Source organism: Bubalus bubalis, chromosome 8 (assembly GCF_019923935.1).
Source record: "Bubalus bubalis isolate 160015118507 breed Murrah chromosome 8, NDDB_SH_1, whole genome shotgun sequence".
Lineage (NCBI taxonomy): Eukaryota > Metazoa > Chordata > Mammalia > Artiodactyla > Bovidae > Bubalus > Bubalus bubalis.
The window spans coordinates 51,756,409-51,900,587 of record NC_059164.1 but is presented as its reverse complement, the minus strand read 5'-3'; the positions used below and the strand labels follow the sequence as shown (position 1 = coordinate 51,900,587).

Genomic DNA, 144,179 nt, shown 5'->3' with positions numbered 1-144,179 from the left:
ATTGAAATAAAATTCATGTAACATAAACTTAACCATTAAAGTGATAATTTAGTGACATATCTAACACATTCACAGTGTTATGCAATCACCTCTTTAGTCTAGTTCTAAGACAGTTCCATCACTCCAGAGTAAAACCCTATATCCATTAAACCATTTCTTCCCATTTTCACCCCTCCCTAGCCCCTGGACATCTGAATTCTCTATGGATTTATCCATTCTGGATATTTCATGTAAATAGAATCATACAATATTTGACTTTTCATATCTGACTTCTTTCACTTAGAATAATGTTTTCAAGGTTCACCATATACATCCACTGTGGTATATATAAGTACTTTCGTTCTTTTCATGGCTGAAATACATATATACATACATATATATATATACATATTCTTAAAAATAACAGGACACTTTTATTTTTTTGCTGTGGTGCGTGGCACATGGGATCTTAGCTTCCCAAAGAGGGACTGAACTTGCACCCCTACAATGGAAATGCGAAATCTTAGTCACTGGACCAGCAGGGAAGTTCTTGAAATATATTTTTTTAATCATAATTTGTTTATCCACTTATCTGTTGATGAATATTTGGACTGCTTCCACCTTTTGACTACTACAAATAGTGCTGCTATGAGCATATGTATCCAAGAACTTATTTTAGTACCTAAATTACATTTTTTTTTTTTTTTTTAGGTGTATACCTAGGAGTTCAACTGCTGGGTCAAAAGGTAAGTCTATGTTTAACTTTTTGAGAATTTCCAAACTGGTTTCCATAACAGCAGAACCATTTTGCATTCCTGCCAGCAATGTAAGAAAGTTCCAGTTCTTCCTTGCCAACACTTAGTTTCCATTTATTATTATTATGATAGCCCCAGGAGATGTGAAGTAGTACCTCATTGTGGTTTTGGTTTATATTCCCCTGATGACTAATGATGCTGAGCATTTTTCATGTGCTTTTCGGCCATCTGTATATCTTCTTTGGAGAATCTATTTATGTCCATTGCTTATTTTTTAATTCAGTTGTTTGTCTTTTTATTCTGGAGTTGCAACAGTTCTTTATATATTCTGGATACTAGTCCCTTGTCAAATATATTATTTGCAAATATTTTCTCTCATTCTGTGGATTATATTTTTACTTCTTTGAATAATATCCTTTGACACACAAAAGTTTCCTATTGAGATAATTCCAATTTACCTATTTTTTTCTTCTCTTACTCTTTCCTTTGGTGTCATACCTAAGAATCCATTGATAAGTCCAAAGTCAAAAAAATTTACCCCTATGTTTTCCTCTCATAGTTTTATGATTTTTAATTCTTATATTTAAGCCACTGATCCATGTTGAATTAATTTGTATTTATAAGTAGGAATCCAACTTCATTTTATGAATGTGGATATGCAGTTGTCTGCATCATATATTAAAAAGATGAGTCTTCACCCACTGAATGGCCTTGGCAAGTTGCTGAAAATCTATTGGTCATAGTTATATGGATTTAATTTTTAAACACTCAATTCTACTCCATCTGTCTATACTTCTGCTGCTGCTGCTAAGTCGCTTCAGTTGTGTCTGACTCTGTGCAACCCCATAGACGGAAGGCCACCAGGCTCCCCCGTCCCTGAGATTCTCCAGGCAAGAACACTAGAGTGGGTTGCCATTTCCTTCTCCAATGCATGAAAGTGAAAAGTGAAAGAGAAGTCGCTCAGTCGTGTCTGACTCTTAGCGACCCCATGGACTGCAGCCTACCAGGCTCCTCCATCCATGGGGTTTTCCAGGCAAGAGTACTGGAGTGGGGTGCCATTGCCTTCTCCGTCTATACTTCTAGGCTTATGCTAATACCACACTGTTTTGATTACTATAGCTCTGTTGAAGTGTTAAAATTGGGAAATGTGAGTTGTTCAACTTTACTCTTTTTTGAGATTGTTTTGGCTATTCAGGGCCCCTTACGATTCCAAATGAATATGAAGTATTACATTTCAATGTGTTGAGACTTAAGTCTTTGTTCTTTTATCTTGTATTCAGCTAGTATTTTGACAGCAATTTCCATGTTCACCAGGAGCTAAAACACACACACACACACACACACACACACACACACAAAACCCTCCCAGTTTTTAGAGATTGACTCCGTGATGAGTTACTCCCTCAACACTTAGCCAGGCTGTTTACAACTCTGAATTAGACTTCACTTCCTGCTTGCACTGAGACTAGAGGTCAGCCAGAGGTAAAAGCTTAGAGCATTCTATGGTCTTTTCTGAGCATCTGATCTTCCTTGGACAAATATTTGGGTTTCTAAATTCCCAAATATGCGTGGATGCTTTTCCAAGCTCTGGTTTCTCAAAAAAAAAAAAAAAAAAAAAAAAAAAAAAAAAAATTCTTCCCAGCCTTTGGACAGTCTGTTGCATCTCAGGCAAAATTTTTAGCCCCAGGTGGCTGTGGGTTGTTTGTCACCTTACAATGTTTCAGAGTAATGCTGGCCAGTTTTCTACCCTGAGTGAGCTCCAAGTTAGGCAAATCAGAGACCTTGCTAGTGTCTCAGGCAGCTCCCAGAGAGCTTAGACTAAACAAACATAATATTTTGTCAATTAGATCTGCTCTGCTCCCTATGGACCAGGGAGTCAGACTCTTACACTGGGTAGGTGGGCTGCCATCTTCAAGAACACCACAAAGCTGGGGAGGGGTTTGAGCAAGAGGAAGGAAAAATGCCACAAAGCTTTCCTATCATTGTTAAGTTGCCTTCTGTTTTTGATTCAGCATCCACCTGGCTGCTGTAAACCTTTGAGTGTTTTCCAGAATTCTAACAAAGTTGATTCTTCCAGTTTCTGCTTCTTTTCAGTGTTTCTGTAGAGAGATAGGAGCTTGGAGCTACAGCTCTGCCATTTTGCTGATATCCCCCAAATTTCTTTTTAAGGCCATGCAAATCTACTCAGAGTGTATTTAGAAGCTCTTGTGATGGTCTGCATCAACAGAATAATTGAAACTGGTTAGGAAGCTACTCATAAATTCACTTTCCCAGAAAATAACCTGTATGCCAATATACAAAAAAATTTTTTAAACAAATTTGCTTTATAGAAATGACTAGAATTTTATTTTAGATGCCTTCAGGTATTTTATAAGTATTTTTCATTTTAAAATATCATGAATAAAAATAGCTCAGTTAAAACCTATTATATGCCTAGTCAGTACACCTATTAGAAAAATGTCACATACTACTATTAAATGTAAAATTGCTACAATACAAGGATAATTTGTAGTTTGAAAGATAATCCATCTTCTGTGGTCAAAATTCCATCTTTATATTTCACTAATGTATTTATAAGTACTATTGTTGTTGTTTAGTTGCTAGTTCAGTTCAGTCGCTCAATCGTGTCCGACTCTTTGCAACCCCATGAATCGCAGCACTCCGGGCCTCCCTGTCCATCACCAACTCCCGGAGTTCACTCAAACTCACGTCCATCAAGTCAGTGATGCCATCGAGCCATCTCATCCTTTGTCGTCCCCTTCTCCTCCTGCTCCCAATCCCTCCCAGCATCAGAGTCTTTTCCAATGAGTCAACTCTTCGCATGAGGTGGCCAAAGTACTGGAGTTTCAGCTTTAGCATCATTCCCTCCAAAGAAATCCCAGGGCTGATCTCCTTCAGAATGGATTGGTTGGATCTCCTTGCAGCCCAAGGGACTCTCAAGAGTCTTCTCCAACACCACAGTTCAAAAGCATCAATTCTTTGGTGCTCAGCTTTCTTCACAGTCCAACTCTCACATCCATACATGACCACTGGAAAAACCATAGCCTTGACTAGACGGACCTTTATTGGCAAATTAATGTCTCTGCTTTTTAATATGAGTAAGCGTCTTTTAATTTCATGGTGGCAATCACCATCTGCAGTGATTTTGGAGCCCAAAAAATAAAGTCTGACACTGTTTCCACTGTTTCCCCATCTATTTGCCATGAAGAGATGGGACCAGATGCCATGATCTTCGTTTTCTGAATGTTGAGCTTTAAGTCAACTTTTTCACTCTCTTCTTTCACTTTCATCAAGAGGCTTTTTAGTTCCTCTTCACTTCCTGCCATAAGGGTGGTGTCATCTGCATATCTGAGGTTACTGATACTTCTCCCAGCAATCTTGATTCCAGCTTGTGCTTCTTCCAGCCCAGCATTTCTCATGATGCACTCTGCATAGAAGTTAAATAAGCAGGGTGACAATATACAGCCTTGATGTACTCCTTTCCCTATTTGGAACCAGTCTGTTGTTCCATGTCCAGTTCTAACTGTTGCTTCCTGACCTGCATATAGGTTTCTCAAGAGGCAGGTCAGGTGGTCTGATATTCCCATATCTTTCAGACTTTCCCACAGTTTATTGTGATCCACACAGTCAAAGGTTTTGGCATAGTCAACAAAGCAGAAGTAGATGTTTTTCTGGAACTCTCTTGCTTTTTCGATGATCCAGCAGATGTTGGCAATTTGATCTCTGGTTCCTCTGCCTTTTCTAAAACCAGCTTGCACATCTGGAAGTTCACCGTTCATGTATTGCTGAAGCCTGGCTTGGAGAATTTTGAGCATTACTTTACTAGTGTATGAGATGAAGACATGTCCAAATCTTTAACCACCCCATGGACTGTAGCCCATCAGGCTCCTCTGTCCATGGAATACTGGATACTGAATGGGTTGCCATTTCTACCTCCGGAGATTCTTCCCGACCCAGGGATCAAACTCACATCTCACTCATATAAATAAAGACATAATTGCCTACATATTTTAAAAATAACAAAAAAGTATATTTTGAAGGTCCTATTAAATATTTAACCTCATTTGAGTCTCACAGGAAGCCTGTGAGGGAAAGATTCCTAGGGCAATTATATGAGGCATCAGGAGTGTGACTCATGGGTATCATAAATATCATTCTGATCTTGTATCTGAGAGAGATAAGCTGTGAGAAACAGAAGAATATGACTTATAAAAGACTACCTAAATTGGAACTTGAAAAATGGGACTAGCCACTCAGGAGGGGAATAAAAACCAAGAAAGTATCAAAATATTTTAGGGAACTTCTTGGCCAAGAAGATTCCCTTCTCTTTACTGGACTCTTAATTAATTTTTTTTTTTGGTAGGATAGTATGAAGAAAGATCTAGAGCTCTAAGAGAGAAATATCAGTTAAAAGGGTTTATTTGTTTTCAATGAAATCTTACTTATTTTCTATTTTGATCGTAAGGGTCTATTTTGTTTCAATTATAGAAAATTAAAAGCACCCCACCTCCCGCCTCCCCACCCCACCTCACTTACTACTGGTTTTAGGAAAGGCAGACAAAAAGCAGAGATTGATCTTTTATGCTATAGAGAAGCAAGCATAAACTTTTTTTTACCACACAAAATAAGATTTAAAGATTTGGTAAAATATTCCTTAATTTTGTTTTATCTATTAATCAAACTTAAATAAGTTATTTTTTGTGATTTGAATTCCCAAGTGTTACAGAACTATATTTAAAAAAAAAAAAAAACTATTGAATTTTTTCCCTGGGATTAACTAAATCCTACAGGAATGTGTGTAGGTATGAGTCATTTTTTTTCTTATATTCTGTTTTGAACTCTGTGTGATCTTTCTCCATACTTTTTTCTTTCTTCTTCTAATTTTAAATGTTTTCTTTTATGTCTTTGGTAATTTTCTTCCTGCCATATCTCTTCTTTTTTATAGGACTTCCATCATATACTGGGCCTGCTGGGTTTACCCTTTATATCTCACTTTTTCCTGTCTCATTTTTTACACAAATATCTTTCCAAAGAGTTTACTCCATGTCTCTTCAATAGCTAGTGATTATGCTGTTTCTCCTGCACATTTCAAAAGGCCCTGGGAAACTCCACTGTCAGCTACCCTGTGGACACTGGCTGGCACTTCCCAGTGCCATCTGGGATCCTGGAGCAGGGTCCCAACAGGCTGACACTCTTTCCAGTTTGGATCCTGAAAGACCATTCCCCTTACCCTTCATAAGAATTCACAGTACATCAGCCAAATATGAATGGCTGGTTCACTGGCAATCAGAGCAAGCTCAGAAAGAAATTACAAATTTAAATTCTAATAGCTTCCCTTAAATGTCACAAAGAAAGGATTTCCTATGGGTGCCCTGACTCCAACTTCTGACCAAGGTCACCTACCTTCAAGTTTGTAACCATGCGGGGAAAATGCAAAAGTAGACATACTTTAAAAGACAAACTGCTATTGTGCTAGGATGACAGGAATATGGAGGATTGTACTTATTTTTTCCCCATCTTCCAGTATTTGGGTAAAGTATGCATATTAATTTTAAAATAAATAACAAATTCAAAGTAAATCTTATCAGTATGAAAAGCATATCAGTATCCATTGCTTGATAGTCAAACATTCATGACTTTATATGTGCTCCTTGCTTTTTATGCATCAAATTCAGTGTCCTTTTACCATATTCCCTATTTTAAAGAGAAGATACCATTGCAAAGTACAGCAAAGTATGTAGAATATTGATGCTTTATGGTATTCCTCAGCTCCTGTAACTTTCCAGTTCTTGATGTAAGACTCATATGAGGCCCAAGAGCACCTCTTGTCCTTGGACCCTATGGTATTCCTGTACTCTCTATTGTTTCTTCATGTTTAGAACAAATTAACCTACATGGTTTCAGTTAATTAGAATGGAAAGTTCCCTTAGAAAGACACAGGGCAAAAACCTCCAGTGATGAAAAGCCACCACCTAGCTAATATGAAGGCTTTAAAAAATGTAATAGAGATATCTGCCATGTCTTAAACGGACAGTTTGGAAAGGCATTGCCAAAAGCCATTGCAACTGTGTCCTTGATTTAAGTTATAGGAGGAGAAATCAATTAGCAATAATTTTAGTTAAGAGGACAGCTAACTTTGGAAGTCTATTATTAAGAAGTTCACACCTCTTTTTTTTCCCCCTATAAATAGCTCTTGGTTTACTTCTTTAAAGTAAAGCACATACCTTAAGGTTCAGAGTGGCAAGCAGTACTCTTCAAGTATAAAAGTTAATCAAAACAATTCATTTCTCAAATGCTGATATTTACTTTTTCTTAAATACAGTTGACCCTTGAACAAAACAGGTATGAACTATGTGAGTCCATTTATACGAAATTTTTTTTTTGTTCAGTATTAACTACTTCAGAACTACACAATCAGCACTTGGTTGAATCCACAGATGCAGAACTGGGGATGAAGAGAAGCCTTGTATATGATGTGTATGTGTGCTCAGTCGCTCAGGACTTTCCAGGTGGCACGAATGGTAAAGAATCCACCTGCCAATGCAGGAGACACAAGAGGCACGGGTTCAATCCCTGGGTCAGGAAGATTCTCTGGAGGAAGAAATGGCAACCCACTCCAGTATTCTTGCTGGGGAAAATCCCACAGACAGAGGAGCCTGGCAGGCTACATTCCATGGGGTCACAAAAGAGTTGGACGCAACTGTGCTACTGAACACCCACACGCCACAAAGGTCACATATATGGAAGACTGACTATAAATTATATGGTGGGAATAGGGACTCCTTAAGGGTTGGTGCCCCTAACCCTCACGTTGTGCAAAGGTCAACTGTAGATATTATTACCGACTTTTTACAAATGGGGAGATTGAAGCTCAGAGAGCTAACCATTTTGCTTGAGATTTCAAACCTAGTAAGTGCCAAAGCTACCCATAAAATCCTGATTCTAAGTCTATTGGGCTTCCCATCTTTCCAGAGCCACTATTTTTTACAATAAGACTATTAAAAAAAAAGACTACTTTTTACAATAATACAGTAAGACTATACAGGACATTGATCTCAATAGAAACCAGCCTTATGAATAATACAATCAGCTAAAGAATGTGTTGAAAAACAGTGAGCAAAATCCCCTTCTCCAAAGTATTTCACTCACTACCTAACAGATTTCCTCATCCTGGCACCCAGGTCAGGAGGAATTTACCTGAGATGAAAGCAGTAAGACCTCTGCCCTTACCAGTTAGTAATGGATATCAAAATAATATTGGTAGCCTTTTCATTGTACAGTACTTATTCCTAGAACCCTCTATCGCCTTCTCCCAAATCCGTATTTGATGTGGGTAGGGACTAGCACATATGTATAATGACAATCCAGGGGATTCTCAGTTCAGTTCAGTCGCTCAGTCATGTCAGACTCTTTGCGACCCCATGAGCTGCAGCACGCCATACCTCCCTGTCCAACACCAATTCACGGAGCCCACCCAAATTCATGTCCATTGAATTGGTGATGCCATCTAACGATCTCATCCTCTGTCGTTCCCTTCTCCTACTGCCCTCAATGTTTCCCAGCATCAGGGTCTTTTCAAATGATTCAGCTCTTCGCATCAGGTGGCCAAAGTATTGAAGTTTCAGCTTCAACATCAGTTCTTCCAATGAACACCCAGGACTGATCTCCTTTAGGATGGACTGATTGGACGTCCTTGCAGTCCAAGGGACTCTCAAGTGTCTTCTCCAACACCACAGTTCAAAGGCATCAATTCTTCAGCACTCAGCTTTCTTTATAGTCCAACTCTCACATCCATACATGACCACAGGAAAAACCATAGCCTTGACTAGAAGGACCTTTTTTGGCAAAGTAATGTCTCTGCTTTTGAATATGCTATCTAGGTTGGTCATAACTTTCCTTCCAAGGAGTAGGTGTCTTTTAATTTTATGGCTGCAATCACCATCTGCAGTGATTTTGGAGCCCCAAATAAATAAAGTCTCTCACTGTTTTTGCTGTTTCCCCATCTATTTGCCATGAAGAGATGGGACCAGATGCTTAGTTTTCTGAATGTTGAGTTTTAAGCCAACTTTTTCACTCTCCTCTTTCACTTTCATCAAGAGGCTCTTTAGTTCTTCTTCACTTTCTGCCATAAGGGTGGTGTCATCTGCATATCTGAGGTTATTGATATCTCTCCCACCAATCTTGATTCCAGCTTGTGCTTCCTCCAGCCTAGCGTTTCTCATGATGTATTCTGCATAGAAGTTAAATAAGCAGGGTGACAATATACAGCCTTGACGTACTCCTTTTCCTATTTGGAACCAATCTGTTGTTCCATGTTCAGTTCTAACTGTTGCTTCCTGACCTACATACAGGTTTCTCAAGAGGCTGGTCAGGTGATCTGGTATTCCCATCTCTTGAAGAATTTTCCACAGTTTATTGTGATCCACACAGTCAAAGGCTTTGGCATAGTCAATAAAGCAGAAATAGATGTTTTTCTGGAACTCTCTTGCTTTTTTGATGATCCAGCAGACATTGGCAATTTGATCTCTGGTTCCTCTGCCTTTTCTAAAACCAGGGGATTCTAAAATACTCTAATTTAAAAACTGTCTTATCGGGATTTGTTGATAGATGGCAGTGAGTAAACTAGTTTTCTTTTGTTGAGGTGGTTGTTGTTTAGTCACTGAGTCAAGTCGGACTCTTTTGTGATTCCATGGACTGCAGCCTTCCAGGTTCCTCTGTCCATGGGATTTTCCCAGGCAAGAACAGTGGAGTGGGTTGCCATGCCCTCCCTCCATGGGCTTTTGGCAACCCAGAAATTGAACCTGCATCCCTGATGTCTCTTACTTTGGCAGGCAGGTTCTTTACCACTAGCACCACCTGGGAAGCTCCACACTGTTCTTCCATCTGTGTCCAAATTTCCTCTTTTTATAAGGACATAAGTCATATTGGATTGCTGCTATGTCACTTCAGTTGTGTCTGACTCTGTGCAACCCCATAGACAGCAGCCTACGAGGCTCCCCCGTCTCTGGGATTCTCCAGGCAAGAACACTGGAGTGGGTTGCCATTTCCTTCTCCAGTGCATGAAAGTGAAAAGTGAAAGTGAAGTCACTCAGTCATGTCCAACCCTCAGCGACCCCATGGACTGCAGCCTACCAGGCTCCTCCATCCATGGGATTTTCCAGGCAAGAGTACTGGAGTGGGGTGCCATTGCCTTCTCTGCATATTGGATTAGGGTCACCCTAATAACTTCATTTTAGCTTAATTATCTCTTTGAAGACTCTGTCTCCAAATATAATCACATTCTGAAGTACTGGAGTTTAGGACTTCACTTTGGGGTAGCAGGGAACAAAATTCAGCCCATAATACAAATTCTTACTGGGTACAATATATAGCTTGCTAGTAATTTCTTTAAGGAATCCTTCATCTTGATTCTGTCCATCTCAGGCTGGGTTAGGTTTCTTTCCTCGGAACTCCCAAAGCAGGATATACATTCCTCTATCACACGAAAGGGTCTGTTTTTTTTCACTCCACTCTAAGATATGTTTTTATTTTCTTCATTCCAGCACTTATCCCTGTTCTTGGAACATGGCAAGTGTGCAAGACTCTTTGTATTTGTTTGCTTTATTGAAGTATAAGCTTTCTTTCTCGGCTGTATTATGACAGCATTTCTTGAAATAGGAAATATAGGATTAGCAAGTTTGCCCAAGGAGCTTTCTTTTGTATGCTGAGTTTAAGCGCTATCTATGGGAAATTCTTAAAGAGTTGGGAATACCAGACCACCTTACCCATCTCCCAAGAAACCTGTATGCACGTCAAGAAGCAACAATTAGAACCAGACATGGAACAATTGACTGGTTCAAAGCTAGGAAAGGAGTAGGACAAACCTTAGATATGCAGATGATACCACTCTAATGGCAGAAAGTGACAAGGAACTAAAGAGCCTCTTGATGAGGGTGAAAGAGGAGAGTGAAAAGGCTGCCCTAAAACTCAACATTAAAAACACTAAGATCATGGCATCTGGTTCCATAACTTCATGGCAAATAGAAGGGGAAAAAGTGGACTGTGATAGATTTTATTTTCTTGGTTTCCAAAATCACTGTGGATGGTGACTGCAGCCACAAAATTAAAAGACACTTGCTCCTTGGAAGAAAAGTTAGACAAATTTAGACAGCATATTAAAAACCAGAGAAATCACTTTGCCATAAAGTTCTGTATAGACAAAGCTATGGTTTCTCCAATAGTCATGTATGGACATGAAAGCTGTCCCATAAAGAAGGCTGAGTGCCAAAGAATTGATGCTTTTGAAATGTGGTGCTAGAGGACTCTTGAGGATTCCTTCGACTGCAAGAAGATCAAACCTGTTAATCTCAAAGGAAATCAACGCTAAATATTCATTGGAAGGACTGATGTTGAAGCTGAAGCTCGAATACTTTGGCCACCTGATGCGAACAACCAAACTCATCGGAAAAGACTTGATGAGAGAAAGATTGAAGGCAAGAGGAGAAGGGGGCAGCAGAGAATGCGATGGTTAGATAGCATCTCCAACTCAATGAATTTGAGCGAACTTCGGGAGATAGTGAGGGACAGGGAAGCCTGGACTGCTGCAGTCCATGGGGTCGCACAGAATTGAATGTGACTTAGCAACTGAACAACAACAACAAAGCAGGGAGTAGGCAGTGTGAGCACAAGCTCAACATTTGCTGAATGGGGTGTGATCATTTAGTGAGAATACAAAAATGAGAAGAGAGGCATGAAAAAAGCCTTTAAATAATGACAAAATTTTAAAAAGTGGGAAGAACAAAAATTAAATGGAAAGGTCAGAGACGTAAATGAGACTTAAAGAAGGTGGTTTCAGTTTGCATTTACTCTAATTTCCAAACTAGAATCTGGAGTTTTGTGGTGAGCTGTTTTCCCTTTATGTTGCCACCAGGGGTCTCCAGTAACTCCTGCAATATCTGTTAGGGGAGCCCTCAACAAGTATCCTTTCAGTTCAGTTCAGTTCAGTCGATCAGTCGTGTCTGACTTTTTGCAGCCCCATGGACTGCAGCATGCCAGGCCTCCCTGTCCATCACCAGCTCCCAGAGCCTACTCAGATTCAGGTCCAAGGAGTCGGTGATGCCATCCACCCATCTCATCCTCTGTCATTCCCTTCTCCTCCTGCCTTCAATCTTTCCCAGCATCAGAGTCTTTTCAAATTAGTCAGTTCTTCACATCAAGTGGCCCGAGTATTAGAGTTTCAGCTTCAACATCAGTCCTTCCAATGAATATTCAGGACTGATTTCCTTTAGGATGGACTGGTTGTGTCTCCTTGCAGCCCAAGGGACTCTCCAGAGTCTTCTTCAACACCGCAGTTCAAAAGCATCAATTTTTTGGCATTCAGTTATCCAACTCTCACATCCATACATGACTACTGGAAAAACCATAGCTTTGACTAGACGGACATTTGTTGGCAAAGTGATGTCTCTGATTTTTAATATGCTATGTAGGTTGGTCATAACTTTTCTTCCAAGAAGCAAGTGTCTTTTAATTTCATGGCTGCAGTCACCATCTGCAGTGATTTTGGAGCCCCCCAAAATAGTCTCTCACTGTTTCCATTATTTCCCTGTCTGTTTTCCCTGAAGTGATGGGACTGGATGCCATGATCTTTGTTTTTGAATGTTGAGTTTTAAGTCAACTTTTTCACTCTCCTCTTTCACTTTCATCAAGAGGCTCTTTAGTTATCCTTTGCTTTCTGCCATAAGGGTCCTGTCATCCGCGTATCTGAGGTTATTGATATTTCTCCCAGCAATCTTGGTTCTAGTTTGTGCTTCATCCAGTCCAGCATTTCTCATGATGTATTCTGCATATAAGTTAAATAAGCAGGGTGACAATATACAGCTTAGATGTACTCCTTTCCCAATTTGGAACCAGATTGTTGTTCCATGTCCAGTTCTAACTGTTGCTTCCTGAACTGCATACAGATTTCTCAGGAAGCAGATCAGGTGGTCTGGGATTCCCATCTCTTGAAGAATTTTCCACAGTTTGTGGCGATCCACACAGTCAAAGGCTTTGGCATAGTCAATAAAGCAGAAGTAGATGTTTTTCTGGAACTCTCTCGCTTTCTCAATGATCAAATGGAAGTTGGCAATTTGATCTCTGGTTCCTCTGCCTTTTCTAAGTCCAGCTTGAACATCTGGAAGTTCATGGCTCATGTACTGTTGAAGCCTGGCTTGGAGAATTTTGATCATTAATTTGCTAGTGTGTGAGATGAGTGCAACTGTGCGATAGTTTGAGCATTCTTTGGTATTGCCTTTCTTTGGGATTGGAATAAAAACTGACCTTTTCCAGTCCTGTAGCCACTGCTGAGTTTTCCAAATTTTCTGGCATATTGAGTGCAGCACTTTCACAGCATCATCTTTTAGGATTGGTGGCTCAGGGGTAAAGAATCTGCCTGCAAATGCAGGAGACGCAGGATATGTGAGTTCAATCCCTGTGCTGAAAAGATTCCCTGGAGAAGGAAATGACAATCCACTCCATGAACAACTGAGCATAAACATGGCATTAAGAAGAGGGCTTTTCCAGCTGTGTCATCCACACATCAAGAAGTCCAGGTATCTCACAACAGTAACAGTTTATTGGATGCCTGATACTCTTGATTGAAGTAAAGTTAGATGAGTCATTCAAGTGATCCATTGGTCTGTGGTCTATTGACTTCACTGTAGTCACTTGTATTGGCAGTTTTATCACATGATAAATGAATGAAACATACTTTTCCCATTTCAGAACTGGACTGATTATCTGCCTAGGACACACTAGTGCCCAACATACAGATTGTATAAGGTTTGGTGAGATCTCTAAGCATACCAGGAAAAAAAACACAAAAACCTGATGTTCTAAAAAAATTCATCATGTTTTAGTAACTCTAGAAAATACTTTTCTTTCTTTAAAAAAAAAAAAAAAAAAAGATGAGAAGAAAAATATGTCTGTCTCCTGGAATGATGAGAAAAGGTGAGACTAGACAAAGCTGCAGCTGCTGCTGCTGCTGCTAAGTCACTTCAGTCGTATCCGACTCTTAGCGACCCCATGGACTGCAGCCCACCAGGCTCCTCTGTCCATGGGATTTTCCAGGCAAGAGTGCTGGAGTGGGGTGCCATTACGTTCTCCAAGATAAAGCTGACAAGTGTTTATTTCTAAACTTTTCCCTTTTTCTCATTATTCTACAGATGACACTATTTCTATAATGACAACATCATTATCTCCAACAGGTTATAATGCAATTAAGTTATGTGCATATGTACTTTTATATTGGATATTTAAAGTTTTACTAACATGAAGATGTTTATTAATACAGAAAAGTAGAAATAGTAAAATATCAGCTAGAGATGTCCTACATCACTAACACTTTGCCATATTTGTTTGTTCTATATGTTTTTTCTTTTGAACCCTTAAAAAATAAATTATATTCTGATGCTTCAACCTAACTGCTTTAGCATGCATTTATAGAAAAATAAGAGCATTCTCCCAGCTATTGACAGTATTGTGCGTGTGTGCATGCTAAGTTGCTTCAGTCATATCTGACTCTGTGTGACCCTATAGACTGTAGCCCACCAGGCTCCTCTGTCCATGGGATTCTCCAGGCAAGAATACTGGAGTGGATTGCCATGCCCTCCTCCAGGGGAGTCTTCCTGACCCGGGGATTGAACCTGTGTCTCTTACATGTCCTGCATTGGCAGGTAGCTTCTTTACCACTAGCGCCCCCTGGGCAGCCTGACAGTACAATAATCACATCTAGTAAATTTGGAAAACATCTTAATGTCACCTATTTCCCAGTCTGTATTTAAATATTGTTACCTCTTTCCAAAACGCATTGTATAGCTTTTTACTTTCAAACCAAGAGCTAATCAAGAACCATGCATTGTCTTTAGTTGGTTTGTCTCGCTTAATCTAAAACAATTACAATTCCCTCTTCCTTTTTCCACTACAATACAGACTTGAGATAAGACAGACTGTCTTGCAAAATATCCCATATCCTTGATTTGTCTATTTCCTTGTAGTATCCTTTAAATTGGGCTTTCCTAGGAGAAGGCAATGGCAACCCACTCCAGTACTCTTGCCTGGAAAATCCCATGGATGGAGGAGCCTGGTAGGCTGCAGTCCGTGGGGTCACACAGAGTCGGATACGACTGAAGCGACTTAGCAGCAGCAGCAGCAGTGACTCAGACCTGGAGGAGGAAATGGTAACCCATCCCAGTATTCTTGCCTGGAGAATCCTATGGACCGAGGAGCCTGGCATGCCACAATCCATAGGGTCGCAAAGAGTCTGACATGACTGAAGTGACTTAGCTAGCTAGCTAGTGGCTCAGACAGTAAAGAATTTGCCTGCAATGCAGGAGACCTGGTTCAGTCTCTGGGTCAGGAAGGTCCCCTGGAGAATTCCATGGATGGAGGAGCCTGGCAGGCTGCAGTCCATGCAGTTGCAAAGAGTCGGACACGACTGAGTGACTCACAAACACACACACACACACATCCTTTAATCCTCTAGCTCCTATATTTCCTATATACTGGAGGTTAGAACTGGGCCTCCTGAGTTATGTTCAAGTTTAAATTCTTAACAGGAACTCTTCTTAAGTGAAACCGTGAACAACATAGTACATCACACTGAAAGGCACCAGCAGTGGGTCCCCGTCATGTCTGACGTCCCACTATTAGTGACAGTAAATGTGATTACTGGATTGAAGGCGACGAGCTAATCTCTTGGTTTTAAAATTAAGTTATTTTCCTTTGACAGCCACATATAATCTGCCTTCCCCATCAACCATTTACTTACTGGTTTTAGAATTCATTAACTTCCCCCACTGTGACAGGCACAATAAATCCCTCAAAGATGCTCATGTCATAGTCCCCAGAACCTATGAATATGTTACCTTACAAGAAACAAAGAAGTTTCAGGTGTGATTAAAGTCAAGGACCTTGAAATGGGAAAAATATTCTGGAATATTGAGATGAATCCAATCTAATCACTTTTACAAGTAGAGCAGAGAACCTTTTCCACATGTAGTCAGAGAAAGTGATATGATGATGAAGCAGGGTCAGAGAGATGCTAAGTTGCTGGCTCTGGAGATGGAGTAAGGGATCCATGAGTCAAGGAATTTAGGCAGCCTCTAGGAAGTGGAAGAGGCAAAGAAACAAATTCTCCCCTAGATCTTCCAGAATGGAGTGCATCATGCTGACATCTTTTCAGTCCAGGGGGAACCCTCTAGGACTTCCAACCTACAGAATTGTAAAATAATACATTTGAATTTTTTAATAATATTTATTTATTTATTATTTCTGGTGGTGCTGGATCTTCTTTGCTGCAAGGGCTTTTCTCTAGTTGCTGTGAGTGAGGGCTACTTTCTCGTTGTGCTGTTAGGGCTTCTCATTTCGATGGCTTCTCTTGTTGGGAACACGGGCTGTAGGGCACACAGGCTTCCATAGTTGTGGCACATGGGCTGGGTGGTCATAGCTCCTGGCTCTAGAGCACAGGCTCACTAGTTATGGCATATGGGCTTAGTTGCTCCATGGAATGTGGGATCTTCTCAGATCAGGGATAGAACTTGTGTCTCCTGCACTTGCAGGCAGATTCTTTACCACTAAGCCATCTAGGAAGCCTTATATATTTGTACTTTTTTAAGTCACTAAATCTGTGGTAATTTGTTATAGCAGCAATAGAAAACTAATGCAGATATTCTTCAACTTACAATGGGGTTGCTGCTGCTGCTGCTGCTGTTGCTGCTGAATCACTTCAGTCATGTCCGACTCGGTGCGACCCCAGAGACGGCAGCCCACCAGGCTCCCCCGTCCCTGGGATTCTGGGTTACAACCCAGTAAATCCATCATGGGTTGAAAATATGGTTAAGTCAAAAATACACTTAATACGCCAAACCTTCTGAACATCATAGCCCAGCCTTAAACATGCTCAGAACACTAACATTAACCTGCAGTTGGGAAAATCATCTAACACAAAGTCAGTTCTATAAGAAAGTGTTGAATGTCTCAAGTAATTGTTGAATACTATGCTGAAAGTTGGCTTAAAGCTCAACATTCAGAAAACAAATATCATGGCATCTGGTCCCATCACTTCATGGGAAACAGATGGGGAAACAGTGGAAACAGTGTCAGACTTTATTTTTCTGGGCTCCAAAATCACTACAGATGGTGACTGCAGCCATGAAATTAAAAGACGCTTACTCCTTGGAAGAAAAGTTATGACCAACCTAGATAGCATATTCAAAAACAGAGACATTATTTTGCCAACAAAGGTTCGTCTAGTCCAGGCTATGGTTTTTCCTGTGGTCACGTATGGATGTAAGAGTTGTACTATAAAGAAAGCTGAGCACCGAAGAATTGATGCTTTTGAACTGTGGTGCTGGAGAAGACTCTTGAGAGTGCCTTGGACTGCAAGGAGATTCAACCAGTCCATTCTGAAGGAGATCAGCCCTGGGATTTCTTTGGAAGGAATGATGTTAAAGCTGAAACTCCAGTACTTTGGCCACCTCATGCGAAGAGTTGACTCATTGGAAAAGACTCTGATGCTGGGAGGGATTGGGGGCAGGAGGAGAAGGGGACGACAGAGGATGAGATGGCTGGATGGCATCACTGACTCGATGGACGTGAGTCTGAGTGAACTCCGGGAGTTGGTGATGGACAGGGAGGCCTGGCATGGGCTCGCAAAGAGTTGGACACGACTGAGTGTCTGATCTGATCTGATGCTGATAGTAAAAAACAGAATGGTTGTATGGATATAGAATAGTTATAAATGTACTGATTGTTTACTCTTGTGATTGCAAGGCTGACTGGAAGCCGCAGTGTGCCACTGCCCAGCATTTCAAGAGAAGATCAAATGTATGTCACTAACCAGGGAAAAGATGAAAATGCAAGATTCAAAGTATGGTTTGAAATGCATATCATTTTCACGCCATCATAAAGTTGAAAATCATAAGTTAAACAATTGTAAGTCAGGGTCATACCTACATCAATTATTTATTGAGGGATGTGAGTGAAAGTGTGTACACATTTTCTACATCAGTCATATTCCAAATCACGTGTTCCTCAAGGCTGTACCTGGTCTATTATGTTGAACTACAAACATAATCATGGCCCATCAGTATTTAAGTAGTTATGCAATTGAATGATTTTTACTAATTTTCATGTCACAGAATGAGATTTTTCTAGTTTTCAAATACTCTATACCTTCTCTATCAAAACTTAGGACTTTATTATATAGCAACAACATGGAGGCAAGCCAGAAAGTATCCATTCTTGGAAAGCATTATCATCATCAGTTAAACAACTGCTTATATAGGAATTTTCTTGCATAGTTCAGGAAGTTTTAGAAGCTTTATAAATATTAGTTTCCTCCTTTTTCCTATACACTACTTTGTCCCAGAAGACAAATGCCAACAGTAACTAAAAAGAGCTGGAGTACCTGTTACTATTGTCAGACAAAATGAACTTAAAAATAAGAACTGTTACTAGAGACAAAAAGGGCATTTCATAATGGTAAAAAGGATCGTTTCATTAAGAAGGTAAAACAATGATAATATGTATGCACCTAAAAACAGAGCTCCAAAATGCATGAAGCAAAAACTGACAGAATTAAAGGGGTAAATAGACAATAACAATAATTGTTGGACACTTCATAATCCTATTTTCAATGATGGATATAACAACTAGAGAGATCAACAAGGAAATAAAAACTTGATCAAATTATAAACATAGCAACAGACAAAGAACATCTATAAAACACTCCCCCAATATCAGAATATATATTCTTTTCAAATGCACATGGAACCTTCTCCAGAAGAGATCATATATCAGGTCATAAAAACATGTCTCAAACTTAAAAGAATCAAAACCTTACAAAGTGTGTTCTCCAACTTCAATGGAATGAAGTTAGAAAATCACAATAAAATGACGGATAGAAATTTGAAATTTTCACAAACATACAGAAGTTAAATAACATACTCCTAAATAATCAATAGCTCTACCTGGCTGGGCAGCTGGATTGGGAGTTGTTAGTACTATAGAAGATTGTGGTAAGCCTTAAGGCTAAAATCAATGTTGTTGCTGCTGCTAAGTCACTTCAGTCGTGTCCGACTCTGTGCGACCCCATAGATGGCAGCCCACCAGGCTCCCCCGTCCCTGGGATTCTCCAGGCAAGAACACTGGAGTGGGTTGCCATTTCCTTTTCCAATGCATGAAAGTGGAAAGTGAAAGTGAAAGTGAAGTCACTCAGTCGTGTCCGACTCTTCACGACCCCATGGACTGCAGCCCACCAGGCTCCTCCATCTATGGGATTTTCCAGGCAAGAGTACTGGAGTGGGGTGCCATCGCCTTCTCCAAAATCAATGTTAGGTAGGGCCTAAGCAGCACTGTTGTGTTCAACTCTCAACTATTTCTTGGATCTGTCTTTGTCTATAAGCAAACATACATTTAATGGCTTCTGAGATAAGCTCCCAATCCCATTTATAATCAAACTAATCTATTAAACTATTGCTCATTACTGCCAATTCAACTGCCCAGCTAGATTAATCCCTCAGGGTTTTGTAACTCAAGGAGCCTTCACATCCTCTGTGCTTTAGCTGTACTACTGAATGCCTGCTTTCCTCTCTCTGCTTCAGTATGACCCTCGATATGACATTGTGCTGTGTGCTGTGCTGTGCTTAGTCACTCAGTTGTGTCCAACTCTTTGCGACCCCATGGACTACAGCCTGCCAGGCTCCTCTGCCCCTGGGGATTCTCCAGGCAAGAATACTAGAGTGGGTTTCCATGCCCTCCTCCAGGGGATCTTCCCAACCCAGGGATTGAACCCAGGTCTCCCACATTGCAGGCAGATTCTTTACCAGCTGAGCTACCAGGGAAGCCCCAATAAGACATTATGTGTATGCAATGTTATGTAAACTAGAACAATACATTGATGTAAACTACATTTACTTGCATTCACATCCTTCAAGAACCAGTTAAATTTCCTCTTCTTCCAAGAATCTTACTAAACTCCTATAGTCCTCATTGATCTCTTATTTCTTTTTCTTTTGTAGATTTTCCTCTCTCCCTTTCTTCCTTCCTTCTTTCCTTCCTTCCTATTTTCCTTCTAAAACTGCATTCTCCTTCTTCTATACCTCTATCCCCCACACACCTGGTAAAAATTAGTTTGAATTCTGTATTTATTATTTCCTGGTTTATTTCACAGAATTTATCATTCATGTGTATTCCCTGAAATAAAACATTGCTACACTTTGTCTTTTTTAACTTCACATAAAAGCAATTATAACGTATTTGTTCTTCTGTACTTTGTTCCTTTTTATCATCATGGGTCTGTCAGTTAACTTGAGTAGGAATTATATACAAGATTCAGAAAGCAAAGCAACACAATACAAAATACTGAATAGCCTTACTCTACCCTCCCCCTCTCCGCCGTTGCCGCCAACCTATGTCTCCCTCTACCTTCTTCCTATGCTTCTATTGAATCTTTCCAGGGAAAGCAAACACAACTGTATTCTTATCCCACCCCACCTTTTCAATTTAAAAAGGAGTTAACATCATGTATAAATCTTTTTATATAAATTTACACAGAGAACTTTCTTATTTTTTTATAATATGCATCTGCCATAGTTTCATAACTAGTCCTCTTTAATGGACTCTTGGATACTCTCTAATCTTTTACTAATACAATGTTGCAGATAACAACATATTCCATTTTCTTCTGTGTGTATGTATTTCTGTAGGATAAATTCCTATGCATAGGACTCCTGGATGGAAGGGGAAAATAACATTTATAATTTTGACAGGCATTACCAAATTGCCCTTCAGAAAAAGTGTGCTATTTTATACTTATCCAACAATATGTGCCTGTTTTCCCTCTGTCTCATTAACCTTAGATTTTTGCTAATCTAATAGGTGAAAAATTCATCTGTTGGATTTTAAGTTGTGTATATTTTCTTATTTTTAAGACTATTTGTCTATCTTTTCTATGAGCTAACTTTTCACGTCTTTGGTACAATTTTCTCTTAGATTATTGATACTTTTTCAAATTAATTCCTAGCATATCAATTCCTAGAATTACAGGAATGACAACTTTTTCTCTGATTTTTTATCTTTTACTTTGTGTATTATAGTTTTGCCACAAAGAAATTTTTATAAATGTTAGTTTTGTCTGTTTTAAAATAGCTCTGGGTTTTTAATCAAAGGTAGAAAGTGCATTCCTAATTTAATTTTGTCAAGATATTCTTCAATGTTTTCTTCTAGTACTTACGTGATTTTATTTAAATCTTTGAGTTTATATCCATGTAGAGTACAAGGATGGCTCTGACTGTATCTTTTCCTAAGTGGAGTTACCTAGTTGCTCCACCCCAACATCATGTATAAGATTCATCAGTGTTGATGCATACAGCTACTGTTCATTCATTCATTCTACATATTGAATTCCATTGTGTAAATATGAACAACTTATTTATTTTCTCCAGCAATCCAGCAATGTTGGTTATTTCCAAAATTTTGCAATTATAAGCAGAGCTTTGTAAATGTGCTTATAGCATCTTATTTCTAAAGTCTATAGCACTTACTATCATGTATAACTTGCATTAATTGGATAAATAAATTGATATTTAACTATTTCCTATTACTTATTCACTCTTTTCACACTAGGACTTGAGAAAAAGAAGACAGTAATCTTACATCTTCTCCACTGACTAGAAGAGAGATGAGCTCTTAGTAGTAAATGAATTGAATTGAATTAAACTGAATAGAGTTAGTAGCCTGCTATAGGCAGTGAAATGTAACATTATTTCCTGTTATTCACCAAAAGCAGAAGCAACAGGATAAAATTAACTGCACACATAATTTGAATATATATAGCTGTTTATTTTTTAAGGTTACAGAGAACATGAATCTTAACGAGAAGCCCGTTGTTATTGTTTAGTCACTAAGTCGTTTCTGACTCTTCTGTGACCCCATGGACTGTAACTCACCAGACTCCTCTGTATATGAGATTTCCCAGGCAAGAATGCTAGAGTGGATTGTCATTTTCTTATCCAGGGGATCTTCCAGACCCAGGGATCAAATCCACGTCTCCTGCATTAGCAGGTGGTTCTTTACCACTTCGGAGAAGGCAATGGCACCCAACTCTAGTACTCTTGCCTGGAAAATCCCATGGACGCAGGAGCCTGGTGGGCTGCAGTCCATGGGGTCGCTAAGAGTCAGACACGACTGAACGACTTCACTTTCAGTCTTCACTTAGCCACATTGTTAGTCCAGTCAATTAATTCATTCATCTTTGATACTCTTGGAATATTTCATGTGCATATGAATACTGATACAGATTCTGTGTGTGCTGTGCTTAATTGCTCAGTCGTGTCTGACTCTTTGCAATGCCATGGACTGTAGTCTGCCAGCTTCCTCTGTTCATGGGGATTTTCTAGGCAGGAATACCAGAGTGGATTGCCATGCCCTTCTCCAGGGGATCTTCCCTACCCAGGGACTGAACCCAGGTCTCCCGCATTGCAGGTGGATTCCTTACTGTCTGAGCCACCAGGAAAGGCCTTTTATGACCTATCAAAAACAGATAAGAAATGAGAAATGGTGGAAATTTTATTGCAGTTTCCTTTTCATGCATTCAGAAAGAACATATTGGCCTTATTTGGTGTTATCTCTCACATCACTTTTGACTAATCCTTTTGTTTAAATGATAGGCGTCTAGGAGTTCCTACATCCTCTTATGGTAGAAGCAAATGCCTTTTAGAATTCATTCCAGGCTAGGTTTTTGCCCAGGGATTAAAAGTCTGAGTTTTAAGTGAACAAAATCTACATCTCTTTCAGAACTGTAATTGATTTTCCACCTTACCCAGCTATTACTGCAAGTACTACACTAAAATAGTCACCAATAAGCTGAAGTCATCCCTTTTTAGGACTGATTAAACTTATGAAAAATAAATTAGTATCTTGTGTTCACACTGAGGCTTACCAGAGGCTCATATTTATACTACAGTTAAGAGGCAATCTTAAAAGTACATTTCCATTAGCAATAACATATTGAGCTCTCAGGAAATGGTATACCCAAGGAAAAGCAGCATTTAAAAAATGAGATCTATGTACATTCTTAAGGTAAGAAAATGTATTAAATGACAATATAATAGATAGAAGGATGCTTTTCTATAAGGCAAAATCATGATTTTACTATTAAGTGATAATAGTCCATTAAGGCAAGGTGTTGTGTTATAATTTAAGTATTGATAGAATTAAAATGTCTGTGAGCTTTGAGCCATATAGGAATTGCACATAGTACTGTCTGACATACAAGCCAATTAGTCTTTTTCTGTGCTAAAACACTTTTCTAGAAAAGCTATAATTACATTATTTAGGAAATAAACTGCTAAAATAAAAAAATTTAAGACAATAGTATTTGTTTAATTTTTCGTGATACTTGTCTTAAAAAATACCATAAATTGGTGGCTTATACAGCACGTATTTATTTCTCATAGTTCCAGAGGCTGGGAAATTCAAGATCAAGGCACTAGCAGATTAGGTGTCTGGTGAGAACCTGCTCCTCCCTGTGTCCTCACATTGCTAAAGGGCAAAGGAGCTCCCTTGGGTCTCTTCTATAACGAGTGTGTACTCAGTTATGTCCAACTCTTTGCGACCCTGTTAGCCTGCCAGGCTCTTCTGTCCATGGAATTTCCCAGACAAGAATACTGGAGTGGGTTGCCATTTCCTCCTCCAGGGGCTCTTTCTGACCCAGAGATCGAACCCGTGTCTCCTTCCTCTCTTGCACTGGCAGGCAGATTCTTTACCACTGTCATTTGAGAAACCCTCTTTTATAAGGACATTAATCCCATTTATGAGAGTTCTACCATCATGACCTAATCACTTCCCAAAGGTCCCACCTCTTACTATTACCACATGGGGGGTTAGATTTCAACATGAATTTTGGGGGGATGCAAGCATTTAGTCTATGGCAGTGCTCATGGTTTTTTGTTCCTGCTGATGAGCAAAACTTTAAAAAGCCCTCAGTACTTATTCCTAAAAGGTATCATTCTACCCAGGGAACATGCTGCCATAGACAATAATTCCACAAATACCATTCAGCCCTCACTGCATTTGCCCACAAGGAAATATTTATTCTAAAAATGATGTAAAATTCTCCATTGCAAGAAACACAGGGATTCCTAGCCAATGACTTCAATAAACTCCAATGCTCTAATGTCTCATGCTTTTATTTTACAACCCTATCTTTTACATCACATTTTCCTTTTTTGCTTAGGAAAGTTGTGAGCATTTAGCATTATTATTAATGTTTAACACTGACTTGTGGAAGAAACAGATAATAGCTTTGCTTTCTGCTTTTTACATCATTTCTAAATTCATCCAGCAATTCAAGAGGGATTACTCAATGCTCTAGGTTTAGGTTAAAAGTAAATCTTACTAAATTTTGGTGAAATAATGATGGAGTTCTTGCTATCAAAACAACAAAAATAAAGAAAAAATTCCCTAGAATTGAAAAATGATTGTGCCAGTATTTCCCTTAAGATTGTAAGGGACTTAAATAGATAATAACACCTTGTGACTCCTTAGTTTAATAAGAAAAAAAAAAAAAACTTGATTGGCCATAGATCATTTCCAGAATTTTTCAAAATTAAACTTGTAAAGAAGAGTCTTATTTTACTTGGTTATGAAAGATGTGAACTGGAATTATCTGTTGCTTGGTCACTGGTAACATGAAGAAGCTTCGTAAGGGACATTGACATTGAAGTCGCTCAGTCATGTCTGACTATTTGCGACCCCATGGACTGTAGCCTACCAGGCTCCTCCATCCATGGAATTTTCCAGGCAAGAGTACTGGAGTGGGTTGCCATTTGTAAGGGAATGAATGTGAAATACTACAAGGGAGAGAAAGAATTCTAATGAAGTCAATAAACCCAATTGGGTTAAACTAGTTCAAATTATGTTTCTGTCCTATGCTACCTAGACAATGGCAAGACATTGAGAAATTACTATCTGGAAAATGGGGTATTGCAAAGGAAAGGCCTTAATATGTGATTCTATTGGTGAAGGGAGACAATGGTGAGATACAATCCATTGAAAATGATATTAAGAAAGTTAGTTAAATTTCTTTCCAGTTTTTTATTAGGACACAGGCCATGCACACCAAGGCTGTTACTTAAAAGAATTCCAAAACAAATGTCAGGGTATTGAGGGTGTGGGTGACATCTTGCAGTCTACATAAACTACAAGACAGAGATATGCTAGGATCCATAGCTGGAGCATCAGAAAGAAGAAATGATCCCTTGGTACCAACCAACAGTGTCAGTGTTGTTAAGAGAAGTACTTTCTACCTGTTGCCAGAAATCCAAAAGAGCAGAAGGTCAAAAAAGCACATGTTCTGCTCATACAAAGATGAAACTCTCTGTCTCATACTGAACGTAGTGTGTTGGCTTAGAGAGGTGCTTTCAGGAGGAATCAGAGAAATGGGGAAGATTTTATCCCACGTGACTCACCAAATGATCTCCTGTGTCCTCACTGTTAGGCTCCTCTCCAAAAGCCTCATTTCAAGATGCAGTAACCTGGAATCAGTCCTATGGCAAGCTGAAACTTTCTATCATCTCTGGATGTTTGAGGATAGTGGCCTAGAGAAGGCAATTAAATTGAGGTTAGAGGGGTAGACAGAAAACCAAACTTGTTGCTCAGAGATCAAATCTATGGCCTAAGGCTAGAGATGGAAAGATTTCACTTGAAAAGGGTGGCAGATTGTATCCAAAGATGACCATAATAATATTTTCCATGCCACATTCTTACTGTGTGATATTTACATCTTTCCTATTGCACAGTAAGGTCTATGACACCATGATCTTGAGGGGACCTTTGTAACTACATTGATCAACAGAATTTAGTGAAATTGATGCCATGAGACTTATGAAGCTAGTTTAGAAAAAATGTCAATCACTTCCACCTTGCTCTCTTGGGATGTTTATTCTTGGAACCCAGCTACCACACGTGAAGAAGTTCAAATTAGCCTATGCTGAAAGAACACATGGAGAGACCATTTGTAGATGTTTTTGCTGATAATCCTAATCAGCAGCCATCATCAACTAGACACGTGAAGCACCTTCAGATTATTCTAACTCTAACCATTTAGACAACCCCAGGTTTCAAGTCTTTCAGCAAACAAGCCTTTCCTATGTGTGTGGTCCCCAAGACCACTCTCAGTTTCAATGATTCAGTAGAAAGACTCACAGAACTCAGAAAAACTGTTAAACTCATGTATGATTCATTACAGTGAAAAGATAAAGATAATTTCAGCAAAGGAAAAAGACACACAGGGCAGAATCCAGGAGAGACATGAGTTTCTAGTTTTCTTCTTTCAGTGAAGTTACAAGGACAGCACTTAATTCTCCCAGTAATGATGTGTGACAATATTCAGGAAATATTTCTAGCCAGAGAAACTCACCTGAACCTTGGTGTCCACTGTTCTACATAGGCATGGGGTGTCTGTGTGACTGACCTTGGTTACTCAGTCTATAGCCACCCAAGAGGTCAAACTGATACAGCACAGCCCATGAGTCACATTTTTAAACTATCTAGTACATCTTAAGTCTCCAGATAGATAAATGCATCTTTCTGAGGCAGGATAGTCCAAAAGTTTAGCAGTTATCTCCTAGGTGACAATTAAAGCCAATTTTATATTTGGAATTTGCAGGGTTTGAACAACTGATATCCATTGAGTTAACCCTCTACTGAGCGTGAGGCTAGTTCAGAAAGATGTCCAGCACTTCCACCTTGCTCTCCGGGACCTTGGAATTCAGCTACCATGCTGTAAGGAAGTTCAAACTAACCCAGGCCAAAAAAAGAAAAAAAGAAAGAACTCATAGAGAGGCCATATTCAGATGTTCTTGCTGTTAGTGCTGGTCAGTATCTATCATTAATCATACATGTGAACACATCTCCAGAGAATTTTGTTCCCCAAATGTTTTGTCATCCTTAGCTTTTAAGACTTTCAGCTGAAGTCCCAGAAATCACGGAACAAGACTTTCCCACTATGCTCTCTCCAAATTCTTGATCCACATAGTTTCTAACCCTACTAAAATGGCTGTTTTAGGCAGCCGACTTCAAGCACTGGAAGTAGGGTCCTGCCTCCTTCCCTGCCCTGCCTCTCACACAAAAAAAATCTAAAACATCATACACTGGCTTTGGGAAGAAGTGAGAAGAAACTCAAGGGCCTAAGTATACTATTTGAAAGTCTATGGGGATTCCAGGCAACAGTTATCTAAAGCTAAAGAAGGCCGTCAGTGAGTTTTTAAAGGAAAGTATGAAAGTGTTAATAGAAACTGGAGGAAAGAAAGCAGTTGTTAGGTAGTGGTAGAAAATTTGCCAAGACTGTTGTCTGTAGTAATGTATAAAACAGAAAACAGCTAGAACTGGACAACTGGAGAATAGTGAACGTGCCACTTGGCTTCTTTTTACTCTCTATGATAAAATGTGAGAAGAGAGATGAACTAAAGAATGAAATGCATTGTTAAATAAAAAAGGGACTGGTACTTTCTGGGTTCAAAAGTAAAACTGTTTCACATAATCAACATTTCCATAAGTCTAACAATTTTTAAATTAAGTATTGAGAAATGGCTTCTTGGTAAATACCAAACCTGGGGTGGTATATAACAGTCTTTGTTAAGACAGCAAAGAGATTTAACAGATTAACTCATATATAGTCTTTAGACAGATGGAAGGCCCCCTGAGGTTCCTAAGGGTGTGCCTCAAATATCATCTGCATTTTAAAGTGTTTCTAAGAATACTAAATATAATATCTCATGGAAATTTCACACTGGAAGGACAAGATAAAGAAAGGATACTATCAGAGAAGTCTGTGGATGTGGCTTTGGCTTAACAGAATATATTACACATTGGCACATAAGAAACACAAATGGTTTTTCAAATAATTATAAAAGCTTGAACTGAAAGGGAAAAGTCAGTACAAAATGCTAAAAGGACTTTGGACTCCTATTTTTTGCATTCAGGAAGCAGGTTGAGAAAATGATTCGAATGCAAACATGATGTGCTCTTGGTAGAAAAAGAAGAATGCATCAGAAAGCAAAGCCAAGATTCCAGAGTGGAGTCAAGATCCATGAAGAACAATTGCCAAGGAACAGAAATGAGTGCCAATCAAGGAAGTCACAACATGGTCCTGGCCAGATTTCAGAATTGCTATGAAACAGTGGTTGTTATGTGCTGCCTGTTTTACACATTATTGAAGGGGGTTGTCTACAGCAGGTATTCCAGGACTCACCCACTATACACTAAGTATGTGTGAAGCACAGATATCTTGTTTCTTTAGTTCAGAGTTTTTCAGATCAAGAGGAATTGTACTCAAGGAGCTGTAACCAATTAGTTGCACTTGAAGAGTATCATCCACATCTGGACTTGATGTGGATGACAGAGACTAGACTTTGTACTAAGGAGACCTGAAGATCTGAGAGAATGACATAGTTATATTTGGCATGTGAAGGAAGGTGAGTTTTTGTGACAAAGGGTAGATGGTAGAAGATTATATTTTTCAAAGAAGATTGCAACAGTATCTCCTACTTTATATACCCTTCTTAAATTGTGATTTTTATACTCTTCTCATCAAGGTGGGGTCTATGTCTCTTCCCCTTAAAACTGAGAAGATGTTTATTATTATCTCAAACAACAGAGCATGATAAAAGTGGTACTACTATATGACTTCCATAGCCAGAACATAAAAAAATGCCATGAATTCTACCTAACTCTCTTGGAACACTTGCTTTTGAAACCCAGCCACCAAGCTGTAAAGAAGCCCAAGCAGCTCATAGAGGCCCTAGCTGGAGGGGAACCGAGGCCTTCCCCCACCCACAAACATCACTGAGGTCCCAGCTGAGAGCCAGCACTAACGTGCCTGTTGTGTAAAGCCATCTTGCAGCATGTCATGTAGCATTCAGTCATCTCAGCTGATCGTGCATGCGGTGGAGACAGGGGACTCTGGCCTTTCCTGCTCAAACTGCAGATTTGTGAGCAAAATAAAGTTGTTGTTCTTGTTGTTTAAAGCTATTAAGTTTTAGGGTGGTTTGTTACACAAAGATAGATAATAGACTTCTGGAATCTTTTAAAGCTGAGTGGTTCTTAACTGGGGATAATTTTGCTCCACAGAACACATCTGACAATGTCTGGAGATATTTTTGGTTGTCACAACTGGGAAGGGATGCCACTGGCATCTAGTGGGTTACAGCCAGGAATGGTATTTAACATTCTATAATACACAGGATGTGAGAGTTGGACTGTGAAGAAAGCTGAGTGCTGAAGAATTGATGCTTTTGAACTGTGGTGTTGCAGAAGACTCTTGAGGGTCCCTTGGACTGCAAGGAGATCCAACCAGTCCATTCTGAAGGAGATCAGCCCTGGGATTTCTTTGGAAGGAATGATGCTAAAGCTGAAACTCCAGTACTTTGGCCACCTCATGTGAAGAGTTGACTCATTGGAAAAGACTCTGATGCTGGGAGGGATTGGGGGCAGGAGGAAAAGGGAACGACAGAGGATGAGGTGGCTGGATGGCATCACTGACTCGATGGACGTGAGTCTAAGTGAACTCCGGGAGTTGGTGATGGACAGGGAGGCCTGGCGTGCTGCAATTCATGGGGTCACAAAGAGTCGGACACGACTGAGCAACTGAACTGAATACACGGGACAGCCCCCTGCAACAAATAATTATCTGGCTCAAAATGTCATTGGTCTCATGGTTGAGAGACAGTCAGACATAACTAGCACTTTCACTTTTCTTAGCACATAGTACCTGAGACATGAAGTCTTCTCAATCTTCTTTCATCACAGGCCGACATTCTGAAAGCCATCAACTGGAATTTATTTGGGTTTCCCAGGTGGCACTAGTGGTAAAGAAACTGTCTGCCAATGCAAGAGACACAGGAGGCTGGGGTTCAATCCTTGGGTCAGGAAAATCCCCTGGAGGAAGGCATGGCAATCCACTCCAGTATTCTTGCCTGGAGAATCCCATGGACTGAAGAGCCTGGCAGGCTACAGTCCGTAGGGTCACAGAGAGTTGGACACAACTGAAGCAACTTAGCACACACATGAAATGTCATTGGTCTAATGGTTGAGAGATGCTGATTTAAAGTTCCCCTGCAATAAAAATGACAGGCATATTCTTAAGTCTCAAGCCTGGCAAAAGGTGTTTTTTTATCCCAAACATCTCAGTCCTTCAAAATGCTGCTCTTATGCTAGCACAGCTTTCCAGAAGGAAATCCTCAATCAATGCCTTTTTAGATTTTAGGGAACAATGGATAAGGAAGAGTTTTCCAGAAGTAATAATCCAGTGCCTCTAAAGTAGAAGACAAAGGAACTAACGCCACTGACAGTAAATTTAGTGCTTATATTCTCAATTCTGCAAGATACAGTGTTGAGTGTGGAAGAAAGGCCACTGATTGCTTCTGCTTTTTCCTAGTAACAGTTTTATTGTGACTATGTTGCTTTTGTTCTCCCACTGTAATGGGTTATATTATGTCCCCTCCCCCCCCCAAAAAAATTCATATCCACCCAGAACCTCAGAATATAACCTTATTTGGAAATAGAGTTTTTAATAGATGTAATTAGTTAAGATGAAGTCATATCAGATTAGTGTGCACGCTAAGTTGCTTCAGTTGTGGCCAACTCATTACCATCCTATGGACTATAGCCCGCCAGGCTCCTCTGCTTATGGGATTTTCCAGGAAAGAATACTGGAGTGAGTTGCCATGCCCTCCTCCAGGGGATCTTCCTGACCCAGGGATCAAACCCACGTCTCTTAAGCCTCCTGCATTGGCAGGTGGGTTCTTTACCACTAGTGCCACCTGGGAAACCCCATACCTCATTAGGGTTGGCCTTAAATCCAATGACTGGTGTCTTCATGAAAGAGATGAGAGATTTAGACAGAGATACAGAGAAAACAGCCAAGTGAAGCTTCTTCAGGAAGGGCTCATGAGAACTGTATTTCCTAAATTCTATGTGTATAAAAGTCTTTGCCCTTTAACTTGAAAGTTACTTCATATAAAATCCTTGGTTTACATTGTCTTTCTTGAATAGCTTATAATGTTACTCTACCCTCTTCTGATCTAGAGAATTGCTAAAGCAAAAGTGCATTGTTAATATAATTGCCTTCCCCTTTGAAGTCACATCCCTTCCTAAAGCTGAATACCCAAAGGATTTTCTTTCCTGTTCTTCAAAGTCCAGTAACTTTACTAGAATATGTCTTGTGTTGGTTATTTTGAGTCAATATATTCTCAGGTAAGCAATATGATCTTTCAATATCTAGTTTCATATCATTTTTTAATTTCGGAAAGTTTTCTTGAGTCACCATTTTTTAGTGTTTGTTCCTTTGGTTTTCATCTTCAGAGACGTCTATCATCCATGTACTTGATCTCATCATCTTTTTAATATTTTCTACTTTCTCTAGAATACTTTATATTTGTCTTTATTACTTAAAAATTTTTTTATTTATTTTTAATTGAAGGATAATTGCTTTACAATATCGTTTTGGTGTTTCCTACACATCAGCATGAATCAGCCATAGGTATACGTATGTCATCACTTTTCGATTTTTTAGAAAGATTAATTTTTACTATCCATTGTTTGTAGGCATTATCAGTTTTTTGCCATAGTATTCTTTTTAGTTTAGCCTTAATCTATGTAATATTATTTTCTTCATTTCTAATTCTTTCCTGGATTCTATTACCTCAGTTATGAGTTTTTCTAATTCTGATTTGTGTGATCCTTTCATGACATGCATTAACTTTTTGATGTCTTTAATTTTTCAAGTAATACACTTTTGCTCTGTTTTGTGGACATATCTTTCTGTAGGGAAGTTATTCTGCTCTGTTTGCTCTCTTTTAAGTTTGTATTGGATTTGACCTTAATAACTTACTGTTACCCACTATTATGTGACATTAATTTTCCTAAACTTATACAATGATACAGAGTTTAGAAAATTGTGTCCAACTTCAGAGAGCTCCATCCTCCCTTGTTTTTATGAAGCGCTAACAAATACAACAAGATTTTGGAGATTTCCTGACTCCATTTCCCTTTCCAGCTGTTGAGCACTTGAAATATGGCTAGTATGACTGAGAAGTCAAATTCTAAGTTTTAATGGATTTTAGTTAACCTAATTAATTAAATTTTAAATAACTTCATGTGGTTACTGCCTACTACATTGGAGAGAGCTCCTCTAGCCTTTCACTTTCCACTGTCTCTTCTGCCCCAACCTACTTTTTCTGATTTCCCTTGACAAAGTTTCTTATTGTGGGACCCTCTCCTAGAAAGAAGTCCTAGTGGGTGAGTCATGAGATATCACAGGGTGAGATTAATTCAGCTCCTTCAGTCACATTTCACTGTTTCAGCTGCTGTTTGAAATTTGGCCTGAAGTGTTTTAAAATGGATATCTGGAGGAGAACATCTTGAATTTTCCTGGTGTCTGTCAGACACCAACTTATTGCTTCTCTCCCTCCCCTGACAGAATTTTTTATACATGCATGTCTTGTGGATCTTGTTGGCTTGTCCTTATCTGTTGTGTTTTTGGATTTATGGAGATACCTTGCCAGTTTTATTGTAAAGGCTGTCCATGGTTTTTGGTTTTGCTAACCAGTTGATCAGTTTGTTTTTTTTTTTTTTATTTTATTTTTAAACTTTACATAATTGTATTAGTTTTGCCAAATATCAAAATGAATCCGCCACAGGTATACATGTGTTCCCCATCCTGAACCCTCCACCCTCCTCCCTCCCCATACCATCCCTCTGGGTTATCCCAGTGCGCTAGCCCCAGGCATCCAGTATCGTGCATCGAACCTGGACTGGCAACTCGTTTCATACATGATATTTTACATGTTTCAATGCCATTCTCCCAAATCTTCCCACCCTCTCCCTCTCCCACAGAGTCCATAAGACTGTTCTATACATCAGTGTCTCTTTTGCTGTCTCGTACACAGGGTTATTGTTACCATCTTTCTAAATTCCATATATATGTGTTAGTATATTGTATTGGTGTTTCTCTTTCTGGCTTACTTCACTCTGTATAATAGGCTCCAGTTTCATCCACCTCATTAGAACTGATTCAAATGTATTCTTTTTAATGGCTGCGTAATAGTCCATTGTGTATATGTACCTCAGCTTTCTTATCCATTCATCTGCTGATGGACATCTAGGTTGCTTCCATGTCCTGGCTTTTATAAACAGTGCTGCGATGAACATTGGGGTACACATGTCTCTTTCCCTTCTGGTTTCCTCAGTGTGTATGCCCAGCAGTGGGATTGCTGGATCATAAGGCAGTTCTATTTCCAGTTTTTTAAGGAATCTCCACATTGTTCTCCATAGTGGCTGTACTAGTTTGCATTCCCACCAACAGTGTAAGAGGGTTCCCTTTTCTCCACACCCTCTCCAGCATTTATTACTTGTAGACTTTTGGATTACAGCCATTCTGACTGGTGTGACTTTTTAATGTAGATTTTTCAGGCAGATTGAAAAATTATACTGCCACTGCCCCATCTTCCTAAAATGCTTTGAATAATATATTTTTAGATAAGGTTTTTCCATTAAGAAATATGCCATGATCATCATGGAATATTTTTTAAAGGAAAGAAGGAATCCCCATGGACCTATCAATCAGAGACAAACCTCTGCTAACATTTTATGAATTTTCCTCGTGTTTCTTTTCTGTGCATGATATTTTTGCACAGTTGTGAGCACAATCTATATACCATTCTATTTTCTATTTTGTTCCTATAACATTATGATTGTTTACTGTTAGAAAAAATTAATATAAACTTATCATGTGAATCATTCATTATTTCCCTAGCCGAACACCAGTGTTTGGTCAACTAAAAAAATTTTTTACAGGTAACAATTTGCTCTGAAAAAATGTTAGTCTCCCCATAGAAAAATGTGTAATCCATACAAGCTGCTAATGAGCAATAATAGCTTAGTCAGTAGCACAGGAGATCCTCAACAGGTGTTAATAAATTATGAACATTTGCTAAAGAGGCCACCTGGGGCTACATTAATAATTGAGGAGACAGGTACAGTCATCTTTATCTTGGAAATTTACCTTACCTGGTGTAGAAAACTTTCCTATTGGTGTTTCATTTTCCTAGTGTTCTGGTATGTTGAGTGTGTGTGTGTTTATATGTACATGTGTATATGTAGATGTTTGTGCCTGTGTATTTATAACCAGTCATCTGTATCTCCATCCCAGACGTCTCTTTTGACTGCCAAACTCAGATCCAATCGGCCTTGCAAAATCATTACATGCAAATGAAACTCATCTTAAGGTGGGAAAGGAGAGATTTACAGCCACCGTACAAGTCACCAAATTAGAGTCCTAAGAGTGACTCTTAGGAATGCTCATTCTTCCTCCCTTCAAGTCAATCACTCAATTCCAGTATTTTCTACTTTCTTAAAATCATTGGTTACTCCTTTAACTCTCTATGTTGCTGCCTCAGTTTGTCCTATAGCCTATTTGACATGGGATACAGCTTTTACTCCCCATGTTTACTTTCTGTTAAATTCAATGAGAATTTGACCCTTTTCTATAGCTGGACATTGTTGATGAATTCCTTCTTGAATTTCTTCTCTTAAGAAGTTGTTGGGAACTCTAATTTTTTTTTTTCCTTACTAACTAACCTTTATTTCCTTTCTGTGCTTTTCTTGCTCAACTTTGCTCAATTGAGGTCATTAATATTCTCTCTTATTTTGCTATATCCCATGCTGATCGTTTCCATCTATGGCTTTCAATTATTTATCTATGTAAGATATTGACACCTAAATCACCATTCCACTCCAGTTCTCATCTCTAAGATTAATATTTGGATATTCAGTATCCCAACCTCAAACCTAATGAATTAAAAACTGTACCCTTTGTCCTCATCCCACTCCCAGGAAAACACAACTAAACATAGCCTATATTTTCCTTTTTCCAGAACCACCTACAAAAATGAGCAAGCCAGCAACATGTGTGTTATCTTCTACTCATTTTTCTGTCATTAATTACATCTTGTCATCAAACAGTGCCAGTTCTAATTCCTTAGTATCTCTTTAGTGTAACGCTTGAACAGCTAATAAGAAATTGGAATCTAATCCTCCTAACCTAAAACTTATCTACCTCAATGTTACCTTGTATATAATTGGCACAGTAATGTTTCCAGGTAGATATCACTTAATTTCAACTAGCAAATGATACACAAAGTGATGCTAGAAGGTTTGGGAGGGAAGAGAGAGAGAAGGGCAAAATAGGATGCTAAAAAATGTTTCCAAAGTGTTCTTGCCTGGAGAATCCCAGGGACGGGATAGCCTGGTGGGCTGCCGTCTATGGGGTCGCACAGAGTCGGACACGACTGAAGTGACTTAGCAGCAGCAGCAGCAGCAGATATTTTCTTTAGTGTTTGTCTCTCAAATTTCACAAAATAAACCCAAAATTTATGTTACAACATTGTTTGATGCCTTATTTAAACTGTTTCACTGGACATTTTCCATCTGTTAAGCTCCCTGAAAGAGACCAAATTGCCTTGTCATAACTAAACCTCATATTCATTGGAGTTTACATTGGGTAAACTTTGCAGGAGCCCAAACATTGTAGCATGGTTTGGGAAAATGGCTTGGAAAAGTTTTAATTAAACTAAGTGAGAAGAAAAATTCATGACCATCTTGGTCATTCCACTTTTAGTTTATTAATAGAATAAGAAAAACATCACATCATAAATCAGTGCTCTGTTTGTTACTGAACTGAATTTGGGTCTGCTCATCCAATACGAGACAAAGCTAAGCTGCTGACACCAGGTTGTGGTGAAGCAAACTGTAGTGTTTATTGTGAAGGCATCAAGCAATGAGGACAAGCAACTAATGCTCAAAACACTAAAACTCCCCAGTGGTTTTTAGGGGAGGGTTTTTAAAGGCAGCATTTGGGGTATGGGTTGTAGGGTGCCTGACCAGCTTGTGCACAATTCTCTGACTTGTCGGTGGTGAAGTAACAGCATGCTATTTCAGGTATCCCAATCATCAACCTTCTTAATTCCAACTGGTCTGGGGCCTACATGTTGGTGGTTCATCTGGTTGGAGCGGGGGCTGGTTTCTATAAAACCAGTACAAGGATATGGCTCAGGATACTATCTATAGCACTGAAGGAAGAAACTAAAGGCCCCTGGCTTTACTTTACAGCCAAACTATTATTATTTAGTTTCATTTGACTGTTTTCCTTTGTTTTTGCAATTTCTCATTTAACTGATTAAATTTGCTTTTGGGGACTTGGGAAAAGTCTAGGAAGTAAATGTTCTTCTACAAACAAAAGGCAGGGGACACCAGGGGACTGTCCAGGGGAAGGTCCTAAGGGTTGAAAACGTTAGCTAAAATGAATTTGGGTTTTTTACAGTTACCATATTTCAAAAGGTAAAGGGGAGAGAGGGCTTCCCTTGTAGCTTGGTTGGTAAAGAATCTGTCTGCAGTGCAGGAAACCTGGGTTCGATTACTGGGTTGTGAAGATCCTCTGGAGAAGGAAATGGCAACCCCCTCCAGTAGTCTTACCTGGAGAATCCCATGGACAGAGGAGCCTGGCAGGCTACAGTCCATGGGGTTGCAAGAATCAAACATGACTGAGAGACTAAACCACCACCACCACCAAAGGGGAGAGAAATGTGAACCTAAATAGCTATATGATTTGGGACTTTTTCCCTTTTAAAAGTAGATGCAGATTAGGTGGTCACTTGCTAACTAATCATTATAATTTTCTATCATTACCATTAACACAGGGGAAAAAAAAAAAGGACTCCTCTCTTTTAATTAGTCAAAAGGTTGTTTTTTTCCATCCCGAACAAGCTGAAGACACTGCTTAAAGACTCATGAGCTTTAGCTCTGTTCCCAAGAGACTAAGAAATTGGGCAGGTCCCTATACCTCTGGAGTCCTCAGTTCCCTGCAAAATGAGAAAGTTATACTCAATAATCCCTAGAATTCCTTTCAGGTCCACCAAGGCAATAGTATTCATTGCAATTGCTCCTGAACCAGGCCATGATATGGATCCAAATCTAGAGCTGAAGCGCTGCTTGTTATGCCTATGATACTGCTTCATATAAGCATGAGGCACATGAGGAGCCTCACATCTTTTCACACAACAGGGACAACGGGCAAGCCTCTTCTTCCAAAGGAATGGTGTAAGTCATCTCTTTAGTGGTTCACATTATCCTCATTTTTGAACTATCAAATCCTCAGACAACCCATATAACCATCTTCATTGGCTGTCTGAGATAAGGTTTCCTGCCAGTGCTTGGGATATTGGAGAAAAGTATTTAGCCAAGCGCCTTTTCCACAACTCAACAGTGAAATCATAGAGTGCAATTATAGATCCCTAACAATCCCCACAACTTGTCTTTTTCTTTGCTCTGAATTCATATTTAAAGTCCCAAGCAAAACAGGTACAAGCTGACTGAATAGAAAAGGCTCTTCCTCGTTTCAGCTGGAGGCAGCCTGGGCTCCAATTCTTTGGGAGGAGGTAGTGAGGACGCCCAGCGGAGCCTCAGAGACCAACTCCCGGCTACCCAATTGAGCTCCGCAGGGTACCGCCCCGAACGCGGCCCCGCCCCTCACCTTGCTGGCGCCGCGCTCGGCAGCGAAGGTGCGTGCGGCGCTCAGTGATTGGCGGCTGCCCGGAGGGGCCCGGCTGCCATTGGCTGCTTGGCCCTCTTTGTTCCCGGTCCCCGCCGCAGGCCGGCTGCAGCCGACGGGGCGGCGGAAGTTTGACCGTGCCGGGCAAGTGGCTGCGGCGGTGGCGCCGGTGTCCCAGCACATCTCCTCCAGTACCCGCAGCGGTGCCAGACGCCAGGCGATCCTGGGCGTGATATCCCCGCCAGGAGGAGAAACCCTCTCTGACACATAGACATGGATTTGGAGGCCAAAGTGAAGAAGGTAGGGTGGCTGGCAGCAGCCGCTTCACCTGCGCGGGGCGCCGCCCCCTGGCTACCAGTGGCTGGTGGGGCGCAAGGGCCGTCAGGCACGAGCGGTGTCGGGATCTCCGGCGCCCGGGGCCCCAGTACCCGGTCCTTCGGGTAGAGGGGTGTCTGCTGGCTACTAACTCCTGAAACCCAGGAGCGACTGAGAGTCGCGCGCGAGGGCGGGCGCGGGACATTTCTCCCTGTCTAACCAAGTCCAACGGTTGGAGGTGTTTGAAACTTTTCCTTAAGATGTTTTGCCTGGGCCTGTGCCTCCCTAGAAGGAAAGGATGAGCTTAGGGCGAGTTCGGGCGAAACCATGACACTACTTCTTCCTGTCTCAGGAAGCTGAACTTTATTAAGCCTTTGTGGTTTGGGGTCACTGATGAGACTTTTGACAGCTCAGACCTCCTCCCTTCCCAGCTTGGCAGTCAAGAGGCTGTCTAGAGTGAGCGTTGATTTAACGTCCTTCCTTCGCAGCAGCGGCTGGTGATGGCGTGAAAGGTGAAGTTTTGGGGTTTTTTTTTTTTTTTTTTTCCTCTCTTTGGTCATTCATTACTTGACTTCCAAAGCACTGCATTCGTCTTCCAAAGAAAATGTTCTCCTTCTTTGGCAACTAGTCCCAAAGGACGATTGTCAGCGGTGGTTTAGCTCCAGGAGACGTTTCCTGACTGGCTGCCCTCCGGGCGTCAGGACCCATGGCCCTACCTGAGCCGCTCCGTGAGTTTAGGAGACTCGCGTTTCCTGGGAGAAAAGGGTGGGGACCAGACTGTGACTCAGAGGGAATGCTGATGTCACATTCCAGTGTAACGTTCTGTGTGAAAGGTCGTCTCATTCCAGGGAATTGATTAAGCTATTTGCTCCTTGGAGAAGGAAATGTTGCTCCTTATCAAATAAGGAAGGAAGTTTTGCTGAGAGTAAAGGGGGAAAAAAATAGAGAACCTAATTTTCTTCTCTTGCTCATTGTGGGTTATCAACATTGCCATTACTTCATCTTCTTAAGGCAAGGTTTCTGACCTAAACATTAGTTCTGTTTCATGCCCACAGTTGGATTTTTGAAAATATATGCAAGTGCAAAATATTAGGTTAGGTTAGGAGGCTGTTGAAAAATAAAAAGCCTGCAGTGGGGAAAAAAAAATGTTTGCCCTTTGTGACTAGACTCAGCATCCAAAAGGGAATTCAAGAACAGGAAAACATAAATTCTGAGAGTACAGTGATTGAATTCTATTGTCTTATAGTTTGGTTTCTTATTCTTTGCTTTGCTTTTAGATGACACTAAAAGCAAATTGATTTTTTGTTAATCTTGCTTGCTACTAGGAAAGCATTTTGTTTGCCCCTTAATTAGCCTTCTGTTGATGAACGCTTTGCTTATTTTGTTTTTCTTGTGGGAAACAGTGGGTAATTTAGTACTTGTCTAAAATTTTTTGGGGGGGATCTTGTCTATGCTTAAACATAGTGCTTCAAAAAAGACTTTTTAAATGCCCAGATCCTTTGGGAGGGAGGGATGAGTGGGTGAAACCATTCTGTGTGCTACTGTAATTGTGAATACCTGTCATATATTTGTCAAAACCCACAGAATAAACACAAAGAGTGCACCCTAAGATAAACTATGGACTTTGAGGGATGATGATGTGCCAGTGTAAGTTCATCAGTTATAGCAAATGTACCACTCTGATGTGGGATATTGATAAAGGGGGGGTGGGGGGGGGTCTGAAAGGGGATAGGAGATATATGGGAATGCTGTATCTTCTGCTAAATTTTGCTGTGAACCTAAAACTGCTCCAGAAAAAAAAAACAAAAACAAACAAAAAAAAAACACCCTCTATTTAAAAGGAGGGGAAAAAAAAAAGTAACATTTAAAAGTGATTTTGAAATTATTGGGGACAAGAAGTAATTCTGAGGGAGAAAGTCCAGAGTTAAGAATTATATGTGCTAGCAAGGGAAAAATCCAGACATTATTTATACACAGTTTCCTTAGTTTCAGAATGTGGATTATCATAAATAATGGTCTTGATATATGGTGTAATTTTTCTCTTGCATCTTCCCTTTACTTTAAAAGGATATCTTTTCAACCAAGAATCTTATCCTTCTCTCTAATCCTCCTCCTCCCTTCCCCCCACCCGAAGAAAAAGGATTCCATAAATTTAAAACTTTTACAGACAATACCATGACAGTAACAAATCCTGTTTCACTACCTTGTCATCACTGGTGATTCCCAGGGCAAAGTCCTCAACTAGTAAATTGGAAAGTAAAAGATCCCAAAGATGTCCAATCTGATTGCCAACATACCCTCTCTGTGTCTAGGTAGGATCCTTGACAGATTAATGTTCTATGTATTTGACATAGTGTTTCCCAGTACAAATAATTTAGAGGTCCCAGGAATACATTTCATAATTTCAAAAAGAAACTTGCATTCCCTTTAGAAATTGTTTTCTAACACATGAGAAGGAAACATTACAAGATCATCTTTGATCTTATGAGTCTTCTTACCCTGTTTTGGTATCTAGGATACTTTTCAGGTCTCCCTTCTTTTTGACTTGGATATGCAAGAAAACTGATAGTTTGGATATACCTTTTAAAAATCATAGCTGAAAGTTGAAATAAAGACACAGCCATTTAAGTAAAACTAAATTTGACTTCTGTTTTAAGATGCATGGCATTTTTTTCCTTTTAAAACCTTTTTACTGTTGTTTTCATAAGAAATTTTCTCCAGGCAGATGACAAATGTTACTTTCCCATTAACATTTCATGTAAAAAGAATTAGAGGGTTATCTTCATTTCACATCCACCTAGGTGGATGATGTTATTATAAGATTCTTTGTTTTTAAAAGGAGAACTTGGGTGTCTTATCATTGGCATAAATTTGGATTAATTACCAGTTAAAATACACCATCACGCAAGGAATTTTTATAACTAGATTTTATTATATTGTATTTTGTTTGAGATAAGTAAGCTGTTGCTAGGAAGTGAGAGCTAGTTTGGTTATACAGAGTTTTGTTTTAATAATATTTTAGAGTAGAATTTGAGTTTTACATCTTTGCCCTTTCTTTGGAGTTACTTGTCTAGATCTCTTCCTTATGTCTTGTGTCTCCTCATTATAATTGACTTCATGTAAGTAGAGCCTGTGTCTGCTTGGAAAAAACAATGACCTTTGAGAAACAGAAACAGAGTCTCATTTTATGGTGAATGCTAAATCATGGCCCACAGCCAGCTGTTTTCCTCTTTCCTTTCTGTGTTACTCTCCCCTGAGAGGAGAAGGAAATGGCAGCCCACTCCAGTGTTCTTGCCTGGAGAATCCCAGGGATGGGGGAGCCTGGTGAGCTGCCGTCTATGGGGTCGCACAGAGTTGGACACGACTGAAGCAACTTAGGAGCAGCTCCCCTGAGAATCACTTTTTTCCCTTTAAAAACATACCAGAGAGAAAGAGAACTATAGTAATTTCCCTTATGCTGCCTGGAATTGCAATAGAGCTTTTAATTTTACACTTTATTCATTGTTTGCCTCCTTTCTAACCTCCATCTTTTGATCCTTCCTGATGTCTTGTTTATTTTTTCTGTAGGACCCTTTTCTTTGTTTCTTTAATTTTAAAAAGATGAGATTTTAAAGATTACAAAGTCACTAAAACATCTCGTTTCTCAGCATCCAAACATGTTCTGAAAGCTTCTGTCATTGCCGAAAAATCAAAGTGAAACCATGTGATTGCAGTTGGAAAGATAACTGAACCACAAAGATTATTTCCATTAGAAATTAGAATGAACCTTTTCTCCTAGGGTGGTCCCTGACTGAAGTGGAAAAGACAAGTAAATGGTGACCTGGAGGTTCAAATCTATACTTGAATTCTCTGCTTGAAGCCATTCTTGCTGAGAATCATTGGCAAGACTTGGGGTAATGGGAGGGCTTCCAGGGCTTTACCTTAGAGGCAGTTACTCTCTCAGAACAAGTACAGAATAAAGTGTTCCTCAGCAGGGCTTTTATCTCTTTTAAGCCATAGTGTGAGTCATTACGTTAATTAGATATGAAAAGTCACTTTTCCTAACTTGCTTTGAATATTGGTTTTAATAGAACTGTAGTAGGTTTTCTGTTGATTTTGTTCCTTAATCCTATCCTATGAAGTTGAATTAGAGGTTTATGTCTCTACTGGCTGTCAAGCTGTGTACCATCACCTCTCTCCTTGACTTTGCTAACTCACCTTCAATAATACTAAATATTACTAATCCAAGACACACTCCTCACTCTACATGCCCCCCTTTCCCCCCAACACACACATCACCCTCCAGGTAATCTTATTACCAGCTAGATGGAAAATCTCTTTCTTCTATATTCCCAAAGCATCTTATCATAACTCTTAGCAAACTCATTACTTTCTCCCTCTAGATTATAGTCTTTCTCTTAACTAGATTGCAAGCTTCTTGAGGGAAATTCATATCCTATTTATACTTGTATAGTTATTTTGTTTTCTGTTCAAAGCAATTTATGAAGCAGACTAGCTTCATTTTGAGGATAAGAAAACTAAGGCTTAGATAGGTTGATCTGAAACTGGCAGAATGTAACTATGATCTTGCACCATGGTCTTCATAATCCATGTGACTTCCATTATGTCACCTAGCCTGAGTCCTCTGATACTTTTGCTCTGATCACTGCATATATGTTGAATGAAGTACCCTAATAGAAAAAACCTAAGATGCATTTAAGCATTTTTATTTGTTTAAAGGAATTATATTGGAGAAATCGTTTCTATTCCAATAAAATTACCACTCTACTGGTTTTCTATAGTTTGTTTATACTTTACCTATGGTCATATGTATGCCTTTAGTGTAAGTTGCCTTTGACATTTTTTGCATGGAAACAAAGTCTAAATAAGTACAAATATCATGGAAAGTAACTTCTGGGAGATTTTACAGTCAAAGAAATTCCATAAGTTCCAATAATGTTCTGGACCATATCTTCTAGGATTCGCAGGTTTTGTCGGGAGCAGTGATAGTGCTGCTTTCTAGCTACTTAATATGGTTCTGAATAATAGCAACCCTGCTTTTGGCTCTTTGTCTTTCAACTGGTGACATCTGGAATTGTATACAGGTACTCATGGTTGGCCTGTAGAAGAATCTGTTCTACCTGCTGAACCCCAGAGTTGATAGTAAGCCTTACACATAACATGGTAGGCTAAACCTCTTTTTCTCCTAGCAACAAAGTACTCTAAGTGCCACTGGAATGGCAGATCATGCAGCTTAGAATAGAGCAGTTAAAAACAAAAAGTTCAATGTTAGGAGAATTGTTCATACAAGAAGATCTATTGAGAAGCAGTAGGAAACACCAAAATGAACTATTTAACGAGGCACTCACTGAACTCCAGTAGGGTACCAGTCTTGTGAGCCTGGAATTAACATCATGGACCACAGAGTTAGTCTGAGGGGTCTATTTAGTAGAAAGAAAATGATAAATTGGTAAAAGAGTATTACTTCCTATGTTCTTTTTCTGAAAGCCAGAAGTAGGGATATAGTTTGCCCCATGCTAATTTGAATATGTTTTTTACACACCAAATCACTACAGTGTGTTCAGAAATTAGAAAAGATCAATAAGTACCCAGTATAGGCAAAGCACAGTAGTATACAGAAAGATCTTCCGTGGTATATTAGCTTTCTCATGTCTGTTTATCAGTATGGTGTTTTAAATTTGCTCTGGGCTGAGAATTAGCAGATCTGGGTCCACTGTAGTCTTTGTGATCTTGGCCACTCTGGATATCAATTTCCATATCTATAAAAATCAATAGGGGAGCCAAGTGATTTCTAAGATTTCTTCAAACCCAGTTACTCTTTTTGACTTTGGAAAATATTATCAGTAGTTTACCAAATATAATAATGTTCCACAGTGCTTAAAAATCATGCAAGCCAAGAATATATAAATATATATGATTTTCAGTGACATGGCCTGTATATAAATGTTGTATATTCGTATGGAGTCCATGAGAAAATGAAAATTTTTTTCATAGATCTTAGCTGCTTTTTCAACTTGTTTTTACTTAATTAGTTTGCCTTTTAAATATTTGTGGCGTATTTGAAAACATTAAGTTTAATTCATTTAACTCTTTAGTTTACAGCTTCAAAGGCATATAAATTGCTTTATTAGCATGAGGCAAATAAGCCTAGTCATGATGTGTATCACTCTCGATGGTACTTAATTACAGGAAAATGAAAAATAATGGAGCTTTTATTGTCTCTAAAAGTTATCTCTCCCAAAATAAGATGAATCATTTAAAAACTATGTGAGTAGTGTATGTGCAAAACATTTTTCTAAACCCTGGGGGTATAGTATGAAAAAAAAGACAAAGATACCTTGTATTACAGAACTTACACTATTGAGAGACAGGATAGAGGAAAAAAAAAAAAAGACAAAATAAATGATAGAAAGTAAGTACAAATGGGATTATATCCCTTAGTAAACTCTTTATAGGTCAAGAGTACACTAGATTTGTAACACAGAATGTCCTATTTTAGTGGTGATTCTTGGCATTTGTTCCTGGCTTTGCAAGCTTTGTAATTAGGAGTGATTATTTGTCTTAAGTAATGTCAAATGAAAAATGAGAAAGCAGCTTATATGTATTAGAATGTGAAGAAGCTCATAATCAGATAAAGCTAAAATATTTACAGTGTTACACCTATAGATACACAAACCGTCTTTTTCCTGATTACAAATGCGCTTCAAGGGTCATTCCTGTATTGCATTTCCTGTTTACAATCATTACTAATTTTTGTTTGGTAACTACTGTCATGGTACCTGAAAGAAGGACTTTTAAAAATCCATTTATTAGATCATTGATATATAATACATACAGGAAATTATTTTGCTTTTTACCAAGTAGTGATGTTCAGAGATTATTATATAAATTATGAAATAACTTTTTTAATGATAAGAAAATAGAGAAAAGATTAACCAAATTGAAAATGAGTTTTAGAACCTCAAATTTTCAAGATTTTAAGGAAAAATTAATTTGATAATTGATAAATTTGTATTTGATCTTTGAGTAAAATCCATGGATTAAAATGTACCTTAAGCACTGTTATTAGAGGATTAAATTTAGAGGTTATGTTTTTCAGCTATCCAGCTCCAATCTTTGATTCTCCTATAAAAAAGCTGTGGTCATATTTAAAATAGTTTCACTTATTTTTTTTCCAAGTACCTGATCTACCTAACTCCCTACTTAAATAATAGGAAATTAGAAGAATTAATATGCATGACTATAATTTTCTAATGCAAGTTCAAGCTGTGATTCTAAAATGACTTTTTAACTATTTTTCTTTTTTTTTTCTTCTCAACCATTATAATCACTGTTCATTGCCAGTTACAAAAACTATAAGAAAGAACAGAAGGTGATAGAAGAAAGAACCTACCTAAAGAAACTCACTAGGTATAATCTGGGGACTGCTATGGAAGTATTTCATATTTCTGTAGTATTTAGCTATAAAAATTGGTTGACTGTAGGAATCACTGCTTTTATTTTGGTCATATTCAACAAAGGAGAAAAGCATAGTTTAGGATTGCCAGTTTCTCTTATTCTTGGCTAGTCAAGAATGTAGGACTGCTTGGGTTTGAGTATAACTTGAGGGAGGGACTGTATGAGAAACCAGGCAGTTTGAGGACTGCCAAGAGCACATCTGCCAAGCAACAGCCAGGCTACCACTATGTAAATATAATTAAACTCTGGATGAGGCCGGATCATCCTCAAATCACCTATGCTTCAGTCTGTCTTTATCACAGTGACATTCTGACCACCATACAAATTTTAAGAAGGGGTTACAGGGCATCTGTTGGTTACATAGCTTCGTATCTAAAACAGTGAGCCTAGCAAAAAAAGAGGCTGAAAGCCTAGCCTTGGTGCTGAGTCTGTTAATGTCTGTTGCCACCATGAACTTATTACCCCTGTTTTGTTTAAAGATAAAGTGATATCATGTTTCATTGCAAAATGACAATGCAAATATTAGGTGTATTTTTCTTTTTATGAGTGTAATATCATGGAAGTCTTGATGGAATGAGTCACAAACTAAAGGTAAAGAATATATTTCCATTATGGGATACTGGCACACAATACAAATAATTGAGGGTTAAACAAAACAAAGTCACCATTTGTTTTTCATAGAGGATATTAAATTTTCAATTTAGATGTAAAACTACAGAATCTAAATTCCTTTTCTATCAGTATCATCTGTTGAGCTTGTATCCCCCAAAATTCCATGATGTCATCTCTGGTGGATCAAAGAAGGAAGGTAGGCAGGCTAGCCTGTGGGCAAGATGTGAATTAACTACAGTGCTGGATAGAATGACATAAGTGCTTTATACAGTGTTGCTCAAAATATCTGTGTTGAGGAACCATTTTTTCAAAACTCCGAATCTGTCCCAGGCCAATACTTTTTAAAACACAATAAAAATGAGTTACTAAAAGAAAAAAAAAAAAGATAAAAATGAGGCCAATTTAAGAAATATACCAGACATACTGTCAAAGTACTTAACAATTCCTAATTTCTTTCAGTTTCTTTGTATGTTCCATCACAAACTGGTAACCAGAAGTTTTCAGACTGCACACTTTGTAGCACTGCAATAATAGGAATACAGACAACTACGACTACCATTCTCTACCCTTATCAGTGGAGAATATGTTCCAAGACCCCCAGTGGATGCCTGAAACCCCAGATAGTACCAAACCCTATATATACAGTTTTTTCCTATATACACATGCCTATCACAATAAACTGGAAAATTCTGAAAGAGATGGGAATACCAGACCACCTGACCTGCCTCTTGAAAAACATGTATGCAGGTTAGGAAGCAACATTAGAACTGGACATGGAACAACAGATTGGTTCTAAATAGGAAAAGGAGTAAATCAAGGCTGTATGTTGTCACCCTGCTTATTTAACTTCTATGCAGAGTACATCATGAGAAACGTTGGGCTGAAAGAAGCACAAGCTGGAATCAAGATTGCCAGGAAAAATATCAATAACCTCAGATATGCAGATGACACCACCCTTATGGCAGAAAGTGAAGAGGAACTAAAAAACCTCTTGATGAAAGTGAGAGAGGAGAGTGAAAAAGTTGGCTTAAAGCTCAACATTCAGAAAACGAAGATCATGGCATCTGGTCCCATCACTTCATGGTAAATAGATGGGGAAACAGTGGAAACAGTGTCAGACTTTATTTTTATGGGCTCCCAAATCACTGCAGATGGTGACTGCAGCCATGAAATTAAAAGACACTTACTCCTTGGAAGGAAAGTTATGACCAACCTAGATAGCATATTCAAAAGCAGAGACATTACTTTGCCAACAAAGGTCCCATCTAGTCAAGGCTATGGTTTTTTCCTGTGGTCATGTATGGATGTGAGAGTTGGACTGTGAAGAAAGCTGAGTGCTGAAGAATTGATGCTTTTGGACTGTGGTGTTGGAGAAGACTCTTGAGAGTCCCTTGGACTGCAAGAAGATCCAACCAGTCCATCCTAAAGGAGATCAGCCCTGGGTGTTCATTGGAATGACTGATGCTGAAGCTGAAACTCCAGTACTTTGGCCACCTCATGCAAAGAGTTGACTCATTGGAAAAGACCCTGATGCTGGGAGGGATTGGGGGCAGGAGGAGAAGGGGACAACAGAGGATGAGATGGCTGGATGGCATCACCGACTCGATGGACATGAGTTTGGGTAAACTCCGGGAGTTGGTGATGGACAGGGAGACCTGGCGTGCTGCAATTCATGGGGTCACAAAGAGTCGGACATGACTGAGCGACTGAACTGAACTGATGATGAAATTTAATTTATAAATTAGGCACAGTAAGAGATTAACAACAAGAACTAAAAATAGAAAAATCATAACTATATACTATAGTAAAAGTTTTGTTGATGTGGTTTCTCTCCTTAATTAACTTCCTGATTCCTACCAAAAATGGAACTGTGGCTTATTCAACGGCAGACCCAGTCTCTGCAGTAATTTTTATATTTTTCTGTCCAAACCTATTCCCGAATATTTGTAACCATCCTTTGCATGCGTGCTTGCTAAGTTGCTTCAGTCGTATCCGACTCTTTGCAACCCTATGGACTGTAGGCTGCCAGGCTCCTCTGTCCATGGGATTCTCCATGCAAGAATACTGGAGTGGGTTGCCATGTCCTTCTTCAGGGGATCTTCCCGTCTCAGGGATCAAACCCGTGTCTCTTTTGTCTCCTGCAGTGGCATGCAGGTTGTTTACCACTAGTGCCACCTGGGAAGCACTAAATGGTATAAGTCATTTTAGGGGATCCCTTGCTGAAGTCTTCATGTGGGCTTCATGTTTTCTGGTGCCACGTTACCACCAACTAGACTATGTTTCTGCTTATGTCTCCCACCCATGAGTTTAATGCCTTTTCCATCTTAACTAGGCAATTAGCATGCACTGTGTGGCTATAATTTCTGCAGTTTGAGGTGCAACAGCAACACTAACATGAATTTGTTTTTCCTTCTTCACAATTTCATGAATAGAAGATTTCTTCCTACCATAGATCTTAGTAGCATCAGCATATAATTTTTTTGCTGCTAAGTGGAGAAATTTCCTTTCCTTTCACTTAAAGGAATCACTTTAAGTTTTCTCTTTGGCATATCTGAATTGCCAGCATCACTATTTCTGCAGTTTGGGGCCATTATTAAGTAAAAATAAGGGTTATTTGGAACGCAAGCACTGCAATGATACTGTAACAATCAGTCTGGTAATGAAATTGGCTACTAAGTGACTAACTAGCTGAATAAACTGGTCAAAGGATGATTTGTAACTAAAAGCAGGACAGAGCAGACTCCAGATTTCATCACACTACTCAGAATGCAGTTAAAATTTAGGAATTGTTTACTTCTGAAATTTTCCATTTAATATTTTTGGATCATAGTTAACCATAAGTAACTGAAACTGCAGAAAGCACAAGTGTGGATAAGGGGCAACTACTGTATTATGAGGTTTCAGAAGCAGAAGCAATATAATTGGGTGGATTGGGAACAACATTATGGAGGAAACATCAGTCAAATTAACTCCTGTAGGATAAGTAGGCAAAGAAGGATTTCCTGGAAGAATAGATAATCTGAACTAAAGAAACATGGCTGCAAAACATCAGTAAACCCTTGGCATTCTCACCATTAACATTCTCAGCATTGACTCTTCTAGAATAAAGCTAAGGTATATGATTTGTGATTTTCCTAGATTACACGTTTGAATTTCGAAGTGTGCCACTGAGCTTGTATGGAAACCTAATCTACTGCTGAGGATCTATATCTCTTGCCTAATCATGATTCTTATTTAATGTCATCTCTTGACTTAGAGAAAACATCACACTGGAGTCTAGCTGAGGTAGTCTGGGCTTGGCTGCAAGCTGTGGGTTGGGACTACACTGGCTGTCCATATCTCTCATCTTTCTTAGCTCACTGGATATCTTAAGCAGACGTTTGGAGAATAGTGGGCATGTCCAACGGCAGGAGTACATTTTAAGCCTCTGCTTGTGTCACCGCAGTCACATGTCCAAGTTCAAACTCAAGGGGTGAAAAGTTCCAGTCTAATGACTATGAGGCAAGGGTGTGGATTTTTAATACTACTACCTGGGAATGAAGAATTCAGATCATTACTTCAGACTATTACATATTCTATAGTGGGATTAATTTGTTTTTTTGTTTTTTTTTAATTTGGGGGTTGAAGTATACTTTTCTGAAGTTCTTTCCTGTAACAAGAGTCTGTTCCGAGAAGATATTTTGCACAGTTTCATAGACAGCTGATACTTCAAAGCAGGATAGTCTTTGACCTTTCTGAAAAAGCTCTGAAAAAATCTTGAAGTACCCTTTACTTGATTTTTAGGGTGATCTAGTCCCTTTTCTGTTAGTTTTGAGACTAACAGACTTCTCTAGATTCATCCCAGCTAGGTCATATGATCTCCATGTGAAGAAATGTAGAACTCATTTCTCTGGAAAAGATCAAATTGCCAAAGGTTTTTAAGAGGAATTACAAAATCTAACCTTTTCAATACTGCAATAAATTGAAAGTAGATTATACAAATATTCAGATGATGCTGTGTGTTATACTCTGCCATTGGTAGCAAAATAGAAAAATTTCCCAAGAGAAATAGGCAGATTAGCAGTAGAGAGAGGCAAGACAGATGAGTGGCTCAGTATCCATATTTCTTTTATGATATCACAGGTAAAAATAATTGAGATGCTATTTGTTGGCACTTTTCTCATGGATCAGATGAAATCAAGCTGGGGGATGGAAATCATTCAGTGGACCACTGCTGCCCACTTCCCTGGAACAGGGAGTTTAGAGGATGCAGAACAGAACTTACATAAGTTTGAATCCTGGTTTGACACTCCCCTAGAAATTTAGACAAGTTTCTTAACCTCCTTGGCTTTAGGAAACTTACTGTAAAACATGGATAAAACCTCCTTATTGGGTTATTGTGAGACAACATAAAATGATACATGTAAACGCTTAGAACAGTACTTGATCAGTGTTATTATTCATGTTCTCTGATGAGTTTTATTTAGTTATCTAGACTTTAGCATCAATAAGTAAATGTTTGGAGATCCAGAATTGCAGAAAGTTCATCAGCTTTAGAATTCTGAGTTGAATTCTTAGCCCTGACACTTACTGGCTGTGTGAATTTGGCAAAATTACTTAGCCTTTTAATCCTCAGGATCTCTATCTGAAAATGCATTACAACCATCTATCTCATAAGGGGTATAAAGAATAATTAACATGAACATTTTAAAGCACAAAGTATGGTACCTGCACAGACAAAAAATAGGTGTACCATAATTATTATCAAGAAATCCAGTTTAGACACAAGAAAATTCTGCATAGATTTTTAAACCATTTAACAGGTACCCGTATTATATCATCAAGGATTTTATGACTTAACAGGTTCAGAAAAATTATTGATACTTGATGCTTTGTTGGACACAAATATTTAAACTTTAATAAATGGGATGTATTAAATCACTGGATTTCATTTTTTCCTTTTTTAAAATTTGAAAGTTATTTTTATATTTTATTATAAAAATAAAAATTGATAAGTAACTGTTGCTAGCAGTTGGTTGAGTACATGCTGTATGCTAGTCACTGTGGGAAAGATTTCAGAGCTATATTATTGGGTCTCTAGTCGGGGCACTTGATGTAACATTGCCAGGTACTCTGGTCCAGTGTAGGAAACAGTTATGTTTTCCTGAATGTAATCTTCCTTAGAGTTTTTGCGGTAAGTTGCAAAAATGGATATAGTTCTTTTTAGCACCTCCCATTAAGAAATGGAGTCTATTTTCCTTGGAATCTAGGCTGCTGGTAGACAGTGGTAGAAGTGGTATTGTATGTGCTGTGACCGTGGACTTCATACGGCTTGTTTGCATCTCTTTTTTGGAACCCTAGTACTACCATGTGAATTAGCCTAGCTCAGCCCACTGGAGAACAAGAGACTATATAGAAAAGATGAAACAGCCCAGATGAGGCTCCCCTGAACTAGTTGTCCCTAGCTTACCTGAAAGGTGACTACCAATGCAGTGAGCCCAGCTCAGACCAGAAGAGTCATCAGCTGAACCCAGCCCAAGCCGAACCCAGCCCATGAGCAGCTGAACCCTGCTCATGCTTCTGCAGTTTGCTTCTGCTAAACTGCAGAAACTGCAAACTAAATTGTTGCTATTTTAAGCCACTCTGTTTAATGGTGGTTTGTTAGGCAACAGATCATAACTTATACTCCCTCTATTGCTAGGATGTAAGTCTTCTTGGCCTCCCACAGTGAAAGCTATGGAAAAGGACTGAGAGACTTTTCTTATTCTGAATTACCCTCCTAGCCTTCTGTACATAAGAAAGAATCTGGACACTGTAGCTTCCCTGACATCACTGATCACTTGAGAACAGCCCCCTTTCTAACCTAATCAAATCTAATTTTGATTTATTTGCTTATTGTTTCATCAATATAAAGGAAAATTAAATTACTCTGCAACTGAAATTTGATTCTAGTGCAAAAAGGTGGTGTATGTATGTTTTGAAAGTTGTCTATTTCCCCTGAACCCCACTACCTTTTGTAGTGAGGGAGTCCTTGGGCTGTAGTTTAAATATAGAACAAAAAGCATGTGAATCCACACCACTTCCCTAATAAATCAAAAATAAGTGATAGGTCAAAAATTAATTAAAGCACTTAAGTTTATATAGCACATCATATAAACATAATTCTTTTTTTCCAGAGCAATGGATGGTGTGAAAAGTTTAGACAATAAGTACATAAGCATAAGGCATCTGGCAGTAGGGTTCCTGCATCTCTCCCTTCCTTTCAAAGTTTCTAACAACTCTACCGGTGCTTTAAAACTTTACTTTTGCTCTAAATACACCTGAATGCCAATCCTGGGCAAAGTGGAAAATAAAAAGATGGTCTTTTGACACCTTTTACCCCAGATTTTCTGTGCCTTCTCCTCATCGGGCTTTTCCTCTCCAGATTCCCTTGGATGCTTGTGCTTGCCTGGGCAGCCTGCTCTAACAGCTCTTTCAAGCCAGTGCCACAGGCCTTTCCCTTCATTCTGTCTCTGAAAACATGCCTGTACTGTTCTCTTTTCTGCATGTGCTCTGATTAGGTAGACAGTCAATGGCAAGACATCACTTAATTGTATAGTCATCCTTACTCCTCAATTATACTCCTAAAGAAATACTGTAGCCCTGGTGAAAAATGATGGCAATATTCAAGTTTAGGTATGTATAGTCTTTAAAAAGGCTTCTCAATAAATAGCAATATCTGTGGAATCCACTCTTTGAGCCAGCTGTGGAGTTAGTGACACAAGACCAAATTAGAATTGTTTGTCATGATCTAGATTCTTTTAGGAGACTCTTACAGATGCCTTTTGGAATCACATTTTAAAAATACCTTTTACAGCTGATAATTGGGAGTTTCTGAGGCCTGTGTATAAAAGCACATGCATTACAAAGTCTTTCCACTGAGCCAGAGCTCAGCCAATCCTAATTAAGAAATCATTTCATCGGCAGCTGTAGCCTGTGACACTTATATAGTCTGCATTGTCTTTCTCAAAGTAACAGAGTTAGGAGGAGGCTCTTTTTGAATAGAATTCACAGAAGAGAATTGGTGAACAGCTCAGGTGACTGCCTTTACGTAAGAGTTTAGAAATAATTTGATAGTAGTCAATTTGAAAAATGTTTATAAGGAACCAGCATAAACTGAACAGATGCAATACATTTCTTTTTATAATTTACTTACCTAAAATAAGTGCAATCTTAGAAAAAACAACTAAATTATTTTGTCTCCAATAATATTGTGAGGATACATTAGGTTTTGAATAAGTATACAGTACTGAAAAGTTAGTTATGAACTGCTGCCTATAAATATACCTAATTTGAATCAAGTAATTTACATTCTGATATCACAAAGAAGTACTATATATTTTTTCCTTTTCATCACCAGAAAAGTTATATAATAAAATAAGGTTTATATCAATCTTTTTCCAGTTTTATCCTCTGTTCATTAAGGAGGACTATGACATATTATAAAAATTGTGAAATTTTTCTTTTAAATGTATTTCTAGAAATTTCTTGCTAGTCAAACCTGATAGTTTGTATTCTGGTTTGTGACTGTGTTCTAAAACAAGTATGTATGTATGTGTGTACACAAGTGTGTATATATGTTGAGATGGTTAGAGAATAAGATGAGAGACAAAATCATTCTCCTGTGTCTTCTGAAAGATTGTTCCCTGATCTTGACTGAGTGAACTGTTAAACTGAGGGGAATAAAATGAGAGCATTTATAAGGAAAGAGCAAAGTTTTGTTTACTCTGCCCATTGGGGTGAATAGAGACTTAAATATTTGAAGTGGAAAAAAATAAAGGCAAGGGTGGTAGATAAGCACATTTATATCCCCTCCCTTTGTAAAGTCTGTCATTACAGATCACTTAGTCTTAGCATTTAAAATCAAAACAGAATAGAGGCTGTCAAGATGGCCCCCATTGATCCCACTCCTAGAATTCATAATCCTTTGTGTTCCCCTTCCCTTGAGTGTGGGCTGGTCCTGGTCAATAGCTGCCAAGGAATGTAACATGGCAGATGTGATGGTACATCCCTTCGAAGATTAAAGACTTCAGCCTCCATCTTGGGTATGCTCACTCTCTGTGGTTTGCTTGGCCTGGGGAAAACTTGCTGCCATGTCATAGGTGCCAGTGTGAGAGAGCTTAAAAGTGGATCTTCCCCAGTCAAGCCTTGAGTGACTACAGCCTTAGTTGACCCCTGACTGCAACCTTGCAAGAGTCTCTGAGCCAGCCCACCTAGATAAGCCACTCCCACCTGCCTGACCCATAGAAAGCTATAAGATGATAAATGTTTGTTATTTCCAGCCCCCAAATTTTGGAGTAATTTGAAAGTAATACAGAGGTTTTCCACTAGGAATTGAGGAATTTAGTGATTTGGGGGAAAAAAAAGATTTATTGCAGTTTTTGCTTCATTATATTACCCCTGGACACTGCATAAATATATGGAATCTTCTATATAATATAGTTAATAATTTTCAGTACTAGTGATAAACCTACTTGTTTTGAATAAAGATCTTTCTACTTTGAGAATTAACTTGTTCATTTGCATTTCGTTGTTTCTTTTAAAACATTTTCTTTCCTCTTCCTAAAACATTGTAAGAGAACTATTTTACATCAGGACCCTGGATGTTTCCTTGACTTATGCCCCATACTTTTGAGGGTCCTCTTGTATGCATGAATGATCACCTCAGGGCTTTCTGTGTAGTGCAGGTGGTTAGCAGACACTCAGGTTTCTTATAATCAGTCTCAGGTTTGTCTAGGAAGGAGGAATTCCTGGCTGGTAACAAATAGACAGTCTTTCAGATGAAAATCTATTGTTCTACAGAAGTTACAGATGAGAAATATGACTCATTTAAATTATTACTTATCTTCAGAGTCTCATTTTAGAGGAAAAAATAGTGATTTTTGTACTTAAGCTCAGGATTTGGAGTTAGAAAGGCCAAGATTCAAATCAGCTCTGTCGGCTTTTGGCAGATTGCCCACAAGATAGTCTTAGACAAATTACTTAATCTCTCCAAGTCTCAGTGTCTTTATTTGTGAAATAGGAGTAATAACACTTTCCCATCAGTTGTCTTGAAAATTCAATCAGGTGATGTATGTATTGTGCTTGGTAAGTATTCATGTCTTAACAAATGGTGTGCGTGCGTACTAAGTCGCTTTAGTTGTGTCTGGCTCTATTTTTGTGACCCTATGGACTTGTAGCCCATGATGCTCCTCTGTCCATGGGATTCTCCAGGCAAGAATACTGGAGTGGGTTTCCATGTCCTACTCCAGGGGATCTTCCCGACCCAGAACTTGAACCCGGGTTCCTGTACTGCAGGCAGATGTCTTACCAGCTGAGCTACCAGGAAAGCCCCTAACAAATAGTAGTTGAGGTGTAGTTTTTATTACCACTTCCACCTTCACAACTACCAGTGGTCATTAAGAAAAAGGATAATTAGAATTGCTTTAAGGTACCCTAACAAAACTACAATTCATTATTGTTTCCTAGAAAAAAGCAGCAGGATCTACTTCTGGTCTTCGTTAAAAATGTTACTGTATTTATTGAGGTTGTGTAGATGTTTTAAGTAATTTACGATTTGATTATATCCCAGACCAAAGTAGACAAATTGCCTTGGTTACAGTCCTTACATCACTTAACCTAAGACTGGTACTGCCTTAAAGAATGTAGGGAAAGACTGAGTGGGAGTTATCTATTTAATTTGTTAAAGTTCCAGGAAGATTGACCCAGTACCTCCAGAACAGAATTTATTATGAACTATTTAGACTGAAAGATCACTTGTTTTCTTTTCCTTCTTATCACAGTGATTTGTTAGTGATGATTTACTACTATGTGTGAACAAAAAAGTGTCAGTTCATTTGTCTCACAGTGGATTTTGTGATATAGTTTCACGAAGGGCTCTGCCTTTGTACTTCATGCACTGAAAAGCTGAAAGGATGAAATGAAATGAAAATGAATTCTAGAATCTGCTATGAAGAGTTTTATTCCCACTTGCTTCTGAATAAGTGGTCCTGACAACTAAAGACCCTTACTTGATTATTTTATTCTTGGTATAATATTTTGATCTCAAAATTTATATTTCTTTCTATTTAAACAGGATTAATATATTAAATATTTATCTGACCCGAGGTCTTTGCATGTTCCTGATCTGTGCGTAGGCACTAGTGGTTAAGAACAGGCATTCTGCGGTGCAGCTGATCTTAGACCTGTCAGCAGTTTTCTGCTTTAGTTTCTTCACCCGGATGAAAATGCAGATAAGAATTAACAGGTTTCATAGCATTGTTATGAGTATAAAATGAGATGACCCAAGTGAAAATTTATAGCCATGCCTGACAATATAATGGCTCAATAACTATTTGCCATTGCAGTTATTATCACCGCCACCCCTGCCAGAGCCCTTTTAAAATCTTTATTTAATTTTTGTGAAAAGTAATGGAAATTCCTTGGTGTTATGTCATAAATGATTTGATTAAATTAAAGCAAGTATTAAAAAAGTAGATAATACTTTATGGCATTTGTACAAATTTCAGGCTCTGCAGCAGGCATCAGAAATTCAAATATGAACTAGAAACTCAGTCCAGTGGAGTAAATGAGTATCATAGTATAGAAAAAGAGAACTAAATAATAGAATTTGAACTAAGACCAATGGAATTCAGAAGAACTCTGCTGAGGATGGTTCAAGAAGGATACAGAGTAACTGCTGTTTGAATTGGGTATATACAGATGAAGGAGAAGAGGAATGAGATCCAGGCAAGGGAAAAGCTCCTCTAGAAGCAGAGCATGGCTGGAGGGGGAGGGCTGCAAGGAAGGGAGTTGTGGGATCGAGGGTAGTGCCAAGTTGAAAGGCCTTTCTCTGCCAGGCTAAGACATGTGGAATTCATTGAACTCACTGAAAGTATCTAACAAGGGTAATATTACGATCACCTTTGGGTTTTATTAAAATAATTTGGGGAGCAGCACTATGACCTTACATGAAGGGAGTGATCAGTTTGGAGAGTGTGATCCCAGGTTGATGTGATAGAAATTTGGACATGAACAGGGAAGTGGAGATGAAAGAGCAAAGTGTAGTTTTTAACAGAACTTGGACATTAAAAGCCTGACTTTGACAAGGATAAAGAGGCCTGCATGCCCAAGTTTGGGTAACTAGGTAAGTGTAATGACTTCTTCTTCATTCTTCTTCTCATGTATTTCGGAATTAAGTGAGAGATGGAAAGTTTTTGTTCTTATGAGCAAAGCAAAAAATAACCACAATTTTACTAGGAATGATTAATCATACCTCTTAATCACAATGAGTTACTTCTTTGTATTCCCACCTAAAAAACTTGACAAACTATATGAAAGTTGAAGGTGCCTCTCTTTATGTTTAAGTCTGGTTTTCTGTGTAACCTGACCTTTTTTTTTTTTTTTGGTGGTGGGTGGTCACTGAGAATCTTAGTAGATATTGGGAAACAGGCATTGAGCTAAAAAACTAAAACAGTTTAAAATCTTATGTTAGATATTAATGAAAACATACCAATTTGAAGTTGGGTTGAGGGGAAACTTCAAAGATTATACCAGGTTTCTAGAAGAGCCATATGCTGAGAATTATTATTTATTTAGAAATTTAATTCCTTTGTCCAGAATATTCACTTCTGTGAACAAGATCTAAAATACCTGGGTGTAATATGAATATATGTGTGTATACATATATATATGTGGATGAATAGATGTGTACATGTACAGAGAGAGAATATATATGTATTTCATATAACCTACCTTGGTCAGCTTCATTCCAGGATGATTAAAGAATTCTTAGTAACACTTGTGTGTTTAGTAACCACATATGATTTTTTGCTCCAGAGGGAAATTTGGTTATGAAAACAGCATGAATCAGATGATCTCACTATGAATACTGAATAATATCTTCCAGACGTAAATTGTATCCAAATCAAGTCAGACCGTATTCAAAATACCAGATGTTCCCTACTTTCCTTTTTCTTTAAAGTATCTGATATATAATACCCTTTCCTGGGTCAGAAGGGTCACCTGAAATATTGCCAACCTATGTGGTTGCCTGAAATTATAAATATGGAGAAATTGATCCCATTCTCATTTCTCTCTCTGAAATAAGCAGGAGATGAGGGATATTTTAGGCACGGATCACAGTGCTATATGTTCAGTATCTGGATCCTATAGTTAAGGATATTTAAAAAGCTTATTTGTCTATGACTAGTATTTCAGGATAAATATTATACAGTCATTTTTATTTTTTCAAAGGACCTAGATAGGTATTCCTAAAGCATGACTGTAGTTTTTCCAAATATAGTCAATCCAAAGGACCTGTTTTCTTGGACACTGAAGAAGAAAAATTAATCTGTCATGTCCTTGTATTGATGCTGGCCAGAATATGTTACTAAAATTATATGAAGTAGACAACTTTTGGACTTGTGTGCTTATGAAAAACACGTGTTTTCAGGCGCCAAGTGTTGACTCTGCAGGGAATACTACATCCTATTTGCTGCTGAAATAATTATGTATAATAGAACTGTGTCTTACCCTCAGAACTTAAATTTTGTGTTTCCTATGTAGTTTTTAAACTACTCTTCCAAGCTGAATTCCAGATGATTCTAACCTGTTAGAGCCAATAATACATTAGCTTTCTCAAATAATTATTTTCTATTTAGTGTGTAAATGTTAAGCAGGTGACCATGCTGAATAGCAACGGAGATGAAGTTAATCTGAAACACAATTTTCAGCCATAATTTTAGAATTGAAAAGTGTCTTAGAATTGATCTAGTTCAATTCCTTCATTACCTAGATGAAGCCTAGAGAAGAAGAGTGACCTCTAAAATCAATGGACTTGGTCGTAATTCCTTAGGACCACATCACAGTTTTCCTGACTCTCTTCCAGTGCTCTTTCTACATTTTCACCATTTAGTCGTGTAATTCTTGATCATCAATACCTGGTATAGTTAATTCTCATCCATTTTACATATAAGCACACATATAAGCACATATATATAAGCACATATATAAAACACCAACATATATGACCTTTCTGTTCTAAACAGCCAGGCTGCCTTAGGTGAGGAACTAATACTTCCTCTACCATCCCCTCCCACACACCGTGGATATCATTAAATAACTTCCTTGTTCTCATCACTCACCAAAAATTCTCCAGCCCAGAAACTTGGGCAGAAGCTAACCTATAAGATCTGAATGTCTAAGAGTAGTAGCCATAACTCTTGAGGAAAGGAGAAGGACCCTGACTGACCAAAGAACGCAGTCTGTACTGTGGGTAAAGGGAAGCACGAGGTATAGAGAGAAGAATTCTGGGTCCTGGACTTAAGGGAATCCTGAACACTAAGGAGGAAGAGAAGTTGGTTGAGCCCTTAGAACAGATGGTATTCCAGACCCGCAAACTGAGACTAAGAAAAGTTGGCGAATCCAAGCTCCTATGACCTCTGCCCAAAAGAGTCTTGGAATAGGTCTTGAGAATGTTCCTGGGGAAACTCTGGCTCTGAAATTCATTTTACTACAAAGTAGACTTAGACATTTTACTTCATTTTATATGTTTAACTTGTTAAAGGGAGAATAGCAGATGCCTAAATTGGTGCAGGAACAAAAGCAGAAGGAAGTTACCTCATACCAGTAGAGATATGTCTGCTGGGGTGCAATTTTATCATATAAATTGGGTTGAACAGGATTAGAGAACACATTGTACTCTGAATTATTACTTAATCTGGAAGTAGGCAATCTATAAAACACTGTTTTCCACAGATCTTTGTTGTTTGAGTATGATACAGAGTTTGTGCTTTTGTATCCTAACAGAGTTTGATAAAGAGGGTAAGATTATGGAAGAAGTTCCCATCCCAGTAAGTGGCATAAGTTAGAGATCTTCAGTGCTGGGTGTTAAGGAGGTTGAGTTTATAGCTTCATTTGTATCTATAAAATTTCTCTTAATGAAATTCCTCTAAAGAAAGTAAGTTTATTGCCAGTCTGAAACTCTGATCACTTTAGCTGCTAAAATGGTTTTGAAACCTAGGTGCTTTTTTTTCACTTATGTGTTGTTTTTTAATTAGAAACATTGGGTTGTAACAGGAGAGTTGTGTATCATATTGCTGTGACCTCATTCCGCTCTCTTTCATTTACTTGTCTCTTTGTGATATTTTGAGAGTCTCCTCACTCCTTATGTATGGACCCCAGGGGAAGAGGAATGTGTGTGTGTTTGGGAAGGTGGGAAGGGACACATTCTTCAGGTGGACACAAACCCAAACTGCAGGAAAGAAGATGAAGTTGATCTTCCAGGCAGGCCAGCGGGAGTAGAACAACACTGGAGCAGTGCTTTCTGAGCTTTCCAGGGCAGACTGCAGAACTGTTTTCTCAAATTACTGCTTCTCTCAGAGTTAGGTCTCCTAGTCTCCCTGAGGGTCTTCCTGAGGTTTGGCCAGCAGAACTTAAGAGGGGCTCTTGCTCCCCAATTCCCCATCCCACCCTATGCCTGCATGCCTTTTCTCTAGGACCATCCTCTGTAGAGTCTCATCTTCTCTCTGGGGATGTCTTCTTTTTTAAACCTGGTAACCTAAGACATGGTGCCAGATGCTTCAGGAGATTTATTTGTTCCTCAGGAAAATAAAAAAAGTATAGAAAGCCCCACTTGGCCGCTACAAGGCTGGTCTTATCACCTCTCATGTTCTCTAAGAGTTCCTCAACTCTAACCATCCTTCTTCTGTCACGGGCTTCAAATACGGTGTCCCTTCTGCTTTGAATGTACTTCCTCCTTCTCTTTACTGAGTTAGATGTTCATCCTTTCCAGCTTATTTCATGGATCACTTTTCAAAAGATCTTTCCCATCCTCCCTGATTGATTCATGGTGTCTCTTTATATAGGTTTCAAAGTCATCTCCATTGAAAGGCATTGCAGGAGGCTTGGGGCTTGTAGTCCTTTACCTTGAAGCAGAAATGAGCTAGGGAATCTCTTTGGAAAATGGAAGGGCTCCCACTGGACACCCTACAGAGTCTGCCCCAGCAGCACTGCTGCTGCTGCTGCTAAGTCACTTCAGTCGTGTCCGACTCTGTGCGACCCCAGAGATGGCAGCCCACCAGGCTCCCCCGTCCCTGGATTCTCCAGGCAAGAACACTGGAGTGGGTTGCCATTTCCTTCTCCAATGCATGAAAGTGAAAAGTGAAAGTGAAGACGCTCAGTCTTATCTGACTCTTAGTGACCCCATGGACTGCAGCCCACCAGGCTCCTCCATCCATGGGACTCTCCAGGAAAGAGTACTGGAGTGGGGTGCCATTGCCTTCTCCGGCCGCAGCAGCACAGTAGAGCACAAGTCAGACACTGGGTTTTAGGTTAGTTTGCTGTTGACTGGCCGTGTAACCAGCAGCAAATCATCTCCTCTAAATTTTGGTTTCCTGATTTCTTATATCAAGGGGATATCTAGGCTTGTCCAGCACGAAAAATATGCGGACACTTTAAAAGAGTAGATGTTCATGGAACACCACCAGTTCTAATAGCTCTCATGAATAAATGGATAACAATTTTAAGAATATTAAAAAGCAGGTAGGAAAGAAACAAATTGCCCCTTTCCAAGGCTGACATCCCCAAGAAAAAGAAATGCAAAAAGGCCTTACAAATAGCTGAGAAAAGAAGAGAAGCTAAAGGCAAAGGAGAAAAGGAAAGATATACCCATTTCAGTGCAGAGTTCCAAAGAATAGCAAGGAGAGATAAGAAAGCCTTCTTCAGCAATCAGTGCAAAGAAATAGAGGAAAACAATAGAATGGGAAAGTCTAGAGATCTATCTCCTCAAGAAAATTAGAGATACCAAGGGAACATTTCATGTAAAGATGAGCACAATAAAGGACAGAAATGGTATGGACCTAACAGAGCAGAAGCTATTAAGAGGTGGCAAGAATACACAGAAGAACTATACAAAAAAGATCTTCATGACCCAGATAACCATGATGGTGTGATCACTCACCTAGAGCCAGATATTCTGGAATGCAAAGTCAAGTGAGCCTTAGGAAGCATCACTATGAACAAAACTAGTGGAGGTGATGGAATTCCAGTTGAGCTATTTCAAATCCTTAAAGATGATGCTGTGAAAGTGCTGCACTCAATATGCCAGCAAATCTGGAAGGCTCAGCAGTGGCCACAGAACTGGAAAAGGTCAGTTTTTATTCCAGTCCCAAAGAAAGGCAATGCCAAAGAATGTTCAAACTACCACACAGTTGAACTTATCGCACATGCTAGTAAAGTAATGCTCAAAATTCTCCAAGCCAGGCTTCAGCAGTACGTGAACCGTGAACTCCCAGATGTTCAAGCTGGATTTAGAAAAGGCAGAGGAACCAGAGATCAAATTGCCAACTTCCATTGGATCATCAAAAAAGCAAAAGAGTTCCAGAAAAACATCTACTTCTGCTTCATTGACTATGCCAAAGTCTTTGACTGTGTGGATCACCACAAACTGTGGAAAATTTGTTAAGAGATGGAAATACCAGACCACCTTACCTGCTTCCTGAGAAATCTGTATGCAAGTCAAGAAGCAACACTTAAAACTGGACATGGAACAATAGACTGGTTTCAAATTGGGAAAGGAGTATGTCAAGGCTACATATTGTCACCCTGCTTATTTAACTTATATGCAGAGTACATCATGAGAAATGCTGGACTGGATGACGCTCAAGCTGGAATCGAGATTGCCAGGAGAAATACCAATACCCTCAGATATGCAGATGACACCACCCTTATGGCAGAAAGCGAAGAAGAACTAAAGAGCCTCTTAATGAAGGTGAAAGAGGAGAGTGAAAAGTTGGCTTAAAACTCAACATTCAATAACAACGATCATGGCATCTGGTCCCATCATTTCATGGCAAACAGATGGGGAAACAGTGGAAACAGTGACAGACTTTATTTTGGGGGGCTCCAAAATTACTGCAGATGGTGACTGCAGCCATGAAATTCAAAGACACTTAGTCCTTGGAAGAAAAACTGTGATCACCTAGACAGCATATTAAAAAGCAGAGACATTAATTGACCAACACAGGTCTCTTTCTAGTCAAAGCTTTGGTTTTTCCAGTACTTATGTGTGGATGTGTGAGTTGGACTATAAAGAAAGCTGAGCGCTGAAGAATTGATGCTTTTGAACTGTGGTGTTGGAGAAGACTCTTGAGAGTTCCTTGGACTGCAAGGAGATACAACCAGGCTATCCTAAAGGAAATCAATCTGAATATTCATTGGAAGGACTGATGCTGAAGCTGAAACTCCAAAATTTGGGCACTTGATGCAAAGAACCAACTCATATGAAAAGACCCTGATGGTGGGAAAGATTGAAGGCGGGAGGAGAAGGGGACAATAGAGGATGAGATAGTTGGATGGCATCACTGACGTGATGGACATGAGTTTGAGTAGGCTCCAGGAGTTGGTGATGGACAAGGAAGCCTGGTGTGCTGCAGTCCATGGGATCGCAAAGAGTGGGACATGACTGAGCGACTGAACTGAACTGAACTGAATGGATGCCTTCAAGGCACTTGCAATCTAATGTGCTTTCCAGACTGGCACTGAATTCTCCCAGCATCCAAATATCAGCCACATGTTTATTCAAAAAACTACTCTATGTAACGTATCAAGCCCTTTGAGACACTTAGGAGAAACCCTCTTATATGGTCAATACTCTCTGAAATTTACAATCAACAAATTACACAAGTACATAAACATAAGCATTACCTGTTACATGGTAATTAATACTGCAGGGTAAGTAAGTGCTGCAGAAGTTTTTCCAGGAATTCACAGGAGGGGTGTAGTAGTTAGTCATGATGCAGTGAGTAAAAGTAAAATTTTAAAGGCTAATTGTCATTTCCAAACTTAAATTACTTGAGTAATTTTAAATATCTGGAACTGTGAAAAGGAGCTGGACAGGACTGAGCAACTGAACTGACTGAAGGCTGACTTTGTAAATCAGCAATGAGCTACAGCAATGAGTTCTTAGTATAAAACCTCTGCTAACTGATTGAGGTTCTAGTTATATTAGCTGAGCTTCCAAGTTTCATTCAGAAATACAGAATGAGGTGGCATTGGTCTAGTATGTTTCTGATATTTTAGACCAGTATTGCTCAAACCAGATGATTCATATTTGAAGGCAGGCAAGAATTTGTTTAGGTGGCCATTTAACTTAGAGGCAGAATCATACTTAGTTCTCCATATTATATAAGCCAGTAAACATTTGTTTCAGGATTTTATACACACCTACAAACATATAAGTTTGTATGTGTGTGCATATTCTCTTTCCTGAGATAAAATGTATTTCTTTTTTAATTTATTTAATTGGAGGCTAATTACATTATTGTATTGGTTTTGCCATACATTGACATGAATCCACCACGGATGTACATGTGTTCCCTATCCTGAACCCCCCTCCCACCTCCTTCCCCATCCCATCCCTTTGGGTCATCCCAGTGCACCAGCCCAGAGCACCATCTCATTCGTCGAACCTGGACTGGCGATTCATTTCACATATGATAATATACATGTTTCAATGCCGTTCTCCCAAATCATCCCACCCTCGCCCTCTCCCCACAGAGTCCAAAAGACTATTCTATACATCTGTGTCTCTTTTGCTGTCTTGCATACAGGGTTATCATTACCATCTTTCTAAATTCCATATGTATGTGTTATTATACTGTATTGGTGTTTTTCTTTCTGGCTTACTTCACTCTGTTATAATAGGCTCCAGTTTCATCCACCTCATTAGAACTGATTCAAATGTATTCTTTTTAATGGCTGAGTAATACTCCATTGTGTATATGTACCTCAGCTTTCTTATCCATTCATCTGCTGATGGACATCTAGGTTTCTTCCATGTCCTGACTATTATAAACAGTGCTGCGATGAACATTGGGGTACACGTGTCTCTTTCCCTTCTGGTTTCCTCGGTGTGTATGCCCAGCAGTGGGATTGCTGGATCATAAGGCAGGTCTATTTCCAGTTTTTAAAGGAATTTCCACACTGTTCCCCATAGTGGCTGTACTAGTTTGCATTCCCACCAACAGTGTAAGAGGGTTCCCTTTTCTCCACACCCTCTCCAGCATTTATTGCTTGTAGACTTTTGGATCGCAGCCATTCTGACTGGTGTGAAATGGTACCTCATTGTGGTTTTGATTTGCATTTCTCTGATAATGAATGATGTTGAGCATCTTTTCATGTGTTTGTTAGCCATCTGTATGTCTTCTTTAGAAAAATGTCTATTTAGTTCTTTGGCCCATTTTCTGATTGGGCCATTTATTTATCTGGAATTGAGCTGCAGAAGTTGCTTGTATATTTTTGAGATTCATTCTTTGTAAGTTGCTTCATTTGCTATTATTTTCTCCCATTCTGAAGGCTGTCTTTTCACCTTGCTTAGAGTTTGCTTTGTTGTGCAGAAGCTTTTAATTTTAATTAGGTCCCATTTGTTTATTTTTGCTTTTACTTCCAATATTCTGGGAGGTGGATCATAAAAGATCCTGCTGTGATTTATGTTGGAGAGTGTTTTGCCTATATTCTCCTCTAGGAGTTTTATAGTTTCTGGTCTTACGTTTAGATCTTTAATCCATTTTGAGTTTATTTTTGTGTATGGTGTTAGAAAGTGTTCTAGTTTCATTCTTTTACAAATGGTTGACCAGTTTTCCCAGCACCACTTGTTGAAGAGATTGTCTTTTCTCCATTGTATATTCTTGCCTCCTTTGTCAAAGATAAGGTGTCTACAGGTGCATGGATTTGTCTCTGGGCTTTCTATTTTGTTCCATTGATCTAAATTTCTGTCTTTGTGCCAGTACCATACTGTCTTGATGACTCTGGCTTTGTAGTAGAGCCTGAAGTCAGGCAGGTTGATTCCTCCAGTTCCATTCTTCTTTCTCAAGATTGCTTTGGCTATTCGAGGTTTTTGGTATTTCCATAAAAATTGTGAAATTATTTGTTCTAGCTCTGTGAAGAATACCGTTGGTAGCTTGATAGGGATTGCATTGAATCTATAGATTGCTTTGGGTAGTATACTCATTTTCACTATATTGATTCTTCCAATCCATGAGCATGGTATATTTCTCCATCTGTTAGTGTCCTCTTTGATTTCTTTCACCAGTGTTTTGTAGTTTTCTATATATAGGTTTTTTGTTTCTTTAGGTAGATATATTCCTAAGTATTTTACTCATTTCATTGCAGTGGTGAATGGAATTGTTTCCTTAATTTCTTTCTATTTTCTCATTATTAGTGTATAGGAATGCATTTCTGTGTGTTAATTTTATATCCTGCAACTTTACTAAATTCATTGATTAGCTCTAGTTATTTTCTGGTGGAGTCTTTAGGGTTTTCTATGTAGAGGATCATGTCATCTGCAAACAGTGCGAGTTTTACTTCTTCTTTTCCAGTTTCGATTCCTTTTATTTCTTTTTCTGCTCTGATTGCTGTGGCCAGAACTTCCAAAACTATGTTGAATAGTAGTGGTGAGAGTGGGCACCCTTGTCTTATACCTGACTTTAGGGGAATTGTTTCAATTTTTCACCATTGAGGATAATGTTTGCTGTGGGTTTGTCATATATAGCTTTTATTATGTTGAGGTATGTTCCTTCTATTCCTGCTTTCTGGAGGGTTTTTATCATAAATGGATGTTGAATTTTGTCAAAGGCTTTCTCTGCATCTATTGAGATACTCATATGGTTTTTATTTTTCAATTTGTTAATGTGGTATATTACATTGATTGATTTATGGATATTGAAGAATCCTTGCATCCCTGGGATAAAGCCCACTTGGTCATCTTTTTAATGTGTTGTTGGATTCTGTTTGCTAGAATTTTGTTAAGGATTTTTGCATCGATGTTCATCAGTGATATTGGCCTGTAGTTTTCTTTTTTTGTGGGATCTTTGTCAGGTTTTGGTATTAGGGTGATGGTGGCCTCATAGAATGAGTTTGGAAGTTTACCTTCCTCTGCAGTTTTCTGGAAGAGTTTGAGTAGGCTAGGTGTTAGCTCTTCTCTAAATTTTTGGTAGAATTTGGCTGTGAAGCAATCTGGTCCTGGGCTTTTGTTTGCTGGAAGATTTCTGATTACAGTTTCAATTTCCATACTTATGATGGGTCTGTTAAGATTTTCTATTTCTTCCTGGTTCAGTTTTGGAAACTTGTGCTTTTCTAAAAATTTGTCCATTTCTTCCCCATTGTCCATTTTATTGGCATATAGTTGCTGATAGTAGTCTCTTATGATCCTTTGTATTTCTGTGTTGTCTGTTGTGATCTCTCCATTTTCATTTCTAATTGTATTGATTTGATTTTTCTCTCTTTGTTTCTTGATGAGTCTGGCTGATGGTTTGTCAGTTTTATTTATCTTCTCAAAGAACCAGCTTTTGGCTTTGTTGATTTTTGCTATGGTCTCTTTTGTTTCTTTTGCCTTTATTTCTGCCCTAATTTTTAAGATTTCTTTCCTTCTACTAACCCTGGGGTTCTTCATGTCTTCCTTTTCTAGTTGCTGTAGGTGTAGAATTAGGTTATTTATTTGACTTTTTTCCTGTTTCTTGAGGTAAGCCTGTATTGCTATGCACCTTCCCCTTAGCACTGCTTTTATAGTGTCCCACAGGTTTTGGGTTGTGTTTTCATTTTCATTTGTTTCTATGCATATTTTGATTTTGTTTTTGATTTCTTCTGTGATTTGTTGGTTATTCATCAGCGTGTTGTTCAGCCTCCATATGTTGGAATTTTTAACAGTTTTTCTCCTGTAATTGAGATCTAATCTTACTGCATTGTGGTCAGAAAAGATGTTTGTAATGATTTCAATTTTTTTGAATTTACCAAGGCTAGACCTATGGCCCAGGATGTGATCTATCCTGGAGAAGGTTACGTGTGTGCTTGAGAAAAAGGTGAAATTCATATAATTGTTATATCTTCTTCCTCCATTGATCCTTTGATCATTATGTAGTGTCCTTCTTTGTCTCTTTTCACAGCCTTTGTTTTAAAGTCTTATTTTATCTGATATGAGTATTGCTCCTCCTGCTTTTTGTTTGGTCTCTATTTGCATGGAAAATCTTTTTCCAGCCCTTCAATTTCAGTCTGTTTGTGTCCCTTGTTTTGAGGTGGGTCTCTTGTAGAGAGCATATATAGGCGTCTTGGTTTTATATCCATTCAGCCAGTCTTTGTCTTTTGGTTGGGGCATTCAACCCATCTACATTTAAGGTAATTATTGATAAGTATGGTCCCGTCGCCATTTACTTTATTGTTTTCGGTTCGAGTTTATACACCCTTTCTGTGTTTCCTGTCTAGAGAAGATCCTTTAGCATTTGTTGGAGAGCTGGTTTGGTGGTGCTGAATTCCCTCAGCTTTTGCTTGTCTGTAAAGCTTTTGATTTCTCCTTCATATTTGAATGAGATCTTGCTGGGTACAGTAATCTGGGCTGTAGGTTATTTTCTTTCATCACTTTAAGTATGTCCTGCCATTCCCTCCTGGCCTGAAGAGTTTCTATTGAAAGATCAGCTGTTATCCTTATGGGTATTCCCTTGTATGTTATTTGTTGTTTTTCCCTTGCTGCTTTTAATATTTGTTCTTTGTGTTTGATCTTTGTTAATTTGATTAATATGTGTCTTGGGTGTTTCACCTTGGGTTTATCCTGTTTGGGACTCTCTGGGTTTCTTGGACGTGGGTGATTATTTCCTTCCCCATTTTAGGGAAGTTTTCAACTATTATCTTCTCAAGTATTTTCTCATGGTCTTTCTTTTTGTCTTCTTTGAGATTGTCCTCATTTCTTTTAATTCGTTTTTCTTTTTTCCTCTCTGATTCATTTATTTCTACCATTCTATCTTGTACCTCAATTATCCTATCTTCTGCCTCCATTATTCTACTGTTGGTTCCCTGCAGAGTGTTTTTGATCTCATTTATTGCATTATTCATTTATATATTGACTCTTTTTTATTTCTTCTAGGTCCTTGTTAAAGCTTTCTTACATCTTTTCAATCCTTGTCTCCAGGCTATTTATCTGTAACTCCATTTTGTTTTCAAGATTTTGGATCATTTTCACTACCATTATTCAGAATTCTTTATCAGGTAGATTCCCTATCTCTTCCTCTTTTGTTTGGTTTGGTGGGCATTTATCCTGTTTCTTTGCCTTCTGGGTATTCCTCTGTCTCTTCATCTTGTTTATATTGCTGTGTTTGGGGTGGCCTTTCCATATTCTTGCAGTTTGTGGAGTTCTCTTTATTGTGGAGTTTCCTTGCTGTGGATGGGGTTGAACGGGTGGCTTCTGTTTGGGGAAGCTTGTGTCGGTGTTCTGGTAGATGGAGCTGGATTTCTTCTCTCTGGAGTGCAGTGAAGTGTCCAGTAATGTGTTATGAGATGTCAGTGGGTTTGGTGTGACTTTGGGCAGCCTGTATATTGAAGCTCAGGGCTCTATGTTCTGGTGTTGCTGGAGAATTTGCATGGTATGTCTTGCTCTGGAACTTGTTGGCCTTTGGGTGGTGCTTGGTTTCAGTGTAGGTATGGAGGCATTTGATGAGCTCCTATCGATTAATGTTCCCTGGAGTCAGGAGTTCTCTGGTGTTCTCAGGATTTGAACTTGAGCCTCCTGCCTCTGGTTTTCAGTCTTATTCTTACAGTAGCCTCAGGACTTGTCCAACTATATAGCACCAATGGTAAAACATCTAGGTTAAAGATGAAAAGTTTCTCCACAGTGAGGGACACTCAGAAAGGTTCACAGAGTTACATGGAGAAGAGGGAAGAAGGAGATAGAGGTGACCAGGAGGAGAAGAGGGGGAATCAAAAGAGGAGAGAGCAAGCTAGCCAGTAATCACTTCCTTATGTGCGCTCCACAGTCTGGACCGCTCAGAGATGTTCACAGAGTTACACAGAGAAGAGAAGAGGGAGGAAGGAGACAGAGGTGGCCAGGAGGATAAAGGGGGGAATCAAAAGAAGCGAGACAGATCCAGCCAGTAATCAGTTCCCTAAGTGTGCACCACCTTCCAGAACACACAAAGAGATTCACAGAGTTGGGTAGAGAAGAAAAGTGGAGGAGGAGATAGAGGCAACCTGGTGGAGAAAAAGGAGAATCAAAATGGGGAGAGAGCAATCAGGCCAGTGATCTTGCTCCCTCGTAAAAATGGGTACTGAAGATCGGGTTCTTAAAGGTACAAAGTTGATAACAAATACCAAAAAAGCAAAGATTAAAAATCTAAAGTAGAAGTTAGATTCTCAAAAATACAATATTAAAGAAAAAAACAAAGTCACAAAAATTATAATATATATATATATATATGAAGTTTGCTTTAAAAAATAGGGTCTTTTTTTTTGTAAAGTAATAGGTTATAAAATGAAAATTAAAGGAGTAATAGAGGACCTAAAAATAAAAATTTTTTTTGAATTTAAAAATGATAATAGTAAAAATATATCTTGGACTTTCTCTGGTGTTGTGGACAGTGTGGGATCAGTTCATTCTCAAATAGTTCCTTGATCTGGCTTATACTTCTCAAGATCTATAGGCCCCTTCCTATGTAGTCGGTGCTAACTACAGAGTTTTAATCTATTGCACCTGTCTCTTCCAAGGCAGTTCCCTCTGTTTGTTTTAGCTTCTTCTGTTTGTTGGTCTCTTCCGTGTCTAATTTCTACCCTGACACAAGGGGGTGGTGGTGGGCACTTTTTTTAGACTCACTTGTTCAGTCATGCTGTGGGGAGGGAGGGACGCTGCAAACAAATAACACTGGCGGGTGCTCGCAGTGTCTTGGCCACACTAGGTTTGCCCCCACTCACAGCCTTATGGCAGAAAGTGAAGAGGAACTAAAAAACCTCTTGATGAAAGTGAAAGAGGAGAGTGAAAAAGTTGGCTTAAAGCTCCACATTCAGAAAACGAAGATCATGGCATCTGGTCCCATCACTTCATGGCAAATAGATGGGGAAACAGTGGAAACAGTGTCAGACTTTATTTTTGGGGGCTCCAAAATCACTGCAGATGGTGATTGCAGCCATGAAATTAAAAGACGCTTACTCATGTTAAAAAGCAGAGACATTACTTTGCCAACAAAGGTCCATCTAGTCAAGCCTATGGTTTTTCCAGTGGTCATGTATGGATATGAGAGTTGGACTGTGAAGAAAGCTGAGCACCGAAGAATTGATGCTTTTGAACTGTGGTGTTGGAGAAGACTCTTGAGAGTCCCTTGGACTGCAAGGAGATCCAACCAGTCCATCCTAAAGGAGATCAGTCCTGGGTGTTCTTTGGAAGGACTGATGCTAAAAACTCCAATACTTTGGCCACCTCTTGCAAAGAGTCAACTCATTGGAAAAGACCCTGATTCTGGAAGGGATTGGGGGCAGGAGGAGAAGGGGATGACAGAGGGTGAAATGGTTGGATGGCATCACCGACTTGATGGACGTGAGTTTGAGTGAACTCCGGGAGTTGGTGATGGACAGGGAGGCCTGGCATGCTGCAGTTCATGGGGTCGCAAAGAGCTGGATACGAATGAGCGACTGAACTGAATGGCGTGTGTGCTTTCTCTGTCTACACTGTTTAGGCTCTAGGTTGCTCTGCCGGGAACTGTCTGAGGCTGGCCCTGGGTTGTATGCACTTCCCAGGTCTAAGCCCCTCAGTTCAGGTACTTGAATCCTCCACAAAGGCACAGACTTCGTTGGGCCTGCGTTTGTGCCCTTCCCAGGTCTGAGCAGCTCAAGTGACCAGGTGCTTGGCGAGAACGACTGCGACTTATGGCCTCCCCCTGTCCCTGCCACTCGGTTTTCTGGGTGTACAACCAGTGCACCTTCTCAGGTATGCTGTGTGTCTCTTCTGGGGAGCTGATCTCTGGCTGCGACCCTCCCGGCGGATGTCAACCATCCAGAATCTCAAGAAGTCTTGGTTAGCAACGAAGCCTGCTTGCAGTTTGGTAGATGATGCCTCTCTGGGGCCATGATTGCCCCCTTCCGGCTCTGGCTGCCCTCACCTGCCTCTCTGGCGGGGGATGGGCCAGTCCGCAGCTGGCTAGCTCTGCTCAGTCCTTTGTTCTGTGAGCAGGCCTGGCGGTGTCTTAGGTTAGGGCTTTTCTCGGGATAGCTATCCCACAGTCTGGTTTGCTATCTAAAGTTAGTTGCCTCAGATTGCCCTCGGGGCATTCAGGCCTGGTCCTTACTCTAAGCAATGCAGCCCTCACCTCCCTGCCCAGACCCTGCTTGCTAGTGGCAGATGTGGGCATCTGCGGGTGTCTGCGGCTGCTTCTCCGCTGGGAGTTACCATTGGGCACGTAATCTGTGGGTTTTCATTATTTATTTTTCCTCCCGGTTATGTTCCCCTCTGAGGTTCCAAGGCTCACCACAGACTCGCCAGTGAGAGTGTTTCCTGGTGTTTGGAAACGTCTCTCTTTTTTAAGACTCCCTTCCCTGGACAGATCTCTGTCCCTACCTCTTTTGTCTCTCTTTTTATCTTTTATATTTTTTCCTACCTCCTTTCAAAGACAATGGGCTGCTTTTCTGGGTGCCTGATGTCCTCTGCCAGCATTCAGAAGTTGTTTTGTGAAATTTACTCAGCGTTCAAATGTTTTTTCAATGAATTTGTGGGAGAGAAAGTGGTTTCCCCATCCTATTCCTCCGCCATCTTAGGACCGCCTCAAAATGTATTTCTCACTGTGAGTTTAGAACCAGCTGATTTAAGCTGAGCTATGTGATTAAGCCTTAATAATATAATCTTAATTTTCATCTGAGATTCAGTTTAGCAGGAGATACATGGAACATAGTATGAGGCAAATCCATATACCAGACAGATTCAGGATCGTTACCTCTCCTGTAATGGAAAACTAGAAGGGGCTGGAAAAATAATGGGCCTTTTTAGATTTGCTGTTCATTTTACTATGAGTATTGTAGTGGAGAAAAAACTCTTTAATTATGTTAATCGCAAAAGACCAGTAAACTAAAATAGCTAGAATCTGTCTTTTGGTAATCCATTTTATTTCTGTACTGTGAACTATAATGATAAGTGACAAGAAAATAATTTGATTCTTTCAAAAAAAAAAAAAAAAACAAGTGGCTAGTGTTAAAATGTACAATTTAGAGAATTTTTAATCTTTTGAAAATGGTAATGGAGATATGGCAAAGGTAATAAAGCGTAGTTAATGCTGGACAGATTTTTTATCAATTTTAGCAAATATTCTTGAAATGTTTTTTAAAGTCTAACTTTAAAAATCGTAGGTTCTCCTAAGCAGCTGGGTAGACCAGCTGGTTTTGAATATGCCCTTAGTTATGTAAAAGGATGTGGTAAAATTCTTAAGAAAAAAGGAAGGGCTTCATTTAAACTTCATGGACTGATCAAGCTGATCTCTCATGGAACAAGTTACAATGTGTTTTGTTTTGTTTTAAATTTTTTAATTGAAGGGTAGTTGCTTTACAGAATTTTGTGGTTTTGATTGCAGTGACAAACACAACTTGGTAAAGCTACAAAAGGGAGCCATTGAAAAAAATCTCTTGTCTGACTTGTAACACTCACTCCGGACACTAAACAGTAACAAATCTGTCAGCAGTCAGTGATATGAATAATCGAAGCACTGGTGATTTGATGTGCTGAAGCAAAGCTAGTTGATCTTTTTCACTCTAATACCAGTAGTTGGGTACAGAGCTTACATTGCCTTCTGGTGTCCTTCCCTCATCTGTACCCCTCCTCTTTTGCTTATTAAGTCATGTCTCAGCAGTTCCTGAGAATTACTGTTAATATGGTAGAAGGGGAAAAAATGGTTTGCTATATAAGGGCAATAGTACAATCCCTGCACCCCTATCTAGGGCCTAAGAGCACAGACCTTGGAATCAGACCTGGAGTCAGATCTCTCGTACGCCATTTATTAACATGTTGATCTTAAGTAAGCTCTGTGGCCTGTCAGAGTTTCAGTTGTCATCTCTTAAGATGGAGAATAGAATTGCCTACTTTATAAGTATTTTATGAGGTCTGTAAAATTTCAGTGAGGTAAGTGCTCATCTCTATCCCTGTCATTCAGTATGTTTGTTGTTGCTATTATTATTATATTTATCAAAAATAAAATAATAATATTAAATCAATATTTAAATAATTAAAACAATATTTCCCCAAATTATTTGCATATTCCTTGTTTGCCAAAAAATATGTCATTTGAGGCCAGGCTTGCTTTCCAAGCTCTGGCTCTTCTGACTGTTCCCTGTACCTATTATATACAGGGCATGTAGTGGCCAAAAAGATAAATTCATGACTTTTTGTGACTTTTGCAATATGTGTAGTATTATATATATGAAAAAAGCAATAAGAATACAGGGTATGTTGTGTATGCACTTGGAATCGCCATATAGCATACCTGGGTGTCATCACTGACTAAACAATGTGATACTCATGAAAGATTTGTTTGAAAGTTATATCAAGAGGAGTGGTAAATGGAATTAAAGTTGTGGTCTATTGATTTTTTAAAAGATTTTTAAAAAACATAATAGTAAATCCATGTTGTTTTCTCTTTAACAGATGGGTCTAGGTCATGAGCAAGGATTTGGAGCCCCCTGTTTAAAATGCAAAGAAAAATGTGAGGGATTCGAACTGCACTTCTGGAGGTAATGTTTTGAAAACTAAAACCACGATAGTAATTTCTGCTTTTTGGCACTGCTTCCTCAGACAGTGGAGACTGCTTACAAGTTATCCATCATGGTTGATAAGTTGTGATCTATTGTATTATTTTCTAAGAAATAAGAAATAAAGCTATTCTGACTTCTTATCATTATTTGAGCTTATTGGGCTATAGTGACTGTATTTATTTGCTTGATTTATTTGCTGGTTTTCAGTTTTCCTATGAGACTAAGATATTGAATATGTCTCTTCTCTGAGTGGCAAATAAGTTTATGGTAATCCTGAAAGACTATTTATTAATTGTTATTCTTTTATTAAGAATGGGCAACTATATTCTTTTATTAAAATGGACAACTATGCACATCTCATCTGTATATTTGTGATTAAACAATAAATACAATGAATTGAGCATTCATGTCCTAGTTGTCAGGAAATGGACTTGAATCTAGTTTTTGTTTTTTTTTTTCCAAAAAATTTTCAGCTGTAAATTTACTACTGAAAACCTTTGAAAAGCTTGAGTTAAAAAAAATGATAATCCGTTGCCATTGTTTTGATTTGAATCAAGTGCCTACATATGGAAGACAAATGTTAGTGGATCAAAAATGTGAATTTTTTATAGCTCTTATTTGCATGTTTTTTTTTAATCATTATTCTCTGTCATATAAACCTAAAATTGGTATTTTAAATCCATTCTTTTAAAGAACATAAATGTCGTTCATCAGTGGCTGCCAAGACCATAATGTTAGTTTATAAGTGTTCAAAGTTAGAATTAGCATATTATTGCTAGAAGAAAAAAATTAAAGTGATCAACCATACATCATTAGGACGGCAGCTGACTGTTAGAATGAATCTCATTTGAGGACCACTCTTGCACTGCATATTTCCATAGGAAACATTGTAGAATAAAAAATGTCATCGGCTATAGGGTTGTATACAGTATAAGTTAAAGAGGAATGTAAAATAAAATTTGGGGTATTAAGTTTCTTTAAAAGCTCATTTACATAATAAGTTTTAGGAAACAAGGACAGTTGTTTTAAATAGTGAAGGCAAAGGAAACCTTAGCCCTCCCCCAAATAATGATACAGTTCTTTATGTGTAAGGAACTAAAATGGCCCAGGGAATTTTAAAATTACAAGACTGTACTGCCTCTTCTTTGTGTTCCCTCTTCAAGGGACATAGCAGTTTGTGAATATGTCTGTAATATTTTGGAAAGGTAAAGTCACCAGACACAAAATAGTTGTCATGCATTAGAATATTTCAGCTCCTAATGAGAACACAGCTCTTGGTACTCAGTGGGTTTTATGGAGAGCTGCACTGCCCTCTGCTGGGCACAGTTCTTGCTTTGCAGTCTCAAATCATGCTCTTTTTAGTTTGACTATGCATTTGCCAAAACTGCTAATGAGATTTTTATTTAAAGCTCTTTCCTCAGCTATGGTATCTTTTCTCTAAAGCAGGTTAGTTTATAGTAGTTCTTATTTGCTGTATATTATTTTTGTATTGTAGATAACATCTGATATTTTCAGATAAAAATGTCAGATAAGAGCAGTGAGATGAAAATCACTTTATTTATTATCATTTTTTCATGTAGTCTCATCTCCTTATCCTCAGTATTTTCTGAGAATCTGTTAAGAACCATAAAAGACTACATCTTCTTCTGGTTGGGCTTCCCTGGTGGCTCAGAGTATAAAGCATCTGCCTGCAATGCGGGAGACCTGGGTTTGATCCCTGGGTGGGGTAGATCCCCTGGAGAAGGAAATGGCAACCCACTCCAGTATTCTTGCCTGGAAAACCCCATGGATGGAGAAGCCTGGTGGGCTGCAGTCCATGGAGTTGCAAAGAGTCAGACACGACTGAGGGACCTCAGTTTCACTTTTCTTCTTGTTACTAACCACAGTGTTGAGTATGTGATGTAAGCTGTCCCAGTCATGGTACGTCATTTCCTTGTTCACACTGATTGGTCCATTTATCCATTTATGGGCACTTGACAAAAGTCACATCAGTTGAAACTCTTCCTAGAGGTGGTAGTTGTTGAATAATTTTACCCTCTAGGGACCTGCAAACATCTTGTGTTTCTGATTGCCTCAGGTTGCTTATGAGAAACCTTATGCAAGTAAAAAGAAACAAACTCTGACTACTACCTAATAGTATTTTCATTAGCATGTTGCTGCCTGATCTCCCAGGGTCTCAGAACTCAGGCTGAGTTATTTGCTGTTCCACACACATTCACCAAGCATCTGTTATGATTTAGATATTTTGCCATGTGCTAACTCCAATACTTTGGCCACCTGATGCGAAGAGCTGACTCATTTGAAAGGACCCTGATACTGGGAGAGATCGAGGGCAGGAGGAGAAGGGGATGGCAGAGGATGAGATGGTTGGATGGCGTCACTGACTCAATGGACATCGGTTTGGGTAGACTCTGGGAGTCGGTGATGGACAGGAAGGCCTGGCGTGCTGTGGTTCATGGGGTCGCAAAGAGTCGGACACGACTAAGTGACTGAACTGAAGAAAGATAAAAGTCCCTGATCTTACCCAAAGTGTAGATATTGATTTACTAGTTTCTCTATGTTCCCTAAAGTATTTGAGAAGTTATTTATCCCCCATAATCCAGTTTTTTCCCCTACATTTTCCCTTACATAGTCTGCACAAATGATATTGGCCTCTTTATGCTGTTGGGTAGCTGCTCAACCCTCAGATCATGGCTTAAATGTTACCTCTTTAGATAAGTTTTTTGTTTTCTCTTATTCCCCATTTACATGGATTTATTCTGTTGTTGCTCTGTATTAATGTACCATGTTTCTTTCCTTCCTGATACACATTGTTCTAGGGCTTCCCAGCTGGCTCAGTGGTAAAGAATCCACCTAACAATCCAGGAGACACAAGAGACGAGGGTCCAATCTCTGAGCCGGGAAGCTCCTGGAGTAGAAAATGGCAACCCACTCCAGCATTCTCGCCTGGAGAATCCCATGGACAGAGGAGCCTGGTGGGCTACAGTCCATGGGGTCACAAAGAGTCAGATGCAACTGAACATACATACATATTCACACATGTTCATAAAAGACTAGGGCTTTGCCACAGCTTCCAGTCCAACTTGGATTTATATAGTCAGTACAAATGGTGTTATTTAGTAGTTCTGTCTTCTTCCTGGCATCAGTCCAGACACATTTCTCAGAATTTTTAATAATTCCTTGACCTTTTCACCGCAGCTGGAAAGCTTGAGGGTAAGTCCCTTTGACCTCTAGATGAGCCATTTTCAGTACAGTCTTTGAAGACTTTTACAGACTTTCTAAGGCTGGTTGTCCTGAGTGTAACAAAGATTTCAGATTTGGTCCGGGGTCACAGAACTGCTGTGATTGAAATAGACATGGGGTCTCAAGTTCCTGCCCACTTAACCTCCTCCTCCATCTTCATGGTGACCCTTGACTTCTAAGACGCTTAGGGCTTCTTGGAGCACATTGTGAAAATCAGAGCCTAGTTATTCTTCACTTTTATCAGTCTGACCTATGCAGCCACAAGAATGGTCTTTTGAAAATGGATACTATTGTGTACTTACCAATAGCTTAAGAATCTTAATGCTTTCCCACTGGACTTGATCCTTTGACCAAAGTCTTTGGCCTTTGATGTTAAACCTCAATATCTGTCCTCTGCTTACTCTTCCAACCTTCCTTCCATTTCAAGTACCCTATGCTTCAATTACTTAGACACATGCTGTTTCCTAAAATTTCTGTGCCTTATCTCATGTTCCCTTTGCCTGGAAAGACCCTGTATGGTCAAACTAAAAAGAAATCTCACCACATGGAAACAAAAAGTCCTTCCTGTTCTCTCCACGTCTTGGCCCAGGCAATGTCTCTGAGAAGTCATCTTTGCTCCCTATATGAGTCAGCTCATCTTCTGTAGTAAAATACCATAGACTGGTTTCTTAATAGCAGAAATGTATTGTCTTACACTTCTGGAGACTAGAAGCCTAAGACTAAAACATGAGCATGGTTGGGTTCTGGTGAGGAACCACTTCCTGGTTTGTAGATGGCCACTTCCTGGCCGTATCCTCACATTCCCTTTTCTCTGTGTGTACATGCAGAGAGAGAATGTCTCTCTCCTCTTATTATATGGCCACCAATCTTTTCAGATTAGAACTCCACCCTTATTATCTCATTTAAGTTCTACCTCCTATAAGCTCTCCCAGTACAGTCACATTAGGGGTTAGAGCTTCAAGATATGAATTGGGGGAGGGACCCTGTTCATTCCATAGCACCCTCTTTTCCTGGTCCACACACACCCAAGTAAAGTAAATCATTTTCCCCTTTAGCACCTTGTACACTTGTAGAAATCTAGGAAATAAATGCTCAAATTTCATTTTCTTCATTGTTCGGACCTCCCCTGCTGGTGCTTTCCATTGGTGGGGCAAGGTAGCCCGTTGCCGCAGTCCTTAAGTGTCTGCCTGCTAAGGCACTGCACAGGGTACTGTGCAGAGTGGGTCTAGAGAGTGAGTGGGAGAGATCCAGCAGGCATGACTGCCTGTTCAAAGTGTGTCTCAAAGGCTGTAAAAAGCTGAAAACAAACTCTTAGACATACGAACATTTAGAGTGGGATTCATAAGTTAGCTAGCCAAAGCTCATTTTACAGATCGAACTTAAAACCCAAAGGAGTTTTTAAGAAAAGACTTATTTGAGCCTGTTTGTTCTTAGTAAGAAATACATGAACATCATCTTTGTCGCACATCAATAAACACTTGTCTGTTGCTCCATAACAAATTACTGTAAATTTAGCAGGTTAAAACAATAACTGGATGTTAATTAACTCAACATCCATTTGCGCTTTAGGTCAGAAATCTGGGCTGCTTAGCTGGATTCTCTGCTTAGGCTCCTAAAAGGCTGAAATCAGGGTGTTGGCCAGGTTGAGCTCTAAGAATCTGCCTCCAGACTCACTCCTTAGGTAGGTAGAATTTATTTCTCTGTGATTGTAGATCTGAGGTCCCTGTTTCCTTGTTGGCTGTGAGCCAGGGGCTACTCTCAGCCTCTGGAAGCCACTCACATGGCAACCTCCAAGCCAACATAGTTGGCTTAGAATCCTTTCTGTACCTCTGATCTTTTCAAATTCCTCTTATACTCCCAGCCAGAGAACTTATTATTTTTTAAGGGCTCTTGTGATTAGATTTGGCACACCTGGATAATCTCTCCTTTTCCATATAAAGTAACATAATAGGAGTAATACCAAGGTGAAGGTCATAGGGACTGTCTTAAAATTCTGCTTATCACAGCACTTTATTTACTTGATTGTACCTCATCCTCATAATACCTTTTGAGATAAGTGGTAGTATTCCTATTTTATATTTGAGAAGTCAAAGACCTAAGGAAAGTTAAATAACTTACTAAGGCATGGCTTATAGATGGCAGAGCTGGAATTTGGACCTACCAAAGCCTACCAAAACCTTCCTTATCACCACTTTTCTACAGGACATAACAAAAACTTGAACCCACATTCACACTCTTCTGCCCAGTGAACTGAGGACTGCACCGGCTGTGCGCCCTACCAGTGTGGCACTTTTGCAGCATAGACATGGTGGACAAAAATATTGTAACTGTGAGCTCTCCTTTTTTTCAATGTACCAGTAATTACAAAGCTAGAGGAATATAAAAGATTGAGGATACCTGATATTAATACTTATCGTATAGAAACTACTATCTTCTGGGCACACTTATAAGTAATATTTAGAAATAACAAATATTTATGAAATGCAAGGCAAACCCAGGATATCAAGTTTATAGCCAATTATTTTGAAAGTAATATCATTGGAGCCATAGATCATTTATTATATAAGTAATAGAATAAGTAATAAAATTATTATTTTATTTAATCCTCGATAAGTCGTTTCAATAAAACAGTTGCATTTTACAAGATAAGTGTTATTTGAATAAATATAGCATACATCTCTCCAGAGAATTTCTGATTGGGTTAGAGCTGGCTGAAAACTGAAAATTCCCCACCATATATGGATTAATGCTTGTGTTGAATTCTATAACAGAGGCCCACTCTTAAGTCCATATATGTATATCCCTGTTGTAAAAGGGCAGCTTCCAACCCTTTTAAATTATTCGTTTATAGCAGTGTCATGACCATTCTGTTAAATCACTATGACTGCTGGCGGTATGTCAGAGCACTCCAGTTGCTACTACTTGCCTTGGAAAAATAATAATTTTTACAAATAGTGCTACAAAAATAACTTCTCTTTTGAGAAGCTATGAGGGATAGTTTCTTGACTGCTTTCAGCTTGAAACTATATATCTACTTTTCTGAGCAGTGCTTTTGGTAAGTTTTGTACTCTCTTGAACTTAACTCAAGAACTCTGAAGTTGTAATATAAAATTGTGAGTTAACAGTTCTGATTTGTCATGCATATTAATCTTTGCATGTGTATGTGTTAACAGCTTTTTAGGACAAATAGCCCTTCTCACCCTACATCATAGAGCTTCCCGGTCTACCAGTCTACCCTCACATCTTTTTAGAAAGTCATATAAAAAAGACTGTTTTAAACTAACGTAATTCAGAGTCTCTCCTACATTTCCCCTTCACACAACTTTAATTAACCTCCCATGGAAAATTTGGGCAGAAATGCTGTAGGGCAGTTTAGGAGATTTAGAGATATGACGGCTGTGCTAAGTACAGGAGCTGATTTAAATACTTCCCTCAAACGAATAGCTCAAATAAATTTAATAAAAATAAACTTTTTAAGCCTTACACATATCATCAAAAGTTACATGTGAATCATCTGAAGAAACATACTGTACACACCTTATAACATAGCCCCTTGCACATGGATACTCTGCTCACCTATGCCGTTTTCATTTTAAATCAGATTGGTCTAAAACAAATTTTTAAAAGTTCCTTATTTTCTTAAATGTCCTATTCATCCTCACACTTTCTCTTAGATAAAAAATAACGGTATCTCTCTCCTCTAATTTCTCAACAAAATTTTCTGTTTAATAAATTTATTGACTATTTTCCAAATGACTTGAAATTTCCTAAAAGATATTTCTAAAAATTAAAAAAAATTAATTTAAATATGGGAGATTAGAATACAAAACACTGTAGACTAAAACCCCCCCAAAATATTTTTTAAAACCTAGATAAGTAGTGGATAGTGCACCTTTCCACAAGGATAGCTCTTGGCACCTGGCCCAGATTTTATGGGTTTCTTTCTTGCCTTTTTATAGCTGTAGCTGTCCCTTTTTATTGCAGAAATGGAAATCTGGTTTTCGGAGTCCCAAACGAATGTGGTCATTCCAGCTACTACATTGATTACAACTCTCTGGCTAAAAGAAACATCCTACCCTTCTTGAGTCACATTCTTGCCAGTTCTGTTATTGCAGGTCACAGTTTTGGAGTAAGGATGCAGATGAGCTTATATATAAGTAGGAAGCAGATGAGGCTTATATATATTGGGATTTTAAAAATGATCATCAATCAGTCATAGGTTTTCCCCACTTAGGAAACTGTTAATCAGGCATAGGCTGACTCCTTTAACTACTACTTCTTCCCTCATCACTGCGCTATCAGTGTGGTATCTTAACCTGAATTTACTTGCATAATAAAGTTATATTGGATAAGTAAATGGGTAGACAGGGAATATAGATTTTCTCAGAATGTAAATCTTCTAAGAATAACCAAGACTAATAAGAAGAAGCAGTATAGAGACGGCTAGTATGTCATTGATTAATATACTTTTTTTTATATAACATTTTCATAGTAAATACAATTTATTTAACCGTGCTACAGCTTGTCATAGTATAGTTCATGCTTTAGAAAGTCCATAGGCTTTGTTTCACTTACTCTTTTACTATTAATCCTTCAGATTTTAGAATCTTACTCTCTTTATTTCATGGCATACATGTTATACTGGTGTACACCTGGATAATAAACATTTTTAAAGGAACTCCAATATTTATCACTATCTTTGTAACATTATTACTTCCTTCTTTAGTCAGTCACTTTGCTAATACCAGGATGCATGCCATAGTTCACAGCCATATAAGGAACTATTTATATAAGAACTAAATTCCAAGCCCACCTCTTTCCCCTCAGGAAGGTGTCATTTTAAACTTGATCCAAAAGCACTGTGATAGTTTTATGAATAATTACATTGTTTTTGTTAACTGAAGAACAAGAATGAAGAACATACTGTAGTAGGATAGTATGCTCCTTTCCAGTAGATGAAAGTATGAGATAACCAGATGTAAGTCTTTTATAGCCGAACTAGAATATGCAAACTATTCAGCAAGTTATTACCAAATAAAGAATTCTGACCGATGTGTACACAAGGGAAGTATTTTGCCTCCCTACCCCACATCTCTTGACACACTATCTTTCTCTCTCTTTCTGGGACTGTATAAGTCCAATGTAGTATTTTCAGTTTGCATACCTCACCTTAAGAAAAACAACATAAAAGTAAATAATTATTTAATAATTTGTTATTTGGCAAAGTGTTTAGATTGGGGTGTTTTTTTTTTTGGTAATTTTCTGATGCAGAGAAATCCAATGATTTATATTAATTTTAAATACAAAAGACTTATTAATAAGCTTTTAATGATGCTAATACATTTTTATATGATCAATTTGAGCATGTGTAATTATGCATGTATAAGTTTCTCCCTTTCTGATGAATCCTTACCACTTGTATTTCTTTGAACTTTCCTATTGCTCTGATTAGTACCCAAGGAAAAATGAATGAAGTGGCAATGGCAAGGTTGCTTTCTTGCTTCAGATCCTAAAATGAATGCACTAAGTATGATGGATCCTGAGTGCTTGCTGACTTTTTTCCCCAGAAACCCTTTCTAAAGTCCTAATTCCTTTCTACAACTAAAATTACTTTAAATGTAATCAGAAGAAATGTTGATATGTATTGAATGTTTTCTGTATCCAATGAGAAGCAAACCTTTATCAGTTTCTGTTATTGTCCTTATTTTCCTTTTTACTTTAGGTTTTGTCTGAATATTTCCTAACCTCCTGAGTTAAACACTTAGCTTATTAATTTTTATTCTTCTTTCTAATTTGAGCATACCTTAACTATAATTTTCCTCTTCAGCATCTCTTTAGTTGTATTTCACAAGTTTCAGGAAGTAATAGTTTTGCTTTCTTTTTTCCTAAAATATTTTTTGTTTTAATTTATATTGTAATTCTTTTCTTTCAACATTTAATTTTTTAAGAGTCTTTTTTTAAAAGTACTTTTAAATGTTTTTGTTGATGATTTTTAACATAACTGCATTCTGTTCAGCTTATCTGGTTGATGATCTGTCCTTGAGACTTGCTCTATGGCATAGCAGATGTTTGGTTTTTCAAAATGTTTCAAATAGTTGTAAAAAGAATGTATATTCTCCAATCACTGGATATAATGCTTTCATGTGTCTCTTAGGTCAGGCTTGATATTTGTGTTACTCAAATCTTTATCTCTAATTTTTTAAAATCTCACCATAATGATGGCTTTGTCCATTTGCTTCTTATAATGCATGAAAGTGAAAGTGAAGTTGCTCAGTCGTGTCCGACCCTCAGCGACCCCATGGACTGCAGCCTTCCAGGCTCCTCCGTCCATGGGATTTCCCAGGCAAGAGTACTGGAGTGGCATGCCATTGCCTTCTCCAATAGTTCTGTTATTTTTGCTTATATATGTTGAAGTTAGGTTATTAGGTGGTATTAAGTTAATTGTTATAGCAGAGAAGTGTTTTTTAAAATATTTGTTACTGTGAAGTGACTCTGATACTCATTAAGGGAAAAAGCCTTAATTGTATTCCCTAATATCGTGGCTCAGTTGGTCAAGAATCCACCTGCAATGTGGGAGACCTGAGTTCGATCCTTGGGTTAGGATGATCCCTTGTAGAAGGGAAAGGCTACCCACTCCAGTATTCTGGCCTGGAGAATTCCATGGACTTAGTCCATGGGGTCACAAAGAGTTGGACACAACTGAGCAACTTTCACTTTCAATATATGTAACAATGTTTTGCTGGTATTTGCCAGGTTAATCTTTTTGCATCATCATACTTTTCATCCTTTCTATGTGGTTAAAATTTAAGTTTCTTAAACAGCATATAACTGTTTAAATATATCTACTTTGTTATATTATCTTCTGAAAGCCTTCATCTTTTAACTGGAGAAATGAGTCCATTTATTGTGACTGTTGATATGCTTGGATTATATCAACCATCTAATTTGTGCTTTCTACATGTCCTAAGTTCCCAAGTTTATTTTTCTCCAATCTTGTTTGACTAATTACATTTTCATATTTTCATCCCTTTTTGTCATAGTTAGAAATTACATTTCTTTCTTCAGTTATCTAGATATTTTAACATACATAGTTAACAACATCCAATGTTAATCTATTATCTTCAGTATCTTCCTGAACAATGTAAGGATATTAAAATGTTTTTTTAACTCTCAGATTCCTCCCTCTAACGTATATGCTATCATTGTCCTGTATTTTAGTTCCAGCTTATATTTTTAATCGCACAAATTCTTTCTACTCTCTGTTTTCCTCTGTCATCTTTGCCAGCTTCTGCTCCTGTACCAGGCTCCCTCCTGAGCCCTCATCTTCCTCTGTTCTTCCCTCAGGAGGTGAAAAGTGCTCTGTTCAAGTTATTCCCTGGCTTCTGAATTTATATTTTCCACCAGGCTACAGTTTCTAATAATAGATCTATATATCCTATAATCTACTTGATATCTTTACCCTGTTTTATAGGCATTTCAAACTTATTATTTCAGTTTGGATAGATTTCACCAACGTTTTCATCCCATATCTCAGTTCTATTCTTATTTTGCTTTTATGATCTAATAAATTACATTCCTTTTACAATCTTACTCATCCCAGAAACCTGGGTTCATTTTTTAACTGATTCTGTCTTCCCTTCATCAATGTATTCACAAGGCTTAATTTGTTTCACATTATTTGTTTAGTCATTCAGTCTTGTCCAACTCTTTGTACCCCATGGACTGTAGCCTGCCAGATTCCTCTGTCCATGGGTTTCCCAGGCAAGAATACTGGAGTTGGTTGTCATTTCCTTCTCCAGGGGATCTTCATGACCCAGAGATCCAATCCAGGTTTCCTGAGAGTCACCTCCATTGCAGGCAGATTGTTTTACCACTGAGCCACAAGGGAAGACCAGTTTCACATTAAGGATATCTTAAATTTGTCCCTTTCTTTTTATCTCCACTATCAGATACTTCAGTGCAAGCTATTACACATCTTACCCAGGCCAAAACAGTAACTATCCAAGATGTAAATTCCACTTTTGAAATAGCAGTAGAATCCCTGTTCCTTAGGACCTTGCAGACTGGATGCACCATTGACGTGTTAAGTGGTCTTCCTGCTTTAAGTTACATCTATCCCTAAGTTACATCTATCCCTAAGTCCTTCTCCATATGGCAGGTATTACAGTTTTTGAAAATGATAGATCTAATCATGTTATTCCATGACTTAAAAGCCTTCAGAGCCTCCTGATTGCTCTTACAGTGAAAGCCAGACTTCTTAATATGCCTCACAAGTAGTCCCTGCATGATCTCAGGCTTGCCTACCTTTCCAGCCTTGTCACTACCCAAGTTACTTAGCTCACTGTAGTCATACATACCAGACTTCTCTGATCATAGGGCCTAAGGGCGCATTCTCCTAATACAGGACGACCACGCATACTCTTTCTACCCAAAATGTCTGGAGGCTTTTCTTCTCCTGTCTTTACCTCTTCTCAAACACACACACACAGTTCACATTTCATTTTACACATCCTTCAGGTTTCAACCTAAATGTCACTTTCTTAGGATTAATGTTCTTATGGAGTCCTTTGCTCACCAGTTCCAAGTCAAAATTATATCCTCCCAAAATAGTCTGTGATTATCACAAATGCATTTATAGGTATGTGTGTGCGTGTGTGTGTGTGTGTATTTGTTTAGTGTCTGTCTCCTCACCAGGTGGTAAGCATAAGTTCTAGACTGTCAGAGACTGGGCCTAATTATTTTCATCATTATGTCCTAGTATCAGGTACATTGCTTGGCACGTGGACACTCATATATGGTGCATAAATGAAAGATTACATGCTGCACCAGATTGGGGAAGGGAGATTGTGTCTTTCAACTATAAGAAGGGAAGAGACTTTATCTGTCTTTTTTACATAAGGGAGCACAGGTTAGGTGGTCACTAAATGTTTTGAAGAAATAAAAGAAGGGGAAAGGAAAGGGAAAGGAAGAGAAAGGAAATGGAACATGAGAAAAGAGAGAAAAAGAAATTGGAAAGGGGACAGGAAAGAAAATGAAAAAAACTAATAAATCTTGGGTTACTGTCCTTGAGGAGAAAAGTTATATCAACTTCTTTATCTCTCACTTAGGGAAAAAAAAATAGGTAATGGCTGCTACCATGCAATAAAATATGAAAATGCTTTCTGTGATAGTTTTTGGTGATTTTGTTTTATTTGCATATCTGGTTGAGAGAATGAGAAATATCACATGGGGTTACCCTCAGCCATACTCCCTTGAGCATGCACTTTCTAATCAAAACCTTCTTCAAAGTCTTATAAAGCAAAGATGCATTTTTATGTCTCCTTACTTAAACTTATGTATAGCTACTTGTAATCCCCTCACCCCCACCTGTCATAAGACTTGACTTTGCATACCATTATAAGGAATATTTGTAAAAATATATTATGAACTATATATGTATGATTGATTAAGTATAATTAATCATTGCCTGCTTATCTCCAAAATTATAGAAAAATATGTCGTAACTGCAAGTGTGGCCAAGAAGAGCATGATGTCCTCTTGAGCAATGAAGAGGATCGAAAAGTGGGGAAACTTTTTGAAGACACCAAGTACACCACCCTGATTGCAAAGCTAAAATCAGATGGAATTCCCATGTATAAACGCAATGTTATGATACTGACCAATCCAGTTGCTGCCAAGAAGAATGTCTCCATCAATACAGTTACCTACGAATGGGCTCCTCCTGTCCAGAATCAGGCATTGGTAAATAATAAGGGGGAGGGAAGTCCCTTTATTACAGTTCCTACGCTACTTATTTAGGGCAGTTCTTTTAGTGACCTAATTGACCTCAGGTCTGTTATTTTTTGGGGTTCCCATTACCTTGACTTCCAACTCCTATTGGACTTTTGGAAGTAAGATTAGATATCTCATAGAATTTTTCTCACTACATAGATAATTGGTGTTAACCTTTTCAAAGAAATGGCATGACATTTTCAGTAATTAAATGAAAAACATGTTTTGTATAAAGCTAGTAACTTCTTTGTTACTTTTGGGAAGATTTTTCTTAAGATGGTTAAAAAAATCTAAAGAATAGAATTTCTTTCAATTTTTTGTAACTCAAAAGGCGGTCAACACTATATTTCTTTTACTATATAAGGCAAAAAAAAAAAAACAATTTTGTGTCAAGCTCCTTCCACTAATATAATAACTAGATGAGACATTTGGAAATCTTTTAAGATGGTTAGTTAAATCATGAGAATGAATCTTGTGATATCATTTTCTTATAGGATACTGATGATCCTTAGGCCATTCTGAACATGTGGCTTAAAAAATTTGTTTTCTTTTGCAGTTATACAGTTGTATTTTTGTTTGTTTGGGGGGCTTTGTTTTTTTATGAATTTTATTGGAGTATAGTTGATTTACAATGTTGTGTTAGTTTCAGGTGTATAGCAAAGTAATTTTAGCACAAGTAAACATTAGTAACCCAAGTCTTTACAAAGTGAAAAAAAAAGCTTTGCTTTCATGAAGAAAAAAATGTGTTCATATTTACTGACTAAATCTATTTATTGCCCCATTTTTAATGTGTTTTTTAATATATTAACATCTCAAGATAACTTGTATTATGAAGATCAATTGTTAATAATGGATAAAACTGAATTATTCAGTAATTTGATTCCAATGAGTGTTATACAGTATCGTTTGTCTGATGGCCAAGGCATCTCCCAGTTAACACTGGTCTCCTTTGTGGTCTAGGCCAGGCAGTACATGCAAATGCTGCCCAAAGAGAAGCAGCCGGTGGCAGGCTCAGAGGGGGCACAGTACCGGAAGAAGCAGTTGGCAAAGCAACTCCCTGCCCATGACCAGGACCCTTCAAAATGCCACGAGTTATCTCCCAAAGAGGTGAAGGAGATGGAGCAGTTTGTGAAGAAATACAAGAGTGAGGCTCTGGGAGTAGGAGATGTCAAACTCCCCCGTGACATGAACACTCAAGGCCCCAACAAAGTGTACATTCCTGGAGGGGACAGAAGCACCACGACAGCAGTGGGGGCCATGGAGGACAAATCAGCGGAGCACAAAAGAACTCAGTATGTAAGTAAAGCAGTCATGATGTTAGCCCATTTGGTACATTTTACAGGTTCATTCCATTTCTTTGAAATGTGGGAGACTGGTGGGGGAAGTTGCATTCCTCTGTTTCCAGAAGGGAGTAGATGAGGGAAGTAAATTGAGTTATAATTTCAGTTTAGGCTTATTTTAGAGAATTATCATGTATCATGTTTGAAACCTTGGTCTAAAGCCAAGTTTTCTGATTATCTGTTGCCAAAGATAATTACAAGTGTTATGTGTACACAGCAGTTAACATGGTGTCATGCTGGAATAAAACATACAATCTAGAATCTGTTTCTAAACATAATTTTGGTGTTAATTGTTTCTCTCTTCCCATAAATAAGAATAATATATGCTTAGGTTAATTCGGTTTTGCTCGTGTGAACATGCATAAAATTCAAACTTCAACATGTGGATATATAGTCAATCATACTTTTTAAAAATGTCTTATGGACTCTGTGGGAGAGGGAGAGGGTGGGAAGATTTGGGAGAATGGCATTGAAACATGTAAAATATCATGTATGAAATGAGTTGCCAGTCCAGGTTCGATGCACGATACTGGATGCTTGGGGCTGGTGCACTGGGACGACCCAGAGGGATGGAATGGGGAGGGAGGAGGGAGGAGGGTTCAGGATGGGGAACACATGTATACCTGTGGTGGATTCATTTTGATATTTGGCAAAACTAATACAGTTATGTAAAGTTTAAAAATAAAATAAAATTAAAAAAAAATTAAGAAAAAAAATAAATAAAATAAAATGGAAAAAAAAAAAAAAGTCTCCTAAGACAGGGAAATTGAAGTCATTTTTATGCCTTGAAAGTAGAAGAAAATTGTGACACAGATGAACCAAAAATAAGAACTAAACTTACTGTTATGTATTTCTCATAGATCCTGTTAGCACATCAACCAACCAGGCTTAGTCCTGTATTAAAACAAAACAGAAAAAAAAAATGATAGAATAAGTTTTAAGGTAATCATTTTTGAGAGAACTACTTAAAACTGAAGTGAAAATTACTATTAGCCTTTTTCCATAAGCAACTTTGATTCAGTAAACAGTGCTCTGTTACATATTGGATGCAAGAATTACATTTGGAGAACCTAGAGAAAGCCAAGAGATTCCTTTTCACAAATACTAACACCATACTGCCTATATGGACAAATTACTAATTTCAGTAGAAATTATTTCTCTTGGAAGTGGTTTCTCTGAATTCTACTGGAACTGTTGATGAGACGCGCCGGTCTTGGATGACTAGATTGTTTTGGCTGGTTTCCCTTTCAGTCCTGCTACTGCTGCAAACTGAGTATGAAGGAGGGAGACCCAGCCATCTATGCTGAAAGGGCCGGATACGATAAACTGTGGCACCCAGCTTGTTTCGTCTGCAGTACCTGCCATGAACTCCTGGTTGACATGATTTATTTCTGGAAGAATGGCAAGCTGTACTGTGGCAGACATTACTGTGACAGTGAGAAACCCCGGTGTGCTGGCTGTGATGAGGTATGTTCTCTAGGGCCACCCGCATGCAGGCTCCCTTTTGCGTCTTCCTATGGTTCCCTCACCATGCTAACCAGGCCTCCCTTAGCAAGAAAGCAGAATGAATTAAGCCAGTATTGTGTGCTTTATTTACATCCAAAGAAGTTGAATGAAAAAAACATTTCAGTCATTCTGAATGCCCATGTTAATTGTGTTGACAAATGAAGACTGTCCAGATGCCTAAAACATTGATTTGAACTAAACCAAGTAATCATCCAAGTTCAAGCTTTAGGTTATCCTCAGACTTCAAGCCCCTGAAAGTAGACTGATGTTCCTTGTGGATCTAAATCTGTTGTCTAAAGAACCTAGCTTGGTCATTTGAAGCAAAAAGGAAAAAACATGATTGATCTTATTTTTATCCTCTTCCTAGCTGATATTCAGTAACGAGTATACCCAGGCAGAAAACCAAAACTGGCATCTGAAACACTTCTGCTGCTTTGACTGTGACAACATCCTAGCTGGGGAAATATACGTGATGGTCAATGACAAGCCTGTGTGCAAACCCTGTTATGTGAAGAACCACGCTGAGGTAAGAGACACCTTGGGATTCGGTAGCCTTGACCTGCTTTATTTAGGTCTCTTACGAAGGAGAAACAGAAAGTACTGCTCTCAAATAGGAAACAGGTGAACTCTACCATAGGGTGTTAAAATCCAGGTAATTAAAAAACAGTACATGCGTTGACTAGGATGAACCACCTCAAGGTTCTGTATATGCAGTTTATACTATAAAGTGCTACTTGATAGCCAAATCTCCACCAAAAAAATTCCTTAATGGGAGTAAGATTGATTGATTCTCATCATACAGATGAGCTTTCACTTAAATTAAGGTTTTTAGAGACTGTTCATATGCCTTAGCTCTATTTGAATGTTTATAAATTTCTGTTCATGTTACCAGATCACACACTGTGGCTTTGTTTTCGCTACTTGGAGATTGTACAGTGCCCTTTCTTAAACCCTCACTGAATTAATATATATGTGAAACAAAATTTCAGAACAAAATTTGGCTTGCATGTTTATTTGCATAAGCCAAACATTCAAATATTTCATGTGAAAGTATATATATGTGTATGTATACACACACAGAGACACACACATATGTGTATATGTATAAAATCGACCATGCTAACACAGAGCGTCTATTGCATGATGGCCCAGAGATAGATAAAGAGTTGACCATATATGGTAAAACTTATAATCCAGGAATATTAAAAGGATAGATGTTTACTTTATATGCAGGTAAATAAGTACTAAAGATCTCCCTGAACTATCAACTAGAGGAGACTCCTGGCTGAGGAATATAATGACATATTTATATAGTTCTAGAAGTATGATATTATTAAATATGAAAATAAGGTTAAGAAGTTTTGGTGTCAGTGCCAGTTTTCAACATTTACCCATTGCCCTCAGATATAATCTATCAGCCATCATTTTCTATCAACTCTGCCTCATCAATGTATCTCAGGTTCTCACAGTTACAACTATTCCACTTCAGAGCTTTATTTTTTGTCATATTGATTATTATAGCGACCTCAAATTTGGCCTCCCCACTTCCATTCTTGTTCAAAGCTACCTTCCATAATGATGGAAGATAATCCTTCTAAAATGAAAACCTGATCATTAAGCCTTTACTTGATAGATCCAGCCCCTTCTTAGCTATCCAGCCACTTTTACTAGTTGTTCAGTCGAGTCCAACTCTTTGTGACCCTGTGGACTGCAGCAGGCCAGGCTTCCCTACTAGTTATCTAACCCAAATCATACCATTTCCCAAGTTACCTGCATTTCATAGTTGATACTGTTCTTTGTCTTCTGCTAACACTCATTCCTTTGTCTGATATATCTTCCTATTCTGTTTTTATTTATTTTTGGCTGTGCCACGTGGCTTGTGGGATCTTAGTTCCCTGACCAGGGATCAAACCCAGGCCCCTGGCAGTAAAATCACCAGGTCCTAACCACTGGGTTGCCAGAAGATCCCCTGCCTGTTTTACCTGATTATGCCTGCACACTCCTCCAGACTCAATTTAAGCTTAACTTTTTCAGAACACCTTTCCCGATTCCCTACCCATGTTCCACCCCTTTCTCTCTGGCTAGGCAGGATGTCTCTATTCCCTTGGGGTTCTTTGTGTACTTACCCACATGTGTGATTGTCAATATCACACCTCTGTCTCTTCCACCAGACTGGAAATAGCTGGAGCATAGAGCTTCCCTCTATTTCCATGCCCTCAATGTCTGCACTTAGGAAATATTTGAGTGACTGACTTGTGTTTTAATATTTCTCATTTTCTGTGAGGGTCAGCATGGACCCTCCTTATATCTGAGGATAAGATGTTGAATCACTATGCAGTCTAATAGATCATTTAGCTTAAAAAAATGCTTCTTTGAATGTAGTTGCAACAGTTTCTCTACGGAAGAGGGTTATCATAATAAGCAATTCACTGTATGGTGTGTTACCTTGGCCTCAAGGACTAGAATGTAAACTCCATGAGGGCAGGGATTTTGTCTGCTGCTTTTCTGTACTATTTTCAACACTAGAACAACACAGTAGGCACTCATGTTTGTGGAATAAAGCTTTTAACAGATGAAGCTACTTTGTTATTAATACAAGCTTCTCTCCATTACGTTGCTGTAGTTATTGGAGAGGAATAACTACAGAGAGAATGCAGGAAACTCTAAATTATTTAGCTTTATAATATAGCATGATTTATTTTAGAAGGTGTACTTTCTCAATAAGATACACTGTTGCCATGTGCTTAATACTAAAATGAATATTTATCGCCTGAACAAAACTTAGGTGATAGCAGCATGCTAAAGGATATAAAAATTGGAAGATTGTCTAGTTCTGGGCATTGATCTGCTTAGATCTTTTAATTTTAAAAAGAAAAAAAAAGAAGTGAGAATATAAATTATTTTTAGACCTAAAGTGAAAACCTCAACTCAAAAAAGGACTTTTCTGAAGAAAAGATTAACCTGGAAGGAGGAAAGTGGGAAATACACTTAGTTTGTCTCTGCATGGTCTCTGGAATTCCAGTCTCAAATGGCCACCCCAAGATTTCACATCTCTGAGATTTCACAGGACCTTCCTGCTAGAAAGCAAGCGTCATTATCAATTTTTTAATTTTATAATGTATATACAAATGAAGTAGGAGGAATTGAAGGAAATAATAACATATTGGATTATTAGCTTTAATTAAGAATTCAGGATAATCAAATATCAAGCATAAAGTGGTGTATGAAGTCCATCAACTCCCTGACCAGTCCTGGAGTCTCCAGACCCTTAGTTGAGACCTGGGCAGCTTTCAGATTTATGAAGAATTAGGGATAGGGATCCGGAGAAGGCAATGGCAACCCACTCCAGTGTTCTTGCCTGGAGAAACCCAGGGACAGGGGAGCCTGGTGGGCTGCCGTCTATGGGGTTGCAGAGAGTTGGACACAACTGAAGCGACTTAGGAGCAGCAGCAGGGATAGGGATTGGTACTTTTTACCTGGGGACACGTCAGATTTAGGGATGAATGGCAATCAAATTATTAATAAACATAAATTTTCTGAAGCCCACAAACCCTACATTCTATGCTATTTCAGTTCAGTCACTCAGTCATGTCTGACTCTTTGCCACTCCATGAACTGCAGCACGCCAGGCCTCCCTGTCCATCACCAACTCCCAGAGTTTACGCAAACTCATGTCCATTGAGTCGGTGATGCCATCCAACCATCTCATCCTCTGTCATCCCCTTCTCCTCCTGCCTTCAGTCTTTCCCAGCATCAGGGTCTTTTCAAATGAGTCAGCTCTTCGCATCAGGTGGCCAAAGTATTGGAGTTTCAGCTTCAGCATCACTCCTTCCAATGAACACCCAGGACTGATCTCCTTTAGAATGGACTGGTGGGATCTCCTTGCAGTCCAAGGGACTCTCAAGAGTCTTCTCCAACACCACAGTTCAAAAGTATCAATTCTTCAACTCTCAGCTTTATAGTCCAACTCTCACATCCATACATGACCACTGGAAAAATCATAGCCTTGACTAGACGGACTTTTGTTGGCAAAGTAATGTCTCTGCTTTTTAACATGCTGTCTAGGTTGGTCATAACTTTCCTTCCAAGGAGTAAGCGTCTTTTAATTTCATGGCTGCAGTCACCATCTGCAGTGATTTTGGAGCCCCATAAAATAAAGTCAGCGACTGTTTGCATTCTTTCCCCATCTGTTTGCCATGAAGTGATGGGACCAGATGCCATGATCTTAGTTTTCTGAATGTTGAGTTTTAAGCCAACTTTTTCACTCTCCTCTTTCACTTTCATCAAGAGGTGCTTTAGTTCTTCACTTTCTGCCATAAGGGTGGTGTCATCTGCATATCTGAGATTATTGAGATTTCTCCCGGCAGTCTTGATTCCAGCTTGTGCTTCTTCCAGCCCAGCATTTCTCATTATGTACTCTGCATAGAAGTTAAATAAGCAGGGTGACAATATACAGCCTTGACGTACTCCTTTTCCTATTTGGAACCAGTCTGTTGTTCCATGTCCAGTTCTAACTGTTGCTTCCTGACCTGCATACCGGTTTTGGAAGAGGCAGGTCAGGTGGTCTGGTATTCCCATCTCTTTCAGAATTTTCCACAGTTTATTGTGATCCACACAGTCAAAGGCTTTGGCATAGTCAATAAAGCAGAAATAGATGTTTTTCTGGAACCCTCTTGCTGTTTTGATGATCCAGCAGATGTTGGCAATTTGATCTCTGGTTCCTCTGCCTTTTCTTAAACCAGCTTTAACATCTGGAAGTTCACGGTTCACATATTGCTGAAGCCTGGCTTGGAGAATTTTGAGCATTACTTTACTAGCATGTGAGATGAGTGCAATTGTGCGTAGTTTGAGCATTCTTTGGCATTGCCTTTCTTTGGGATTAGAATGAAAACGGACCTTTTCCAGTCCTGTGGCCATTCACAGCATCATCTTTTAGAATTTGAAATAGCTCAACTGGAATTCCATCACCTCCACTAGCTTTGTTTGTAGTGATGCTTCCTAAGGTCCACTTGACTTCACATTTCAGGATGTCTGGCTCTAATTGAGTGTGAGTGATCACACCATTATGATTATCTGGGTCATGAAGATCTTTTTTGTATAGTTCTGTGTATTCTTGCCACCTCTTCTTAATATCTTCTGCTTCTGTTAGGTCCATACCTTTTCTGTCCTTTATTGAACCCATCTTTGCAGGCTTCCCTGGTGGTTCAGATGGTAAAGCATCTGCCTACAATGTGGGAGACCCAGATTTGATCCCTGGGTCAGGAAGATCCTCTGAAGAAGGAAATGGCAACCCACCCCAGTACTCTTGCCTGGAAAATCCCATGGATGGAGGAGCGTGGTAGGCTATACTCCATGGGATCACAAAGAGTTGGACACGACTGAGCTACTTCAGTTTCACTTTGCATGAAATGTTCTCTTGGTATCTCTAATTTTCATGAAGAGATCTCTAGTCTTTGCCATTCTATTGCTTTCCTCTATTTCTTTGCATTGATCACTGAGGAGCTATTTGTAAGGCCTCCTCAGACAGTCATTTTGCTTTTTTGCATTTCTTTTTCTTGGGGATGGTCTTGATTCCTGTCTCCTGTACAATGTCACGAACTTCCATCCATAGTTAATCAGGCACTCTGCCTATCAGATCTAGTCCCTTAAATCTATTTCTCACTTCCACTGTATAGTCATAAGGGATTTAATTTAGGTCATACCTGAATGGTCTAGTGGTTTTCCCCACTTTCTACAATTTAAGTCTGAATTTGGCAACAAGGAGTTCATGATCCGAGCCACAGTCAGTTCCTGGTCTTGTTTTTGCTGACTGTATAGAGCTTCTCCATCTTTGGCTGCAAAGAATATAATCCATCTGATTTTGGTGTTGACCATCTGGTGATGTCCATGTGTAGAGTCTTCTTTTGTGTTGTTGGAAGAGGGTGTTTGCTATGTGTTCTCTTGGCAGAACTCTATTAACCTTTGCCCTGGTTCATTCTGTACTCCAAGGCCAAATTTGCCTGTTACTGCTATTTAGTATGTTAAATCTTTTTACCAAAACAGTTTCCTTAATTGTACATAGAACAGTAGTTACCACTTTTTTAAAATTGCAGTGAATACATGAGTTTTGAAAGATTATAAAATGATCTAAAAATATTATTAAAGGGCTGAGATACAGAGGGTAGATCGTGATCTAAAATCAGGGGAATAAAAAATTGAGTGTGAAAACAACAAATGGCTACATTCTAAATGAATTACAAAGCTATAAAAATGAATTTATACAAAAGCAATTGCTTGCATGGTGCAGCTTCAGATTAGGAGTCATTGTAATCAAAACAGTCATTTTTGTTGTATTTAGGATCGATCATGCAAAGATCTCCCCTGCTTCTTAGGGAAGACTGGGTTGACATAAACTGTGAGATAAGCAGTTACAGTCTCTATAATTAGAAACCTTGTAGTTATCTAAAAATATAGAAAGTATTACTATATTGCAGGTCTGAAATGGATATCTGTACCAAGGCCTCACACCACATGCTAAATCAATTCACCCAGTGAGTGGCAGTCACACACCTGTGACCCTCCTCATCCCATCCACCTTCATCACACAGGAATTCCTGACAATCACATTAAGAGACCAAGAGTGCAGAAGATTAGCCACTTTTATGTAATGCTGGACAATCTTACTGGTTTCTTCATTTGTTATAAAATATTTAAAAGAAAAATATTAGTTTCATTCATAACACATATAAACAAGAAAGGCATATGAACTATCTAATGTTTTGGAGCTCTCAGTTGGGTAGTTTTGTCTTCTGCTGTAATAATGCCAGTTATTCATTTATTTTCTTGCTAAACATGTTCAGCTAAAGAAGAAAATTATGTGTGTTTGCGGGTATGGACGTGTTGTTGGAAGAGGGTGTTTGCTATGACAGAGTTAACATACATGTATACTGAATGGCATATGGAATATAAGTGCTAATATTCCATGATATTTGATCTTACATAAATTATGACATGACAGAAGAGATATTTTTAGTGCACACTAATTATTCTCAAACACTGTCAGTATTTTTGATTGAGTCCTGAATTACTTTGAACATAGTTTTCACTTGTGTGTGCTAAGTCACTTCAGTCGTGTCTGACTCTTTGTGACCCCGTGGACCATAGCCCACCAGGCTCCTCTGTCCATGGGATTCTCCAGGCACAAATACTGGAGTGGGTTGCCATTCCCTTCTCCAGATTTTCACTTACTGCTGTCTAGAAATTAGTAGTGTTAATCATCTCATATGTCATAGGTAAGACTGGTAAAATTATCACTTCAGAGCTTTAGTGAATGAGGAAAAAATCTTTTTTAAAAAGACTATTTTTTAGAGCAGTTTTAGGTTTATAACAAAATTAAGAGGGAACTACAGAGATTTTTCCCATATATTCCCTACTCCCACACATGCATTACCTTATGCATTATCAGCATCACTCACTAGAGTGGTACATTTTTTAACAGGGATGAATCTACATGGACATATCATAATCACCCAAAGTCCGTAGTTTAGCTTAGAGTTCACTCTTGATGTTGTGTATTCTCTGGTTTGGACACATGGCATATATCCATCATTGTAATATCATACAGAATATTTTTACTGGCCTATACGCCCTCTGTGCTCTGCCTGTTCATCTCTTCAAGCTGCCTGTCTCCTACTCCATACCCCTAGCAACCAGTGATCTTTTTATTTTCTCCCTAGTTTTGCCTTTGCTAGAATGTCATATAGTTGGAAGCATACAGCATATAGCTTTTCCACATTAGCTTCTTTCACTTAGTAATGTGCATTTAAGTTTCCTCCATGGCTTGATAGCTCATATCTTTTTAGCTCTGACTAGTATGAATGTAGAGACTTCCCTGGTGGCTCAGACGGTAAAAGCATCTGCCTACAATGCGGGAGACCCGGGTTCGGTCCCTGGGTTGGGAAGATCCCCTGGAGAAGGAAATGGCAACCCACTCCAGTATTCTTGCCTGGAAAATCCCATGGACAGAGGAGCCTGGCAGGCTACAGTCGATGGGGTCGCAAAGAGTCAGACATGACTGAGTGACTTCACTTGAGTATGAATGTATTATAGATTCTTTATCCATTTACCCACTGATGGACATCCTGGGTGATTCCAGATTTTGGCAGTTACAATTAAAGCATCATGTGCAGGTTTCTTTGTGGACATAAGTTTTCAAGTCATTTAGATAAATACCAAAGAGCATGACTGCTGGAGTATATAATTAAAGTATGCTTAGTTTTATTATAAGAAACTGCCAAACTGTCTTCCACATGAGTTGAAACATTTTGCATTCCCACCAGCAATGGATGAGAGTTCCTATTGTTCTTGCCAGCATTTGTGATATAGGAAAAATCATAAAACTTAAAAAAAAATAACTGCTAATATACAATCTAATAGATACAATGGAACCCAACACACTGCTTTGGAACTTCAAGACTTTCTGCCTTGAACACCCATGGCTTATCTTAGAAGCATCAAGTGCTGTTTGGACTTCACCTATTTCTCACATGCTCCACATATAACTATGAAGGTTAACTAGAAGGTCATTCTCAGTTGTGTATCTTTAAGGTTGTCATTCTTGGTTTATTTTGCCATCTAAAGAAATGCGCTGTTTGTTCTAACGTGAAAATGTTATCATCACAGTTTGATCTCTCATCCTCTTCTCTTCTTTGTATAACTGTCTTAACAGGTATGTCAAGGATGCCACAATGCCATTGATCCCGAAGTGCAGCGAGTGACCTATAACAACTTTAGCTGGCACGCATCCACAGAGTGCTTTCTGTGCTCCTGCTGCAGCAAGTGTCTCATTGGGCAGAAGTTCATGCCCGTAGAAGGGATGGTTTTCTGCTCCGTGGAGTGTAAGAAGATGATGTCTTAAGAGGAGAGCACCAAGCAATATTGAGCCCTAGCTATCCAGAGTGGTCTGCATTTCTACTGTAAAATGCAATTTGGAAAAATAAAAGAAAAAAAAAAAAAACTATTATGGAAACCAGGAAATTTTGTTCAGTATTTTTCTTTGATGTTTTTCCTAACCAAATTTTTGCATCTCAATTTTTAAAACCTGCTTTAAGCATTTAATTTTTAAAATGGTAAAGAATTTTACCTTTCTTTGGCTTTCCAGATGTAAAATCTTCTGAGTTGAAAGCTTGAGTTTAATGTCTTCATATTCCTACCTTCTTTGTGCCAAACACAATATATATGAAACACTTAAAAGTTAGTGTTTGAATGGAAAGATGAGCATTTCATGTTCTATATTCTGTTTCCCTTCTTGTATAAAATGAAAAGGAAATTAAACTTGCCCTAATGCCAAGGCTTTACTTTTATTGCCTCATCTTATTCGCTGAATTTTGTAGTGATACACAGTGAATTCTTTTGACAGAGAAAATAGAAATGCAGCATAGTATGAAGAACCGTTATCATTTTAATGTCTATGCATTTGCTATTTCCTAACGTAGGCAGAGATGGCTTTACTGCATATCTCTCTTTTTTTTTTTAATCTGCTCTACCTCTCAGTATCCTCTTTGTAAGCTGATGACCTCCATTTGTGGCCTTGAATATTTTATTGTCACGTGTGGCTTCCACACTTTTTACTTCTATAGATGATTTTTGGCAAGCCACTCATTTATGTTATATTTTCAATCCAAAGAACATATATACTTTTTTGTATCCAAGAAACTATAACTTGTACTCTTTGCACTTGGCTGTGTGGTTTGAATAGACTTTTTGCACGGTTTCCGTTCTTTTCTAATGGATACTGTCCTATGATATGGTGACTGTTTGTGGATATATAACAAATGTCTTCTTTGCCTGTATACTTCCTTCCTTAGGTATTTCTAATGTTTATTTTTCCTTTTCTACTTCCATACAAAGCTATGCACTATGAAAATTAAATGGAATGAATGATATTTGTATTATTATTCAAAATAAAGTCTCTTTCACTTTAATAATTATACCTTTATTTTTTGTATCTTCATTTGAGAGTCAAAAAGTCCTTCTGCAATTAAGCATTTGTTACAGCAGGGGGCAGTGTTTCCAAGGATAAAAAATAACCTGACAAATAAGGGCTACTTCCTGACAGAACAGAAACTAGACTTTTCATTATGGTGAAGGGATAAGTTTTATGAAACTTCATAATAAGTGAAAGCATTTAAATAGTTGGTTTTCAAGTCATGCACGAGTATTTTCTTTCAGAAAAAAGAGTGTCATTTTAATTGACGTCAGGAAAGCTACATTATTTTCAGGTAAGTCTAACAAGTATTAACTCTTATACTCAAACTGCAACTCTGGATTTCTATGAATTTTTTTCACAGCAGCCTATTGTGAAAAAGGAAGCAAATGTGGAATAGTTGCAGCTTTGTTCTTCCTAATATTAGCAGGTTATGAGGTTTTGGTTTTTTTTTTTTCCCCTTAGTCTAAAGTATTTGTCACAGTAGAAGTAGCACTTTTCTCTGACACATACCCACGATAATTTGATTATTTTTGAGCTCATATTTGTTTGGCTAATAGTGTTTCTCCTAAATTTTATACCCCACACCCCCACCCATCCCAACCCCACACTCACTAACATACCAATGTCCGCATCTATTCCCTCTCTGCATTATGGTTTCCTCAACCATGAAGAAGTGAGTTGAACACGTCACTTTATCCAAGAAGTAATCTAATCCTATATAATTTTAAATGCCAATGTCACAGATATCCATCATTGTCTATATGTATCACTTTATGCTTTCTCTCATTTACCTTTGTCTCAAATGGCAAAAAATGTATTTCCTCTGCATTTTTTCTGTGAGGTTTAACAGCTTAATTTTCCCAAACATGGCTAAGTGAGAATAAACTGAAACAATTTCTCTGTGTGTTAACAAAACTACTCTTCACAGGTCTGCCTGCACAGCCTCTGCTCTCCTGGAACTGAGATTGAAGCAGGCTGTTTTGGAGATGGAGAGGTTCAAGAAATTTGGTTAAATCCATCTCTCACTACCTGAGATACTGATTGCATGGATATTAGGTATTTCCAGAAAGAAGAAACTACTTTGCTTGAGGAATACAGAACCTTTGTTTTGATTCATTCCCCTGACTTAGTTTTACTTTGGCCTTGTAATACAATAGAATGAACTGTAATGAAATGTAAAGCAAGAGAATGTGAACCATTTTCATTGTTCATCACACTTTTTTTTTTTTTAAAAAGGGTTTTCAAATACTTTGCCCTTTAAGCACTTAACGAGAGAGTAAGATGGTTACTAGATTCTATAAGATTTTCTTTTCCTCTAGCATTTAGGATATGGTCACCCCATTTTATATAATCATGACTTTATATTCTGCATTGACTTCCATTCTAAATAATGGCTTACTTGATACAGGTGCCAGCATTAAATCCTTCCCTTGCAATGGGGAAAATAAAAGAGAGTAATATTTCTATCTGAATGTGTGCATTTTTCCCTTCAAAAATAGATATGAAGAATAACCTTTTGGCCTACTTACTTCCTATGGGGTCAATAAATGGAAATTTCTATCATCCAAATCCCATTTAAATTATAATTTTCAAATATATAGTTTATCCCCTTTTTGAGAAGGCAATGGCACCCCACTCCAGTACTCTTGCCTGGAAGATCCCATGGACGGAGGAGCCTGCTAGGCTGCAGTCCATGGGGTCGCTAAGAGTCGGACATGACTGAGCGCCTTCACTTTCACTTTTCCCTTTCATGAATTGGAGGAGGAAATGGCAACCCACTCCAGTGTTCTTGCCTGGAGAATGCCAGGGACGGCGGGGCCTGGTGGGCTGCTGTCTATGGGGTCGCACAGAGTCGGACACGACTGAAGCGACTTAGCAGCAGCAGCAGCATAGCAGGCATTTGACTAACATGTCTGTGTATTGATAATTAGCAGTTAAGAGACCCTTAGCCTGAAAGGGACTAGATCAGGAGGGACAGGATACTGGAATATGAACCACACAATAAAGGTACCACAGACAGTAAGAAAATAAATGTCTTTTCCCCTCTTATTCACCTGTTCAGCAGTGAGTACTTGAGAACAGCAATGTTAGATGCAGAAAGAGAAGGGAGATATTTCTTTCCTGAGACCCAGGAATTTCGAAAGATTTTGACACATCAGTTGGTGGAGTATATTGAAGTAATACATTTACCATCCTTATTGGAAGAATCAGACATATTAGAATGACTAATCATGAACTCATTCACAGAATTTGCATATCCTGTTCATCTTTTAAGGGCTTCCCAGGTGGCTCAGTGGTAAAGAATCCTCCTACCAATGCAGGAGATGCAGGTTTGATCCCTGGGTTGAGAAGATTCCCTGGATTAGGAAATGGCAACCCGCTCCCATAATCTTGCCTGGAGAATCCCATGGACAGAGGAGCCTGGCAGGCTGCAGTCCAGATTGTTTCAAAGGGTTGGACACGACTGAACACACATGTATTCATCTCTAAACAGAAGGATTTTGCTCTTAACTTGTGAATACGATTGTAATTTTAAGAAATCAGTGTATTTTTGTTATCTAGTCCCTTTAAGAAATACAAGTTGCTCAAGAGACTAGTCATCCTACTTTTTGATATGGTGTCTTTTTTATGTATTTTTTTTTTTTAATGAGGGGCTGAAGGTTGTTTTTCCTTTAATCAACTCTAGCTGAAACTTCTGTGACTCTGAAGTCTTCAAGCACAGATTTCCAAATCTGACTTTGAAGTACTTCAGCCCAATTTCACCAAAGTCAAGAGATTCATTACTGACTCATTCTTAAGGAATTTTCAACATGCAGTGTTTAAGCTCATCCAACTTCACCATGGTTACCAAAGAGACACCACAGCCCAAGATGAGCATTAAGCCTTTGTCTTAAGATGCCCTGGCATATCTGAACTTGTCTTCTGGCTGTTCACTTAATTCCTCAGAAAACTTATGACTCCATCAGTGTCTCCATAAAATAGCACTTTACCACACATTCTTGCTAGATATGTCCTGCCCCTCCCTGACCTCTCCTAATTTGAGTGCTCAGTGAGAACTCTTAACATTGAACTGGATATTCATATACATGAACGGACTCACTGGGGTACATGGGTGTGTTTTGAGCAAACAACCTAAAATGCATTCTTGCCTGATTAATGAGATTTTTTTTTCATGTATTTACTAGATGTTTAAATAGCTTTAGCTAAGTATTTTGATCTTCATGGGCTGACAACATGGCATTGTAGCTTCTATTTAATCTGATAATGTATTTTGAAACCCTCAAGACATCATTAACCTTTGATATTGTTTTGAATGGCATTTTATGCTGACATTTTTAAAGGAGACTATTGATTTTTCTTCAGTGATACTTTTCCCAGGATATCTTAACCTTCAGACAATAACACAAACAATTTGTACCCAGGTATCTTTACTAGAGCCAGCCATTGAATGCAGAAACATTTGAATTGACATTCCCAAGTAGTGACTAACTTTGAAAGCATCATGGCATAGTTCAAAGGAGGGCTGGGGTTAGGAGTCTAGAGACGTGGCTAAGTCCCACTGATCCTTTCTCTCCTCACAGTTTTACTGAGTAGAACAAAGGAAAGACTGTTGGATTTGAGGAGTCTAGGAAATAACAGGCCTAAGTGTGGGTTGGACATCTACAAATATATTGAAGTCACCAAGAACGGTAACTTCAAAATTGGGAAAGGAGTACGTCAAGGCTGTATATTGTCACTGTTTATTTAACTTACATGCAGAGTACATCATGTGAAATGCCAGGCTGGATGAATCACAAGCTGGAATCAAGATCGCTGGGAGAGAGAACAAACCCAGACATGCAGATGGTATCACCCTAACAGCAGAAAATGAAGAGGAACTAAACAGCCTCTTGATTAGGGTGAAAGAGGAAAGTGAAAAAGGTGTCTTAAAACAACATTCAAAAAACATTTGAATGGCATCTGGTCCTATCACTTCATGGCAAATAGATGGGGAAAAAGTAGAAACAGTGGCAGATTTTATTTTCTTGAGCTCTAAAATCACTGTGGATGGTGGCTTGGCAGCTACAAAATTAAAAGACACTTGCTCCTTAGAAGAAAAGCAGTGACAACCTTAGACAGCATAGTAAAAAGCAGAGACATCACTTTGCTGACAAAGGTCCATATACTTAAAGGTATGGGCTTCCCCTGGTGGCTCAATGGTAAAAATCTGCCTGCAAAGCAGGGGTGGCAGGAGATGCAGGTTCAATCCCTGGGTTGGGAAGATGCTCTGGAGGAGGAAATGGCAACCCATTCCAGTATTCTTGCCTGGAGAATCCCATGGACAGAGGAGCCTGGCAGTCCATAGGGTTGCAAAGAGTCAGACACAACTGAAGCGACTTAGCATGGTTTTTCCAGTAGTCATGTACAGATGTGAGAGTTTGACCATAGAGAAGGCTGCAAACAAAAGAACTGATACTTTGGAACTGTGGTGTTGGAGAAGACTCTTGAGAGTCCCTTGGACTGCAAGGAGATCAAACCAGTCCATCCTAAAGGAAATCAACCCAGAATATTCATTGGAAGGACTGATGGTGAAACTGAAACTCCAGTAGTTTGGCCAGATGTGAAGAGATGACTCACTGGAAAAGACCCTGTTGCTGGGAAAGATTGAGGGCAGGAGGAGAAGGGGGCAACAGAAGATGAGATGGTTGGATGGTATCACCAACTCAATGGACATGAGTTTGAGTAAACTCTGGGAAATAGTGAAGGACAGGAAGCCTAGTATGCTGCCGTCCATGGGGTTGCAAAGAGTCAGATGAGCCTTAGCAACTAAACACCACCACCACCAAGAATAACAATAGGGGAATTAGCAGAGAGAAGAATGAGCCAGAGGCTAAAATCATGTTCAAAAATGAAGGAATGTGCTGGATTTGATAGAACATGGCATCTAAGGATAGAAATAGGTGGTACAGTCTGTAGCCATGTACTAGATACATTTTAAAGAGCTGTGACTGAGGAAACAAAAAGGAATTGACATGAAACCAAGAAGAATCTTGAGGGGCTCCTGGGCACAGAAGTCTTTTTATGCCCCATTTGTTGTAGGCAAGACTCCAGTCTTCGCAGTTCCAAAAGGCAGATTCGGACAGTTGCTAATCAGAGGAGAAGCAGCCAAGAAACCACGTGAGGCAACCTTAAAGGGACCAGAGAAGCTCTTAAAGATTAGGAGACCAACCATCTGAGGCCCTGCAAACACCCTAGTCTTGTCAGCTGCTGCAGCTGCTAAATCGCTTCAGTCATGTCCGACTCTGTGTGACCCCATAGACAGCAGCCCACCAGGCTCCCCCATCCCTGACAACCCCATATAAACCCCATTTTTGCTATAAAACTCCATCAGATTCCCCAAAGTTGTGATACCTAGCTTTCGAAGGCAGGAGCTCACTTGTCCCCCTTTGCATGGCCAAACAATAAAGCTATTCTTTACCCAAAACTCTATCTCTGAGATTCAGTTTTGCGTTGGTGTGCAGACAGGCTGAGCTTTTGGCATCAGAAATAACAATGAGGAATGGTGAGGATACCTACTCCACCGGCACTGCAGAACTCCCATACGGGAGAAAAAGTAGCTGGCCTCTGCTTGAAGGACTTTGAGGGATAACCAGGGATCAGTTGGAGCAAGATGAAGCTCTTGAGAGTACAAGGGAGGCTGCAGTTCATAGAAGTTGAATTTCAGAGAACCCAGAGGTAAAGTTAAGGAGTGTAGGAAGGAAAAGAGCCAAATTAGGAAATTCACAAGGAAGAATGGATATCGAGTTTCCAAATGAGGCCAGAAAAATCTAGATATCTGGGGTAAACAGGACTGAGGGGCATACCAAGTTTAGATTGCTAATGAAGGATGAGCTTTTGGCTGTAAATAACTAAAAACACAGCAAGATTAACTTAAAGACCAGACATAGGCTAGTCCAAATTTGGCTCAGAACAAGCTCTTTTTAATCTCTGTGCTCTGCTATCCTCTATGTGTTGCATTCCATTCTCAGGTTTGTCCTTCCATTCAAGCACCACTCCCTCACATAATAGCATCCAAGATACAGAGCAGAGAGAGGGCAGAAGGTTATTTCACTTTCTTAATAAGGAGAAAAATCTTTCCCCAGAGGCCCCAGCAGACCTACCTACCCTTCCATTTCATTAGCTAGAACTAATTCACATGCTCCTTCACGTGAGAAGGAAAAAACAGTAGCTAGAGTTGACTTATCTGATCATAATTCATACTCTGAGTACTGGGCACATGACCATCCAGAGCAAAATCAATGTTCTGATATAGGAAGAAAAGAAATGACCATTGAGTTGTTGAATGACAAAGACCACATAAATGAACAGTCATTTAGAGCTCAGAGTCTTTTAGCTGGAAGGTATGGGATAGCCGGGCAATTGTTTATTCTGAAACTTGGGGTTTCTGTTGGCCTGTGAGATGAGACAGGGGCACCATTTGGGAGTGTCTTTCTTAGGCAGGATGTCACTTACATGACCAGAAGTTATGTGGAGTCAGAGCAAGAGACACTGTGAAGTCCTTAGGGTGACATTACCAGATTTTGCTTGGCTTGCCTCACCACCACCACCGTCTCATTCTATCTAATTTGTGCCTCAAAATGGTGAATAACAAAATGAATTGAGATCTCTATAAACTATGAAAATTAAGTGGGAATTTTACTAAGTTTGATGGAATTCATTTGGTCATTTCTAAAAAATACAACAGTAGAAGAAACAGCTCAGGAGCTGTAAGCCAAAAAAAATCAAAGTTTACTTAAATATTTAAAAAATATATTGCTACAAGGATCAAAGTACATTGCTCCAGCAATACTTATTTTAAAAATTCCTTCTTCTGCCCTGCCTGTTTTCCTCAGACCTCCATCTGCTCTGTCCACAAGTCCCCCAAACCCCAGTCTTGTCCAACTTCTCCTCTCTTGACCTCTGCCATTTCCATTTCTCTCCAGTGCTTCATCCATTCACTCACTCAATTAATGTTTACTGAGCATCTGCTATATGTCTGGATGGCTGCAGTTTGCAAAGTAGTAAATGAGACAAGATCCCTACTGTTATGGTGCTTTATGTTCTAGAGAGAAGAGAAGTAAAGAATTCTAACACAAAAAAAGGAAATGTGGCCAACTGGGGAAAATAAGATTCAAAATCAGAATATATACAAATAACAAATGGAGGTCAAAGCCATTAAAATATTAAAGAATAAGGACCTACCTAGTAGCTACAAATGGAGGTCCACATTATTCTATGATTCTAAGCATTGCCCTTTATCTTTACATGTGAGAACTGGGAACCTCTTTGACACTCTGAGTGGACTGAGGGAAGGCTGTGAAATCTCTCACATGGACTATTTACCCCATGGCCTAAGAAAATTACTATTAGATGTCAGTACTAATAGAGCTTCACTCTCCAAAGGAAGGCATTCATTTCCACATTTCTGAAATTGAGAGTGAAAAAAATAACTGTAATTTCCCTTTCATTTTACTTCCAGGAAATTTTGAACAAAATCTGACCCTCCACTAACATAGAAACTATGACTCAAGTATCTCTATTATTTTTCCAGACTATATTATTATATGAGTTCCCCCTTTGACCTACTTCAAATTCTTTGTGGAACTAGGTAGCATATCTTTTTGGTTAGCATTATTTTTGTTTCTTTTCCAAATGGCCAAAAAGGTTATTCATCATAAAGGTACAGGCAGGAAGTCATTGGCCTAAAGAAAGAACAGAAATAGTCTGGGCAGCCATCAGATCTCTTCCCATCTTTCTCTCATTCCAGGTCTCCTATGCACATCTGCTCCATTTTTCTTTTTGCTGTAGACACATTCTCTCCAGTCCTCAGTCCAGTGAAAGAGGGCTGTCCTAACATTTCTGGGTTCAGTCACAATGAGAGACTGATGGGCTGTCTCTGGTTCTGATTCCAAATTTCCCCCAAAGAAAATCTAATTAATACTAGTTCTTTCATACTGGACAAAATAGTTTAATTCCAGAGGGTAGACTCATGCAATGTAGGTAAACAGTTAAAAATCTGCCTAAATGAGATTTGAGGGGGAAAGAGTGAGAATAAGTGGGGGGCGGAGTGGGGTCAGCTATTTAGGGAGCCATTGTGAGCAGAAAGATATTCCTCAAGATGACTATTGTAATTGCAAACTTGTAGGTAGAATGATTGTGTGATGTTGTTTAGTCACCAAGTTGCGTCTGATTCTTTGCAACCCCATGTACCAGGCTCCTCTGTCTATGGGATTTCTCAGGTAAAAATACTGGAGTGGGTTGCCATTTCCTTCTCCAGGGGATCTTCCTGACCCAGAGATTGAACCCACATGTCCTGCATCGGCAGGTGGATTCTTTACCACTGAGCCATGAGGGAAGCCCAAAAGTGTGATAAACATTGCCTATTTCCAGTGGGACTATATTTCCCAGCATCCATTACAGTTGTGTAGGGCTTTGTGATTTTGTTCAATAGAATATGAACAAAAATAAGTAGTTTCCTTCTAGGCTTGGCCTTTAAAAAATCAGAATCCCCCAGAAGATGGTGGAGCCAAGAAATAAACTGTTTCACATTGGAACATATGTGAGCCAGAAACAAGCTTTTACTGTTGTAAGCACTGAGATTAGGTTTGTTTGTCATAGGAATTAACCTTTCCTAACTAATACCGATAAATAAAGCAGACCTTTTTCTCATTCTACAAACATCCCTTGACTTGGTCATGTGTTATATTGGGATGATGGGGAATTGGGGGTGAACAAGGCAAGGCTTCTATTCTCGCCTTCTTCTCTAGCTCTCTTCTCCATAATCTCATGTAGGAGACAAGTAAATAGGAAATTAAAATAATGAAGACCTGTCCCCTAGAGAAAACAATGAAAATGATACCAGAGTGACTGTGATACTGAAATGTCTTCTCTAATAGCAGAGGTTATATTTAATTTTCTTAGGTGAGTGGATGGATAAATAGAAAAAATGCTGCAAAAACATCATCTTAAAAGACCTATCACAGTGGGATAGAAGGACAGGAAGGAATCAAGCTCAACTCTGAAGCCCCAGCCCTGCCAATTGAAAAGATGACAGTAAAACCCAGAGAAATGGGAAAGCTGCTTATGGAGGAGCTAGGTTGAGAGAAAAAATGATGAGCTTACTTTGGAACATGATGAGTTTGAGGCAGGTGGAAAGATAAGTTTAGAACCTGAAATCTGATGCTGAAGAAACACCTCTGGCTGCAGATGTAGATAAAGAAACCAATGGATAAAAGTTATATTAGTATCTCATATTAACTTAGCAAAAGGGGCCCAAGTTTTCTTATGAAATGTGACTATATGTCAAAAATACTCTTTAAATGATTTTCATATTACTTTTCCAGGATATAATTAAGACAAGTGTAGTCTATTTCCTCTTTTTTGAGAAAATGAAAAGTATACTAACAGTTTTGGTACTTCCACAATATACATTGTAAGCTCTGAACAACCATAACCTTTCTGTGTCTCAGTTTCTCATCTATACAATGAAAATATCAATCCCTATGTGGCAGATTACATTTTGAAAAATAGCTGTAGTAATAGTTCTGGTCCTATATGTTCTTCCAGAACCTTGCCACACACCATCTGGAGTCTGTCTTCCCTCCCCTTGAACCTGAGCAGGACTTTGTAACTACCTGGATGAAGAGAATGTGACATGCATGCCTTCCTAGGCTAGGTCATAACAAGTGATATGACCTCTCCAGGCTCTCTGCCTCAAGGATTGTACCTAGTCACCATACTGTAAGGAAGACAAAAATACCCCATTTAGTCCATGTGGAGAGGAACTAAGGCTCCCAGTCCAATACCAACATCAACTGCCAGAAACATGAGTGAATGATTCTTCAAATAATTCCAATCCAGAGCCTTGAATCTTCCAGCTGAAACCCTGAGATCGGCAGAGACAAGCTAAACCCATGTATCCTGTCCAACTTCTAGAACCATAGAATCCATAAGCATAATGAATGGCTACTTAGTGCCACAAAATTTGGGGTGATCTGCTACGCAGTCATGATATCTATAACACCTATTGAACAGAATTATTACATACGTGTTTTACAGGAATCTTCTGTATTACTATACATGATATATATATACACAATATGTATGTATTATCATAATATATATACACTATACTTTATACATAAAGGAGCATTCCTGCAAAATATGTAAATTTGCTACAGATACTACAAAATTTTATTTTTATAAATATAGGATTTTATATTTATATAAATTTATATTCATTTTATATTTAGGCAAAATTTATATATAAATTTATATATAATTATAATCAAATATTAATTATATATATATATTTATGCTTTTATATAGAGAGAGCAAACACTACAGGCAAAGCTGTTGACATAAAGGGTTTCATTCCTGAGGGAGAGTTCCTCAGTCCTATCAAAGGCTGAGAATATTTCTTGCTTTTTCACTTATAAAATGAACATATGAATTTCCATTACTTATCTCCAGCCAAAAAAATCTTTGGGGGATAATCACAAAGCCTTTATCAAAGTACTTAATGTGGATTTTACCAAAGGAAGAGTTAACAGCTTTAGAATGATCTTTATTACTTGTGTGTGTTGGGACAAGCATTATTAAACAAGAGAAAATTTGGGCTGAAACATTTTCTTTAAACAAAATTCATTCTTAGTCACTCTCCCCTTTTTATAATTCCCTTTAATTCTTTTGAACAACTGAATTAGTCACTGTTCTAAATATTTTATGCATATACACTCACTTAATCCTTATAACAACACTTACAGGTAGGTATTTTTATGAAATCTTTTTACAGATAAGAAAACTGAGGACAGTGGAATAATGTAATTTGGCCCAAGTCGCAGACCTAGGAAGGGGAAGAACTGAAATTCACATTCTGGCAATCCGGCCCAAAAGTCTGAATTCTTATTCACCTCACTATACTGCCATAGTGAGTATATGTAACTTCCCTTTCATATAAACTATGTCAAGACCATATAAAAAATTTTTTTTTATTTTTTTGGCTTTGCACAGGGATTTCTTATATGCATCTTTGCATCTTCCAAAAGATTTAGCTCATCCTTTAGAGGAAGTTTTTCTCTCCTTAAGGAGTTGCTCCACATCACATTGATCATGGGCCACACAGCCAGCCGCAGCCCTGTGTCAGCCTGCTAAAGACAAAATCCTTTCTGTTTCTCAACCAAATCCCTCATATTTTGAGCTGAAAACAAGAACTGCCCTGCTGAAGTGCCAAGGGAAACATACTTACGTTATGAACTGTTTCTAACAAATGTTTTGGAGATTTTAAAGGGACAGCTTTCTAAATATCTGAGACATTTGCAAACAACCCCAGAAACAGGCCAGCTTTGCAGCCCAAGCATTGCTTCTGGTTGTATAATCTTCTTTCTGAAAACATCTGTTGCAATGCCCGGTTATCTATTGTCCAATGATAACAACAGATGTTTTCTAGGGTTAAAGTAACCAAAATAATCTAGGTCTTTGGTTTTTAAATGTGCATTGTTAATATAATTTTGGCATTCTTTAACAGATTTCAAAGTGGGATCAAAGGTTTATGTTTATAGAGTTTATATTCATTCCACAAAGTTCAAGATATTTGGCAGTGCTAGGGAAAACTTGAAAAGAGTAACAAAAGATTACCATGAGGAATTCAAAGCTGCCTTGTATGGTAACACCAATTCAAACCACCACATTGCGCAGCATTATAAACTTAGCTGTAGTTTTAAGGAATGATCAGTGTGTAGCTGCAGAGATTGCTTAGTATAACACGGTAGTTTGCCCATTAACAATGAATAACGGACTTTGGAAAATTTATAATTAATGTCTCAGTTTTGAAAACATTGAAGAAATGAGAGAGAAATAAAGAGAGAGAGAAATGTTCATTTTATTAGTTTCTTTGACTTCTTCAGCACCAGCAGCTCCGCCTTCTTTGTAATTGTAAACGGCACACTTTTGCCAACCTGGAATGCACACTGTGTTCCTGCCCAGCCCCAGCTCACTCTGAATCTGAGCACTCTCAAACCCTGCTCTCCCAAGCTCTTGATTTGTTGGCAGTCAGTAAAAGGGGTTTCCTTATGAATCATCGGGCATGGGGAGACTGAGTGGTATACCCCTCACTTGTGCCATAATCTGTATGGAATGCATTTGAAATAGAAGACAAATCTAGAGTTTAGTTCAACATCTGACTTCAAGCACACTATCAAAAAAAATTGGAGTGCAATATGGAAAAAGCACTGTGTCCCTATTGCTTTGGAAAAGTTTATTCCCATTAACATTGTCTCCAAAGGGACAGGAACTAAGTTGCACACTTTGGGCTCTGAGCTCTGATTAGGAAGGAGTCCATTTCTTGACCCTTTTAGATGGCCCAGCTTTCCTCGTCTGTTAATGTGGTTTTATCCCATCTTTTGGTGTGCTGAAGTGGAAAGGCATGTGTTTGAGAGAACTGAGTTACCATAAATAATTGTTTTCATCAGTCCTATTGAACAAATGTGAAGTCTGATGGCTCACATCATTAACTGCAAGAAGACTAAGAATATTGTAAGATTGGTATGTTTATAAAAGTCAGAACAGATGTGGGAACACTTTCCCACCACTTGTCATTACCTGTTTATATTACATAAAGAAAATGGATTTACTTATCAGCAATATGCACGTATCTGGAAAAATGAATTGCAACTAGCTATCAAGTTCTAAATTTCATTTTAAAGAAACTAGATACACTGTACGAACCAAATCTTTTTTTCTTCTTAGACTGCATTAATCACTCAAATATCTTAAATGGAAAAAAAAAAAAAAACTAGTAAAAGTACCCTGAATACTCAACAGAAGGGTTGATACTGAATCTCCAATACTTTGGCCACCGGATATGATGAGCCGACTTATTGGAAAAGACCCTGATGCTTGGAAAGATTGAAGGCAAAGGGAGAAGAGGGAGGCAGAGGATGAAGTGGTTGGGTAGCATCACTGATTCAATGAATAAGAACTTGAACCAACTCCAGGAGATAGTGAGCGACAGGCAGGCCTAGGGGCGTGAGGCAGTCCATGGAGTTGCAAAGAGTCAGACACAGCTTAGCAACAGAACAACAACAAAGGAATTTTGAATGAACAGGAAAACTGGAAAATATGTGGCTACAAGCTTAGAATTTGCCCTAAAAGCTCATATCAAGCTCACATATTCTCTCAAACTATAGAGGATAAATCATGTTTCAGAAGTATAAAATTCACATATGTCACAAAGTTTCCTCTGATTACTAGGCAATAAAATGATTATACCTTCTTACTTCATGAATCTTTAATTACTATTCAGATAAATAAGTAAAATTATTTTACTCATATTCCTTGCAACATGTATTTCCTAGTAAAGGTGAATGATGTGAGCAAAGAGGAATGAATAATAAGTAATCTTTTTTTGGATACTCATAATTTTGACTTGATACAAAAGTCCCTTCCATATCAATCATCTGATACAGTCACTGGATATGGTTGATGTTAGCAATCTCATAAGTATGTAGAAAATAACAAGCGTGTGTTTACTCATTTATTCAACAATCAACCTCTCAAGGCTTACCAAATTTTGTGATGTTTACAAGGTGTGTAAGAGGTCTATAAGCTCAAGAAGCTCACCATGGGAGAAGAAGCAGACATGCCAACAAGTAATTAGTATACTGCATATAAGGCAATGGCACCCCACTCCAGTACTCTTGCCTGGAAAATCCCATGGGCAGAGGAGCCTGGTAGGCTGCAGTCCATGGGGTCGCTAAGAGTCGGACACGACTGAGCGACTTCACTTTCACTTTTCACTTTCACCCATTGGAGAAGGAAATGGCAACCCACTACAGTGTTCTTGCCTGGAGAATCCCAGGGACGGGGAAGCCTGGTGGGCTGCCGTCTATGGGGTTGCACAGAGTCGGACATGACTGAAGAGACTTAGCAGCAGCAGCAGCAAGCCGTCAATAGAAGAGAGCATGAAGGAAGCAGAGGGGAGAAGAGCAGAGCAGACTTCAGGAATAAAGGCAATAGCTGAACTGGGTCATTAACAGGAGTGCAAGTGACCCAGGAGAAGGGTGAGAGGTTATGATATCATGATTTATTTTTTTTTTCTTTTTAAATTTTATTTTATTTTTAAACTTTACATAACTGTATTAGTTTTGCCAAATATCAAAATGAATCCGCCACAGGTATACATGTGTTCCCCATCCTGAACTCTCCTCCCTCCTCCCTCCCCATTCCATCCCTCTGGGTCGTCCCAGTGCACCAGCCCCTAGCATCCAGTATCTTGCATCAAACCTGGACTGGCAACTCGTTACATACATGATATTTTACATGTTTCAATGCCATTCTCCCAAATCTTCCCACCCTCTCCCTCTCCCACAGAGTCCATAAGACTGTTCTATACATCAGTGTCTCTTTTGCTGTCTCGTACACAGGGTTATTGTTACCATCTTTCTAAATTCCATATATATGCGTTAGTATACTGTATTGGTGTTTTTCTTTCTGGCTTACTTCACTCTGTATAATAGGCTCCAGTTTCATCCACCTCATTAGAACTGATTCAAATGTATTCTTTTTAATGGCTGAATAATACTCCATTGTGTATATGTACCACAGCTTTCTTATCCATTCATCTGCTGATGGACATCTAGGTTGCTTCCATGTCCTGGCTATTATAAACAGTGCTGCGATGAACATTGGGGTACTCGTGTCTCTTTCCCTTCTGGTTTCCTCAGTGTGTATGCCCAGCAGTGGGATTGCTGGATCATAAGGCAGGTCTATTTCCAGTTTTTTAAGGAATCTCCACACTGTTCTCCATAGTGGCTGTACTAGTTTGCATTCCCACCAACAGTGTAAGAGGGTTCCCTTTTCTCCACACCCTCTCCAGCATTTATTACTTGTAGACTTTTGGATCGCAGCCATTCTGACTGGTGTGAAATGGCACCTCATAGTGGTTTTGATTTGCATTTCTCTGATAATGAGTGATGTTGAGCATCTTTTCATGTGTTTGTTAGCCATCTGTATGTCTTCTTTGGAGAAATGTCTATTTAGTTCTTTGGCCCAATTTTTGATTGGGTCATTTATTTTTCTGGAGTTGAGCTGTAGGAGTTGCTTGTATATTCTCGAGATTAGTTGTTTGTCAGTTGCTTCATTTGCTATTATCTTCTCCCATTCTGAAGGCTGTCTTTTCACCTTGCTAGTAGTTTCCTTTGATGTGCAGAAGCTTTTAAGGTTAATTAGGTCCCATTTGTTTATTTTTGCTTTTATTTCCAATATTCTGGGAGGTGGGTCATAGAGGATCCCGCTGTGATGTATGTCAGAGAGTGTTTTGCCTATGTTCTCCTCTAGGAGTTTTATAGTTTCTGGTCTTATGTTTAGATCTTTAATCCATTTTGAGTTTATTTTTGTGTATGGTGTTAGAAAGTGTTCTAGTTTCATTCTTTTACAAGTCGTTGACCAGAGTTCCCAGCACCACTTGTTAAAGAGATTGTCTTTAATCCATTGTATATTCTTGCCTCCTTTGTCAAAGATAAGGTGTCCATATGTGCGTGGATTTATCTCTGGGCTTTCTATTTTGTTCCACTGATCTATATTTCTGTCTTTGTGCCAGTACCATACTGTCTTGATAACTGTGGCTTTGTAGTAGAGCCTGAAGTCAGGTAGGTTGATTCCTCCAGTTCCATTCTTCTTTCTCAAGATCGCTTTGGCTATTCGAGGTTTTTTGTATTTCCATACAAATTGTGAAATTATTTGTTCTAGCTCTGTGAAGAATGCTGTTGGTAGCTTGATAGGGATTGCATTGAATCTATAGATTGCTTTGGGTAGTATACTCATTTTCACTATATTGATTCTTCCAATCCATGAACATGGTATATTTCTCCATCTGTTAGTGTCCTCTTTGATTTCTTTCACCAGTGTTTTATAGTTTTCTATATATAGGTCTTTAGTTTCTTTAGGTAGATATATTCCTAAGTATTTTATTCTTTCCGTTGCAATGGTGAATGGAATTGTTTCCTTAATTTCTCTTTCTGTTTTCTCATTATTAGTGTATAGGAATGCAAGGGATTTCTGTGTGTTGATTTTATATCCTGCAACTTTACTATAGTCATTGATTAGTTCTAGTAATTTTCTGGTGGAGTCTTTAGGGTTTTCTGTGTAGAGGATCATGTCATCTGCAAACAGTGAGAGCTTTACTTCTTCTTTTCCAATTTGGATTCCTTTTATTTCTTTTTCTGCTCTGATTGCTGTGGCCAAAACTTCCAAAACTATGTTGAATAGTAATGGTGAAAGTGGGCATCCTTGTCTTGTTCCTGACTTTAGAGGAAATGCTTTCAATTTTTCACCATTGAGGATAATGTTTGCTGTGGGTTTGTCATATATAGCTTTTATTATGTTGAGGTATGTTCCTTCTATTCCTGCTTTCTGGAGAGTTTTGATCATAAATGGATGTTGAATTTTGTCAAAGGCTTTCTCTGCATCTATTGAGATAATCATATGGTTTTTATTTTTCAATTTGTTAATGTGGTGTATTACATTGATTGATTTGCGGATATTGAAGAATCCTTGCATCCCTGGGATAAAGCCCACTTGGTCATGGTGTATGATCTTTTTAATGTGTTGTTGGATTCTGATTGCTAGAATTTTGTTAAGGATTTTTGCATCTATGTTCATCAGTGATATTGGCCTGTAGTTTTCTTTTTTTGTGGGATCTTTGTCAGGTTTTGGTATTAGGGTGATGGTGGCCTCATAGAATGAGTTTGGAAGTTTACCATCCTCTGCAATTTTCTGGAAGAGTTTGAGCAGGATAGGTGTTAGCTCTTCTCTAAATTTTTGGTAGAATTCAGCTGTGAAGCCGTCTGGACCTGGGCTTTTGTTTGCTGGAAGATTTTTGATTACAGTTTCAATTTCCGTGCTTGTGATGGGTCTGTTAAGATTTTCTATTTCTTCCTGGTCCAGTTTTGGAAAGTTGTACATTTCTAAGAATTAGTCCATTTCTTCCTCGTTGTCCATTTTATTGGCATATAATTGTTGATAGTAGTCTCTTATGATCCTTTGTATTTCTGTGTTGTCTGTTGTGATCTCTCCATTTTCATTTCTAATTTTATTGATTTGATTTTTCTCCCTTTGTTTCTTGATGAGTCTGGCTAATGGTTTGTCAATTTTATTTATCCTTTCAAAGAACCAGCTTTTGGTTTTGTTGATTTTTGCTATGGTCTCTTTTGTTTCTTTTGCATTTATTTCTGCTCTAATTTTTAAGATTTCTTTCCTTCTACTAACCCTGGGGTTCTCAAGCGCACATGGAACCTTCTCCAGGATAGATCACATCCTGGGCCATAAAGCTAGCCTTGGTAAATTCAAAAAAATAGAAATCATTCCAAGCATCTTTTCTGACCACAATGCAGTAAGATTAGAGCTCAATTACAGGAGAAAAACTATTAAAAAATGATATCATGATTTAAGAAATATATATTCGAATAAGCAATATATATTTAGCCTTTGTCCAGTTCCTGTCACAGGGCTCCCCAAACCCTTGGAATTTCATAAGTGATAATAGAGACAAAGATGTGTTTAGCTGTTCATAAGAAGTCCCTTTCAACCACACTTGAGTTTGCTAGGGGAACCAATCATGTCATTAGAGGGTTAGAACTTTAAGCCCCACTCCCTGATCTTTGGGGAGGGCAGAGGGATCAGAGATTGAGATCTGTCAACAATGGCCAATGATTTAATCAATCATGCCTAGGTAATGAAGCCTCTAGGGAAACCCAAAGGGATGGGGTTCTGAGAGTTTCCATTTGGTGAGCACGTGGAAGGGTAAGTGGTGTGTCAAAAGAGAACAGAGAAGCTCTCTGCCCCTCCCCACGTAACTTCCCCATTCTTCTCATCCATCTGGCTGTTCTTGAGTTATACCTTTTATAATAAACTGGTATTCCTGTAAGTCAACTATGTTCCTAAGTTTTATGAGCCTCCCTAGAAAATTAATTGACTGGAGGAGTAGGCTCTAGGGACCCCCAACTTACAGCCAGTGGTCAGATCCCAGGTAACAACCTGGACTTGTGACTGGCATCTGAAGTAGAGGGGAAGCAGTTTTGTGGGGCTGGGCCCTTAACTTGTGGGATCTGATGCCATCTCCAGATAGATAGTATCAGAATTAAGTTAAACTGTAGGATACCCAATTGCTGTCACAAAATTGTCTGGTGTGGGAAAAGTACCACATATTTGGTGATCAGAAATGCCAGAAGTAAAGTAGTGCAGTGTGATTGCAAGGAAACACAGATGTGGCCACTGAAGTGTTCTCTGTGAGCAAGAAAAGGAACACACAGGAATGTAGTCTTTTTTTTTCTTTCTTTCTTTTTTTTTTTTTTTCAGAAGAGAGATGGAGCAGTAAAGGGAAATTCATATAATGCCATTTGCAGCAACATAGTGGACCTAGAGATTGCCAAACTGAATGAAGTCAGACAAAAAAAGATAAATGTCATGATATTGCTTACATGTGGAATCTAAATTTTAAAAAATGGTAAAAATGAACTTACCTACAAAACATAAATAGACTTACAGATGTAGAAAACAAACTTATGGTTACCAGGAGATAAGGGGGAGAGGGATAAATTGGGAGACTGATATTGACATATACATACTATTATATATATACAATAATAACTAAGAAGGACCTACTCTATAGCACAGGGAACTGTACTCTGTAATAGCATATATGGGAAAAGAATCTAAAAAAGAGTGAATATATGTATATGTATGAATGATTCACTTTGCTCTTCACCTGAAATTACCACAATGTTGCAAATCAACTATACTCCAATAACTTTTTTTAAAAAAGACATTGTGCAGGAACAAGACATGAGTATGGGATGAAATGAGGTTGTAGTAATTTTTGATGATAAAGAGAGGGAATATTGGTGCAGACACTGACAGACTCGGGCTGGCAAAGAAAAAAGGCAAGGTGTGCGTCTTACTGCAAGGGTTGCAAAGGAATATGGCAAGCTCTGGGAGTTGGTGATGAACTGGGAAGCCTGGCGTGCTGCAGTCCTGCTGCTGCTGCTAAGTCGCTTCAGTCGTGTCCGACTCTGTGTGACTGCATAGACGGAAACCCACCATGCTCCCCTGTCCCGGGGATTCTCCAGGCAAGAGCACTGGAGTGGGTTGCCATTTCCTCCTCCAATGCATGAAAGTGAAAAGTGAAAGTGAAGTCGCTCTGTCGTGTCCGACTCTTAGCAACCCCAAGGACTGCAGCCCACCAGGCTCCTCCATCCATGGGATTTTCCAGGCAAGAGTACTGGAGTGGGGTGCCATTGCTTTCTCCCGTGCTGCAGTCCATGGGGTCGCAAAGAGTCAGACACGACTGAGCAACTGAACTGAACTGAAGGAGTATGGACTACACAGCAATATTTTCCAAAAGGTGTTTTATGAACTATTAATTTCATAGACCACTTGTTTCTTGGGTTATTTATAGTAAACGGAAAGCTTCTTATTCAAATAAGTTTGAGGAATGCTGGATTTCTTTTCTGCAGAAGTTCCCAGAGTCTTCAGTATGCTAATCCATATGGCTATACAAGAAAGGGTAAAAAAGAGAATTTCCCACATTTATTTGACCAAAGAACCTTATTTTCACAGGTTACTTTGAAGAACTAGTGTTCCACATAAGGTAATTAGGAAAGGATACTATAAAGAGTTGAGTGGAATTGAAAGTCTTAATTGTTAAAGGTCAGAGAGTTTTGTGGCCAAATCCGCATTTCAGAAATGCAACTTTGGCAAGATTAGGGAAAATGGATTGGAAGTGAAACAGTTGGAAGATGAGGGAGGAAGCTAAGAGAAAAAATCTAAGAAAAGGCCATGAAAAAGAAGGGAAAAGTCTGAATTGGGGAAATTTTCAGAATTGACAGCACCAAAGGACATGGAGAGTAAAGAAGTGAATGAGAAGGGAAAAGCAAATAATAACTTAACCAAGTAGTCCAAGGTAACATCATCCATAATGAGACAGATTGACACCATGTTCTTACTGATATGTTAAGAAGGATACAGTGTCAGCTACATTATATCCCCAATAATATATAACCTGAAAATAACTTTCTTAAGTCTTTATTGAATTTGTTACTATATTGCTTCTGTTCTATGTTTTGTTTTTTAGCTACAAGGCATTTTAGCTCCCGGACCAGGATTCCCAAAAGTCTTAACCATTGGACCTCTAGGCAAGTCCCTGAAACTAATCTTAAAAAATATCATATAACCCAAGTTGATAGACATAAAATCAATGGAATGTTCTCTCTAAAAATGTCAATATCACAAAAGACAAAGAAAAGCTGAAGAACCTTATCAGATCAAGGGAGACTAAAGAGAGATGAAAACTTAGTACAATTCTTCCTGGACCAGCAGAAAGTATGCTATAATAGACATTAAAAAGGCACTTGGAGTGACTTGAGTAGGTCTGGTTTTAGAAAAGGCAGAGGAACCAGAGATCAACTTGCCAACATCTGCTGGATCATGGAAAAAGCCAGAGAGTTCCAGAAAAACATCTATTTCTGCTTTATTGACTATGCCAAAGCCTTTGACTGTGTGGATCACAATAAACTGTGGAAAATTCTGAAAGAGATGGGAATACCAGACCACCTGACCTGCCTCTTGAGAAACCTATATGCAGGTCAGGAAGCAACCGTTAGAACTGGACATGGAACAACAGACTGGTTCCAAATAGGAAAAGGAGTTCGTCAAGGCTGTATATTGTCACCCTGTTTATTTAACTTCTGTGCAGAGTACATCATGAGAAACGCTGGGCTGGAAGAAACACAAGCTGGAATCAAGATTGCCAGGAGAAATCTCAATAACCTCAGATATGCAGATGACACCACCCTTATGGCAGAAAGTGAAGAGGAACTAAAAAGCCTCTTGATGAAAGTGAAAGAGGAGAATGAAAAAGTTGGCTTAAAGCTCAACATTCAGAAAACAAAGATCATGGCATCTGGTCCCACCACTTCATGGGAAATAGATGGGGAAACAGTGGAAACAGTGTTAGACTTTATTTTTCTGGGCTCCAAAATCACTGCAGATGGTGACTGCAGCCATGAAATTAAAAGACGCTTACTCCTTGGAAGGAAAGTTATGACCAACCTAGATAGCATATTCAAAAGCAGAGACATTACTTTGCCAACAAAGGTCCATCTAGTCAAGGCTATGGTTTTTCCTGTGGTCATGTATGGATGTGAGAGTTGGACTGTGAAGAAGGCTGAGCGCCAAAGAATTGATGCTTTTGAACTGTGTGTTAGAGAAGACTCTTGAGAGTCCCTTGGACTGCAAGGAGATCCAACCAGTCCATTCTGAAGGAGGTCAGCCCTGGGATTTCTTTGGAAGGAATGATGCTGAAGCTGAAACTCCAGTACTTTGGCCACCTCATGGGAAGAGTTGACTCATTGGAAAAGACTGTGATGCTGGGAGGGATTGGGGGCAAGAGGAGAAGGGGATGACAGAGGATGAGATGGCTGGATGGCATCACTGACTCGATGGATGTGAGTCTGAGTGAACTCCGGGAGTTGGTGATGGACAGGGAGGCCTGGCGTGCTGCGATTCATGGGGTCGCAAAGAGTCGGACACAACTGAGCGACTGATCTGATCTGATCTGTGGATCAGATAATAGCATTGTAGCAATGTTAATTTTTGATTCTGAAAATTTTACTGTGATTATTAGGAGAATATTCTTATTCTTAGAAAACAACACTGAAATATTTGGAGGGGGGTGCATGAAGTCTGTAATTCACTCTCAAAAAGAACAGAAAAAGTTATATGAAAAATGCATGCATATAGATATATGGAGAGGGAGAGAGAGAGAGAATATGAAAAAATGTTAAAAATTGGTGACCAATCTAGGTGAAGGGCATTTGGAAATTTTTAGTTCTTTTTGGCAACTTTTGTGTAAATTTAAATTATTTCAAACTAAAACATTAAAAAAAAGTGATTCAGCCATTTCACTTGCAATGCCAAGAGGTGCAAAATATAAGTCAATGATGTTTTTGCAGTTTCTAGCATCAGTGATGAATGGACCATACAGGCTAGGGAGGAGCAGGAAAGAAAGAGGAAGGTGGAGTTCTGTTTGGGGCATGTTTTGTTAAAATGACAATATCATGTCCAGTGAAGAATGGCTGGTAAGATGTACCTGAAGTTCTGGAAATAGTGCACATGAGTCAAAAATTTTGAAGAGCCCATTATATATGATGGTCTCTATCTGCTGATATTTTAAATTAAATGATAGTTTCTGTTTTCATTCAAACAAATTTCAGTTGAGCCAGAGCAAATTTGCAACTTTAGTCTGGGCTTAATCTTTAATCCCTAAATATGACATGTGAAATTTTACCACCTTTTTGATAAGCCAGACTCTCCCCAAAAAGATACTGACATAAATGACTTGGTTATAATTAAAATTATGTTATATTAAATAATTGATTCTCAATGGGTGTTCAGGATCAACAGCCCAACCTGGCTTCCTAGACATTAAGCAATTAAGATTTTGTTCATGTTCTCAAAAAGTTGATTGAAAATATAATAACATATTAGTTGAGACTGAGTTCAGTTGACTCAAAAATACCAGTCACATGTTTTTAACCTTCCTAAACTAGAGCCAGACATCCTGGAATGTGAAGTCAAGTGGGCCTCAGAAAGCATCACTACAAACAAAGCTAGTGGAGGTGATGGAATTCCAGTTGAGCTATTTCAAATCCTGAAAGATGATGCTGTGAAAGTGCTGCACTCAATATGCCAGCAAATTTGGAAAACTCAGCAGTGGCCACAGGACTGGAAAAGATCCGTTTTCATTCCAGTCCCAAAGAAAGGCAATGCCAAAGAATGCTCAAACTACCACACAATTGCACTCATCTCACATGCTAGTAAAGTAATGCTCAAAATTCTCCAAGCCAGGCTTCAGCAATATGTGAACCGTGAACTTCCTAATGTTCAAGCTGGTTTTAGAAAAGGCAGAGGAACCAGAGATCAAATTGCCAACATCCACTGGATCATGGAAAAAGCAAGAGAGTTCCAGAAAAACATCTATTTCTGCTTTATTGACTATGACAAAGCTTTTGACTGTGAGGACCACAAGAAACTGTGGAAAATTATGAAAGAGATGGGAATACCAGAGCACCTGACCTGCTTCTCGAGAAACCTGTATGCAGGTCAGGAAGCAACAGTTAGAACTGGACATGGAACAACAGACTGGTTCCAAATAGGAAAAGGAGTTCGTCAAGGCTGTATATTGTCACCCTGCTTATTTAACTTCTATGCAGAGTACATCATGAGAAATGCTGGGCTGGAAGAAGCACAAGCTGGAATCAAGATTGCCAGGAGAAATCTCAATAACCTCAGATATGCAGATGACACCACCCTTATGGCAGAAAGTGAAGAGGAACTAAAAAGCCTCTTGATGAAAGTGAAAGAGGAGAGTGAAAAAGTTGGCTTAAAGCTCAACATTCAGAAAACGAAGATCATGGCATCTGGTCCCATCACTTCATGGGAAATAGATGGGGAAACAGTGGAAACAGTGTCAGACTTTATCTTTTTGGGCTCCAAAATCACTACAGATGGTGACTGCAGCCATGAAATTAAAAGGCGCTTACTCCTTGGAAGGAAAGTTATGACCAACCTAGACAGCATATTGAAAAGCAGAGACATTACTTTGCCAAGAAAGGTCCATCTAGTCAAGGCTATGGTTTTTCCAGTAGTCATGTATGGATGTGAGAGTTGGACTGTGAAGAAAGCTGAGCACCGAAGAATTGATGCTTTTGAACTGTGGTGTTGGAGAAGACTCTTGAGAGTCCCTTGGACTGCAAGGAGATCCAACCAGTCCATTCTAAAGGGGATCAGTCCTGGGTGTTCCTTGAAAGGACTGATGCTGAAGCTGAAACTCCAATACTTTGGCCACCTCATGTGAAGAGTTGACTCATGGGAAAAGACCCTGATGCTGACAGGGATTGGGGGCAGGAGGAGAAAGGGATGACAGAGGATGAGATGGCTGGATGGCATCACCGACTCAATGGGCATGAGTCTGAGTGAACTCGGGGAGTTGGTGATGGACAAGGAAGCCTGGCGTGCTGCAATTCATGGGGTCGCAAACCTTACAGGACTGAGGGACTGAACTGAACTGAACTGAACTTCATTCTACAGATCTTGTGTTTCAGAAGCAACTTGGATATTGGTTTGGTTAAGTTAAACAACATTACAGTGAAAACATTTACTTTAATAAAGATTTCCCTCTAACCTAAATCTCTAACTTTATTAGAAATTGGGAACACTAATGCTAAAGTAGATTAAACTGACCAGGCTAAGAAAATGTCAGCTTTTCCAAACCTTGGGGTATAAAAGTGAACAGGCTCAAAGTATTTTACTGAAATAAATATTATCTCAATTTTGTGTACATAAGGCAGTTTCAACTTTTCCGGGACTAAATGCAAGATATCCTTGATGACTCTTGCCTGTTGTAAAATGCCAGAAATATCTACCCGTCACACTGGGACACCAACTCACCCGAACATGTAAATAGCTCGTGCAATATTTCCTTCTGTATCTTGGAGCAATCATTTGAATAGCAGCAAAGTAATCCTTCTACTCTCTTTACTGGATGTAAATGCTGTTTAAAGCATATCAGACAGAATATCTAGCCAGACTGCCTGGGTTTAATTCTGTCTTTGCCTCTATTAACTGTCATCTAAACAGAATGTTGAATCTCTGGAGCAATGGCAGTACTTAGAGCTTTGGTCATAGTATTGTTGCTGTTGTTATTTAGCAGCTGAGTTGTGTCTGACTCTTTTGGGACCCCATGGACTCTAACCTGCCAGGTTTCTTGTCCATGGGATTTCCTAGATTAGAATACTGGACTGGGTTGTCATTTCCTTCTCCAGGGGATTTTCCCAACCCAGGAGTTAGATATGTGTCTCCTGCATTAGCAGGTGGATTCTTTACCGGAGCCATCTGCAAAGCCCTGGTCATAGTATATGTCATTTAAATGACAAAAGTAAAAGTAATTCCACCTACCTGGATGAATGGGCTTCCCTGGTGGTTCAGATGGTAAAGAATCTTCCTGCAATGCAGGAGACCTGGGTTTGATCCCTAGGTTGGGAAGATCTCCTGGACAAGGGAATAACAACCCACTCCAGTATTCTTGCCTGTGGAATTCCATGGACAGAGGAGCCTGGTGAGCTACAGTCCATGGGGTTGCAAAGAGTCAGACATGACTGAGTGACTAACACACACACACACACATACACAGCTAGATGCATAGGGCTTCCCTGGTGGCTTAGTAGTAAATAATCTACCTGCAGTGCAGGAGATGTGGGTTCAATCCCTGGGTTGGGAAGGTCCCGTAGAGAAGAAAATGGCTGCCCACTCTAATATGTTTGTGTGGGAAATCCCAGGGATAGAGGAGCCTGGTAGGCTACAGTCTAAGGGGTCACATAGAGTTGGACATGACTTAGGGACTAAACAACAAACAAAAACCAACCTAGATGAATAGAGGTTCCAGCTTCCTCTAGGGTCTCATCCCTAGCATCATCAAGAAGCTACAGAGGTGCTCACTTACATCCAAAGGGGGAGTCTTAGTATTTCTCAACTACAATTTAGACAGTTTTCTTGGGACATGAGGACTGCACCAACGCTATTTATATGACGGCAATTCCAGAAGCAAATGCCCTCTGTGCTGCTGTTGTGACTGCTGTCACTCCTGTCCTGATCAGAAGATGCTTCTAGAAGTGACCGGCTGCTGCTCATGCTCTGCCCGTGTTTGTTGAACATTACCATGCTCTGATCTAGAAGAGAAACCAACGTTCCTCTTTACCTCTCTGCTGTAAGAACTCTAATTCTATAAGCCTATCACTGCTGTTTAAAAATTCCAAAAACTAACCAATCACTAATTTTAAGTTATCTAGCACTCTATCTTGTTTTTGTTTTTGTTTTTTTTTAGAATAAAATTCTTCAATAAATTGTACTCGTAGGCTATCCTGGGGAAATATCCTTATCCCAATGCAATGTTCAGGAGAGACAATACAAAGGCCATTGGAAGAGGCAGGGGAATTACTACTTGAGGAGGGCAGACTAAAGGTCTAGGTACAGGAACTAAAAAGAGAAAATTGTGACCTGAAGTGAGTTAAAGAAAATTTCTCAAAGCATTTTTCCCTTTAAAAAAGCAATATGTTAGAGAGTTAATAAAAATGAAGTGCAAATAGATGAACATACGAATTTAGGATAATTCTAAATATAGAAGGCAGCAAAGCATTTCTACCACTGTCTACCAGTTTGTCAGTGTCTATTGTATTGCACTCAAGGAATGCCTTAATGAAAATCACAATAAAAATTGGAAATGTTTTCTGATGGGTTATTTTCCTGGTACTGATTAACCATGACCTCATGGTTTTTTGCTCCTAAAAATTATGAATATTTTTGTAGAAGATAATTTGCTTTTCCACTGTAGAGAGTCAGTAACCTGAGTGAGAAGATACCACATCATAACCAGAGGATGAGTTAAATGAGTTAGCAACCCGGTGTGACAACCCCCAGGACAGTGTGTCAAGAGGGGCTGAATGGGCATGCCACAATATCCTGCCTACCTGAGTCCTGATATCTGGGGCAGCTGGCAGGGGTGGCTGGCATGGCTCATCTAGAGCTCCTCAGAAGGCAGCTCAAGTCTTGCTGTGGTCCATGCAGGGGGCAAGTGCAACAGCCGTTCTTGCCACTCAGCACAGATAGGATATGGCAGTCAATGAACTTCACTTCAGCAGCCAGCTACCAAGTGCCTACTGCCTCCAGGGAGCAAGGGCCCTGTTTTCGTTTCCTGTCGCTGCGGTACATAGTACCACAAACGTGGTGGCTTAAAACAACAGAAAACTATTCTGTTGGGGTTCTGCAGGCCAGAAGTCTGAAATCAAGGTGACGCATTTATATTTCTCCTGGAAGCTCTAGGGGAACTTTTTCCTTTGTCTCTTCTGTTCTTTGTCCCTGCAGTTAGCATTCCTCGACTTGTGGCCTTACAGCTGCATCACTCCCATGTCTCCCTCTGCAGTCATATTACCTCCTCCTCTTCTGTCTGTCGAATCTCCCTTGTGTATTTCCTATAGAGATGTGTGACATTGGCTTTAGTAGACAGTATGGATATTCCAGGATGATCTCTTCATCTCAAGATTCTTAATGAAACTACATCTGTAAAGATCACTTTTTTCTGAATAAAGTTTCTAGGTTCCAGGACTTGGGACATAAATATATCTTTCTGTGGGCCACCATTCAACCTACCATGGAGTCCATGAGGCTACTGGAGGAGTTAGTATTGGATCCACATTTGGATCCAGTGTGGATTGGATTGGATCCACATTGGATCCATTTGGATTGGAGTTAGCATTTGTACACCAAATTAGATTGGAGTTAGCCTTTGTACACATGGTAAAGGGTCAGGACACGACTTAGTGACTGAACAACAAGAAGAAGCTCTGAACCAGTGGCCCCACATTTCTGGCTTCCCATAAATTGATTTTTTTTTCCTGTTTTCAGTTGATGTGCTGGCTGCACAGTAGCTATTTTGATGTGTAGAAGACCTGTCCCCAAATAGAGCTTTGGTATTATCTCAAGACACATGATCTGAAAAAAAAAATCTATTGGATTAAAAAAAATCTATCCTCATTAACAAAGGAAATTTCAATGTTATAATTGTCAGTGAGAGAAAAGGAAGAGGTTGCTAAAATGTTCAAATATAATTTTAACTTTGAATATTTTAATGGTTTTAATTTATCATGTATGCAAAAAAAGTGTCTCATCAATGATGATTATCAAAAGTTTGATCATCATCGTTGTTGTTGTTTAGTCACTAAGTCATGACCCACTCTTTGTGACCCCATAGACTGCAGCATACCAGGCTCCTCTGTCTTCCACTATCTCCCAGAGTTTGTTCAAATTCATGGCCATTGAGTCAGTGATGCCATCCAACCATCTCATCCTCTGCTGCCCGCTACTTCTTTTGCCTTCAATCTTTCACAGCATCAGGGTTTTTCCAATGAGTTGGTTCTTCACATCAGGTGGCCAAAGTATTGGAGCATCAACTTTAGCATCCAGTCCTTCCAATGAATATTCAGGACTGATTTCCTTTAGGATTGACTGGTCTGATCTCCTTGCAGTTCAAGGGACTTTCGCGTCTTCTCCAGAACCACAGTTCAAAAGCATCAATTCTTTGGCACTCAGCCTTCTTTATGGTCTAACTCACATCTGTAGTGACTACTGGAAAAACCATAGCCTTGACTATAGAGGCTACAGATGCTGTTAAACCTCCTGCAATATGCTTACCGCAACAAATTATAAACTGTAAAATAAATGTTTCTCCTAATTTTATTTCTGACTCTCATTTCTATTTACTTATTTTTTTGGTGGAAATGTTATTCATTGGAATATAATGCCATTGCTCTCAATGAAAATAAAAACAATAAACCAAGGACATAGATGTTCTTCAATAACAAGTGTCTATTTAAAGGCCAGGTGAGCCTTCCCTCATGGCTCATTGGTAAAAATCCGCCTGCCAATGCAGGAGACGCAGTCTAATCCCTGCGTTTGGAAGATCCCCTGGAGAAGGAAAAGGTAATCCACTCCAGTATTTTTGTCTGGGCAACCCCATGGACAGAGGAACCTGGCTGGCTACAGATCGTGGGATCCCAAAAGAGTCTGATACAACTTAGCAACTAAAAAACAACAGTGACTATACATGTGACTGGAAATATGGAGAAGTAGAGTGTGCTTTTTGATCAAAGAAGAGTCTATCTCCTCTGTTGACTTTGAGGTAGACTGGAATCCAGATTTTCTGGACTCCAAGACCCATAAGTTTTCAACTAGCTCAAGGGTGGCAGAAGCTGCTGACAGTTCCCCCATCCCCCAGCCTGTCTTAGAGTTCCAGCGGGACCACATGACCTTATAACAGATGGGTGGGAGTGGGAATGGCACATGTCACTTTGAAACCATCCTGACTCTTCTACCTCTCTTTCTAGCACATGAGGAAATAAGACTTTACGAAACAGAAACTGAGTATGGGGTAGGAATAAATTTAGGGAAATCACTTATTATTCACATTTAAATGTAATGAGGAAGGTCAGTGCAAACAAAGATCCTTATCATATAGAGTAGTTATATGATTTTAAAATTTATTTTCATTATCTTTTGCTATTTTCTTCAAATTCCATTTAAGTATTTCACAGCTTTGATCTTATTAATGTCCTTTATGCTTTATTTTGTTTTTAATATAGCCAAATAATGTAAAATAACATTCATCTGAAACCTCTCTTTTTCTGCCCATTCTGTTGATGTCTCTCTGTCTCCCTGTGTCTTTCTGATTCTCTCTCTCTCTCACAAATATATACACATGCCCATTATTTTCCACATTTACTCTGAATATTACAAAAATCTACCACCATGAGTAAATTTGCACAAAAAGTCAAAATAAAATTTAGATCTAAATGTCACTTACAGCTTGTTAACTAATAGCAACCCACTACCAGTATGAATCAATGATTAAAATTGCTCTTTCATTTGAATGGTTAAAGAAGAAAGTGTGGGCAATGGGGAGAAGGAGGGGAAGGAGAGAAAGAACAGGGTGTGACTATGTTTAAGAGGAGGCGTGAGTGTTAGAAATGCAGAAGTACAAGTAGTTAGAGAAAAGAATATTTTTGAAGAAAGTTATATGGCAGAAAGGAGCCCATTACTGAAGCATTGAGTTTATAGTTTAATGCCTATTCTTCTATATACTTATTTGTTAATTTCTTCAATTTATTTTGCTGGCTCACAAATTGTACCACCCTTTTTAGATAGGAAAATAAAGTACAGGCAGAAAGATAACTAGGAAACTGTCTGGGACTTTATGTTGCTTGATGCAGCAGTGCCCCTCCCCCGCTTTTAAAAAGAAATATGTAGGCCAGTGGTTTGTTCAGAAGAAAGCTGTCTTCATACTCAAGAAACTCAGGGGGAGGTCACTGAAAAGAACAAGCAGTCCACACAGAAACACGCCCAGAAGAAACAGTCATTCCCTGAGCTGGAATGTTAGATCTGCTTTAAAGTAGCTGAGGTGATGCTGCTCTCCCTGGAAAAAAGTGGGAGTAAAACCCAGAAAGGTCTTTCACCTTGGGAGCTTGGGTAAGAGCAGATTTGGTCAATCAGTCCATGGCTATATATATATACATATATATATGCAATGCACTTTTTAAACTTGTTTTTAATTGGAGGATGATTGTTTTACAATGCCGTGTTGGTTTCTGCCGTACAGCAAAGTTAATCAGTCATAAGTACACATACATCCCCTCACTCCTGAATCTCCTCCCTTACTTCCCCCTATCCCACCCCTCTGGGTTGTTATAGAGTACCAAGTTGAGCTCCCTGTGTATACAATAACCTCCCACTAGCTATTTGGTATCGTTTTACACATGGTAATGTATATGTTGCAGTGCTTCTGTCTCATTTTCTCCCACCCTCTTCTTCCCCTGCAGAGTCCCTATGGCCATATTTTTATTCAATGTAGTTGACTTCTCAGTGGATGGGGTTTAGGATCCATAACTAAGGAATCAACAGATGAAGAAACAAATTTTAAAAGGTGGGAAAAAAGACACCTTGACTATTAGGAGCAAATGGAAGATGCGTTTGTGTGCAAACAGGAAGCTAGGGCATGAGGTGGTGCCAGTTGACTAGATTTGGAGACCAGAATCCTGGACTCTTACCTGTTTGCACTACGTGTGAGTAGCTTTTTATGTCTGGTTTTCATTTTCCTCATCAGTAAAATGAACAGATTTTTATTAGATGATCCAATAAGACTTTCTCTCATACCATAAACATTCTATGCATAGCTTTCTGACTGGCTGAAAATTCTGACTCAATATTATTGACTCATAGAGTGTAACTTTGTTCTGGCTTGTCCTTGATTCTGGAGCACCTCGAAGCCTCAGTGAACTCCTCCTCTGAGGCTCTCCTTGTATAATGGTGAGACTCCTCACAACATAGCAGCCATCTCCCACCTCTGTCCTTATTGTTAGGGATTTGGTTCTCACTTTGGCCAATTTTATGGTGATCTTATCCTCTGAAGATCTGCCTAATCAAGTTTGCTATAAAAAACTGAACCCTGGTGCTAAACTGGGATTTAGATGCTCAGTTTTGCTGTCTGTTCCTTAAAAATTGAGAGCAAAGTAGTTCTGAATTAGAATGAAATGATTAATATAACGTGTTAAAGTTTGCTTCTAGGGCCATTATTCCAGTAATTAAAGAATCATGTGGATGCTCCAAAATAGCAATTGCTAATTAAGATGCCATCAAAAACTACTAGAGCTCATCAATGAATTCAGCAAAGTTGCAGGCTACAAAATTAATATACAGAAATCTGTTGCAAACCTATACCCTAACAATGAACTATCAGGAAGAACCATTAAGGAAACAATCCCATTTACAATCACATCAAAAATAATAAAACATCTAGGAATAAATCTAACTATGGAGGTAGAAGACCTGTATTCAGAAAACTACAAGACACTGATAAAATAAATTGAAGACTACATAAACAGATAGAAAGATATACTGTGTTCATGGGTAGGAAGATTTGAGATCCTTAAAAATGACAATAATACTCAAGGGAATCTACAGATTCAATGCGATTCCTATCAAAACACCAAAGGCATTTTCACAGAACTAAAACAAATACATTTAAATTTGTATGGAAATACAAAAGATCCCAAATAGCCAAAACAATTTTGAGAAAGAACAGAGTTGGAGGTATCATGCTCCCTGACTTTAAACTATACTCCAAAGCTACAGTCATCCAAATGGTACAGTACTGTTTCAAAAAACAGACACAGAATAAGAAGCTCACAAATAAACCCACATACTAATGGTCAATTCAAGAAGCCAAGAATATACAATAGGGAAAAGACAGTCTCTTCAATACATGGTGCTGGGAACTAGACAGCTATATGTTAAAAAAAAAAATGACATTTACAAAAATAAACTCAAAATGGATTAAAGACCTACATGTGAAACCTGAAAGCACAAAACTCCTAGAAGAAAGCAGGCAGAACATTCTGACATAAATCATGGCAATTTTTTTTTTTTTTTTTTTTTGGATCTGTCTCCAAAGGCAAAGAAAACAAAAACAAACAAATGAGACCTCATTAAACACAAAAGCTTTTAGACAACTTACTGAATGGGACAAAACTGTTGCAAATGATATGACCAATAAGGTGTTAATAACCAAAATAAACAGCTCATGCAATTCAATATATAAAAAAAAAAACAAACAAAAAAAACTACTTGATTAAAACAAATGGGCAAGACACCTAAAACAGACATTTTCCAAAGAAGACATTCAGGTGGCCAACAATCAGATGAAAATATGCTCAACATTATTAATTATCAGAAAAATGAAAATCAAAACCACAAGGAGATATTTCTTCATGCCTGTCAGAATGACTATTACCAAAAGGACCACAGATAACAAATGTTGACAAGGATATGGAGAAAGGGAATCCTTGTACACTGTTGATGATAATATAAGTTGGTGCAGCCACAGTGGAAACCAATGGAGGTTTCTCTAGAAACAGAACTACAATATGATGCAGCAATTCCACTCCTGGGTATATATATCCAAAGAAAACAAAAACATTAATTTGAAAATATACATGTATCCCAATGTTTATAGCAGCAACATATATAGAGGAGCCAAGATATGGAACCAACATAAGTGTCCACCAACAGATGAATGGATAAAGAAGATGTGTGTGTGTGTATATGTGGTACATACACACACACACACACACACACACACACACAAATATATACAGTGAAATAGTACTCAGAAATAAAGAAGAATGAAATTTTGCCATTTGCAACAACATGGATGGGCCTGGAAGGTATTATGCTTAATGAAGTAAGTCAGACACAGAAAGACAAATACTGTATGCTATCATTTATATATGGAATCTAAAAAATAAATGAGTGAATATTACAAAACAGAAAGAGACTCATGTAGAGAACAAACTAATGGTTACCAGTGGCGAGAGGGAAGATAGGAGGAAGGGGCAGGATAGGGGCAGGGGATTAACAGGTACAAACAACTATGTACAAAATAAATAAGCTGCAAAGATATATTGTATAGTACAGGGAATATGGCAAGTATAATAACTCTAAATGAAGTATAATCTATAAAAATTTTGAATCACAATGTTGTACTCTGAAACTAATACTATAAATCATCTATACCCCAATTAAAAATATAAAATAATAAAAGTTACCCAAACAAAGTTAGCAAAAGCAAAACAATAAAAATGTCCATTGATAGACAAGTGGATAAAGAAGATGTGGTTTATACACACATTTTATTGAAAAATGAAAAGCAATTAATGTTACATGAGGAATATTAATGATGTTTTAAACTTTCTTTATTCTTCAAAATCTTAGAATTACTATATTAAAATTTTGTTCCAGCTATGTTAAATCACTGATTTGATATCAGCCCACCAACTTCTTACATGTTCTTTACTTACTAAGATATGCTGCCTCAGGCGTTTAGGAAAAATAAGAATTTCTAAATTATATGTTATTCTTTATGATACACAATTTCTATTTTTCTAAATGCCTACTCAGTAATATGTTCTTCTCATGCTTTGCCTTGTCAGATGGTTTTAAATAAAATCTTTTTTGGTTTGGTTTATATTCCTTAACTCCTTTGAATGCTGCAGACATATGATAAAAAATTCACTAGACCAGAAAAACCAATCTTGTAGCCACTCAGTACAATCAATAAAAACCTACAATAAATAATACAATAAAGTCTGCTGCTGCTGCTGCTAAGTCGCTTCAGTCATGTCCGACTCTATGCGACCCCAGAGATGGCAGCCCACCAGGCTCCGCCATCCCTGGGATTCTCCAGGCAAGAACACTGGAGTGGGTTGCCATTTCCTCCTCCAATTCATGAAAGTAAAAAGTGAAAGTGAAGTCGATCAGTCATGTCCGACTCTTAGCGATCCCATGGACTACAGCCCACCAGGCTCCTCCGTCCATGGGATTTTCCAGGCAAGAGTACTGGAGTGGGGTGCCATCACCTTCTCCGACAATAAAGTCTACTGTTTAACAAATTATTTTTTCTTTTGGTGGAGTTTCAGTGGGAAATTTAATCCACTCAGATGATCTAAAATGGTTCCTTCCATGGCATTAAATCAACCACTGGGCTGATGAGGTTGTGCCCAATCATTGGAAGAGAGACTAGGAACTTTAAAAGCTCTATATAAATAAACACATTTCAACTCAAGGCACAGTTTAAGATCCAGCCCCAGACACAAGGAGGCTGAAGGCAAGAGGACTTGAAGGAGATTCCTGAATAAATAGTCAATCTATTACTAAGGAAAAGCAGGGCAAATCCCTTTTGATAGATCTCAATTAGGCACCAGTTCTAGAAGACTTTGCTCAGAGTCATATTGGAAAATTCCCCAGTAAATATAGCCACAGACCAGACATTTTCATGGGGCCATAGAAAACCCGAAGACAGCCCTGGATCAGAGTCACCAGAGTCTGTACTATCCCAAGGAACACATTGAAAAGCAAGACTACAACTTTGAGACTTGGCACGTTAGATTCAGAACTTTCACCACTTCTTTGGAATTCAATCCCTTCAAGGATCTGAGGAGACTCTCTGAGCTCTGTCATCTGTGGCTGAGGCCAGGTTTACAAACCAACAAGAAGATTGTAGATAAGTTGGTGATGGAGCAGTTTAGGATCTCCACATTGCAGGAGTTCCATGTCTTAGTCAAGGAAAGTGGTTTGGAAAATTGCAAAGACCCAAAGGACATGCTAAGAAATAAAAAGAAACCCAATAAATAGACCACAGTCACCTTACAAGGAGAAAAATTTCTTCTGCAAATTTGAACATTCAGATGGTGGAAGTTGAGGTCAGTGACATGGGTAATGGGAGAAACTTATTCAGGAAGCCCAAACCCTCTATGAGTGAGATACGTCAGATGACAGAAGGAACAGAATATTCTCCTGTCAGAGACCATTCCTGAAAAAAGAGTACACTGGAGGGTTTGAGACTCAACCAGAAATTGGAGAAGGGCCTGATGGAAGACGGGGAAGAAGCAAGAATACTTAAATTTCAGGGTCGTGAAAGGGAAGTTTTGACTCAAAGTGGACACAAAAGAGGCTCTCAAAAGAGTTCCAAAAAAAAAATGGGACAACAGTTCCATTTCCCAAGAAGTACCTCAAGAAGGAGCCACATATTTGTCCTGAGCTGCTCAGGACAACATGGGCCAAATTCACTTCCTCCGCTGAACACTGTAGGTCATCCTACTGGAAAAGAAGTCTCAGACACTGAATGAAAGTAGGGTATGCAAAGAAAAGCTTTCATTACAAACCTCAGTTTGCCCGCACACACACACAGGAGAGAGATGCTTTAAATGCAATATCTGCCCCCAAAGTTTTCATGCAGTCTTCAGATCTCCAAGCTCATCAGCAAATCCATGCAGGCAAGAAGCCATACCATTATGAACTCTGCACTAAGGAATTTACCCACTACTCCACCCTGTGCACTCACCTGAAGATCCACAGAAAGAAGAAACCATACCAACATGAAGACTTCAAGAAATCTTTCAGTCACAAAGAGAACCTCAACATTCACAGACAAACTCACTCTGGACTAAAACAGCACCCCCTGTCAGTTGGGGACTTTTAAACACCATATAAAAACACAATTAAAAATTATTTCCCAATGATTCCACCATCAGGTCCAAATCTCTTCTCCTCCAAGAAAGAAATTAATCTGTTACAAAAATAATGTATGATATGTTGAGCAATTAATGAGATTTCTGGAACGTAATGGGGGTTTCATAAATATTAATTTCAAGAATCTTTGAATAATTACACATCTTCCCTATTGGTTTTTGTTTTCTACTTCATTATATCCCTTTGTTTTACTATAAGATTTTGGTTTGTGTCACCATTCTTCTTCAGTGACTGCAAGTTTCATGAGTTTTCAGTATTTCATAATCAAACTGAAGCTGCTTAAGACAAATAAATAAATAAAATATGGTTTTTCACTGTACAAGAATTCAGATTTCCAGTTACATATATTGCTTTTGCCATTTTACTCCAGTAGTGTTCCAGTTTGCTTACCTAACATAATAATCTCCCTCTTAATGTCATCTCACTTTTTTATTAGTTTAATGCCATCTTACATATTTATTTTTGACTTCATAATTTTAAGTTTTGGGTTTTTGTTTTTTTAAATAAACTCAAGGCACTCACATGAATTGTCTTCCATTCTTTGGTATTTTCCTCCAGAGTGAGTTCATCATTTTGTCTTTCACATACCGTATTTCTCATCTAATTATCCAACTATTAATTGATGGATCACACTTTTACATCTCGTTCTTTTATAATATGACTGTGGACACTGTATGGTAAAATCTACTTGATAGTCTCTTCTCATCTCTTGGTATGACATTTAAAGATCTGAATTTTGAGATTTTAAAATCTCTTGTTCTATTTCCTGTATACTGAAGCTACCAAGGAAGAATGCTTAAATGAAGTCACAAACATGGTTTTCCTTCTGAAACACTGTTACTAAATACATTTTAGCAGGACCCCTGCACCCAGCCGGGGATACATTCACTTCTGCAACCTTCTCCTGCTCTATCCACTTAGTATACATTCCTGAAAATGCACAACTTTTTGCCTTTGCTGAGATCCTACAGTGAGAGCTCATGCACTCAAGTGTTTCCTGTATTTCTCTCTTGACTTTCCAAGGATGCCTCCTCAACCCACTTCCCTCCTTATGGAAGATGTTGGTGAGAATGTCATAATGTTGTGGAATTCACAACATTAACAGTGTTGTTTCTGCTGAATAGAAACAGAGTGCCACATCAGAACTCATTCCTATATTCAACATGTATTTTTCTGTGTCAACTCTGTGGTGAGCACCTTTCTAGGTTTACATCAGTTTAAAAAAAAATAGACGTGTTTATTAGCCTTCTATATGTCTTCTTTGGAGAAATATCTGTTTAGCTCTTTTGCACAGTTTTTAATTGGGTTGTTCATTTTTATGGTATTGAGCTGCATGAGCTGCTTGTATATTTTGACGATTCTTTGAAATAATAGTGGAGAGGATGTAGAGAAAAGGGAACCCTTTTACACTGTTGGTGGGAATGAAAACCGGTACAGCCACTATGGAGAACAGTGTGGAGATTCCTCAAAAAGCTAGGAATAGAACTGCCATAAAACTCAGTAATCCCACTGCCAGGCATACACCCCAATGAAACCAGAATTGAAAGAGACACATGTACCCCAATGTTCATTGCAGCACTGTTTACAATAGCTAGGACATGGAAGCAACATACATGTCCAACGGCACATGAGTGGATAAGGAAGTTGTGGTACATACACACAATGGAATATTACTCAGTTATACAAAAGAAATGCATTTGAGTCAGTCCTAATTAAGTGGATGAAACGAGCCTATTATACGAGTGAAGTAACTCAGAAAGAGAAAGACAAATATTGTATATTAACGCATATATATGGAATTTAGAAAGACGATAATGATCCTACATTCAGGGCAACAAAGGACACAGATGTAAAGAACAGACTTTTGGACTCAGTGGGAGAAGATGAGGGTAGGATGATTTGAGATAATAGCACTGAAACATGTATATTACCATAGATAACCAATGCAAGTTTGATGCATGAAACGGGGCACACAAAGCCAGTGCTCTGGGACAATCCAGAGGGGTAGGGTGGGGAAGGAGGTGTGGAGGGGGGGCTGTTCAGGATGAGGGGACACATGTAAACCCGTGGCTGATTCATGTTGATGTATTGCAAAAACCATCACAACATTGAAAAGCAATTATCCTCCAATTAAAATAAATAATTTTTTAAAAAATAGACAAAGTTTCTGCCTCATGAAGATTACTTTCTGGTCGGAATGAGATAACAATGAATAAATAACAAAATATACATAAATCAGGTAATGTGATTTAATAAAAATGAAGCATAATAGTTATAAGGCTTGCTGTTTTGGATAGAGCGGTCAAAAAGAACCTCTGATATGGTGACAGAGCATGAACCAGAAGAAAGTGAGTAAGTGAGCCAGGTAGCCATGAGGGGAAAAATTCTCCAGGCAGAAAAAATATAAATGCAAAAGCCGGGGAATGGGAAGGTGATTGGCACATCTGAGTCACAGTGAGGAGAACAAGGGCTTCCCTGGTGGCTCAGATGGTAAAGAATCCTCCTGCAACATGGGAGAACTGGGTTCGATCCCTGGGTTGGGAAGATGCCCTGAAGGAGGGCATGGCAATACTGACAAGGTGACTGGTAAGCTGTGAGGTCAGATAGGTGGTGGGAGCCCAGGAAGACACTGGCACTTTTACTATGAGGAAGATGGGAAGCCATCGGTGGGTTCTGCATAAAGGAATGACATATTCTGGAAGGATTCCTCCCTCTGTCTACTCTCTCTCTCTTAGCTTGCCACTTTCCAAATTTATGGAGAGAAGATTGCCCTTTTCTTGTTAAGCTGCTGTTAATTTTCTAACCTTTTTTTTTTTAAGTTAAAAGAAATTGAAGCTGTAAATCCTCTCCATTGAGCCATCTCTACCTCTGTCATTCAGTTGGAAGTTTCATTCCCACCGTGCTCTGGCGGCGTGTAGGCATGGTCCACCCACACTCACCCTCCAGCCCAGGTCAGGAAGGTCGGGTCCTGAGCTCTCTGGAAACCACACAGCCAGCACATTCACCTACCCCAGCCTTTGATCAGCTTTGCCTGCAATCCAGGCAGGGTGTGCTTGCGTCGTAGTGCTTTAGTTCCTTTTTTCTTTTTATTAAATATATGATTCAAGACAGTATTGTTCTTTGTTTAGCTTTCATCGTTCTGAGTTTGAAGTGTCTGTAAGAAACAATTGTAGATTTATTTTTCCAGATTGCTACCCTTAAATCAAGACTTTTTAAGAACATAAGTATGCCTTCTGATTTTTTTCCTATAAAAGAAAGGATGCTAAATTTACCACAAAAAATAATGTTATAATTGCATTAAGAATAATAAATGAATATAGGAAAATTCTTGAATATCTGAAAAAGAGGGTTTCTGATAAAAATCTACCAAACTCTGCTAATTTTTTCCTGGAGTACTTAAAATATAAAGAGACTCCAAATGTTCTTCATGGAAAAGTCTAGGTCTTGTGTCTAAAGTTTGCTTCCTTTGAAAAAGTTCAGATGATTAGTTGAGCATGGAAACAATGGCACAGGATTTATTAAGATGTGGTTTAAAATGTAAATAATATATAATTTTTATGAATTATTTATCTACTAGTGTGCAAAACTAAAGAAGTTTAATCAAATAAGAAGTGAACCTTGAACTTACAGATATATGAAATAAAATTTTTGACTATTGTAAAGGCAACCTGTATTTTTGAAAGATAAACATTGAAAAAAGCCTAAACTTAAGGTTACCTATAAAATATATTGTGTATCATGTCAATAAGCTTCTCATGTTGTACATGTATCGTTATTGTGGTTATTTTTGTCAAAGAATTCTATTCAAATGTGTTCCATATTTTGGTGGAGAAATCCTGGCAACTACACAAAGGTTGTACCAATTTTCACTTCCACCAACTATGTATGAGAATTTTTCAAGACCCATGAAACACTATTTTCTGGTTTGGCTGAAGTTAGGGGGGTATTGTTAAATAATCTAATATTTGCATAACACTTTCTGAACACAATTATTTCAGTGTTTTCACAATGTGTCTAAATTTAAAAGAAAATGTCATTATTATTGAAAACATTTTTGTGATGAGCTAACCAAGTCTCCCAAATTACAATAAATCATACTAGTGAGAGAACTACATTAGACATTTTCACTCTGAGCAAACAAACACATCCAACACCTCTGTGTAACATTATAAAACAATAAGAAAGCATATAAAAACACATGCAAAGCAAAAAGAAAAACAAAATATAGCCAATATGTCTGCTTCTATCTTTGTATTTTTCAGTTATCTGGTCATGTCTGACTCTTTGTGACTGCAGCACACCAGACCCCCCTGTCCCTCACCTTCTCCCAAAGTGTGCCCCAGTTCATGTCCATTCCACCAGTGATGCCATCCAGCCATCTCATCCTCTGTTATCCTCTTCTCCTTCTGCCCTCAGTCTTTCACATCATCAAGAACTTCTCCAATGAGTCAGCTGTTCACATCAGGTGACCAAAATACTGGAGCTTCAACTTCAGCATCAGTCCTTCCAATGAGTATTCAGGATTGATTTCCCTTAAGACTGACTGGTTTGATCTCCTGGCAGTCCAAGGGACTCTCAGGAGTCTTCTCCAGCACCACAGTTCAAAGGCATAAATTCTTTGACGTTCTGCCTTCTTTACAGTCCAGCTCTTACAACCATACATGACCAGTGGGAAGACCGTAGCCTTGACTATACTGACCTTTGTCAGCAGAGTAATGTCTATGCTTTTCAAAACACTGTCTCAGTTCAGTTCAGTCTCAGTAGTGATCGACTCTTTGTGACCCCATGGACTGCAGCATGCCAGGCTTCCCTGTCCATCACCAACTCTTGGAGTTTACTCAAACTTATGTCCATTGAGTCATTGATGCCATCCAACCATCTTATCCTCTGTCATCCCCTTCTCCTCCCATCTTCAATCTTTCCCAGCACCAGGGTCTTTTCAAGTTTGTCAGTTCTTCACATCAGGTGGCCAAAGTAATGGAGTTTCAGCTTCAGCACAGTCCTTCCAATGAATCTTCAGGACTGATTCCCTTTAGGATGGACTGGTTGGATCTTCTTGTAGTCCAAGGGACTCTCAAGAGTCTTCTCTGTCTAGGTTTGTCATAACTTTCCTGCCAAGAAGCAATCATCTGATTTCATGACTGCAGTCACCATCTGCAGTGATTTTAGAGCCCAAGAAGAGGAAATCTGTCACTACTTCCATTTTTTCCCCTTCTAGTTGCCATGAAGTAATGGGGCCAGATGCCATGACCTTAGTTTTTATATATATATATATATATATATTTAAGTTTTAAGCTCTCTTTCACTCTCCTCTTTCACCTTCATCAAGAGGCTCTTTAGTTCATCTTTGCTTTCTGCCATTAGAGTGGTTATCATCCACGTATCTGAGGTTGTTGATGTTTCTCCCACCTATCTTAATTCCGGCTTGTAACTCATCCAGCCTGGTATTTCTCATGATGTTCTCAGTATATAGATTACACAAACAGGGTGACAGCAGACAGCCTTGTCATACTCCTTTCTCAATCTTGAACCAGTCAGTTGTTCCATACAGGGTTCTAACTGTTGCTTCTTGACCTGCATACAGATTTGTCAGAGACAGGTAAGATGGTTTGGTATTCTGTTGAAGAGCTTTCTACAGTTTTCTATGATCCACACAGTTAAAGGCTTTATCTATCTTTAGATGACAGAAGACATTCTCCTTTTTGATTCTCTTTCACTCATTTCCAGCTCTTTGTGACTCCATGGACTGTAGCCTACCATGCTTCTCTATCCATGGGATTTTCCAGGCAAGAGTACTGGAGTGGGTTGCCATTTCCTTCTCCAGAGGATCTTCCCAACCCAGGGATCCAAGTCAGGTCTCCCGCATTGTAGGCAGATGCTTTACCTTCTGAGCCACCAGGCTTATGTAAATCTATCTTATCTCTTTCTTGCTGCTGCTGCTGCTGCTAAGTCGCTTCAGTCGTGTCCGACTCTGTGCAACCCCATAGACGGTAGCCCACCAGGCTCCCCTGTCCCTGGGATTCTCCAGGCAAGAACACTGGAGTGGGTTGCCATTTCCTTCTCCAATGCATGAAAGTGAAAAGTGAAAGTGAAGTTGCTCAGTCGTGTCCGACTCTAGCGACCCCATGGACTGACTGCATCCAGCCTACCAGGCTCCTCCGTCCATGGGATTTTCTAGGCAAAAGTACTCTTATCTCTCATTTAAATTAAAACCCAAAAAGAAAAAGTATCATAACCACCGGATCTCAATATTGTAAACATTTTTCATGGGAAGTTTTATGTCATGTTTCCAAGGACCCACACATCTCCTTTGCTAATTGTATACTCCCCAGTTCCATACATATTTAAGTTAACCTCAGCCAAGCATAATGAAGTTATGAATGTATTGTATCAGTTATCGATAGCACAAGCTGGAATCAACATTGCCCGGAGAAATATCAATAACCTCAAACATGAAGATGACAACACCCTTATGGCAGAAAGCAAAGAGGGACTAAAGAGTCTCTTGATGAAAGTGAAAGAGAGTGAAAAAGCTGGCTTAAAACTCAGCATTCAAAAAGCCAAGATCATGGCATCCAGTCCTTTGACTTCATGCCAAATAGATGGGGAAACAATGGAAACAGTGACAGACTTTATTTCCTTTATTTTGGGCTTCAAAATCACTGCAGGTGCTAACTGCATCCATGAAATTAAAAGACATCTGCTCCTTGGAAGAAAAGCTATGACCAACCTACAGAGCATATTAAAAAGCAGAGACATTACTTTGCTGATAAAAGTCTGTATGGTCAAAGCTATGGTTTTTCCATTAGTCATGTTTGAATGTGAGAGTTGGACCATAAAGAAGGCTGAGTGCCAAAGAATTGATGCTTTTGAACTGTGTTGTTGGAGAAGACTCTTGAGAGTCCCTTGGACTGCAAGGAGATCAAACCAGCCCATCCTAAAGGAAATCAATCCTGAATATTCATTGGAAGGACTGATGCTGAAGCTGAAGCTCCAATACTTTGGCCACCTGATGTGAAGATCTGACTCATTAGAAAAGACTCTGATGCTGGGAAAAATTGAAGGCAGGAGGAGAAGTGGATGACAGAGGATGAGATAGTTGGATGGCCTCATCAATTCAATGGACATGAGTTTGAGCAAGCTCCGGGAGTTGGTGAAGGACAGGGAAGCCTGGTGTGCTGCAGTCCATGGGGTCACAAAGAGTCATACACGACTGAGCAACTGCAACAATAACAAAAGACAGGTGTGCACCAGGTTCACCAAGTCATGAACAACAGGTGTCCAATAAAATAAGTTCAAAATGCAAACACTTCCCCTGATAGTTTTTCTTAACTTTCTGTTCAGTCTTCTTGTCTAAACAAGTTTTTCCACATAAACAGGCTAATGCATGCTTGATCACATTTCTTAAAGTGCCTAGACATCAAAGTTTATGTGTATTTAGAAGACAAAGCTTCCCTGGTGAAGGAGTCTTTGGGCCTAGAAAAGAAAACAACAGTCTCAAAGGCCCTTGCTGAATCATCTAAGTTAGGAGAAAACAAAACCGAACTTTAGGTCCCACCCTGATGCTCCAGGACCATTGTATCTATCCGGGACTTATCACCCCCTGTCCTGAAACCTTCCATCCCTTGCCCAACTACAAATGCCATCTCAATTAAAGAATACTCAAAACATCCCGCCTGATGTTTCCCTTATTGCTCTACAAACCTCCCTTTAAATATGGAGCCTCCCTGATCCCTTTTGCACTCAGCTTGGTAGTTAGGCTGACTGTCACCCCTCCTTGCCTAAATAAAGGTAACCTACTTCCATTGAGGTCGTCTCTCCTTCTTTTCTGCCTTGGCCCAAACTATACCTTACACCTGGTGACTCAAATGGTAAAGAATCTACCTGCGTTGCAGCCAGACCAGAGTTCAGCACCTGGGTTCAGATTCCCTGGAGAAGGAAATGGCAAATCACTCAATACTCTTGCCTGGAGAATTCCATGGACAGAGGAGCCTGCAGGGCTACAGTCCATGAGATCGCAAAGAGTTGAACACGACTGAGCAACTACTGAAAGACTGTTGCTGAACCACCAAAGATGCCATGATTCTTGGCCTCCGGAGGAGAAGAATTCAATCTGGGATCAGTGATGAGGCTTGATGGCTCAGAGGTTTTGTGTAATAAAGTTTTATTAAAGTATAAAAGAGAGAGAGAAAACTTCTGACATAGACATCAGAAGGGGGGCAGAAAGAGTGCCCCGCTGCTAGTCTTTGCTGCTGCTGCTGCTAAGTCACTTAAGTCATGTCCGACTCTGTGCGACCCCATAGACG

The 144,179-nt window shown here is 38.9% G+C and overlaps 1 protein-coding gene across 1 annotated transcript; it reads left to right on the top strand.

The window, feature by feature from the left end:
• Window positions 1-37,414: 37,414 nt before the first annotated feature.
• TES (testin LIM domain protein) lies at window positions 37,415-100,105 on the top strand. Its single transcript, XM_006069682.4, has 7 exons — window positions 37,415-37,659; window positions 74,177-74,262; window positions 87,015-87,267; window positions 88,258-88,593; window positions 89,889-90,104; window positions 90,511-90,669; window positions 98,851-100,105. Exons 1-7 carry the CDS (start codon window positions 37,633-37,635, stop codon window positions 99,037-99,039), a joined length of 1,266 nt encoding a protein of 421 aa, XP_006069744.1. The 5' UTR covers window positions 37,415-37,632; the 3' UTR covers window positions 99,040-100,105.
• The last annotated feature ends 44,074 nt before the right edge of the window (window positions 100,106-144,179 follow it).

Excerpts from the sequence above, each read along its gene's own strand:
- TES (XM_006069682.4), top strand. The coding sequence starts at position 37,633 with ATGGATTTGGAGGCCAAAGTGAAGAAG. Across the intron at positions 74,263-87,014 it reads TTCGAACTGCACTTCTGGAG|AAAAATATGTCGTAACTGCA; the intron begins GTAATGTTTTGA and ends CCAAAATTATAG. Across the intron at positions 87,268-88,257 it reads CTGTCCAGAATCAGGCATTG|GCCAGGCAGTACATGCAAAT; the intron begins GTAAATAATAAG and ends TTTGTGGTCTAG.